The sequence below is a fragment of the Cryptomeria japonica genome, chromosome 3 (genome assembly GCF_030272615.1).
Source record: "Cryptomeria japonica chromosome 3, Sugi_1.0, whole genome shotgun sequence".
Lineage (NCBI taxonomy): Eukaryota > Viridiplantae > Streptophyta > Pinopsida > Cupressales > Cupressaceae > Cryptomeria > Cryptomeria japonica.
Window position 1 is genome coordinate 109,782,036 of NC_081407.1, and position 144,179 is coordinate 109,926,214.

General features: G+C 38.2%; 1 protein-coding gene across 1 annotated transcript; it reads right to left on the reverse strand.

Annotated features, from left to right (window-relative positions):
• Window positions 1–377: 377 nt before the first annotated feature.
• Window positions 378–71,361, reverse strand: LOC131075789 (flavin-containing monooxygenase FMO GS-OX-like 4). Its single transcript, XM_058012675.2, has 8 exons — window positions 70,554–71,361; window positions 6,264–6,334; window positions 4,929–5,087; window positions 4,673–4,755; window positions 4,371–4,506; window positions 4,069–4,242; window positions 1,724–1,895; window positions 378–734 (listed from the first exon to the last, which is right to left on the reverse strand). The coding sequence occupies exons 1-8, from the start codon at window positions 71,221–71,223 to the stop codon at window positions 718–720; spliced, it is 1,482 nt and encodes a 493-aa protein (XP_057868658.2). The 5' UTR covers window positions 71,224–71,361; the 3' UTR covers window positions 378–717.
• Window positions 71,362–144,179: the final 72,818 nt, after the last annotated feature.

The following is a 144,179-nucleotide window of genomic DNA, read 5'->3' on the forward strand; positions in this document are numbered from 1 at the left end:
CAAATACTCAAAACAAATGCAAATGGCTGGCCACCTTTGATTTGCAAAGGACAATCACAAGATGGTTTCATCTATCTGTCATACAAATAATTTCAAAAACAATAATGGATTGGGAAAGATAGTCATCTGCTGGGAAGTTTTTTCTGCAAACTATTTCCATTAATTTATCTAGCGGAGGCATCTTTCAAAACATAATAGAGAAATATGCACACATGTCCAGAAGAAATAACTATGTGCTAATTTATGAGTTTTTGTAAGCATACACGATTTCATTCGATAAACTTGATCAAAGTTGGCTATCCTATTTTTAAAATTCATGTAGTTCAGACATTTATTTTTTGAGATATTTTGTCAAAAATTAAATAAATGGCAAATGATAGTCCACAAAAGTTTCCCTGATTATTACTTCCTGTACTCATGTTTCTGTGTTGAAATTGGCAGTGTCAGCAGAACATAACCTCTAATGATATGGAATGATGATCCTTTACTTGAAAATTTCAACTACCAAGTACAAACTTATTTGGAAACACATTTCAAAGGTAAACAATGAACACTTCAAAGGCTCTTATGTACAGAGATGAGTGCTTCTTAGCACACTTCCACTGGTTCTGGAAGCAACATACAGATTCTGCTAAAAATGCTTCTTGAGAAATTGTTTCTGCCACCTAACTTCAGCAATTCTTTGGAACCCGCTTCCGTTCCTGCCTCCAACAATTCTCAGGTATGTTCCTTCACTGCATCATTAATATGTTGTCAATTGAAAAAAAAGATTTCATAAAAATGCTAAATGTGTGTTAAAGAAAATTCAACTACCTGCTTAATTAATTGTAAAATATAACATTTTTCATCTATTCCATGGGGAGCCTCATTTTTGTTGTTAAATTAAGCATATTTTATTATTTTGTTACTTCCAGAAAACATTGTCCATGCCATAGAAAGAGGTGAGGTTGTGGCAAATGCCTCTGTTCCACACTGAAGTTATAATTTTTTAACATAAATGCCACAAAATGTAAAGCAGCTCCTAGAGGACAAGGTCTTGAACTTACTCAGCCTAGGGAGAAAGTTTTGTAACTGATTGAAGAACAGTACCAGCAACCTAATTTTGATAACTTAAATTTCCTATATGTAGGGAAGCTCTTGAGAAACATTAGCAAGAAAAATATATCCCACATAACTATCAGCACAGGTTAAACAAAGCTACAATTAAAGTAGGCAAAAATGATTTTAGTAGCAAGACATCTCAGTAATTCAAAGAAAACCAACATGCCAAAGAAAAGGTTAATAAACTGTATGCTGCGTGCACAACAGTATGTTTACCTTTCCCTAAATTTACCAAAATGAAGAGATATCTGACAGAACCTACAACAAATTTCTACGGAAGAAACCTAGATATAAGCTGTCATAAGAAGTAAATGATTAGTGGATTTCACCGGCCACTTGAATAAGTTTTATTCTTAGCAGATTTTCGTGTTCTAATGACACATAGATTCATTTAGTCATAATTTCTTTTTGCCTGGAGGGTCAAAACGCTAGATGTAAAAGGTGGAAGTGTCACTAAAAATAATTTGCAACTTTCATATATCAGTGTCAGAAAACAAAGGGACAAAAATATTTTTGTCATTTCTTTTTCACTTCATTTAAAACCCAAATTTCTTAAACCATTTAAAACGTCATCAAGAAAATGTAAATTACACTGAAAACAGAAACACAAAAATCAGCTTACTTTTTGACTGAGATGACAGTGCTATTTCACGCCAGTAATGGTCCTCCCATTCATCATGATATGTTAGTGGGCGTTTAACTTTATTTCTTGAAGTTGATTCGTACATCTCTTTCCTCCAAGTGTCCAAATGAGCACATCCACATTGATCAGCAAGCCAGTCACAATATTCAAACTGCCAGTTGGAGCTAGTATTAGATACGGATCCAGAAAGCTTCTAAAATATTTATATAAACAATTATAAGCAACGGCAAAGTTAAAAAACAAGGAAATCCTATTCACCACCTGGTTAGCATGGAGGATTGTCTGAATCTGATTGTGAGGTTCAAGAGAATTCAGTCATTGGTGAACCCAACAGACAAGGAAATTGTCTGCAGTTTTTCAGAGAAGTGCACATTGTCTTTGAATTTCAAAGCAACATGCAAATTTCAGGAAACGGCATTAGCCACAGTTGAATCATATGCCTCAAAAGAAGAAAACCCTCATGCCATCTCAACATTTGAAAATATTCCAACTCCTGTGATGCATGGAATACATGATTTTCTTCTAAGGCCGAATGCTACAACTTCGTGATGGAGGCCCACTTGAAAGGGTGGAATATCAGCTGGAATGTTTATTGTTTACAGAACAAACTTTCGAATACCTTACTGGCTCATGCATACCACTCACCATGGAACAAACTACACCTTAATGGGATATTAAAAGCTTGAATGATAAGCTATTTTTACTTGGATATTAAAAAATTTCTATTTTCAGCATTAGTAGTAGTTTATAACTTCAAACATCTATCTGGTAGTAGAATTGGGGACTCCACACCTTGGAATGTTTTATTATTTTGTTCTGGGTACCTGCACTATCAGTGCAATTAATAAAAAGTGAACAGAAATAAAAACAATGGTTCTTAAGATCATTTCGGTCACTGGTCTAAGTGGTCTTGGCTTGAACAGAAGAAAATCCAATTATGAATGTAATATTTTTCCTGTCTGTCTCTCAGTAATACAAATTATATATTTTCCTACAAAATGGGGATGGAAGGGCGGGTAACTGTTCAAATTCAAAGCATCAACAGGATAAGTTATCAACTAATTTCACAAATTTGGCAGCTTTATTATTGATTTTACTCATGATGTTTTAAGATTTATGGTGGAATGAAGAATGTTATGTCTGTAAATGTGGATATTATATAAATGCAAGTGAATATAATACAAATGGTTTGCAAGATGAAAAAATAAAAATGAGAGTTCATGATGGTGGAGCCCCAACAGAAACTTGAAAGAAACGTTGAGCATAGACCCTCAAATCAACAGGGGCAAGGAACATGTTTCGGTATGGAATGAAGCAGCACACATTAAATTACAATTCATAGTTAAGGTTCCAAGAAATGAATATGAATTCAAGCACAGAATTCCATTTTAAAACATCCTCAACATAATGACATCACAAAAATGTAGTTCTAAAAATTCTAACAATACAAAAAATTAAACTGGACACAAAATTGTTGATTGCACATATCCCAGAAATATTAGAATATTGAAGTCCAATATTTTACTGAAGTTGGTTTTGTAAACTACATTAGAGATCAGAGGTATGGTATGACTAAATATGATCCTTAGAAAGTATAAAACAGAACATACTGAAATTGGGAGAATTTCAGAGCAGCATAAATTTGTAGATCAGCAGCTTTAAAATAGCTCTATCTATCAAATCCATCACAACAGATAAGGATGATGAAATATAATGAATAGCTCTAAGCAATTATTGCAAATCTAACAAAAAGAAAACTCTGTCATGCCAAGACCAATATGTATTAATCTCTGAATGCACAACTTATTAGATTCAGGATTCAGTAAGAGCTAACAGTAACACAAGCATAGAAATGCACCCTCTTGCTTAACTGAGGATATTTCAACGTAGTTCCCACTGCTCTTTCCCTTCTTAGAAATTTATTACAAAATATCTTTAGCCCACATACATGACAAAAGAGCACCCATAAATTAAAACATACTTATTCTGAAAGAAGGAAAGGTTTTCTCAGATGAAAGATAATGTATAGCTCTAAGAACTATTGCAAATCAAACAATAAGAAAACAGTCATGCCAAGATCAATCTACATTCAACTGTGAATGCAAACTTATTAGGTTTAGGATTCAACTAAAACAATACAAGCATACACATGCCTCTTGCTTACCTGAGGATATTTCAATTAAGTGCTCACTACTCTTTCCCTTCTTAGACATTCATTATAAAATATATTTACCTCAAATACATGATGAAAGAGCACCCAATGAAGTTGAAACATATTCTCTCAAATAAATGAGCATGGTAAAAACAGGAAACATATAACCAACCTGATTATTACCAATATTATGAGTATAATGTTTAGGTCGGCCAGCAGCCTCATTTTGAGCATATAAATCTTTAACAACTTCCATCATATAATTTTTTGATGGAATTACTGCATTTCCTGACAATGTACATGCTACCCACTTTGACTGTAACTCACATAATGGAAAAGGAACAACCTGCAAACAAAACAAAAAAAAGCTTCTATTGGGTTATGATAAATATGGTGGGTTTGAAGAAAAATTTATTCCAATACGTTCCATCAATTAATTGCAGCTCATAGTTTTAAGAGATATATTTTACAAACCTTCCATGGTATGCCAATAAATGAAAGCGAAGGAGCTAGAAGGGGTGGGAAAACATGCTCATACAATGGCCCCACACAGTTGTCATTGATAGTAACAACACCCTTTGTATCCAAAAAGGGGAAATGATATGAATATCTATAAACAGAAAAAAATATCACAAACAGGTCCAATGCATATTATAGAGAAATGAAGTGAACCATGCAGATCCTAAATGCTGGTTTCTGTAAAGTAGATCCTATAGCATCATTGTGATAGTAAAGGCAGTCACATGAGGGTAGGAAGATGGATTGGAATGTCCTACCCAGTACAGTGGATAATAGAATCAGCAACAATGGAGGCACCATCTTGGAAACTCACAGTGCCATCTTGGCATAAAGACTCTATCTGTGTCAGAAAAGTGATACAGAATGATATTATTGTCTTTTTCAATTTATATCACGATTCTAAAGCAATTGGAAATAAACCCATTACATGAAGACCAAAGCAATACACCAATTTCAAAAATATCTTGGTGTATAAAGAACATTCCACATGATAAATATTTGAGAGTTTCTTACCAAAGGGTGCAAAAAGGTTTTGCCAGGGCCATCTGCAGGTTTTGTCATATTTACAGTAGAATTCAGTGACCTTGCTGATATATGAACTTCTTTAGCAACTCCCGCCAACTCTTTAGCAATATCTACCCCACTTGCTGAGTTCCCAATTATAACCACAACCTGATATGCAAAGTTGAGTACTATACTTGAAAGGAAGCAAAAGAAACTGTTCTATTCTGTTGCAAGCCTTGATAAATTAAAATATATTTTGCATATTCTCAGGAAGCTGATTAAGTCCTTCATGAATCATGAGTACCTCAACATGTTAGTTTATACACCCAATAATGAAGATAATATTTTCCAATAAAATGATAATACATGTAGGGAAGGCTAGAAATAATATGAAGAAGGACTAATTTTGTGGAAGACAACATGAATCTTGGGAATTTTCTCACAACAATTGAGTCAACAAACTGAGAATGCATGAAAAGTAGTTGTGATAAAGTATTCCCAGAAAGAGCAACACCCAAGCTAACAAGTTTAAAAGAATCTCTAAAGACCTTTTATGTACCATTTGAGCACAAAGCACGCAAGGAGGTAGCTTTTGATCAATCCATTTCAATTATTTCCCTTAGTATCCAAAAATAGTGTGGCTGGAAATAAGCAAAAATGGACACTGCACCAAATGTCTCTTTGTTGCCTTAAAGTGTTTCTTAACAATTACTTAGGACATTGTCTTGGTTTGAAAAGAAATAACAGAATTTTGAACAGCTTTAAGTCAGTTGCTCCAGAGAATAGTAATGAAATAATTGCTAAGAACATCCACATGATCTCCAATGTACATAAAAATATAGCATTCTAAAAAAGTACAGAGTACACAGAAAATTAGTATGTAGATTTTTTTCTAAATTATAAATAATCACACAAGCATTATGAATTGTTTGAGAGTCTAGACATTAGATAATAAATAAGAAGGGAAATCAACAAGTAAAAAAAGAAAAATAATGTGAAGGATTGCCATTATCATAATAACTTCGGTAAAGTTCAAACTGTGGTAAAATGTTATGGTTTATCTCATTGAAGACAATGCTTTGAGTTACAGGCTTTGATTACTAGAGGATAATCTTGAAACTTCATTTACTATACTAGTTATACAGAGTGTATCGAGAAAAATGAATTTATAGGGGGTTTCTAACGCAAGCTATTTTTTAAAACTTGATTTTCTCTATCTTTGCTATTTAAACTTTCATGTTTGCTAAAATCCTACTAAACTACCGAACCAGTTTTTACTTTCACAAAATTGTAGTCTCCATATGGGACAAAAATAAATTATGAATGATGCCCATCTTCAAGTACCTCATCTTGGAATGGATCAGGAACACGGTAATTATGACTGTGCATTTGCTTTCCTGGCCATCTATCAATACCTGCACAGTGTATTAACTAACAGTCATTGACTGAACTTCTAAAAGCATATAGACCAGCAATCTCAATATAAGCTGCATAAATGAAAGGGTAAAGTACTTATTTTATTAGTCTGTGACCTAACAATCACATCATTTTAAAACTTAATTAAAACTATGTAGACAAATTATTACCATGGGAGAATATTTGTAGGTTTCAAATTGTTTTTGCATTCATTTTGTAATGTCCCCTATTCGCTACCTGTTTCCCAATAGTTACATACATCATTTAAGATCATATGTCTTAAATTAGGTTGTTGAGATTATAAGTATATATAATGCAATAAATAACTAATTAAATTTGGGGTTCATCCTCACTTCTTCCCTGACCCTACGGAAGATGGTGGAATTACTGTGCTAGAGCACTTGAAAACAGTCTACGAGCGGGCTCCCTCAAGGTTTTTTGGGAACACATGTTTATGCCCATCTTGGGGCTCTCCCTCAAGGTTTCAGAAATATATGTCCTTACCCATCTTGGGATTTACCCATCTAGTGACCATTTTTACTCCGCCTTTCCCTACACAAACTCCCTATCCCTACGTAGGCATTAGTGGAAGACTAAGGACTGGGCTATATATATAATAGTCTTTCATATACTATGAATGTATATGAAGTTAAGTATGACTCTCATACATATTGCAGTCTATATTCATATTAATACTAAATTCTGCATAAGAACATTATCAGACTTCATATATTAAGCATACATATACAGCACATCCCCATGCATACCACCAAGAACAAAGATGTTACTGCCTGTAACTTCATAACAGTTCTGATCTGATCTGATCGATGGTGATTTACTGGATGCTTTGATTCCTTTCCTTTATATCTTTCAAAGTGAGGGAGAGGTCACACCTCTTCATCATGTATGCCCTTTGGCAAGAGACACACCCTTTCATCATTAGCACTCCTTTGAAAAACGTAAAATTTGGCTAAGGCATGAAGAATTTCCTTCCTCCAGGGCAATATAGAATCAAGGTCAAGATTGGGCATCAAAATGAGGTTAAGGAGGAATTTTCCTCCATATCAAAAGATTCCTTCACCATGGAGAAAATGTGCTCTAGGAAAGGAACGGACGCCAAAGTGACATCAAAGAAGAAAAGTCTAATTTACCAGAATTCCTCCACTTCCTAGCAAATGTGCTCCAAGACAAGTAGAAAATGTAGAAACAAGATATTGGAGGAAAATTCTAAAATTTCAAAATTTCTTCCTGTTGACGTGTATTTTGTACACAACCAAACAGAGAATAAAATACCCAAATGGTACCTTATCCTCTCTTGATTAAAGCCTCTGAATGCTGAAGATATCGCGAAAAGGATCAATCAGGGTGACTTCAAGGTTCTTCGTTGTAGGATCTCTACGTGTGGATAAGCACCAGTGGTCGTTGTAAATGTTGTTTCTTCAAGGGGTCTTACGCACTTCCTGAGAAAGCTGGTCCGTGTTACTCTCGTTTGATTGCAAGAACAGGATTTTCCTAATACTAACAGATTCTCAAAAAAAAGATCAAAAGATAAGGGTTTCAAGAGATGAATGCTAATCTAATCCTAAGGATGACTCAATGTAGGCTAGACTTGGTAAGATTCTACCAATTTCAATATTGCCAAGAAATTACAACTCTACTGGAATTGATGCGATCTTCTAAGGTGATTCAGTAATTTTCAAATCATCAAGGATATAGATACTATCATAAAGATACATATCAATATTTCAACAATGATTGATTGTTTAAGCAATCTCAATATCTTCAGTTGACCACGCAAGGCGTCCTTACAATCAGTAAGAAGCTAGTGGTTTGGACATGAATCTCACCAAAGATCAAGCACAACACTTAGTCCTTCAAACTTAAACTTAAATACTACTTCGACTGAGAATGATTCAAGAAGATAAACAATCATGAAGATAGCCACAAGTATTGCAATAAAACACCATAACTTCAATATTTTATTGATCTCAAAGCCAAATAGACAACAATTGTTCAAAATTCTTTCTTCACTACTCAATCTTGCTACACAATAACTTTCTTCTCTCTAAGCTCTAACTATCATCTATCATCTAATAATCAAAATGAGAATAGTGAGGGTATATATAGCATCCTCAAATACAATGAATGGCCCAGATCAAAAGAGGATCAATGGCTAAGATTCTGACACCTAAACCCTAATTAGGGTTTGTTACAAAAAAGATCCCCATTTAGAAAAACGTTATTAAATGCATAGCCAAATATTTAATTGGCACAAATATCGAGGAAACCAATAGGAATTAAACTGCCACATCATCCTACAACAACTTTTCTTCTAGAACCTTGTTCCCTTTCCTATGCTCTTTCTTAGTATATCCAACGAATCTGGACACAATTCCTTCAATCTCAGCGATAGGAATCTCAGGAAGATTCTTCATCCGTTCTTCCAAGTGAATGACCTGATCGAAAGCAGTGAGAAGAGCCGTTTCCCATCAAGGTTCGAGTTCTTTGATCTTCTCAATCAGGAGCATGGTAGTGAACATTAGGTCTCGTTGCTTATCTGTGATGACATTCTCATCTTTGCAAAAGATGACCTTGACTCTTTCTTCCAACTCTTGGAGGTCCACATCTGCCTCAATCTTGATTCGCCTGCCAAGAATGGTACACAATACCTCAAACACCTTATCCTAAATTGGATGGATGACACCTTCAACTTGACTGCATTTGGTGTTGATGTCTACAAAAAGAACTTCTTTCATCTGGAGTAGAGCTGACCACTATAGTAGGTTATGAGTTCCTCCATCCATTATCTTTTCTTGTGCCAGGATCCGTCTTGGTGTTTGTCTTATTACTTGCAGGACAAGAATGATAACATCTCTAGTGTGAGTGAAAGCGGCTACAGTTATCATTAGATTATGGACAATCTCAAGGACCTGGATAGCTTGGTGAATTGTCCTCATCATCCTTGTTGCAAATTCAACGGCTACCGTGTGGGATTTATCAATCCAAGAGCTCATAAGCTAAACCAGGCTCTTGACCCTTTCTGCTTCGCCAACTGATTCAAGAGGAAGTGCTTGTAAAGGAGATACTACTAGATCCTGACGTCTCAAGGCCTGATTGAGATGACTAAAATAGCCTCTCCAAGCACCGACCTCTCTCTCAAGTTTCCTATTCTTCTCCATTTCTTCCTTAAGTTTGTCTTTAAGTGCTTCAAATGAATCAGTTGCTTCTTCCATTGCTTGTTCAGTAGTGAGTGGACCAAGCTCAAATGTTTCTAAGTCATACTCATCTGCAAGAATCTCACCTTCATACTTGTCTACTACTGGTGTAGCTATTTGCAATTTCCTGGATCCTGTCTCATCCCTTATCACCTTGGACATCTTTGTGGCCTTCTTCTTTTCCATTACCTCTTGAGAATTTCCTATAAGGCTTTCTAAATCAAATATATCTTCTTCTTCTTCAACCACAATCACCCTTGTCAGTCTCTCTTTCAACCAATCTGGGATGGCGGATCTTGTTTCTCTTACTTGTATTTCTTTAGGCAGTGGTTCATCTTCTCAGAGAGGAGATGTCGCCTCATCATCATTCTTCTCTTCATGTAGCTCATCAACTTGGGGAGATTGACCTGATGAATGTTGAGGTGTCTGTCCCTTTTCTGGCTTGTCATTTTGTACCATAGATTCCATAGATTCATCAACTTTAGGTACCATCTTCCCTTGACCTTCCCCTTGGCTTGCCCTCTTTTCATGTCGAGAAGATGTGCCTGATGGGTGATCACGATTGGCCTCTTGCTTTCTCTTGGAAGATTCCCTTTCCTCAAGTCTTTCTTTCCTCTTTGCACCTCTAGGATGAGAAGTGTTCTCACTTATGCTTGCTTCTCCTTCTTCTAGTCTTGCCTCCAAAGTAAAAGTCATTGACACATTCTGTTCTCTCAACTTCTGATGCTATACATCTACCCATCTGCGAGTGCATGATAAAACAGGAGCCATCAACGCTCTCAAGTCCAAAACCTCGGGCTCATTCCAATCTATCTTCACTGCTTTGTCTTCTTTGTCATAGGACGACTGGAGGTATCTGCCATTATCTTGGGCTTGATCAGCTACTCTATAAACTTTGCATTTCCTGATGAGATCTAAGGGTAGCCTGGAATGCATCTTTCTTTTGACCTCTAAATCACTTGAGAGATTCATCCAAAAGTCTTCAACCTAATATTCGTGTTTGTACTTCTTACCAACTGTCTCCTCCATATAACCGTGAGGGTCAAAATTCTCCCGTGAGGCAAAGGATGTGAATGAATATAAAGATAACTCCCTCTCTGCATCTTCCGAAGCTTGAGTGTTAGGACATACTTCAAGTGAATTCCCTAGTATGATGGGCACGGGAATCCCATTTCCATGCTTGTGTCTGGATACCTTTGCATAAGCTGCCAACTGTCTAGTTACCTCAAGTAGCACTATCCTGTCTGTCGGATACCTCGGCAACATGTAGGGAGGTGAAGGACACCCTTGAACACTGATGTATGTAAACTTTTGAAACTGGATGAACCATGCACCATACTTCTTCACAAGTTCTTGTGCATCCAGAGATAATTGATTATGAATCCCACCTTGCAATATCCTAGTGATGTTCATCGTGAAGGTATCATTGACTAACTTGTAGTCACTTCTAGGCGGATGATGCAAATGAATATAAGAGTCACAAACTCTCACTTCTCCGGGTCCTCTTCCAATCACTCCTCTGTGAGGTAGCCCTGCATACTCGAAACTCTTGACCAAGGCATATATAACATATGAGCTCATGTGGAATGATTTGGTAGGTCTTAGCCTTCTCAACTGCACATCCAGGCTATTGCTAATAATTTTGGCCCAATGAAGCATTCCTTTTCCTTGGACTATCACTTGAATGAAGAACATCCACTTTTCGAAGTAGAAGGCTTGAGGAGCCCCTGTAACTCGATTGAGCAAAGTTATCAAATCTCTGTACTCCTCTTGGAAGTCGATCCTATGCGGTGTGTTGGGAATCTTGTTCAGGCGAGGCCGACTTTTGAGCAACCAATTCTTATTGATGAGATTCAGACATGTGTCGGGATCATCTTCATACATTGACCTGGCTCCTTCTAAGCTTTTGTAAATCATATCTTTATGCTCTGGAAGATGAAGAGCTTCACTTATAGCTTCCTCTGAAAGGTAAGCTAAGGTGTTCCCCTCCTTGCATACGATCGACCTTGATTGTGAGTCATAGTGGCGGGCACACTCGATCATCAGCTCATGACACTTGACTTCTGGAGGGAAACTTGCCGCCTTGATGATGCCACTTTCAATTATCTTCTTCGCAACAGGTGATGGCTTGCCAATGTAGGGGACCTCTCGAAACTTCTTCACATTGAAGTTTCCTAAGTTGGTATCTCCGATATTACTCCATTTGGATACGATCCTGGTCTCCAATTCGTCATTCTTCTGATCTTCCTTGATGAGAGCCGAGCGACTAGTAGATGCTCCTGCCTTTGGAGTCGCCATCTTGATACCTACACAACATTTCGAAATTAGTCCTAGGCATTAAAGGGTAGAAAATAAGACTTAAAAGGAAGATTTAATTAGGAAACTTCATGATAAATCTAGAGTTATCATTTCCTAATTAACTAATCAACACTTAGACTTTTCTAAAAAAAGTGCTCAAAAATCAAGTCTTGACCAAGGATGTTAAGATGATTTCACCATACCTCCTCTTGAGTACTAAACTCTAAGACCTTTGAAAAATGATACAAGAAAAAGTGGATTTCGCTAGGCAAAGTTTAAATCATAGCCCTCTCTTGGATGAATTGCGCCTCCTCTAGCTTCAAAAGAATAAACTCCACCCTCCTTAGCCTTCAACACTTAGTAGAAATTCGCTCCAAACAAGCTATATTTCGCTCCTCCAATTTGCTCTCCAATTTTGCACTAAGAAGGAATGATTGAATGATTTGAAATGTGAAACAACACTCCTCCAATATATAGAGTGCTCACCCTACCCCCTTCAAGGCCGACTTGGCAAAAAAGAGGTGAAAAAATAAATAAAATCTCCAAAAAGGGTGGCCGACTTGCAAAATAAAGGCAAAATAATGCCTTGAGCGCTCACTAATAAATTTTAATTTAATAAAAATTAATTTTAGATGCCTCCAAGATAAAATTTCGATTAATTCAAGGCTTAAAATTAATTTATTAAATGCAAAATGTCTTTAAATTAATGCGAATTTAAATTTAATTTTCCACGCGCCTCAAATTTAGCAATTTTGGCGATCTAGTGCAAATTGGGGAACATCCATGTCTAAACAAGGCTTAATGAAACTTCATGATGATTTCGCCCTAGACCCTCTCCAAGGGTCAGGAGCGATTTTCCAATTTTAGCCTTGAACATTTCGCATCTTGACTCCAAAATCTCCTAGAGGATAAATTCATATCCAGTTAAGGTGTTGCACTTCAAATTTTGCCATTTTGCATGAGGAATTTAGGTGAAAGTGTGGATTTCGCCCTGGGCCCTCTCCAAGGGTCAGGAGCGATTTTTTCATTTTTGGTTGTGATCCACCTTAGCTTGATTGTTGAACCCTCAACGCAACTTCCAAGATCCATTTCCTTGTACTACCAAGTCAATTTATCAAAAACCTTGAAGGAAAAAATGCTTTTAGAGGAAATTTCGCCCTGGACCCTCAGCAAGGGTCAGGAGCGATTTTCAAAATTTGGCTCAAAATTAGCATTTTTCAAAGTTCAAAATTTCTTCAAGGCATCACAAATAGGTCTTCTCACTGACTTCCAGACTTAGCTCTATCCAACTTGGGAGAAAAAGTGTGATTTTGGTGTTTTTCGCCCTGGACCCTCTCCAAGGGTCAGGAGCGATTTTTTCAATTTTGACTAAAGGTCCTCATTTCCTTATCCAACAACCTTTTCACCAAGCTAGATCATGTTTACGCCTCCAAACTAAGCAAGAAAATCCTCTTTCCAAGTTTTTGCCCTGGACCCTCAGCAAGGGTCAGGAGCGATTTTTCATTCCTAGCCCAGGATCATCAATTCTTGAAAGCAAACCTCTATTCATCATATCTTTGAAGGCCCGTTTTACCTTAGTATAACCTTGCCTTAGCACAATCTTGAAGGAAATATGTTGGTTTTATGATTTTCGCCCTAGACCCTCTCCAAGGGTTAGGAGCGACTTTCTGGTTTTAGGCATATTCCTTCGTTTTTTAGACTTCAAATCACCTCTAAGGCATAACACATCACGTCCTCCTATCCAAACAAGATTTTGTCTTAATTCCACAAAAAAAAGGAGAGAACCCTAGAAATTCGCTCTGGACCCTCAGCAAGGGTCAGGAGCGATTTTGATAATTGCCTTCACTCGACAATCTTTCTTCACATCAAGGTGATTCAAACATCATTTCAAGCTCGTGTCTAGGCTTTGCTTCGTTCAAACTTGGAGGAAAAGGTCCAATGTTAGGTTTTTCGCCCTGGGCCCTCAGCAAGGGTCAGGAGCGATTTTCCCTATTTAGCTTGATTGCTTCTTTGTTGATCATCCAAGTTATCTTCAATGGGTAAAACATGCCCTTTTACATCCATTCCAATCATAAAAATCATTTTGACTTAGCAAAAAAAATGTGCTTTTGAAAATTTCGCTCTGGGCCTTCAAAGAGGGTCAAGAGCGAATTTTGCCATCTAGACCAAAATGCTTCACCTTTCATCTTGAAATGTCTTTGCTAAGGAATATTTCATCTTGTATCGTGCTATGAATAGGTTTTCATGTCCAAGAAAAGTCAAAAAATGTGTTTATAAAGAATTTCGCTCTGGACCCTCAGCAAGGGTCAAGAGCGAAATTACCTTTCTTGGGCAAAACTCCTTCATCTCTTCATCTTCAAACAAGTTTGGGGGCTTCATCATGCTCATTTCACCATTCATCATGCCTTTGATATCTCAAATCGACCAAACAAGGCTAGAAATGACCCCCATAAGATTTTTCACCCTGGACCCTCAACAAGGGTCAGGAGCGATTTTGAGGTTTTCAACAAGATCCTTCATCATTTCAAGTTAAAACTCTTCCAGGTGGGTAAAGGGAGTCATTCACTTTCACTCATGTTCAAAACTTGGTCTTTTCCACTACCAAAATGAGGAAAATCAAAATTTCGCCCTGGGCCCTCAACAAGGGTCAAGAGCAATTTTGCCCTTAGCCTCCAAAATTCATCATTTTTTATGTCCTCAAACCTTCAATTGCCTCAAGTGACGTCCAATCCTCCTTCCGGGAGACCCTGCACAAAACAAGTTAGCCAAAGTCAGTGACAAATAAGCTTAAACCACATTTTCGCCCTAGACCCTCAGCAAGGGTCAGGAGCGAAATCCTTATTTTAGGCTAAACTGTTCAAAATTTAAGTCTCAAACCACTTTACAAGGCAGAGTTAGGTCACTTTCAAGGCCAGGAACCATTTAGCAAATCCATCAAAAAACAAGAAATTGTGCTTAGGATGAAGTTCGCCCTGGACCCTCAGCAAGGGTCAGGAGCGAACTTGACATTATCAGGCTCTTGATCTATTTCGTTACCTATTTAGCTTAGCCCACTAGACTCACTTTCTTCACTGGCCATGCTTAACTAACTCAGACCTGGAAACAAACTGGACCTTACCCAAAAAACCCCTATTAGAACTGACCTGAGACCTATTTTGACTCCCCTGAAAGGTTTACCTCATTTCAACAATCTCAATTCTTCAGGAAGACACTTAACAATTTTCCAAAATTTGGCTGGACTTAGCTTGAATGATGCCAAAAAAGAAACCCCTAAGGTTTAGTCCTAGCCCAGACAGACAACTCACTCACTCAAAACCCTAAAAGCAGAGAGAAGAACAAGCAAAGAAAAAGCAAAACAAAAGCAAGAAGAGGGGGGTCCCCATTCTAATGGGGCGATGTGTGAAATGGTCACAACATTTCCCAAGGGCAAAATTGATAGAGTAATTCATGGCCAAGGAGGAAAAAATTCAAGATTTCAAAAAAAAAATAACGCCCAAGGTAAATAATTTCAAAGCACGAGGAAAACTGGCTAAGAGAGGATTTTCTCTCTCCAGAACTCAGGTGGATAAAGTTTCCCAGACATGGAAAAAATGGTCAGTTAATGGAAAAGTCTCCTTCAGGACACGAAGTGTACACAAGAACACAAAAAATTTCCTTAGGACAAAATTTCTCTACGAAGATTTTCTCTCTCCAAATTTCGAGGCATTCAAGAATCCTTCAGAAGTGAAAAAGATTGTTAAAATTCATCCAAGGCAAGAAAATCTTCCAAAATGTCTTTTGTGAGCCCTGAATTGAAATATTCTTGTAAAGGATGAGTTGGCAACATGCAAAGATAATATTTTGTATTAATGAAGAACAACTTGAAAAATTATATAAGTTCTATGATGGCGGGGTCCATTTGCATGGTGAGAATCTATTGAGTGCATGGCAGCATGATGCCGCATTTATTGCTAGTGGACATCTTGATCGAGTAGTGGCATACTTAATGCATGGCAACTACCGTATTCCTGGAAGTGATGGTGCATTCAATGCACATTGGGTGAATTTGGAGGTGATGGTGCATTTATTGCACAATGGGCGGTTCTAGCTTGATGGGACATTTATTACACATTGGACGAATTTGAAAGAAGTGGTGCATTTAATGCACAATAGATGCCATTTTTGGCAAGAATGTAATCAATTGATAATGGGCATAATGGGTCATTAATATTTATTCCCACCTTGTTGCATCATGTGTGTGGAATCTTTTGGGTCTAACCCTAATTAGGGTTTGCATGTAATCAAGGTTGGAGGCCTATATAAGGGGGTGACCCCTTCATTTATAAAGGAGGGAGATTTGTATGAAATTGTTGCGATAAGTTATTGAGATAATAATAGTGATGCATTGTTCTCTGATGGTGTTCACTTAAGTAATTTTTTCAAAACTTGCATGGTTTCACCTTCCTCACTTAGAGTAGAATTTTAATTTCCAAGCATTTAGATGAACAAGGCTAATTGCAATGTGTTAAGGAGAAGATCGCTTGCTCATACCTTTTGTTGATAGCTGATTGTTATTAACAATGCAAGGTTGGATTGAGATATTTTATGTGTGCATTTACTCCAGATTATTGAATGGATATTGTTCTCTGATGGTATTCATTGATGATTTGAAATCTTTCAAACACAACCCTTGAAGATTGCACCCGCTTCATGAAGTTGTCTCAACGTGGCGAAGTGAAGTGTGGTTGATCCTATCCTAGACATTGCCATCCACTGAGTTCTTAGATTTAGCTTAGTCTTCCTGAACCCTTTCCTCTTTAAATTTTAGTTCATTCCAATTTAGTTCATTCGAAGCAAAAGCATCACAGAATTGCTATACCTGATGTTGAAGTTCCAACCACAACAAAGAAGTGAAAGAATGATCCAAATGTAAGTCCCCTTGGATTACCAAAAAGTAAAAACATCAACCAGACGAGCCTATATCCACATAAAGTCACTAGTAGGTAGTTGGAACCTTGGAGTCAATGTATGATCTTCCTGCAATCTTAGAATACACATGATTTTGATCAAGAGAGAATAAGGTGACCATTGGTAAACTTTATTCTGTGTTGGTCTAGTCACAAAACGCATGTCAACACTATTTATGTGCTTCTTTTTCTTCACTACGACCTCTTCCCTGCAATTATCTTCTTGAAGACTATCGGAGATCCACACATCCATCCTATAACAGCTTTGAATTCCCTAAGGTGGTACTCTCCAAATTACTCTGGCTTCCCTTTGCAATTCATCGCTTTGGGAAGGTTTCTCTACATCTCAATAGAATTCCTTAGATTTTTCACAGCTGAACATAGTGTGATATTCACCTCCACATAATGTGCATTTAAGCTTCTTCTCAACCCAGCAATCCAAGGCATAGTGTCCTATTTTCCCACAATTCTTCTCCTATTTCCCCACCTCTACCTCGACCTCCTCTATAGTTGGAATCTTTGTTGTCATCCTACTAGCCTCGTGCTGCAAATGCATTCTGAATATCCTACCATGGTAGGATCCGATATCTAGCATTGTCTTCGTCATCCTGGCTACGTTAAAATAGCACCTGGTTCCTCCATTCTGAACTAGAGGTATGTTCCTAGGATATTCTTTCATGAGGTGCAGATCCCACTCTTGGCGGATTGCACAATACGTAGTATTATGTTTAACTGCTCTTGTGACAACAAGTGTCTTCTCTACCCTATTTTAGGACAGTCATTCTAGAGGTGTCCCTCTCTATTGCAGTACATGCACCATATTCTTTGTGGTTCAAACAACTTGGTCTCCTGTTGTTTTGATTTGTTCCTACAAGCTTTCTAATAGTTCAATGTTTCAGTCCTTTTCTAGTTTCCTCCATGTCTAGGCCTCCATCTGGTATGTCATCTGTATTAAGCTTGTATATTTATAGAAATCTTTAGTCGTCTAGGCTGGTTCGTATGTCTCTCTAATCCAAAGATGAACAATTCGATCTGCTGTTTTTCTGTTAGAGGCTCATCCAATTTTCAACATGCCTCCTTGAACCTCCTTTCATATTCATTAACAGAGGATGATCCTTGTGTTAGATTCCTCTTTCGGGTGACACTCTTGGTGGGGACTCGGTGTGTCCCAAAATTCTGTAGAAATTCTAATTTCACCTTATCCCATGTTCCAGAATGTTTTGGGTAATTCTTTGCGTACCACTCCAATTCATCATCTATTATTAATCTGACAAAGTCCAGGAGGCTATCTTTATCAATGAATTTTCCAATTTTCTCCCAAAGGGATTCCAAAATAAAGCAGTGTTGCTCGACATCAATGGTGTCTATCCCAAATACGGAGATCTTAATGGTAATATCCCTATTACTAGAGTTTCTCCTGGGATGGCTTGAGATCTGTAAATGAACTATTGGATTTCCGATCAGTTTCTTCTTTGTTGTTTGCTTTCCTTTCTTAACTTGATTATTTTGGGGCTTGTTGTTGATGTGTAGCTAGGTCAGATCCCTTCTAGGGCTGACCTAGCACATACAAATGCTAATTGGCCTATCGGCCTTAGCATTTTATCATCATTCCATGTTGCATTGATCAGATTTGAGGCTGGCCCTATTTGGGCAGATTATGTAACTTGTGGTTAAGTCCTGACCCAAAATGTATCTTGTGTAAGTTGGCGGTTATTTGTAATTATAGGTCAAGACCTATTCAAGAAACTTGTAAAGAACTTGAAGTTATTGTTACTTGGTGCCAAAATTGTATAAGGCTGACCAAGATTATTGATTGTATGATTTCCTATAAATGTAAGGTGACTTGTAATCTCAAGTCAATCAAGTCATAAGAAAAATACATCTATCTCTGCTATGTACGAACTATCTAATAGCAATCTGCATCAAACATCAGCGAATCTGATCTGCAACCTTCAGCGAACTTGTTTCTTGGTGAAGCGAATCTGATCTAGATTGAGCGAATCTGTTCCAGGCTAAGCGAATATCATTCTAGGTCTGCTGAAGATTGTCTAAGGCTGCCGAACCTGATTCACACTGCCGAATCCCTGTGGCTGTGGTGCGATCACTCTCAAAGAGCAAGCGAACTTCAATCTAGGATCAACAAACTATATTCTGAGCGTCACTGTCAAGTTTGGATTTCTGATCAGCATCATATATCAGATAAGTTGCATTGTATGCCCTAGAAGGGTAATGTTGTAATTTGCTGTTGTGCCTAATCTAATCGGATCTGAGATTTTCTTGTTGGGTTTTTCACCTCCAAGAGGGAGGTTTTCCCAGGGTATCACTGTGTTATGTGTTGCATTTATGTTATCTGTTATCTACTTTCAGTCTGATTGCTAAACTCAACACTTGCCTTCTCTGCCCTTATCTCTCTCTAACTTAATGTCAAAGTATCCTTCTCCTAGGATCTCCTTCCAAGGTACCTCTTGCTCACCATTCACTTCTACTTGCTGCTGCTCTTCTCTCTTTTCTTGTTTTAGTGTTTCCTCTAACTCAATTCTTTGGCTTTTATTGTTGGCTAGGGATGAGTTTTGGTCCGGGGGTAACATCTCTTCAAGACTTCTCTTCATCCACTGATTTGTAAAAGATATCATTTTTGGCCACATCTCTTCGTCAAACTCTTGGTTATTTACTTCTCTTTCTTTATTATTTTCTCTTAATTTCCTCACACTTGAATTTGGTCATCGATCCAAAAGGGGTTTCTCTATGTTGTCTATAATAGAACCTTGAACCTATCATCTACCCAAACTGTGACAGTACTAAAATCTCTTGACGGATGAGGTAGGGTAGTGTTGTGACCATATCACACATCACCCCATCAAGATGGAAACCCCTTTTTCTTTTTTTTTTCAGGTTTTAGGAGTCATTTCTCTCTCTCTCTCTTTGCTCTTTTCCAGTGGGTGAAGTGAGATAAGTCATGAAAATGAAGGGTTTAGCATAGATCAAGTCGATCTAAGTTAGTAGTCGTCATTGCTCTGAAATTTTTCATTTAGGTCTCGTCCCTCCAAATGTCCAAGAGCGAATTTCTTACATAAATACTCTTGAAAGGCTGAACTGAAGATGCCTTCACGCGAAGAAGTTTGTAAGCCTTGAATGATGGTAAGTTTCATGGTCATAAGAGTCTTGTCCTTAGAGAGGTCAGTGAGCAAGCTGCACTTTGAGTCTTGTCCTTAGAGAGGTCAGTGAGCGAGCTGCACTTTGAGTCTTGTCCTTAGGTTGGTCTTAGAGCGAAATCCTCATCAAAATCATGGAACGAGCTGTGATTTGTTTCATGTTTTCTCCTTACTGATCATAGAGCGAGCTCAAGTAAATCATGGAACAAGCTATGTCCTTCCCTTGGACTAAGAGCGAATTTCATTTTCAGACCTGTCCTTGGCAAAGACAGAGCGAAAACCTTATTTGTGCCTTGTCCTCACCATGGTCTTTGAACGAACTTGATTCATGTCCTCACCATGGTCTTTGAGTGAAAAGATGGTATTTAGGTCTCGTCCTTGGAAGGTACATTGAGCGAAATTTGCTGATGGTCGATCAAACTTAGAAGGTGTTGTGAAGCGAATTTGTTATGCCTTGTCTTAGTTTTAGAGCGATTGGACTTGTTCTTGGAAGGGTCTTAGAGCGAAGTTTGTTTTAGGTCCTGTCCCTAGAAGGGTCATAGAGCGAAATTCTCCTTAAGAACGGCGAGCGAGCTTCTTCACTAAATCTTCCATCAGCATGGACCGGATTCATCTACAAATTTTGTCCTTAGAGAGATCTTGGAGCGAACTAAGTTTTAGGACCTGTCCTCCTTAAGGTCAAGGAGCGAATTTTCAAATTGTAAGGCTTGTCCTTAGAAGGGACATAGAGCGAGTCATCTTTTGAAAACTGTCCTTCCAAGGGACATTGGGCGAAGATGTTTATAGTCTTGACCTTGTCCTTAGAAACGGCTTAGAGCGAATTTATATCTTGAACCTGTCCTTAGGACTGTCACTAAGCGAATTTGATTATAGGTCTTGTCCTCATCAAGGTTGGAGAATGAAATATGTTAAATAGGTCTTGTCCTTCGGAAGGACACAGAGCGAAGTGTATGATATGTTTTGTCCAAGGCCTGGTCATGGAGCGAATTCATTTGTTATAGGGCCTGTCCTTAGAAAGGACGTAGAGCGAACCCTTCGTCTTGATTTTGATCACCGAGTAAATGAAGCAAGTTGATAAGAACGCACCTTTCAAGAGGCCGGCCAGCAAACTTCATATAGGTCTTGTCCCTAAGGCAATCATGGAGCGAAAATTATACATTATGAATCCTGTCCTCTTAAAGGACGGTGAGCGATTTGTCAAATAGGTCTTGTCCTTCGGAAGGACAAAGAGCGAGTTATACATTATGAGTCATGTCCTTAGGAATCACATAAAACAAGATTTTTTTTGGCGCCTAAACAATTTCAAATTTGAATTGATTGAAAGGAGAGATCAAGTCGGCCAACACTTTGAAAGATAATTTATTTTTATTCACATTAGATCAAGTCGGCTTTGCGTCTTTAACCTAAATCATGTTGTCGGGAATAATCATTATGTTATGTTGTCGTCGGTAATAATGAGTTACGGCAATCAGTTAGTTAGTCGTCCCGAAGGACAATTGGACGCGATGGTTGGTCGCACCCCTTCGGATATTATATATTGCATACCTTCCCTTCATAGTGGCATCATGATAGTGGTATTTGGGGTTTAATGTTATAAGCACTTGATGTACATGGACTGTTGAATTAATACAGAGACTGGTTATTTAATATATTTCCATTATGTTCTGTGCATTTACTTTCTGCATTTAATCGTTTACCCGTATGTGGCAAACATTTGGCGCCGTTGCCTAGACATACTTAGGAACGGAGGGAGCGGATGGCATACGGACACGATGGGCCTACCCGTCGGTGAGATTAACCCAGAGGCCGACGCCGCACAAACGGAACAATCGTCGTGGGACGTAGAGCGTGACGGCAAGAGGCGAAGGGGAAATTGAACCCTGTAATAATCCCGGCACAATATTGAGATAAATTGTGGCCGAAAGGGAAAATAATTATAAAAAAAAATTGTGTACATGGTGTGTGCTTGCTATGTACGGAAGTGATTTATGCCAAATATACTAAATAAGGACAAAAATAAAAAGATACAAAGTGACGAATGGGAAGTGGCACAAAGAGCGTTGAATCTTAGACAGCAAATAGAACGAAGGCGTAGGCTAAGGCAGCTTGCCGAGGGACGACCTGCCAAGGGATTGCTCGAAGGGAACCCAGGAGGTGTCACGGAGGTTGCGGAGGCAGAGATAGACGAAGAGAATTACACTCTCTACACTGTCGTAGGGTTGCCCGAAGGGAACCTAGGAGTCACGGAGGGTGCCAAAGGAGAACTCTACAATTCGCCAGAATACCACCGTAGGGTAAGAAGTCGTGAAGAGTTGGTGGAACAAACAAGGCGAGGTCTAAACCTGATCGACGCTACCAGAGACCTACTAAAGAACTTGTCCATTTCGGAGGACAACCGGAGGGAGACGACCGAAGGTGACGGTACGGCCGACGGTGCCGAGGGAGCACAAGGGTACCGTACAGGAGGCAATTTGTTCGGTTCGGGGTCAACAACCTTCTCCGGAGGACCCACGAGTGGAGGGTCAGCTACAGGAGGCGGAGGCGGAGGATCACCAGGTACAAGCACACAAGGCACTAGAGGAGCGAGACCCAGCGGTGGGATGGCAAGTAAGCAGAAGTTGCCGAAGTTCAACGGCGACGGGAAGGAAGATCTCGTCCGCCATTGCCGCACTTGCGAAACCATATGGTCAGGGAGCGGTGTTACCGCCCAGGACGAATGGGTAACACAATTTCCAACAACCTTAAGGGGAGTGGCCATCGACTAGTACTCAGATATGGATAAGGCCAAAGTCGGCACATGGCCCGACCTGAAGAAGGAGTTCGGGATAGAGTTTCGCCTCCTCAGAGACGACAATGAAATAGTAGCCAAAATCTATGGCACAAAGCAGAACAAGAACGAGACTGTCCGAGCCTATAGTCGACGGCTCAAGGAACTGTTGGAGAAAATGGAGAGTCAACCAGCGGATGGGTTGAAAAAGAGATAGTTCGTGGAGGGACTGAAACACTCCATCCGGAAGAAGATGAAAATTGTTCCACCAACCTCGTACGAAGATGTATAAAATAGAGCGATGAATCTCGAGAGCGAGACCAAGACATCCAAGAAGAAAAAGAAGAAGGATAGCTCGTCCGAGGATGATGACTCTTCCGAGGGAAGCAGCAGCGACGGCGAGTCCGGCAAAAAGGTGCAAGCCCTATAGAAGGACATGCTGAGGATGATGAAAGAGTTGAAGGTTATGAAGGGAGGTCCGAGCAAGACCGACAAAGGGGAGCTTTGGTGCATATAATGTAAGACGGACGACCACACGAAAGGCTCCTACCAAAAGAAGGCCTATTGTGATATATGCCAGTTGATGGGGCATCCCACCAGGGAATGCCCCTACAACATGAAAACACGAAACCAACAAGTATTGCTTACGCAGGAACAACCAACTACATCGGGTGGTAATGGCAGCTCCCAGGTGAACAACAATGCAACATTGGGAGGCTACCGAGATAACCGGTGGGGAGAACGAAACAACAATAACAATACAAGGAACCGGATCCAATACGACTCCAAAGGTCGACCGATGGTACAATGCAGAGCGTGCAGCCAGTGGGGGCACTTCATCCGAGACTGCCCGAAGGGAGAGGCCACACAATATTTGTGCAAATGGTGCGGACCGGGAGACCATGAAGACGCCACCTGCCCGAAGTCCGACATCAACTTGCTCAATGTCAAGGAAACCAAAGAAGAGGAAGTGCTGGCTGTAACCCACGCCCAAGCCAGACACGCAATGTGCCCAGACCTGGAGATGGAGAAGTGAAGGGTATGGGAAGCACGGTGTTAGCGACAATATTGTACATGAAAATAAAACTAGTTAATTAAGTTGTACGTTGTAATTGTCTTGGTTAGTGGCAACCAAGGGGTGGTAGTTGCGGGCGACGATTGGCGCTTGCACCCCCTCGGTATCTTTATATACTTCCGAATGTAACTGGTGACAGACGATTATGAATGGAATAACATCTCTTATATTTGACCTGATATCTATGGCATTATTATTCTGCATTACGTTCTTTATCTGTGTCCTTTAAGTTATTCACCCGAGGGGGCAAACATTTGGCGCCGTTGCCTAGACATACTCGAGAACGGAAGACACGGATGGCGCACGGACACGATGGGCCTACCCGTAGGTGAGATAAACCCAGAGGTCGGCGACGCGCAAACAGATGTCATGTCCCCTTTCTAGAGTGGACATCGGAGACGGAGGAGTTGGCCTATCATTGGAGTCTCGTAGGCTAGCAGAGGTTGATTGGGACTCATTCAGTGCATATAGTGATTGGATTTTGGCTTTACAGGCAGTTTGGAGCCAGTTTGGAGCAGTTCCTAGATTTTAGGGGGTATCCCTAAATTTTAGGAGGTCGTGACAGTTGCCAGTCGTGAGGTTATTCATGACCTTTTAGATGGTTTCAGTTTCAGGAGATTTGGGTGTGTTTCCTAGTTTCTAGGAGCATCCCTAGATTTTAGGGATGAGACTGCCAATTGATCCATGATTTCCGACTTCAGTCACAGACAGGTGGCAAATTCCGTTTCAGGTTTTTGGAGTCATTTGAGCCTTCTACAGCTATTTGGGATATATTTTTAATATATTTAAATATTTCTTAAGTTAGCGTTTAATTATTTAAATAAGGCTATGTTTATAGCCATTTTGGAGTGATAAGGGGTTTTTGGCCTCATCTGGATGCGTATCCCTTGGTGTGATAGCTCGTTGGAAAGGTCTTGGACTTTTCTAAATATTTCTCTTTTGACTCAGATCCTTTCGGTGAACGGATTTCTTTATATTTGAAAAAAGGTCATTTTCTATGCACTTGACAACTTAAAATGAGAAATATAACATTTTAACCCTAAACGCCCCATTGAGTCACTTTTAGGGTTTGAGCTTAGTGGGAAGGTGTTATAAGGAAGTTGAGACCTAATTCTTATTATCTTTTACACATTTTACATCTTGGATTTGAGATTTGGCTCTGGAAGAGCTTTTCAGCATCTGGGACGCCAACCCCAATGCCTTGCCTGTTTGGGACGTAGCCCCCAATACAGTGGTTTGGATTTGTTTGCAGCTATTAGCATCTTGGAGATTGTACGGCATTCTTTCTAGAGGTTCAGCAATTCTGACAGAGTTCAGCGTGGGGTTTGGGGTTTCTAACCAGTTGGGTGTACTTGGCAGCCGTACGGCTGTACCTGGCAGCCACTTTCCTTCCCACGTGCAGCACTTGGAGGGCTGGAATCTTGCCACAACTTCATTCCTAGTTATGTTACTCTTTCAGCATCCAGGTTGGAATTATTCCTGATTGTAATCTTCCTGAAATTATTGGAAATCTTCATCTGGTCAAATATTTGATTTTATATTCAGAAATCTGCCTTGAATCGAATTTGTTTTGGCTGTATATGAACTTCATTTTCAGTACTTTGTTCATGTACTTGTACTTCATTATTTACTTGTTGAAAAATCATCAAAATACAAAAAGAATTCAACCCTTCTGCAACTTCTGTCTATTTCTGAAAGAAAATATTAATAAGCAGGAAAAATCAATTTAAATAAATAAAAATTATAGCAGATTGGTAAAAGAGATCCATCAGGGATCTTTCAACAGAGCTCTACACAGGAGAAGACACTGCAACGAAGGAATTTTCAATCTTGCTCCAGGTAGCCATCGAGACCTACATCCGACGAGAGGCGACGGAGGCTGAAATCCCACCAAGTGTCGTGTGGATAGCGCTGGAGGTTGGCCCGGCAGTAAATCGGTTGATGAACCACCTCCCCCGGTTGCTTGCACAAGCATCACTGGCACAACAAGCTCGCCTGGAGGAGATTGCCCAGGAAGAGCGACGCCAACAAATCCTTCAACAATACGAAGAAAGCAACCGACGGGAAGCGGAACGGGATGGCGCCAGGCCAGGAAGGAATTGAACCTTGAACCTTCTATATTCAAATAAAAGTGTCATTGACACTAGTTGTATCTGACAAAATGAATTAATAAAGACGTGTTTTGGTTTATGTATTGTGAATTATGGAAATGTATGGCAATTAATGCCCAACCTATTGAATAAAGATAGAAATAAAAAAGCAGAAACGGACGAGTGGGAGGCCGCGCAGAGGGCCTTGATTCTGGAACAGCAAGTAGAACGTAGACGGAGGCTGAGGCAACTTGCCGAAGGACGACCTGCCGAAGGGTAGCCAGAAGGGAACCAAGGAGGTGTCACGGAGGGTGCAAAAGCCGAGGGAAATTTCTACGTGTCGCCAGAACACTGTAGGGTGCGGAGCCACGAAGAGTTTCTGGAGGAAACAAGGTTACGGCGGAATCTAGTCGAAGAGACTCGGGATCGGTTTAGAGACTTATCCCTTACGCCACGAAGTGAGGATCACGAGAGGGAGCCAGGAGTGGGCGGAGGAGAGGACAACCGTACGGTTGGAGGTGCCACACACAGCAGGCAAAGCACCGTACCTCCAGTCACCCACGCAGGACACACCACCGGCGCCGGAGGGAGCGGCGCACAGACGCTACCACAGCCACCTCCAAGAAGACGACCCCCCTCGATGGCGGGCAAACAAAAGTTGTCTAAATTCAATGGAGATGGCAACGATGACCCCGTACGGCACTGTCGTACATGTGAGACAATATGGTCAACCAATGGGGTAGTTGACAAAGCGGATTGGGTGGTGCAGTTCCCTGCCACCCTGAGAGGAGTAGCCATTGATTGGTACTCTGATGTGGACAAAACAAACGTGGGAACATGGGACGACCTACAGAAAGATTTTGAGAAGGATTTTCGACTCCTTCGAGATGATAATGAGATCATGGCGGAGATATTAAGCACAAAGCAGGGAAAGCACAAGACACTGCGAACATACAGCCGACAGTTAAAGGAGTTACTGGGGAAGATGGAGAACCAGCCGGCTGACGGACTAAAGAAGAGATGGTTCGTGGAAGGGTTGCGGTCATCCCTGCGGAGAAAGATGAAAATTGTACCGCCCACTTCATACGATGACGCGTACAACCGCGCGATGGATTTGGAAAGTGAAGACAAAACATTGCGGAAGAAAAAGGACAAGTCCTTTGCAGAAGAGGAGTCCTCGGGAGAAAGCAGCAGTGACAAATCATCAAGTAAGAAGGTGCAAGCTCTTCAAAGGGATATGCACCGGATGTTGAAGGAATTTAAGAAGATGAAAGGAAGCACGAGTAAAAACAAAGAGGTGTGGGGCACTGATTGTAAGGAAGAAGGCCACACAAAAGGCACCTGCCCGAAGGCCTTTTGTGAGATTTGCCAAGTGATGGGACACTCCATCAAGGAATGCCCATACAACATGAAAACCCGAAGTACGCAAATGAGCCAAGTGTTGTTCACTGAGCAGGTCACAACATCCGCACCAGCGGGTACGGCCTAGCAAACCAACACAACGGCATCATCTGGAGGTTACCGAGACAATAGACGCGGCGGCGGAAGGAATAACAACAATAACAATAACGGAAGCCATATCCAATATGATGCCAAGGGCCGGCCAATGATCCAGTGTAGGGCCTGTAATCAATGGGGGCACTTCGCCCGTGATTGCACGAAGGAAGCCACCCCTCAGCACCTCTGCTGATGGTGTGGGCCAGGCGACCATGAGGACGCAAATTGCCCAAAGTCAAGGGTTAATCTCCTCAACATTGAGAAGACTGAGAAGACCAGTGAAAAAGAAGTTCTGGCAATCACCCGCGCTCAGACAAAAAAGGCCACTTATCACGACCCCCGTACGAAGGAGGAGAGACTACGGGAGGCAAAAGCCAATATCGAACATGAGATGACGGCCGAACAACGGAACAACGAGGGGGTGAGTACATCATCCCGTACGGAAGCTGAAAATAACATCATTGGGCAAGTACTGCAGATGGAAGTACCTATAAGGGTAAAGGACCTTCTGGAAACAATGCCACAGTTAAGAACCACCATTTTTAGTTCCATACAAACCACTGCACAGACACCTTTGCGTGCCACACGGGCGGAAGTTCCGGTCAGCCCCTCGGCTGACCCAATGTTGTTGACCTTAAATAGTGGTCAGCATCCTGTTGTAGTAGAGATGGGAATTCTCGGGGCTATCCTTAAGGACACCGTCGTGGACGGAGGTTCGGGGGTGAATGTACTGCCAGAGGATACGTGGAAGAAGCTGGGGAAGCCAACACTATGGCCACCCACGTTCAACTTGGTAGGTGCAGACCAGCACGACATCAAGCCACTCAGCATCCTGATGGCCCAGCCGGTCACCATCGGCACGCAACCCTTCATACTAGATTTTGTGGTAATCCCACTCAAGAAGAAGGGGTACGACGCCATCTTAGGCAGAGGGTGGCTGGTTACAGCAAAGGTGAACCATTGATCTGAGGACCCAGGTTGTTGGCGAGGAACTGGCATCATCTTCGAAATCAGAGGGTAAAGGAAAAGGCAACCTGAGGAACGAAGGACGGGGCTGCAGGGAGCCCAACGACGAAGGGATTCTCAAACTAGGAGAGTGCTCCGAGGATGAGACAGGGTCATTGAATGGGCTCTTCCACTGGCAGATGGAGGATTACGAAATGTTCCACAGCTACAGGCTTGAAGTGGAGGAACTAGAGAAAGTAACAAAGGAGGTGTACCTGCCAGAATACAGAGAATATTGGAAGAGAGACGCCCCAAACCTCGGTGACGTAGATAATCCCAAGATCATTTGTGTCGGCAACAATTGGAACCCTGTGTGGAAGGCCACAGCCTTCAAAATCTTTATTATTCTTCTTCTTCTTATGTACGGGAAGGAGACCATGGTCCCTGTAGAATTTGTGGTTCCAGGTCTTCAAATGGCCATTGAAAATAGACTTGCCACCAATGGGTCCAAATTGAAACCCTACCACAAGAAGCGCGCAGGGGACCCGAGAGGTCGGAAGGTCACCCTAGAGTCCAGAGGGGAACCCGATAGGATGGAGGGGGACCTGAGAGGCCGAGTAGGCGACTTGAGAGGCACGGGACCAAAGCAGGAGACTCTCGGCCGAGGCAAACCGAGAAAGGGCGATTCCATAGGCACGAAACCCGAGCCAAATCTGGACACTTGAAAAAAAAAACACCATACGACAGTTGACCGTACGGTCGAAAAAGAAAAAGAAAACCACAGTGGAATCACCGTATGGTGGAACCACCGTGCGGTGGCAGCACCGATGGTGGAACCACCGTGCAGTGGGACCACCGTGCGGTGGCAACACCGATGGTGGAACCACCGTGCGGTGGGACCACCGTGCGGTGGATACCACCGCCGCCGCAAGGAATAAAGGTGCCACGGACATAAAGTCACCGCACAAACAAACACATAGCCGTACGGTGGAGGGGTGTTGACAGCACGGGCAGGTGGCCGTACGATTGGAGGTGTCAGTGTTGTTGTTGACCGTACGGGGAGGTTGTATGGCCGAGGTGCCATCGGGGACATTACAGTGGATAAAAAATTAAAAAAAAAGACGACGACGAGATTGAAAAATCATTCGATGACATCTGGAGCCAGGACGCTGAAAATATTAGAGTGGAGTAGAAGGGTTTTGACATCTTAAAATATCACAGAAATGATGCGCGCCATGGACTTTCGTGTGGTTCTAAAGGTTGTAAATTGGTCTTGGCGCGCACTTGGGGCGCTGCCCCCGGACCCCGCGAGGGGCGCTGCCCCTCGACCCCGTTGGGCGCACTGTCCCCAAACCCCCAGTTTATTTTTTGAGCTACAATACACTTTTTGAGTTGGGCGAAGGGCATCAGAGAAGGCACGGTAAGTGTTGGGTTGTCCCGTACTGTGAGAAAGAAGCCTGCAGCTAAGAATTGGCGGGGAAGCCATAAGCCGTAGAGGGAGACGGATTTGGAGGTTGCGAACAAACAAAGTTTGAGGGAAGGCATTGCAAGAACGCGAAGTCATACGACACCAGAGAGTTATTCAGTTCAGTTATCAGCCTTTGGGGAGTGTGATGGAGGATTCGAGGTGTCTCGTAGCCTCTGTGACAGAGGGTTGTGGCCACCTCCAGGCATGAATGGTACGCTTTGAGGAACTCGGAGTATGTCTCAACTGGACGTGAGGTTGCCTTGGTGGATGCATAGAGGGCTCGGGAGGAGCTGACCACCAGGTTGGAGGCAATACTAGCGTGAGACTTAGCTCGGCGTACCCAAGAGTTGGATGCCGAGAGGGCAGCGCAGGTGGCTATCGAGGACAAATTGGCTAGGGAGACAGTATCACTTGAGTAGCAGTTGGTGGAGGCTGAGACTGAAAAGCGTGTTTTACAGACAAGTTTGGTTTAGGCACAGGAGGACTGTGCTGTCAAAGGAAGCCATAAGGGTGAAATCCGCACTTGAGCATCGGATGGTAGCAGAAAAGGGTTTTCAGGCAAGGAAGCAGCAGGTGTATGAGTTCTGGGCTCGACTGGCATCAACAGTTTTGTTTAATGTCATCTCTATTTTGTATTAAGTCGTCCGGAGACCACTTCTTTTCTTTTGGGGGGGGGGGTGATGTTAGTGACAATATTGTACATGAAAATAAAACTAGTTAATTAAGTTGTACGTTGTAATTGTCTTGGTTAGTGGCAACCGAGGGGTGGTAGTTGCGGGCGACGGATGGTGCTCGCACCCCCTCGATATCTTTATATACTTCTGAATGTAACTGGTGACGGACGATTATGAATGGAATAACATCTCTTATATTTGACCTGATATCTATGGCATTATTATTCTGCATTACGTGCTTTATCTGTGTACTTTAAGTTATTCACCCGAGGGGGCAAACACACAGGAAGAAATTGAGAAAGAGATACGAGAAAGGGTAAAGGCGAAGGGTACGGCGAGTACTTCCAGCCGACCAGAGGTGGAGGAGGCTATACTAAATCAAATTTTAAAACTGGAGGTGCCTGTGAAGGTACACGACCTCCTCCAGATGATGCCTCAATTACGAACGGCGTTGCTAACTAATCTCTCCCAACCACGCACCAATACCAACCACCGCACAGATGTTCCTGGGGGGTCTGCAATAGACCCCATGCTGCTGGCAGTTAACACTGGAAGGAACCCGGCCGTTGTGGAGATGGGTATCCTTGGCACCATTCTAACCGATACCATCGTCGATGGTGGATCAGGAGTGAATGTTCTTCCAAAAGAAACCTAGCGGAAGTTGGGGAAGCCGACGCTGTGGCCATCCACATTCAATCTGCTAGGAGCAGATCAGCATGGAATCAAACCCATCGGGACACTAATGGGCCAGCAAGTTACCATCGGGACGCAACCCTTCATACTGGACTTCATGGTATTCCCACTAAAGAAAAAAGGGTATGATGCGATCTTAGGGAGAGGGTGGCTGGTGGCAGCCAAGGCCACCCACAACTGGAAGAAGAACACTCTGTCTATGGAGAATGGCAGAAGGAAGTTTATCATAGACCTCGGGACACAGTTGGTTAGTGAGGAACTGGCATCATCTTCGGAATCGGAGGGTGAAGGAGAAGGCAACCTGAGGAACGAAGGACGAGGTTGCAGGGAGCCCAACGACGAAGGGATTCTCAAACTAGGAGAGTGCTCCGAGGATGAGACGGGGTCATTGAACGAGCTCTTCCACTGGCAGATGGAGGATTACGAAATGTTCCAGAGCTACAGGCTCGAAGTAGAGGAACCAGTGCAAGTAACAGAGGAGGTGTACCTGCCAGAATATAGAGAATATTGGAAGGGAGACGCCCCAAACCTCAGTGACGTAGATAATCCCAAGATCATTTGTGTCGGCAACGATTGGAACCCTGTGTGGAAGGCCGCAACCTTCAAAATCTTTATTATTCTTCTTCTTCTTATGTACGGGAAGGAGACCGTGGTCCCTGTAGAATTTGTGGTTCCAGGTCTTCGAATGGCCATTTAAAATAGACTTGCCACCAATGGGTCCAAATTGAAACCCTACCACGAGAAGCGCGCAGGGGACACGAGAGGCTGGAAGGACACCTGAGAGTCCGGAGGGGAACCCGATAGGATGGAAGGGGACCTGAGAGGCTGGGCAGGCGACTCGAGAGGCATGGGACCAAAGCGGGAGACTCTCGGGCGAGGCAAACAGAGAAAGGGCGATCCCAAAGGCACGAAACCCAAGCCGAATCTGGACACTTAGAAAAAATAAAAATAAAAATAAAAAACCGTACGATCCGTACGAAGAAAAAAAAAAAAAAAACCAGGATGGAACCACCGAGGTGGGACCACCGTGCGGTGGCAACATCGACAATGGGATCACCGTGCGGTGGATACCACCGCTGCAAACATAAACGCAGCCCCGCACAAACACACAGCCCCCGCACAAACGCACTCCGCCCAACAACGCAGCGCCCACGCAAGCACAGGGCAGGCACACGCAAGGCATACGCAGCCATACACAGCCATCCAGGAGGTAGTTAAGCGTTCGGCGTGCAAAAGGAGGCCCGTACGGTGTGTATGGTAGATGGTTGGTCATGTATTCCATATGGGGTGATCCGTACGGTGGAGGGGTGTTGACCGTACAATTGGAGGTATCAGTGTTGTTGTTGCCCCGTACGGGGAGGTTGTATGGCCAGGGTGCCATCGGGGACATTACAGTGGAAAAAAAAAAAAAACGACGACGACCAAATTGAAAAATCATTCGATGACATCTGGAGCCAGGATGCTGAAAATATTAGAGTGGAGAACAAGGGTTTTGACATCTTAAAATATCACAGAAATCATGCACGCCATGGACTTTCGGGTGGTTTTGAGGGTTGTAAATTGGTGTTGGCGGCAGGGGCGCTACCCCTCGACCCCGCTGGGGCGCTGCCCCAGACCCCCAGTTTATTTTTGAGCTACAATACACTTTTTGGAGTTGGGCGAAGGGCATCCGAGAAGTCATGGTAAGTGTTGGGGTTGTTCCATACTGTGAGAAAGAAGCCTAAAGCTAAGCATTGGCGAGGAAGCCATAAGCCGTAGAGGGAGACCGATTTGGAGGTTCTGAACAAGCAGAGTTTGAAGGAAGGCATTGCAAGAACGCGAAGTCGTACGGCACCAGAGAGTTATTCAGTTCAGTTATCAGCCTTTGGGGAGTGATGGAGGATTTGAGGTGTCTCCTATCCTTTGTGCCATTAGGTTGCGGCCACTGCCAGGCATGCATGGTACGCTTTGAGGCACTCGGAGTATGTCTCGATTGGACGTGAGGCTACCTTGGTGGATGCACAGAGGGCTCAGGAGGAACTGACCACAGGCTGGAGGCAATAGTAGCGTGAGACTAAGCTCAACGTACCCAGGAGTTGGATGCTGAGAGGGCAGCGCGGGTGGCTATCGAAGACAAATTGGCTAGGGAGATAGTATCACTTGAGTAGCAGCTGGTGGAGGCTGAAACTGAAAAGTGTGTTTTGCAGACAAGTTTGGTTTAGGCACTGGAGGACTGTGATGTCAAAGGAAGTACTCATGGTGAAATCCGCACTTGAGCATCAGATGGTAGCAGAAAAGGGCTTTCAGGCGAGGACGCAGCAGGTGTATGAGTTCCACGCTCGACTAGTGTTCGCAGTTCCTGCAGTTCTCTACCTTGGTTTTGTTTAATGTCATCTCTATTTTGTATTAAGTCGTCCGGAGACGACTTCTTTTCTTAGGGGGGATGATGTTGCCGGGAATAATCATTATGTTATGTTGTCGTTGGTAATAATGAGTTACGGCAGTCAGTTAGTTAGTCGTCCCGAAGGGCAATTGGATGCGACGGTTGGTCACACCCCTTCGGGTATTATATATTGCATACCTTCCCTTCGTAGTGGCATCATGATAGTGGTATTTGCGGTTTAATGTTATAAGCACTTGATGTACATGGACTGTTGAATTAATACAGAGACTAGTTATTTAATATATTTCCATTATGTTCTGTGCATTTACTTTCTGCATTTAATCGTTTACCCGTATGTGGCAAACAAATCATATATATGTAGGCATTTACAAGATCATTTTAAATTCAAATCAAAACATTGTCTTCTATCGTCAGCGAATTTGCTCAGCAGATTGAGCGAACTTCTTTAGCAGTCAGCAAACTTTGAATTCAAGGACAGCAAAGTAAGTCATTAACAAAGCGAATTTGTCAAGAAAGAGATAGCAACAAAGTCAAAGTCTAGCAGGTTGAAAGGCGAAGTTCATCATTTGTTCAGCAAGGAAGACTGTCATTTATCCTTAATCAGTCCAGATTTATCTTTAGTTATCAGGATTACATTCATTAGCTAGTGTTAGTCCTTGGTTGGAAATCGTCAAATCACAGGTGAGGACTGGATTTAAAATCGAAATTCAGGTCTGATTAAGATTAAGAGTAGGAACTTAGAATTCGTTTAAGTTAGGGTGCATATTAGTCTTGTTTAGCAATGAATTTCATGTAAGACTCAATTCATGTTCAAGAAGATAAGGCCTCAATACATTAATCAAAATACTAACTTGATCGCCTCTCATAGGTAAATCATGGCAGCACCTAAGGCAAGTGGATCGTCATCAAGGCAAGCTCTCATCAAGGAAGATCAAAGGAGCGATGACTTAGAGACCAAGATTACATCACGGTGGAGCAACATTGGAGACACAAACCTTGGCAATTCCAACGTGAAGAATTTTTGTGAGGCACCATACATTGGCAAACCATCACCTATAGCCAAGAGGATAATAGAGAACGGCATCATCAAGGCAGCCAGCTTCCCTCCTGCAGTTAGATGTCATGAATTGATGATCGAGTGTGTGTTGTGCATTGCACACCCTCCCTGTCGCCAACAGGGTCCCCCTCTTTTTGGTTTTTTTGCCTTCGCCCTGTTGAGTTTTGCGTAGGGTGTCTCGCGTCTTTTTTTTTTAGTGTGCCCGTAATCAGTCCAAAGGACGATGTTGTCATGAGCGTAAGCCTGGGGATCCGCAAGGTGAGTTTAACGCTCAAGCGTTAAAATTTCAAAATCTCCTAAATGTGAAGAAAGAGTTAAAAGCCTGCGAAAGACGTTGAAATGCCGATTTTCACCAAAAGGGGGTTAAATGTGAAAAGAAAGTTGAACTTTGCAAAAGGGGCCGCACCCCCGATTTTCGCCAAAAGAGATACATATGCAACATGGTAAAAACTTTGCAAAAAGCTCCAAATCGCCGAATTTCGGCATAAAGTGCAAACATGTTAAAATATTGAAACTTGGTAAAGAAGACCAAAATCCCGAAAATCAGCCAGTGGATAGAATGCGAAACTTTTAGAAGGTTTGAAAAAGCCACTTTATCGCCGAAATTCGCACTAAAGCAAAAAATTGCGAAGTTTGTTTAAAGTTTGAAAAAGACCAAAGATCGCCGAAGTTTGGCAAAAGAGGATAAAACGCGAAAATATCGAAAGTTTGAAAATGCTCCTAAATCGCCGAACTTCGGCATAAAGTGCAAAGAGTTAAAAATATCAAAAGTTTGAAAATGCTACTAAATCGCCGAACTTCGGCATAAAGTGCAACGAGTTAAAAATATCGAAAGTTTGAAAATGCACCTAAATCGCCGAACTTCGGCATAAAGTGCAAAGAGTTAAAAATATCGAAAGTTTGAAAAATCATCTAAAACGCCAAAATTCGATAGAAGGAAAATTGAGAAGTTTAAAGAGTTTGCAAAAGTGGTGAAAACGCCGAACTTCGGCGATAGTATGTAAAACGCGAAACCTAATAAACGTTGCAAAAAAGTCCCATAATGCCGAACTTCGGCAATAAACCAAGAAAATGGCGAAGTGTATAAACGTTGCAAAAAAGCCCCAAAACGCCAAACTTCGGCATAAGGCGTAAAATGTTAAAGTTCAAAAACTTTGAAAAAGGCCAGAAGCCCGAACTTCGGCAACAAAGGGAGGAATTTCAAAAAATTGCGGAAAAGTATAAGAAGTTTGCGTAGAGACGACAAAGCCCGAAGTTCGGAACCAAGGTAAATTGCAAAGTTTTAAGGTTTGCAAAGAAGACGTTAAAACGCCCGAACTTCGACAACCAGGGTAAAATCGCAAAGTTTTAAAGTTTGCAAAGATAGCTAAACGCTCGAACTTCGACAACATAGGTTTGCAAAATCGCGGAGCCTCCCCAACTTCGGTGTAGAATAAGATAGAGGGTTAAGCGTTTGGAGGATTTGAAAATTGCAGAAGCCAGAAACCCCGCCATTCCGTGTGAAAATCGCGAGACATTAGGGAAGGAATTCCAAAATCGTAGAAGCCCAAACCCCCGAAATTCGGCGGATAGGAGAAAGTGTCAAAGAGTTAGAAACTTCAAAATCGCGAGGTAAATTGCAAACTGAGGGAAAACGTCATTCTTCTTAGGAATCACGAGTTGTGCATTTTTTTCCCAAAAAACGCAAGGCATAGGAAAGGGCATTTTCAAATTTCAAAAGGAAAAAACCCCTGCAGGCCGGGTTTGTCCGGATTGACACCATATTTGCCAGGTAAGCTCACTTTGTCTCCCTTGGAATCATTTAAAATGCATGCAAGATTGGTTATATGTGTTTATGCAAAATTGAGTAAAGGATTAAATCCCGTAGACCACATCTTTTCCCGTTTGAAAGGCGTCAAGCAAAGCAGTTAAAATCAAAGTCTGTCCAAGAGTTAACAAGGAAATGCAAACTTCAGACTTAAGCAATTTTGAACCTCATCCATTTTTTGAAAAACTGAACTTAAAGGCCAAGTGCAAATTTAGCGATCATTAAACGCCTAAGTCCTTGAACCGCAGCCGAATAGTCATTTTTTAATCAAAGAGCTTAATAATTCTTTTACTGAAGTATCATGCTTTCTTCAAATTCGGTTTTCCATTGATCCTTATGTGCTAACATGTCCCTTTTAACTAACCTATTTTGTTTCCTTCATCTCATCTCGTAATCTGCATCCGATTGTGCAGGTTAGATGCCTAAATCTGCGGTAGAATCCTCAAAGACACCTGGTGTAGCCGAAACATCCCGGGCTTCTAAATCAGACATCCCTCACAAAGGTGAGAAGATGAAATACCGGTACCAGAGAGGAGGACTGAGGGAGTCAAAGGTACAGAGCATATGGGAAAACATAGGCGATACTGACCTGGGCCACATAGACATTCAGGACTTCCGAGACCGGGTATATTCCCCTAATGCCTATGGCAGGCCTAGGCGGATGATGGAAAGTGGTATCGCCCAGGCAGCAGGATTTCCTCCATCAGTGCATAATTATGAGCTAGTAGTTGAGGTTGCCCGACATTATCAGCCAGGTACCAGATTAGTGGTTCTGGAGAATATGGTCCTAGCTGACTTCACACCCGAGGCCATTGGCAACGCATTCAACATCCCCTTCCCGAATAACCCCATTGCGACAACCTAAGTCACAAGGTTCGAATTCGAATTCAAATTCGAAAGCCATGAAATTCGACAAGGGAAAAATTTGAAAAAAAATTCGGATAAAATTCGCCTTCTATAATTTTGTTTATTTTTAAATATATGTATACTTCTAATAAATTATCAGAATAGTGACCCAGCAATTGCAGACACCCATGACCCATTAGATACAAAGCATATACAAAGAATACCCACGACCAGCTGAGTTGTGTTTAGAGGCAGATAGCAGTGCTTTATAGAGGAAATTCGATTAAATTCGATTTTTTTTATAGAAGTTTGAAATTCGATTAAATTCGAACCTCATCCATGAAAATCGCCGTATCCTGTGACTTAGGCGACAACCATAGATGAAGCACAAGTTGCATATGACATGAACCCTGCTAAATGCAGGACATTGATAAACGAGGAATGGTATAAAGAGAGAAGGCCTCCGAGTATTAGAATTGGGAAAAAGACCCCCAGAAGTGACTTTCATAATGAGCATGGAGATATGGTCACCTTGCTCAGCTGGGTTATGGGACTCCCCCAATATAATTTTTTTGAAGAATGGATGTTCTATTTTATAGAGCAAGTCTTCGTCGGGAAATCCAAGTTCGACTGGGCCTAGATTATCAGTGACTATCCATACCTAGTTGGTCGAGCTTGAAGAGAAAAAGCACTTCACCATGACCTCTTACCTAGTTTATATGTTCGCCCAACACCAGCCACTGCCAGGGTTGATCAAGAAGGGTGAAATTGGGAATGGCCCCAATCAAAGGTGTACGATTGCTATCCTCAGCTACATTATCATGACATAGCTCAGAGGGAAAAGAACAACCCTGCTTATACTATTGGTCAGTATGAGCGTGTCAATGATGCCTTCACAATGCGCCTAGTCAAGCTGATGCAGGGGGGATTACACATAAGGCTCTCAGAGAAGGCTACCATTTTGGTACAAAGGTACGGCGCTTGGTTTATTCAGTTCCCTAGGTTCTGCTATATCCGGATAGCCAGCTTTGAGGGAGCTCCGTTCCGACTTCCACGCTATCCAACAAAGAAAGTAATTCTTCTGGAAGTTGCAAGGCAGGCACGTCCAGCGGGCAGCTTACTCAGAGACAAGAAGCAGCCCGGATTCACCTTTCCTATGATTTTGGGTAACCTCGATGTCCATTTAAAGAATCCAGCACATGCCGATGAGTCACTTGCTGAGTTAGCCTCTTATGGCCTACGGGAACATTTCCCAAGGAAATGTTTTGATCATGACAATTTAGCAAAGAGAGCCTACGGCAGGTGCTACAGAGCAAAGGAATCAATTGAAGACTATTGGAAGAATTGTTCTGATGACTATGAGGTCCGACGGCATGAATATTCAAGGTTAAGTGTGCAACAAATGCGACTTTATGAATACCGTCGAGTCCCGGATCAGGTAACAGATTTTGGAAATTGCTTACAACTTCGAGAGTTTGAAGCAGTAAGACATCTCTTGCTGAGCATCGATTGGTCACAAGATCCAATCACTGATTTTGAGGCAGTTATGGCAGCCCTGGGAAGTGTTGACGTGTATTTTGTACACTATCAAACACAGAATAAAATACCCAAGGGTACCTTATCCTCTCTTGAATAAAGCCTCCGAATGCTGAAGATGTCGCGAAAAGGATCAATCGGGATGACTTCAAGGTTCTTGTATGTAGGGTCTCTACGTGTGGATAAGCTCTCTATGGTATGATGTGATTTGCTGGAATCACAAGGGGACTTACACTTGATGCCTGAACTTCTGATTTGCTTTGAATATTGCTGGACACGGGATTTTACTAACTTAGATTTGAAAAAAAGGAAAAAAGACGAGGGCGAGGAAAGGATCTAATCCTAACACTAAGAATGTAAGAGCAATGAATGATCTTTGATGAAATTCTAACTAGGTCTTGTTTTGACATCGTAGGACCATCTCCACAAGGCTAGTGCGATCTTCGAAGGAAAGCTTTATGATGTTCAAATCATCACTGCAGGCATAGACACCATCAGGTTGATGCATATCGATGAAGAAGCGACAATTGAAGTTAAGCTTAAGCTGAATGATTCCAGTTGACTACGCAAGGCAAGTCTGCAATCAACAAACTGCTAGTAGTATGGATATACGAATTTCACCATCAATCAAGCACATTTCTTCCACTCATCTAATAACATGAAATCAAATATGAGAAGTATAAAGACCATGCAAATTGTCGAATCGACCCATAAATTTCACCATTTCTTCAATGAAGTTACAAGTCTCTTACAACAACATCTTGGCAACAATCTTTGCCTTCTCTCTCTACTCTACTCTAATTGCTATTCTATCAACTAGCTAATCACCTTCTAACTTACTGCTTCCAACTTACTCTAACTATCTCTAATTAGCCTTTACAAATGAAATGCCAGGGCTTATATAATGCCCTCAATACAATTCGATGGCTTAGATTGATTTGAGATCAATGGCCAAGATTCAACAATGAAAACCCTAATTAGGGTTTGTTACAACCATTACATAACATTTAATGCTTGACCAATGATAAAATTGTATTGCTTGGACACATGTCCTCTCTAGAAAATTCGACCAATGAATAGCCGGGGTAGGTACATAGAAGTTTGTGCCACCTTCCATGAGTTAGGTACATTGAATCTGGACATGCTGAGGTGGACCACACTGACTGGAGAAGCGATGACTAGGATGCCACCTCATCTAACACTTGTAACTTGGTAGATATTCAACTTGATGTTGTTGAGAAGCTATCTTTAATTAACTCTTCTGAAATTATTTGCTTCTTCAACGAACCCTTGTTCTGACTTCTTGTGTCCTTGATGTGCAGGATGATTGATGTACCTCGCCTTGGAATTCTGGATTGGAAGAGGTCGCCCTTATCCTGATGATGCTGGATCGAAGAAGGCCGTCCTTGTCGATGCTAGGCTAGAGGAGGTCGCCCTTGTCCTTGCTTGATCGTCCTTGATCTGGCTTGATTTTCCTTGAGGAGAGTCTTCCGACTTGTAGATCTTTCGAGCTTGGAGTCGCCATCTTGATACCTACACAACATTTCATAATAAGTAATAGATTTTGCAATGTATAAACATAGATTAGATTAAAGATTGAATTTAGGAAACTTCATGATAAGTCTTCGAGTTATCATTTCCTAAATATGATTGAACTACTGGAAATTCAAAATTTCAAAATTCAAAATTCAAGATTAAGGCTAGGACGACTTTTGAAATTCAAAAATAAGAACAAAGAGGACCTCGCCATACCTCACTTGAGAGCTAACCTAACAAAAGATGCTAAAACCATGAAATTCGCCTAGGCAAAAACGAAGATTGAAGTATTCAACGTGATCCTCCTCTAGCAAAGGCGCCTTTCATGTCAACTCCACCAACTTTGGGGTCTTCCAACGCCTTGAGGGCAAATGCGCTCCACTTGAACACAATTCGCACTCCTCTTGATGAGATTTCGCACTCCTCCTTGTCTTCCAAATCGCATGCAAATGAATGATTAAATGATGATTTAAAATGCCATATCACACCCCCTTTATATAAGCGCTTACCTCTTCAATCCCCCATAGGCCGACTTTTGAAAATAGGCAAATAAAAAATAAATTTCAAATAAAAATGGAGGCCGACTTTGTAAAATATAGAAAATAAAACCCAAGCACCCCAATTTTATTTAGATTAATTGATTAAAATGCCTTTATAATTAATTATTTCAATTTTTAAAAGGCAAAATTAAAATTAAATTAATCAATTAAATGCCTTGTGCGCACCTATTAAATGTCGATTTTTAATTAAAAATATCAAGGTTCATCGAAATTTAGCATTTAATGCATTTGAAAATGATGTTGGCGCCTAAACATGGGAGATATAAGGGATACAAACCACATCGCTCTGGTCCCTGGGAGAGGGACAGGAGCGCCTTAGCATTTTGTTCTTGAGTTTCTCGCTTTTTACATTCAAAGTCACTTCCTCTACGTTGAAACTGGCATTTTAAATAGGAACCTTGAGCTTGATTGATTCAATGTTTTGAAATGAATGCCTCCTAGACCATTTTCGCTCTGGTCCCTGACTGAGGGACAGGAGCGATTTTGCTTTTCTTCCTTGGTCTTTGTCTCCTTAATCACCAATTTGCATCACAAGGCAAGTAACAATTTTATCCATTAATTCCACGCGTACTTTACTTGTCCTTTACAAGGCAAATTTGATATTCAAGTGAATATCGCCCTAGTCCCTTGGTGAGGGACAGGAGCGAACTTTACATTTTAGCTTAAGATTGCCATCCTTTGACGTTAACCCCTTGCTTATCATCTTCCCAAAGACATTTTCGACCTTGTGCGACCTCGCCTTGACGTAGTTTTTGAAGGAAATGACTAGTTTAATGAATATCGCCCTGGTCCTTGACTGAAGGACAGGAGCGAACTTTTGCTTTTGGTATAAACATTTGATCGTATGAACTTCCAATTGCCTTCAAAGTGTAAAATAATGTCCTTTATTCCTTCTTGAACGTTTGAAACGGAAGGGGCATTCAAAATTTAAGCATACTTGCATATTTCGCTCTGGTCCCTGGGAGAGGGACAGGAGCGCTTTTGCGTTTATAGGCTCAATCATTCTTTGCCAACGTTTAAAACTATCTTCAATGGATCCGCTATGCTCCCCTTCACTCATCTTTGACATGGAATTTGCTTCAAATTGGTGAGAAACTTGTCTTAGGAAGAAATCGCTCTGGTCCCCTGGAGAGGGACAGGAGCGCCTAGGACAAAATAGGCTTCACTGGCGTCTTGCACTCTTCAAAATTATATTCAATAGATTCGTTACGCCTCCTTTTACTTGCCTCAAACTTAAAAAAACTCATTTCACTTCGCCAAAACTTGTCTTATAAGAAAATCGCTCTAGTCCCTGAGAGAGGGACGGGAGCTATCATTGAAATTCGCCCTGGTCCCTGGCAGAGGGACAGGAGCGATTTTGCTTCTAGGGCCAATTTTCTCCTTCGAGGTGCAACCAAATTATATTCAATGAGTAAAATGTACCTCCCTCGTTCATCTCAAATCGCGAAATCGTTCAAATTTTTCAAGGACAAGGCAATTTTGGATTTCAAGCTTCGGTCCTTCAGTGAGGGACAGGAGCGATTTTACCTTTCTAGACAAATACTCCATCATTTCATCGTCCTTAATCAAGTCTGGATGCTCTATCACGTTCATTTTGTCCTCCATCATGCCTTTGATGTCTCAATTTGTCCAAACAAGGTCAGGAATGACTCCACTAAGCTTTTTCGCTCTGGACCCTTGGTGAGGGACATGAGCTATTCGCCTTGGACCCTTGGAGAGGGACAGGAGCGCTTTTCGCTCTGGATCCTCAGTGAAGGACAGGAGCGAAATTTGACTTTTCGAACTCTCTATCAGGACAATTTTAATGGAATATAACATTTAAGTATAAGTGACATTTCCTTCTATGTTCCTTCTATGTTTCTTCTTTCTTATACTTTAAGTTATATTCCATATATACTTTCAGGATGTTTGAGAGTGGTTTCAGACCTCCAGGAGTTATATTGCAAAATCTAGTTTTTTGAGGTTTTTCAGTTTCCAGACTTAGTCAAATTTCAGGATCAGGACATTCCAGACTTAGCCAAATTTCAGGATCAGGACTTTCAGACTTAGCCAAATTTTCAGGACATTCCAGACTTAGGCAAATTTTCAGGACCTGCTATCCTATTGATCTCCCCGACAGCACTCAAAATGCAAAGGCTAACTAACAAAACCCTAAAAGACCAAAAAAACAAACCCTAAAAAGCAAAAAAAAGCAAGGGTCCCCATTTGCAATGGGGCGATGTGTGAAAACGTCACAACAGGAAGGTACACTGATCATTGGCTACACCAATAGATTGAGCGACTAACCCATGAGGGAGTTCAATTCACATACCATATGATGGGTAATCTTGATTCTCAGTCCTCGGAGGATGAGGGAACCTCAAGTGCACCAAAAGAAGAAATTGAGAAGCCCCAGAAAAGGAAGAAAGCCAAAGCTACTAGAGGGACTCGGACATCTAAAAAGACTAGAAGAGAGAAGATCCCTATTAGAAGACCAGAGGTCACTTCATCATCCAAGGACCCCAGTTCCAATGACGATGTGGTTGAACTTGATGATATATCTGCTCCGCCTTCCCAGAGCGATGTTGATGCATTTGAAGCTGATAATCCTCTGGCACAAGACAAGCTAAATACAGAGGTGAGGATCATTGACTCTGGCAAACCTGAAAATCAAATTGAGGAAGGAGAAATTCCGTCCAATCAAGGGGCTAATGTACATGAACTCACCCAAGGGAGTCGGCACAAGTTGCAACTGCATAGTACCGGCAAAGATGACACCACCGTAGAAGGAGAACAAAGGGCAGATGAGACCCACGAGCCTGATAGAACTGAGGAACAACCATCACATGGGGATACCCGACGGTTGTCCAGTGAGGTGGGGGAGAACTCAACTGTAAGCAAAGGACTAGACACTTCCTCCACTCCTATAACAAATCAATTACAAATATGCAATGAACCAGCTGAAACCTTTAAAGATCAGAGTGGGAATTTGACCATAGCATCCGGGCAGACCATACCTCAAGACTGGTTGGTTGCTCGTGCACAGCGGAAGGCAGCCACCAAGCCACCTATCGACTTGGAGGATATTTTCTCTCGCATAGGGGAAACAAAGTCCAAAGGGAAGAAAAAGCCTAAGACCTACTCCCAAATCACCAAGGATGAGCAGAGGAACCGCACCATCCATATCGCTACCCCGCCTGTCGATAAGCCAGCAGATCAAATTGCACTGGCCGATTATAGCATTACAACCATCCCAATAGGGCGAGCCACCAAAGAACAAGAAAGGGAGGAGTTCAAGGACTCCGTGCAAAACATGCTCAGGCAACTCGATGAGATAACTGCTGAAAGAAACATGTACCGAGTTCGTGCTGAGCAGGCCAAGGGGTACATCGATCACCTGCTGAGACCGTTGCATCGTGCCCCCGAATCCCATGTTCCCCCATCAGCATTAGCGCAAAGGACAACAACAGAGTTTGAAGGAGTACGGGATACCGCCAAGGCTGTCAAGGAATGGATTCGAGACATTAAAGAAAGGGGAGAGCTGATCATTGAAAATGTAAAAGAAATGGCCCACCACCGAGAGACTATTTTGGTCAAATTATTCGAGGTAAAGAGGGAATGCCTCAGGGTTCATGAGGTCGTTGCTACAACTCTCCCCCTCATGAGGGCTCTTTTCTAGACCCATGCGCAGATTCCTACATTGTCCGCCATCCTGGATCCCTATAACTGTTATCACTTGAACCTGCACCCCTGTTTGCTAAGCTATCAACTCAGCAGGCCTGTGACACATGGGAACCCTCCTAGGCCTGTGGGTTGCCTAAAAAATGGAGTGAACCTCCAGAGTAAGCTGGTTCTTTTCAGATTCTGCACCTAAACTAACAATTTCTTCAGGGAAAAGAGGAGGAGGAGAAAATGTAAAACTAAAACTTGAATCTAAGGTGATTGCACCAGATGGTATTCTTTTTGGAATCTATCTAAGCAAAAGACACACAGTACAACAATGATAATAAACCTTTTTTTACACTGACCAACAACTCATAACCCTTGCATCAATGCTTCATAAACAGGCTGGATAATCACAGTCCTAAGAGGGAAAAAATCATTTTTCACAACCTAAGACTATTAATCATTAAAACACAGCTTATGACTTGCAAGTAGTATATGTATTTCTGCATAAGGCATCAAAAGGAGATGTAAATTTTAAGGGGGGCAAAAGCCAACCACCAAAGAACTGACTAACCCTGAAGATGCAGTAACAAAGAAAGATGAGAAGTAGAGCAGCAAACCAAGCTATTATCCTTGCCAAACAGGTATCACCAAGCTTTATAAATCCTGAAAATGTGTTACAAAGACATCCATTCTTGCAGAGAGAACCAAAAATTACAGTCTGCTCCAAGATGAATGAATCAGAACCCTTACAAAAATGAAGGTTCCCAGTATATATGCCTTTTTCCAAAGTTATCAAGAAGACTCCACCTCCTCATTTTAGGTCGAGCAAACTCAAAAACCCTCCCTTTTGGGCCTCAAAAATATCTCAAAAGGGATAAACCTGAGCCAAAAGGCTAAGTCATCCATTCTGCAACCATAAAACCTCATAAATGCAACATAAATGACCCTGAAATGCCCCTGACAGGCCTGCAAGCCCTCATAAATGCAAAAATATCCCTCCTTCTGCCCAAACAAAATATCTAATAAAGTGATTTTTTTTAAAAAAGATTTATTATTCTCTGGTCAGACATTTGTTTGACTTTATTTTTATTTATATTTAAAAGTCTTAATAACATAAAAATAATAGAATCGTTTTATTTAAAGTGATAAAATAAATAAATCACTTTAATAACACAATTTTATTATTTTTATTTATTAAATAATAAAGTGTAATAAAAAATATATTTAATAAAAAGTGTTTGATTAACACTTTAATAAATAAAAAAATTTATTATATTTAATTGTTTTTTAAATATAAAATAAAAATAATATCAAACCTATGTTTGATCAAAAAATAATAAATTTTTTAATAAAAAGAAAAAACTTTAAAAACATTCGTTTATATGCTTGAGGGCGTATTTTTGAGTTTCAAAAGTTAACTTGCTAAGAAAATTGAAGGGGAGACAAAGTGATAAAAAATCACTTAGGAAGCCAAAGATTTTACAAAATTTTTAAAGTGATTAAAATCACTTGGAGGCATATGCGAACCTCAACATGGCCTACATGCATATTGCGTGGCATAAGAAGGGAATAGAAATGATTTTTTAATGAAGACATTTTTAGGGAAACATAACCCTAAAATCTTCATTCGCCTCTTCACTTTTGCTCTCGATAATTCTGGAAACGGCTCTGCACTTCTGGGCGCCGCTTAGGGTTCGAAGGGAAAAAAAAACACACATTCTTCAGTCTGGGCGCATTTTTGAGCGCTGGGCCTCTGTTTCTCCTACGGCCGGCTCTTCTCTCTTCGTATTTGCTGGCTTCGGGCTCATTTCTTGAGTTTTGAAGCTTGGCTTCCTTGCTTGCTGGGCGCTCCTTTCACCTTGCATCCGCTATGCTGCACAGGTCCGCCATTTTTATCGATTCAGGAAGGAAAAATGCACAGGTCCGCCATTTTTATCGATTCTGGAAGAAAAAATGCCCCTTTTTTTTTTTGTAATATGTATGGCTTTCCTCTCTGTCTTTCTGAAAAATTTCATGGCACGAACTTGCTCGGCATTTGCTTGCATTTTCTGAGAAAATCCACTTATGTGATCTGTTGTTTTTTCTGAAAAACTTCATTCCTTGGTACTGCAGGATTATTTTTCCCCTTTCTATCATAATTATGAGAAAAAATAGTTTGAATTACTGTGTTTTTTTCCATTTTTCTGAGCACTGTATGAAGCTTTCGATGAGAACTCTTTGTCTTGAACGGGTAATAGCAACATATAAATATTTCACTTCACTGCACAAAAGATTATGCTTGATATTGTCAAACTTGGGATATTGATTTTGCTCACAGCTGTTGAAACCTTTCTGATTCATGAAGTCATATACTACCCGCCACTTCATGCCCAATGGAGAGCCACTGAAAAAATTATATAGCAACACATCCTGAAATTCAAGTTCTTTGCATTCAAGTATAGTCAACACAAGAGACTGCTTCCCCACTTGCTCAAGGACCTGGACTTTCTGATTATCATCTCGTACTAATATTGCTTGTTCAGCACCAAACTCATACTTTGCACTTCCTATGTTTCCTCCATTACCAAAAATAGTGGTGATAATACTTTCCTCTTCCCTAGTATCCAGAACTGTTGGAGCTTCTCCATATATTAGACTGGTTTCTGGGTTCAATTTATCTACAGCAAAAGGAAAGAAATGATACAGCCCCTCCATGACACTTTGGGTGATTCATAACTAATGACTGCAATCAAAGTGCTATGATGGTATGCTGCTACTGTGAATGTCTTATGATCTTTGAAATCACCTTTCTGCTGCTCTATATGTGCTCTTCTTGGCTCTTATTGGTGTCTTGAATAAGGTTCACTAACATTGTTATTTTCCCTTGAGGGACCTGTGACTGCCCTTTTACTAACTTTCCCATAGTGTACTTGGACTGTATTCATCTTTAAAGGTCACTGAGACTTTGTGTACCAAAACTATGCTTGCTAGACACAGTATGAAGATTGTGACATACATCATTTGTCCTTAAAGCTTTTCTTCTCTGTCAAACACCATGGCTGCTCATACTCACAAATAGCCCTTTATTGTGATATACGTCATTGTGACTATATTCTAGGTCACAAGGTCTTCTTTGTGTCTTCATGATCTCAATGCTACAATTTGATCTCATTCATTGTCATCTATGTGTGTAGTAGACCTCTGAACCGTCCCTTTTCTTGCATAGGACTGCCCCTTGAACAACCATTACAGTCTCTTTAAGTCTTCAACCACCTTCAAGAACATTTGTAATCCTATATTAATAAACAAACCTTCAAAAAGCTTTTTAGCAGACATGGTTAGAGCCCTTGGGTTACTTTTTTCAAGGTTTGCCAACACAACATGGAGATTACTTTGTAGTGTTGATAGTTCTGACTGAAGGAAATAGTTTGCTTTGTGGCTGGTAAGGGCTTTCACAGTGTCTAACCTCCTTGGATCTGCTCTTTGCTTACACCATTTTCATAGTTAACAGTCATGATTTGCATTACAAAAGCTCTTCACACTTGCCATATATCCCCTTGAAATATGTTTTGAAGTTCCTTTATCTCTTGGGAAAACTCACACAATGCCAAACATGTTCCTTGACAATCTGTTTATGACTGTCCCTCCACCTATGACTCTGCATATTTGTCTTCAAACTGACAACCCATTGCTGTAATCCATTCACAAACCAAACCTGTAGTCTCTAAACTAAATATCATTATGATGTTTTTCTTGGCATGCTTGACTGATCTTTCATTTACTACTATCTTCTTTTGCAAAAGACTGTCACTTGTTGAGTTGTCTCGTCATATGGCCCTGATTTTGCCCAAGTGATTGTCCTTGAATACTGTCTTGTCTTTGGTGTATCTTCTGTTCATCCATGAATAGCAGTACTAATAACTTCCATGAATAATATTATGGACTGTCCCGCACTTCATGTCATTGTTGATTTTTCATAAGGTTGTAAACTCTGCTTTTCTAACTCCGGATGACACTCAAGAATCATGCATAATATAGGTTTGCCATCCCTTCTTGCAAGATCTGCTTCTTCAGGAACTGCTACAATGATCAAAACTCATCCTCTACTCTTAATGGCCTGTTATCTCTCTATTCACTGCTTTTTTGCTTTCTTTTGCCCTCTGGCATGTCATAATTGACTTAATGGAGCTGTCTAGAATTTCTTTATTTTTCTATTTAAAATATGAGCAAGTCATGAGATCATCTTCATGTGGATCATTAAGATCACTTTCCTCAAGCAGTTTTAAACTGATTTCAAGAACAACTCCTTGCTTAACAGAAAAGGAAATGAGTTCTTCAATATGTAATTTCATAGATCTGCTAGCAACTGCTGGGACACGTATTGTTGAAGAATTTTCAATGCATGTCTCTACAGGTTTGTTGATCATAGAGGGCTTCCCTTCTAGCTGGCAAGGTGCTTGCAGAATTGCAATGCTTTCAATCCCTACTTTTCTTTTTCTGCCTCCAAATAGTGGCCGATGCTCAAGATCAAGCACATCCTCCTTATTAGCCCGATAAAATTTCACATAGAACCTACAGTCACAGCCATCTCGATGTGGCTTCTTGTCACTACTTATGATTTTTTGCATCATACCATGTCTTTTTATCCAATTCCGATAGAGTATGGATGTTTCATTTTTACCATATGCTCCTTCCTCTGCACGTTCCAAGACACATCCTGTTTGTAATCTTTCTTGTGCCCATCTTGATTGGATTATATTCTAAAAGTTGATTGCCATTGACACTCACAGCTGATTCAAGTGCATCCTTTGATAACTTTACTGCTGTGTGCATCTTTGAATGACTGTTTGGACTGAAAATGGTGAAAAACAAACACTAGAAACCATCCTTTTGTCATCTGCCATTCAATGCTGTGCATTAAAAAAAGATATTTTATAAAAACTGTAGCTGCCATTTAAACATTGTTCTCTTAAAATCTGAATATTATTTCTAAGGACGCAGCTGACTTGAATTTGTTGAAATGTCTGATCAATCACGCCTTTTCCAGCTTATCATAAAAAATCTTTTAGGCCTGATGCATAAAATGTCATCTTGTTGATCTAATTGTATGAAACCTTGCGATTGTCCACATGAGCTGGGCTCAACCCTTGTGGGAGCCGCATTCATCTCCACTCATCTTAGTGAATTTCATAAACAGCAAGCTATCCTTTTTCCTTTCCTGCACATGAAACAAACCTGTTAGCAAAATTGCATATTCATGGTGACTTTCCTTTGATCTGATTTTGCCTTTTGGAGATTCCTTTGTGATGCGAGCTATATGCATCTGATGTACGTAGGGATCATATATATATATGCGTGCATTAGTACATATGTCAGAAATGCAGCCAGCTATTGCTTAGAACAAAATGTTCTAACACATTGTTTGTTTCAACTTTTTGCAGATATCAGAAGGAAAACATCAACGAACCAGGGTGGAGCAGCAAGACAAAGGCTACAATGAGCGTCTCTCAACTGTTCCAGTCATTCAGGCAATGACTGGTTCCACTTTTGACATGCCTTTGCCTCATTTTTTTCTTTGTACTTGTATACATATATGTATATTTCCCTTCTGCATTGGATGTACGTAGCTAGTCCCACGGCTCCTTGTGTGGGACGCAATTTTGAATATGAATAAAATACTTTTCTTTTGCAATGAGATGTTTTTCTCTTTGTTGTTACAGAATAAAAGTACTTAGAAACATCATCTTTAAAACACAAAAATAGAGAATAAGTATACACTAGCCTTCTTTTGTTCATGCTAGCATTTCTCAACCTATTTTTCAGCCAGGAGCGAAAAATAGGTAACAATAACATCAGCACTTTTAAAGAATGCTACTGGACCATCACCATGAAGAGCGAAACAAAAGAGACCATTAATAAAGAGCAGGCAGACTGTGAGGAAGTTTTGAAGGACATGAGGGAAAAATAGTTTGTTCGATGCCGTAGTGCAGCCGGACTGGGAGGATAGATTGAGAATGGATAAGATCGCCTACTCCATGGAGGACCTGGATTTTTCCAGTAGATTGCATTCAGATATTTTATGTTTTGAGGCTCATCGGTCCGACTGGAAGGATGGGTTAAAACATGTAGATCGTCACTTAGAGGGCATGCAATATAAGATACGTCATCCTCCTATGCCTCAGTTCATGGTATTGTTTCAGCTGTGCATCAGGTTTCAAGAGTATGTTCATGCAGAACGTGCGGCAGGTCAGGACCTTTGGAAAGAATATTTGAATGCCGAGGATGAATTTCTAGAAAAGGGAGTTGCATTTTAAAAAGAAAAAGTGCCTTCATAAAGTGCATATTTCTTTTAAAATCTAAAAAGGCACTTTTGGCCATAAAGTTCATGTTTAACTGCCAAGTCAGCTGTAAATTTTGAACTCCGTGCATGTGCACTTTTTTGAGCTGCTGTTGGTAGTTATTAATTGCCTTTTTTTAGGTAGTTATTGTTCCTCCTTGGGTGGTTGTTGATATTTACCTCCTATTTATGGGCATGGGTACTATGTTGTACAGATGAATCTAGGTCACTTGTTTTGTTTAAATCTTGGCCATTCATCTATTTCTGAAACTCTATATAAAGGGGTTGGTTTTCCCTTATTTTTGTAACAAGTCTAAGATTGTTGCTGAAGCTCTGGCAAAATTTATGCAGAATTAATGGAAATTAAATTTGTTTCATTTCTTTGTGAGTGCATGGTCTCCTTCTTCACCATTTAATATTCTTGTTATGTATTTTGTTTTCAGATAGCATTTTTAGGATAAATATTGATAGAAGCCTTGGTGTTCATACCATTAAGGACTGGCTGATTGTCACTCCCCCTGCATGGTTAGTCTGAACCCACTATATGCTCAGTTCGGTTGTTAAACATCAAGTGAATGAATGTCAAAATTCTGCATTTATGTTTAGTAGCATGAAAATTTAGTTCTCCTTGAAGATTGCACTAGATTTTTACAGCATTGTGCCTTTTTAGCTGATAATGTTAAATCTGGTTTTTTGGAGGTTTTTGTCTGTTTTCCTGAACATGTTATCTTAGATAATTAATCAGATTTTCTCTATCTCTTTTCCCCTTTCCTTTTTTTCCTTTTTTTAACCAAGAAGAAACCATACAGTCAAGTTGAGATAGTATCAACCCAAGTGAAATCAACTGATATAGGACTATTAAGCTTTAGGGAACTCACTCGAAGCTATTCATCTAACCTTAAGTCCCCTTTGTATTTCCAGCAAAACACATCAAACCACTAAGTTATCCTGCAATCAAGACCTGACAATCAAAACATTGAGGTAATCCCCAGTGATCAATTAAAAACAACACTAGGGATTTCCTTATTTCAAGAGAGGATAGGATTCTTAGTATTCTATTCTGCGTTGGCCGGATGGAACCGTAGTAATGCGATTTCAGACACATCAACAGTGTGCCAAGCATTATGATTCACACTCAAGGACGATTGTAGCAGAGGATGGAACTGTTCTTGCATGCCTATCAGAGAGAGCCATAAGTGAAGCCTTCCATCTACCAGAACAGAGAGATATGATCTATAGGAGCCTAGAAGGAGCCAAATCAATTTATGAGGATGATCCTGATGCATGCCTATCAATCATCAATAGGGATTGGTTGCAAAAGAGTAGACCCCGTCTTAACAAGATTCCTAATGGGCCACATCAAATTGATTTTCAAGAAGAATTTAGAGATTTGATCACCTTGCTTGGTCGAGTTGTAGGAGCTCCTCAAGCCTTTTGCTTTGACAAGTGGATGTTCTTTTTCATTCAAATCATTATTCAAGGGAAAGGAATGATCAATTGGGCAAGGATCATTAGTAATTGCCTAGATGTACAATTGAGAAGGTTGATTCCGACCAAGTCATTTCACATGAACTCATATATCATATATTCTCTAGCAAGGAGTTATGAATATGCGGGCTACCACATAGAGGTTGAGTTGGAAGAGGGCCCGGAGAAATAAGGGGTTGTGATTCTTATGAGATATTGCACCACCCACCTAAGCAACACTATAGGTTGGTCAATGATACTTTCACGATGCACATCACCAGGACTCTACAGGGCGGGATTCATCAAAGATTGTCTCAAGATGCACAAGACCTAGTCAAACAATATGGGGCATGGTTTATTCAATTTCCCAAATTCACGTATATAAGGATCCAAGGGTGTCCTCCTCCTTGTATGTTGCCACATTATCCTATCAACAGGATAGTACTTCTTGAGGTGGCAAGGCAATTGTTAGCATGTACTAAATCCTTGAGGTACAAACATGGAGCGGTCATCACTAATTCCATCACACTGGGGAATTCAGTAGAAGTTTGCCCTTCACTTCAAATAGCTGAAAGTGTCGAGCCAGAGTTATATCTCTATTTGTCTACACCATTTGCTTCTAGAGATAACTTTGATCCTCATGGTAATGTAGAAGAAATGGCTGGAAGGAAGTATAGGCATGTGTCTCAACTCTCAAGTAGAAGACTTTTGGATGAATGCACAAGATGATTTTGAGATAAAGAAGAAAATGCACTCCCAGATGCCTCTTGATCTCATTAGAAAATGCAAGATCCATAGAGTGGCAGATCAAGCACAAAATAGTGGTCGATACATCCAATCTACCTATGAGAAAGAAGACAAAGGAATAAAAATCAATTGGGATGAAAAGGAAGTCACAGATTTAAGAGAATTGATGGATCCTGTTTTGACTTGCACACGAAGATGGGTAGATATTCAACATCAGAAACTGAAGGAGCAAGATGTGATCATGACATTCAATCTAGAGACAAGGACGGAAGAAGAGGAAAGAGCGAGTGTAAGTGAGAATACTTCTCACTCAAAAGGATCAAAGAGAAAGAATGAACAAGGAAAGAAGGAGACTGCCAAGAAGAAGCAAAAGATAAATCTTGATCAGCCTCCTAGTGCTTCCTCTAGACATGAGACAGAAAGTCAAGGCGAAGATCAAAGAAGAAATGAAGGCATGGTCCACGAAGTTGATGAATCAATGGAGTCTACAATTCAAAATGACAGGAATGATAAGCAAGATAAAGTAAGAGTACCTCAAGAGTCATCACATCCAGCCCTTCATATACAAATTTGTGAAGATGAAGAACAAGGAGATAATAATGAAGCAACTTCCCCTCCCAGGAATGAATTATTGCTCGAAGAAGTACAAGTAAACGAAGGAAGATCCTCTATTCCTGAATGGCTCAAAGAAAGACTCACGAGAGAAGTGATAGAGGAAGAAGAAGAACAAGCATTTGATTTAGAAAGTCTTCTAAATGGATCTCAGGAACACATCGAGAGAAAGAAAGCTTCAAGGATGTCTAAGATAATAAGGGATGATACAAGTTCTAGAAAGATAGAGATTGCCACTCCCGTTGTAGATAAATATGAGGATGAGATCATGGCAGAAGAATATGATTTGGAGACATTCGACCTAGGACCACTCACTTCTGAGCAAGCTATGGAAGAAGGAACCGAATCAGTGAAGGCAGTAAATGAGAAGCTAAAGGCTAAAATAGAGAAGAACAAAAGATTAGAAAAGGAAGTACATGCATGGAGGAGCTATGTTAAGCAGTTTCAGCAGCCTTTGAGACATCAAAGTCTGAGACATCAAAGTCTGGCAACCACACCACCTCCCTTGCTTCCCGCAGAATCAATTGATCACATGGAGAAAATGAGAAATTCAGCACAACTTCTAGAGGCATGGATTAGCAAATCCTTCACAATGGCTAATGAGTTTGTAAGAAATATGATGAAAATACTTGGTAGAGTCATTCAAGTTTTTGAGATAGTTCATAACCTCATGGTGACAGTTAATGCTTTCGCCCATGCTAAGAACATCACCATTCCAATTTTGCAAAAAATAAGGAAAGCACTTAGACAGATGCTAGCACAAGAAGGGATAATTAGGAAAGAACCAACTCCTAATTTGTTACACTGGTCAACTTTGCTTCAAATGAAGAAACACCTTTTCGAAGATGTGAGTAATAGATGTAGTCAAGTGGAAGACACTATTCATCCTATTCATGACAAGATAATTGAGGTGATATGTATCATTCTTGACAAAAGGACGGAAATTGAAACAGATGTGGACATTCAAGAACTAGAAAGCAGGATAAAGGTTATCTTTCAAGGAGAAGGTGGACCGATAAAAGACCAACAATTAGATCTTATGCATACCACTATGTTTCATATTGATAAGACAAAAGAACTTGAGCATGGATGGGAGGTCGCACTTCTTACAACCTTTGATGAGGTGATTCACCTAGAGGAACGTATGAAGAATCTACTTGAGATTCCAATTTCTAAAATTGAAAGCATGGCGTCCAGATTCATTGAATATGCTAGAAAGGAGAAGAAAAAAGGAAACAAAATTCTAGAAGAAAGTTTGTTATGATCTCATTTGGCATGTCGCTTTCCTATTGGAGGATGCTTCCTCGATTTCCGTGTCAAAATGTGTTACCTTCTCATTGGTGGATTCATGGCAATAATTATCCAAATAGGGTTTTCATTTATGTCAAACCTTAATTAGGGTTTAGGTGGCAAAATCTTGGCCCTTGATCTCCATTTGATCTCGGCCCTTCATTGTATTTGGAAGCTCTATATAAGCTCCACTCTTTTCATTTGTAAAGGTTAATAGTTAATAGTTGTTGGCATTGAGTTGTCATTGATGTCAACCGGTATTGCAGGTTACCGGTATGAAGAAGATTGAACCGGCATAAAGAAGAGAAGTATGTTATGTGTTGACAGATGATACCACTAGTATGAGGTGAGATGCAGGAGTGAGTTGGCATGCTTGAGTTATAACCGGTAAGGCATAAACCGGTATGAAGGCTGGCTGTTTGTTTGTGATTAAGAGGAAGAATGTTGATGAATCACAACAACACCCGGTGAGCTGAACAGGAAGAATGACATGAAGTCATACCGAAGGCAAGATGAATTGTTAGGATGATGTGTTGCCGATAAGAGTGATTGATCCGTGTGTTGGTCATACCGGTAAGGTTCTACCGCTAAAAGGGTTTGTCGATTGTTCAAGTTTGAACCGACCCTATGACGGTGAGTTGGATATATGCTAATGTGTCCTTCACGGAGCTGAGGTGGTAAACATGCAGAGGTCGATGAAATGCTCATCGACATGGTTGTCTGTGCAGTTGGTGGTCATTAAATGATAAAACCACAAATCACGGGATGATATCTGACTAATGCGGCTCGAGGAAGAATGGACGATAGAGAATGATCAGGCAGTTGTTGGCACTGTGATCAACGCACGAAATTCAAATGCAAATTGACCTTCAGTTAGAAACAACCTGGGTGAAATGAGGTCGACAAAGATCAAGGTCGTAAAGCAGGGTGAAGTGAATCGGATTGGATACGGATTTGATTAAAGGAAAGAAACCCTAACCACCTATGGTTTGAATTGTTTTTTGGCGGGAAGACTTGCTTACAAATATACAAGTCTAAATCGATGAAGTTGTTGCTGAAAATTATATGTGATGATGCTAGTAAATGAAAGTGAGATAGAAAAGATTGTTTGGGTGAAAAACAAGAAAAATCATAAGTGATTGTGTGTTGAAGGAGAAACCAGTAAAGTGTGTGTGAATCGGCAGAGAACAAACCGACAAAGACAGAACCCTGCAAAGTGTGGGGAAGTGTGAAGTGAATCCAGTAATGCACTCAAGAACAAAACACATTGCAATCAAGTATCACTTCTTGAGAGAGAAGGTAGCAGACAAGGAGGTCATAGTAGAATATGTTCCAACCGGTGAGAAGATTGCTGACATATTTACCAAGCCACTTCTTTTGGGCACATTTGAGTACTTGAAACAAAAGATGGGAGTTGTCCCACCATCCGACATCACTTAAATGTGTAGGGAGATGTATGGTTCAGGGGGAGTCAACAATTGTTACTATCTTATGACTCTTGAATCATGAAGCATGGACACAGAGGGAGAATGTGTCCTACCGGTTAAAGACAAAGGGAGAGATTATGGTTAGACTCTGGTAGTATGATTGGTGTTAGACTAAGGTTCCCTTTGCCATTGTTGTCAAAGGGGGAGAAAAACCGAAACAGAAAGTGTTGACATCAATGCCAAAGGGGGAGATTGTTGGCATTGAGTTGTCATTGATGTCAACCGGTATTGCAAGTTACCGGTATGAGGAAGATTGAACCGACATAAAGAAGAGAAGTATGTTATGAGTTGACAGATGATACCACCAATATGAGGTGCGATGCAGGAGTGAGTTGGCATGCTTGAGTTATAACCGGTAAGGCATAAACCGGTATGAAGGTTGGCTGTTTGTTTGTGATGAAGAGGCGGAATGTTGATGAATCACAACAACATCCAGTGAGCTGAACAGGAAGAATGACATGAAGTCATACCGAAAGGCAAGATGAATTGTCAGGATGATGTGTTGCCGGTAAGAGTTATTGATCCGTGTGTTGGTCATACTGGTAAGGTTCTACCGGTAGAAGGGTTTGTCGGTTGTTCAAGTTTGAACAGACCCTATGTCGGTGAGTTGAATATATGCCGATGTGTCCTCAGTGGAGCTGAGGTGGTAAACATGTAGAGGTCGATGAAATGTTCATCGACATGGTTGTCCGTGCAGTTGGTGGTCATTAAATGATAAAACCACAAATCACGGGATGATATCTGACTGATGCGGCTCGAGGAAAAATGGACGACAGAGAATGATCAAGCAGTTGTTGGCACTATGATCGACGCACGAAATTCGAATGCAGATTGACCTTCAGTTAGAAACAGCCTGGGTGAAATGAGGTCGACAAAGATCAAGGCCGTAAAGCAGGGTGAAGTTTGTTATTTTTAGAAAACATGCATTGGATGAATAAAAACGTGTAAAGATGCATCTCCCCAAAGTAGGTGAACGATCCAAGGAAGATCGAATCAGATTGGATACGAATTTGATTGAATGAAAGAAACCCTAACTGCCTGAAGTTTGAATTGTTTTTTGGCGAGAAGACTTGCTTACAAATATACAAGTCTAAATCGATGAAGCTGCTGCTGAAAAATGATATCTGATAATGTCAGTAAATGAAAGTGAGATAGAAAAGATTGTTTGAGTGAAAAACAAGAAAAATCATAAGTGACTGTGTGTTGAAGGAGAAACCGGTAAAGAGTGTGTGAACCGACAGAGAAAAAACCGGCAGAGACAGAACCCTGCGAACTGTGGGGAAGTGTGAAGTGAATCCAGCAGTCAGAGGGAGAGAAGTTTCAACAGAGTTAGAACCAGCATAAAGGCAGTGTTGCAGTGTGTGTGAAGGTTTTACAGACCAATAAGATTGAAACCGATAGAGTAGAGTATTGGAGGGTTGCAAAACTCTATTTGCAACAAGGAATTTATTTATGTATTTTGAATTTTCATATTGTCTTCACTAAGTAGATGCTTAGTGCAGGGGTTGTAGCTCCTTTAGGTTGTAGCCTATAAATTGTTCAGGGGTTGGTGCTCCTTTGAGTCAGTGCTCATAAATCAGGAGTTGGTGCTCCTTGGGTTGGTTCCTTAAAATTGTAATCAGATCATTTTCATTGTGAAGCTGGATTGGAGCAGAAGATCTCTAGCAACTATTCTCACCGAGGTTTTTCCCACATTGAGTTTTCCTCATATATTTGGTGTTATGTGATGCATTCTTGTGTATGTGTTATATTGATGTTATAGCAAATCCTTTCACACACTTAGTTTGCATTGTTTGGTTTACCGATCAGCACTCTGTTTGTTTTATATTGTATCGGTATATCCCTGATTAAGAAAAAGTGTTTAAATCACTGATTTACCCCCCCTCTCAGTGATCCATTATGTCCAACAGTTAATAGACAATAGTTAATAGCTAATAGTGAATGTTAAATAGTGATCTTGTAGTAAAGAGAGTAATAGTGGCAAGAGAAGGATTCAAAGAATTGTTGTTGTTTGGCCTTTTTGATAAATGAAACATTGAAGTTATGGTGTTTTTGTTCAATCCTTAAAGCTTGTTGCATGGTTCTTTCATTTTCTCAAGTCAATCTTTCGATGATAGTTCAAATATTAGATCATATGATGGAATGTTGTATTTGATATATTGTGAAGCTCGTTATCCATACCACTGGCTTTCTTGTTGATTGTAAGCAAGCCTTGTGTGGTCAACTGGAACATTTGAAAGTGTTTAAGTTCAATTATTGCTCAATCATTGATATGCATTCAATTGATGGTGTCTATAGTTGGCAAGGATTTGAAAATCTTCAAACATTCAGAGAAGATTGCACTAGTTCAAGTGGAGTTGTTTATGTATGGCGATGATATGACTAGTTGAGTTTCACTTGTGTCATTTCCTCATTCATTCATGCTAGAGTAGCTTAGAATTCCCTCTAAACCCTCATCTTTTGCCCTTTTTGTTTTAGTAGCCTTAGGAAATAACCTCATTGCATACCATTCACCAGTCAATTGTTGAATCTTTTCGAACCATAAATGCCCTTTGATGAAACAGTAATCACAACGACCAACTAGGCTTATCCACACGTAGTGACCCTACATACAAAACCTTGGAGTTTTTTTTTGGGTGAACCTTAAGCAAATCTTCAGCATCCAAAATATTTTGTTCAAGAGAGGATAAGATACTTATGGTATTTTATTTTGTGTTCGCATGTGCTTAAAAAATACATCAAGAAGTAGGAGCCATATTGCTACTACTAGAACCTGTTAACATCTTTTTATCAAATACTTCAATTGTTGTTTTCATCTCAATCACCATTTCTTGCATTTCGTCAAATTTGGAATTAATATCTTCCAAAGTTCTCTCTTTCGGTCTATGTTTCTTTTCCCTCTTTGTATTCTAGCTGCTCCCACCTAGGCACGCTCAACAGCACCCTTATTGGCACACTCTTCTCTTTTCTTTTGTCTCTCTTCTCTTTCCATTATTTTTCTTAGTCTTCTTTCTTCTCCATTTGGGTTGGCCATTATGTCTACTCTCCTTGTCTTTGGTTGCTCCTTGATTTCTCTTGAATTCTTAGTCTCTTTTTTCCATGGGTGTTCATGATTTGTTCTTCCATTATGCCTATATTGCATCCCATGGTGGTTATCCAATTGGTTTTCCTCAATAGTCACGTCCCTTCATTCTGTTCTAGACACTTTCCCCCTTTCCATCCCCCATCCCCTTGGCGCCTAATCCTCTCTCATAGGGTAGACATAAAGAAGTTAGAGTTTTACCAGTTTATTTTCATTCTCTGTTCTTCTTCTGATCCAATGTTAACTGAAAATTAAAATTTGTTCCCGGAAATAACCCCAGCAAAACCTAACCAAGGTCCCAGCAATGGAACCAATGTTAGCAAGAAATTTGAAGGAAGTCCAGAGTTTTGTTCCAAAGGATTTCTACTAGCTGTAGTCTTTAATCCCAGAGACGGTCCTATCGAGGTGATTTAATTAGATGAATTTCGGATCCAGTTATTAGAGCAGCAAGATAGATTCTTTGTATTAATATCTCAATCCGTAATATACATCCCTTGTATCTCCTCTATCAAGTCTCTTCTACTTTCTATCTTAGTCTTACTCACCACATGACTATCTAGCCTATCTTATACTCATATTTCTCCTTAGGGTCGCAGCCCTTTGATAGTAGCTTCCTAACTAATCTCTTTCTTAGTTTGTTTATCCCGGAACCATGTTTACCGGATTTCCTTCTGGTGTTTCCAATATGGTGTCTATAGCCTGTTTTCCGGTCAACAATGACAAAGAACTAAATGTTTCCAATGAGAATTCAAGCAAGTGAAACAAATGTTTGTTATGCCACTATTGAGAATGCAAGTTGGTTATTGCACGGGACACCAAAGACATGGACACCTTAATTTCAGGGATTGTATATGTTGTATCAAAGAAATATAGTTCATGGATTACCAAAGATTCAAACAAGAGGGAAGGAAATTGTTAGTATTATGGATGACTTCGTCATGTGTTGCATTGGTTTTGTCATTGATGTCAACACTTGTCTTCTTGGAAGTCTACATTGTTGATTTGGCACTATGGTTATATTGGTTTACTGTTGCACCGGCACATTGTGATCTCGGCATGGATATTGGCTTATGCACAATCACCGGTATATTGTTCACCAGCAGAATATATTGTTCACTGGCAGTGATGATGACTTGTTATCATCAGGAGATCATTTGGTTATGTCGAAGACATGGATTGGAAGTTTGGATTTGGTGTTTTGTTTATTGGTCTAATCGGCTTGACAGATTTGCCTTTACCGGCAGATAGGTCTAGGTTATGGACCTGTACGTGATGTTTGATTCCAGATCAGCACGACACGTTATGGAGATGGTTTATTGATTGGATAATATGTAATTGTATTGAGCCGACATATTGAGACTTATTTGTAATTGATATAATTGTAATATCTTTAGTGAGCCGACCTCATCATATGGTCTTAGGTTTTGTATAAATGATTGTAAGATCTCATTTGTGAGATATGGTATGATGGAAAGGTATGAGTGAATATTAAGAGCAGAGATAAGAAGATCCTTGTGCCAATCACGCAAACATTATTTGAAGGTTGAAGGAAGGTTATTGGCACTCATGTTCAGAGCTTAAACCGGTACTGAATCTAGCATTGCAGATGCTATTTTGAGCAGTACATTATCATTGGATTTAACCATCCAATTGTAGTCAATGTGACTCCTATTTTGTGATTGAGCAGTGAGCTCTAGGCGGTTGGCCTTTCTGCATGTGCAGACCCCATTTGTATACACATACTATCTGCAATAGTATCATCTGATTGTGGGTAAGGTTTCCCACCATGGTTTTTCCCTTACCGGGTTTCCACGTATAAATCTTTGTGTCATGTGATGTGGATGTTGTTTCTCTTTCTGTTTCATGCATTAAGTTATACCGGCACTGCTATAACTGTTAATTTGTTTTACCAACATTTAACTTTAGTTTACCGGCACTAAGTTTAAGTTGGAATAATTTGCATTTGGGTTATAATTTATGACAACTGGTTAACAACTGATTCACCCCCCCCCCCCTCTCAATTGTCCTTCCCAATTCCTAACAATTGGTATCAAAGCTAAGTCCTCTTTTTGCAGAAGCTTAACAGCTTGAGGAGATCCTATGGCAACAAATATTTTCAGGAAGGACAGTTCGAAACTTGATGGAACTAACTATGGTATATGGAAGATCAGAATGGAAACACATCTGAACTGCATTGGAAGAGATATATGGGATGTTATAAAAAATGGCTATGTTGGTCCTACTCCGAATCAACCTAATCCACCGACTTTGGGTAAAGATCAAGAGAATGATTGCAAAGCAAGAGAAGCACTTATGAGCGCATTATCAGATCAGCAAATCATGGGATTATCAGATCGATCTACTGCTAAAGCTATTTGGGATAAACTAGAAACATTGAATGAAGGAGATACCACTGTCAAAATTGCAAAACTGGAATGTTACCAGGTCAGGTATGAAAATTTAAAAATGGAAGAAGATGAAAGAATTTCTGCATTTATGGAAAGAGTTAATGAAATTTTTTTAGGAATACAATGTTGTGGAGGCACTTTAAGTGAAGATGAAATTGTTTCTAAAGTTTTGAGAGCATTGCCACCGGATTACAAAATGAAAGTAACTGCTATTAATGAATTGAGAACAATGTCTAATACATCAGTTTCTAGAGATACTTTGGTTGGAAAACTTTCAGCATTTGAACTTGAAGAGTTTGGTCTTGTTGCTCCAGTCAAAACTGATTTAGCTTTTAAAGCATCAGCATCATTAGCATCATCATCATCATCTGAAAAAACTGATTGGAAAGCACTTTATGCAAGAGAACTTGAAGATATGAGGAGAGAAAATGAAGAACTTGAAGCACTATTCGCAAGGAATATACCTAAAGGTCCAGCAGGAAGTAAGTATGAAGGTAAATCACCTTTCAAATGTTTTAATTGCAATAAAGTTAGTCATATGGCTTCTAGGTGTCCTGATAGACATGCAAGACTAAGGGAGGAAGCAAGAAGAACATATAAATCTAACCCTGAATATCAAAGATACAGATTTAAGAAAAACAAAGATAAGTCATGTTACTATGCAGATGAATGTGTTACAGATGACTCAGATGAAGATCCAGCAGATAGTGGATGGGCATTTCTCGCATTAAAGGAAGATTCACCGGCACCTATTGTCAAACCGGTAGAGCAAGCACTTGCAGCAAAAATTGATGAAAAGGATGAATGGATTATAGATAGTGGATGCTCGCATCATATGACTAGAGATAAAAGCAAATTCATATCATTTCAGGAAATTCATGGAGGTCTAGTAAGGTTTGGAGATGATAAAGCTTGTTTAATCAAACGAAAAGGCACTATATCTTTGGATGGTAAGCATAATACTGGCAATGTTTATTATGTAGAAGGTTTGAAGCATAATCTTTTGAGTGTTGGTCAGTTAGTGGAAAAAGGATTTCAGTTACAATTCAAGAATGGAAAATGCAAAATCATAAACCGAACTAGATTGGAGATTGCAACCGGTAATCAGACTAAAGGTAATATCTTTCATTTGAATACAAGTGATAAGACATGCTTGATTGCACGCATTGATGAAAGTTGGTTATGGCATAAAAGACTCTGTCATGTGAATTTTGATTGCATTATAAAGATCAGTTCAATTAAGGCAGTAAGGGATTTACCTAAGATTGTGAAACCTCATAATCTGGTATGTAAGGAATGTCAAATGGGAAAGCAAGTTAGAACAACTTTTAAGAGCAAACTGATAAATCCAATAATACTCTTGATTTAATTCATACTAATTTATGTGGTCCAGCAAGAAAAAGAAGTCTACAAGGTGATAGATACTTTATGCTAATAATTGATGATTTTTCTAGAATGTGTTGGGTTACTTTTCTCAAGGAGAAATCAGAAGCTTTTGGAAGATTCAAGATATTCAAGGCAATGGTAGAGAATGAAACCGGCAAGAAAATCAAATGTTTGAGATCAGATCAAGGAGGAGAATTTACATCTAGAGAATTTAATGCATTTTGTGAAGTGAATGGAATTAAAAGACAACTATCAACACCCCGGACACCCCAGCAGAATGGAGTTGTGGAAAGGAAGAACAGAACTATTCTGGATGCAGCAAGAACCATATTGATGGAAGCAAATTTACCTCATGTGTACTGGAGAGAAGCAGTGAATACAGCGGTTTATACTTTCAACAGAGTTCACATCAAAAGTGAAACGGGTAAGACCCCTTATGAACTATGGTTTGGTCATATTCCTACTCTTAAATACTTCAGAATATTTGGAAGCAAATGTTATATTAGAAGAGATGAGTATGTTGGCAAATTTGATCCTAGAAGTGATGAAGGAGTATTTCTTGGTTATTCATCTAGAAGTAAGACATATAGATGCTATAATAAAAGATTGTAGAAAATCATTGAGAGTACTAATGTGAAGATAGACGAACATTTTGGAGAATCAAGATCTGTAGAACCGGCAATAGAAATGATTATAAATGAACCGGCACAGATTGCACCGGTACAAAATGTAGATCCAGTCACTCCGGCATCATCAGAGAACTCAACTGTGACTGAAGAACAACAGTCTGTGAATGTAAATCAGAACAAACCCAGGTATGTAAGATTGAATCATTTAGAGAATCAGATAATTGGAAACAAGAATCAAGGTGTTATGACTAGAGGAAGACTGACAAATGATGAGGTATGTTTAATTTCTCAAATTGAACCAGCATCTGTTATTGAAGCATGTGAAGATAAATATTGGATAAAAGCAATGGAAGATGAATTAGAACAAATTGAAAGAATAATACTTGGACATTGGTTCCCCGGCCTAAAGACAAAAATGTAATTGGAACTAAATGGATATTCAGAAATAAACTTAATGAAGATGGTGAAATAATCAGGAACAAAGCAAGATTAGTTTGTAAAGGTTATTCACAGAAAGAAGGAATAGATTATAATAAAACCTTTGCACCGGTAGCCAGAATTGAGGCAGTTAGACTATTTCTTGCATTTGCAGCTTATGAGAACTATAAAGTTTATCAGATGGATATAAAATGTGCATTTTTGAATGGAGATCTTGAAGAGGAAGTTTACATTGAACAACCTGATGGATTTTCTTTGACAAAAGATAAGAATATGGTTTGCAAGTTAAGGAAAACTTTATATGGATTTAAGCAAGCTCCCAGAGCTTGGTATGCTAGATTGGATAAATATCTTTTGAAGCCTGGTTACAAAAAAGGTAATGCTGACAGCAATTTGTATTACAAAGTTACCAATGATGATATTTTGGTTATTGAAGTTTTTGTAGATGATATCATTTTTGGAGGTGAAGAAGAGTTATGTAAAGACTTTGCTAATAAGATGCAAGAAGAATTTGAAATGTCTATGATTCGAGAGATAAAATTCTTTCTAGGTTTGCAGATTTCACAAACTAATAAAGGTATATTCATATGTCAAACAAAGTACTTGAAGGAACTTTTGAAGAAATTTGGTATGGAAAACTCTAAACCAATAAGTACTCATATGACTACAACTGATAAATTGACATTGAAGGATGATTCAGCTCCTATTAATCCGACAAGGTACAAATCTATGATTGGAGGTTTACTGTATTTGACACAAACAAGACCTGATATAATGAATGCAATATGTATTGTATCTAGATTTCAAAGCAATCCTAAAGAAAATCATGAATCAGCAGTTAAAAGGATTTTCCGGTACCTACAAGGCACAGCAAATCTTGGTTTATGGTATCCTAAAGATGACAATTTTGATTTATGTGCATATACAAACACAAATTGGGCAGGAGATGTAGATGACAGAAAGAGTACCACTGGCGGTGCATTCTTTCTTGGCAGAAGATTGATTTCATGGATAACTAAGAAGCAGACTTGTACATCATTATCTACAGCGGAATCAGAATATGTTGCAGCAGCAACTAATTGTACTCAGGTATTATGGATCAAGCAAATGTTGAAGGATATAAAGGTAAAATGCAAAGAACCGATCATCATTTATTGTGATAATTCAGCAACAATTGATATATCAAAGAATCTGGTATTTCACTCTAAGACAAAGCATGTTTCTATTAAGTATAATTTTCTGAAAGAAAATGTTGAAGCAAATGAAGTAAGATTGGTTTATGTGAATACTAAAGATCAAATTGCAGATATTTTTACAAAGTCTTTGCCTAAGGAAACATTTGAATATCTCAGAGAGTAGCTTGGGGTAATTTCCCCACCGGCAAAGACTTGAGTGATGAAGATTGGCATCAAACCGGCAGGAACTAACAGCAAAATCTTTTTCCGGCTTTGATGGAGGAGAGCTACTGCTCAGGGGGTGTAGTCAGCTATATGATTGTTTTTATTCTTAACTGCTTTGGCATTTGATGTCAAAGGGGGAGAGATATCTATGGAAAAACATTATTCCTTTGGAGAGATATATTTTGGTTTTGGTTTTGTAACAAACTGTATTGATCTATCTTTGGGAGATTGTTGGTCTATTGGTTTTTGGCATTCTATTTTTGGCACTTAGATGTTTTTCCATCTAGTGTTGCCATCAATACCAAAGGGGGAGATTTTGGTATTATGGATGACTTCGTCATGTGTTGCATTGGTTTTGTCATTGATGTCAACACTTGTCTTCTTGGAGGTCTACATTGTCGATTTGGCACTATGGTTATATTGGTTTACTATTGCACCGACACATTGTGATCCCGACATGGATATTGGCTTATGCACAGTCACTGGTATATTGTTCACCAGCAGAATATATTGTTCACCGGCAGTGATGATGACTTGTTATCATCAGGAGATCATTTGGTTATGTCGAAGACATGGATTGGAAGTTTAGATTTGGTGTTTTGTTTATTGGTCTAATCGGCTTGACAGATTTGCCTTTACTGGCAGATAGGTCTAGGTTATGGACCATTACGTGATGTCTGATTCCAGATCAGCACGGCACGTTATGGAGATGGTTTATTGATTGCATAATATGTAATTTTATTGAGCCGACATATTGAGACTTACTTGTAATTGATTTAATTGTAATATCTTTAGTGAGCTGACCTCATCATATGGTCTTAGGTTTTGTATAAATGATTGTAAGATCTCATTTGTGAGATATGGTATGATGAAAAGGTATGAATGAATATTAAGAGCAGAGATAAGCAGATCCTTGTGTGAATCACGCAGACATTATTTGAAGGTTGAAGGAAGGTTATTGGCACTCATGTTCAGAGCTTAAACCGGTACTGAATCCAGCATTGCAGATGCTATTTTGTGCAGTACATTATCATTGGATTTAACCATCCAATTGTAGTCAGTATGACTCCTATTTTGTGATTGAGCAGTGAGCTCTAGGCGGTTGGCCTATCTGCATGTACAGACCCCATTTGTATATACATACTATCTTCAGTAGTATCATCTGATTGTGGGTAAGGTTTCCCACCGTGGTTTTTCCCTTACTGGGTTTCCACGTATAAATCTCTGTGTCATGTGTTGTGGATGTTGTTTCTCTTTCTGTTTCATGCATTAAGTTATACCGGCACTAAGTTTAAGTTGGAATAATTTGCATTTGGGTTATAATTTATGACAACTGGTTAACAATTGATTCGCCCCCCCCCCTCTCAGTTGTCTTTCCCGGTTCCTAACAGAAATGTGCAAGAGTTGTGCACTAAAGCACCACAGAGATAGGTTTCCTAAAAATACATGGAGAGCAAAACAACCATTGGAGCTTATTCATTTAGATTTGTGCTGTCCTCTGTACAAGGCAAGCATAAGTATGAAAAACTGCATGATTACATTTATTAAATAATTTTACTAGATAAATATGGGTTTAGTTTTTTAAGGAAAGAAAATGATGTTTTCAAAGCATTCAAAATGTTTATAGCTGCAGTAGAAAAAGAAAGTGGAAGATACAAAGTGTTTATGAATAGATAGGTGAATTTTGTTTAGATGAAATTAATAAATTTTGTGTAACGAATAGAATCAAGAGATAGTTAACAGCACCCTATACATCGCAACAAAATAGAATGGCAAAAAGAAAGAACATAACAATAATCAAATCAGCAAGAAGAATGCTAGAAGCAAAGTGTACAGACAGAGCATTTTGGGTTGGAGCAACTAACATTGCTATTTATATCATGAATAGGAACCCGACTATTTCAGTTAAAAATAGGACACCAACAAAGCTTGGCATGGGAGAGAGCCTTTAGCAGCAGACTTGAAAGTATTTGGTTCCTTAGCTTATGTTCCCAAAGATGACAAGAAAACACAGAAATTAGATGTAAAGAAAGAGTGAAACATGCATATTTACAAGTACAGGTTATACTGCAACAAGAAAAGCCTTCAAGTTTTATTCCCCTCAAGGTACAAAAAGCATTATTTCAAGAGATGATATATTTGTTGAAGTCATCTATGCAGATTATTTGAAGAAAGGAAAAGAAACAGTGAATCAAGGTAGTTTGGAATCAAGAAGAAAAAGTTGAAAGTTGACGACCTGCATCAAATCCAGGCAATGTTGCTACACAAAATAAGGAAATAATGCAAGCTCATCCTCCACATCTAACATTAGATCAAATTTTTATATGATAATTTACAAGAAGTCAAGTTAGAGAGAACAATGAAGATGATGAATTCGTTAATAATGCATTTTAATCAATATTGAGGTAAAAAGTGGTTGAAAAGAAAGAACGGATAAAAGCAGTTGAGGAGATTGTAAATCCTGAGCAGAAAAATGTCAAGCAAATAAAGTAAAGAAAGAAAAGTTTGAGAAGAAATGTATTGTCATAGGAATGGATGAAGATGGTGATGTCAGGCTGATCTGCAAAATTTAGAGAAGGCTTGTTATAAGAAAAAAAAAATTAGAAGGAATGAAGGGAGAGGAGGTCATTAGGCAAGTAGAGGTTGAGCAAAAAGTACAACAAAATGTAGATGCTCGATAGGATAGTGTCCTTGTGGGTAACGAAAATGGATGATGAAGAAATTGAAACACAATTAGGAAGGGAGAGGGGGAGAGTGGAGTTACAGAGAAAATAAAGATATAAGTTGCAAAGAAAATATAGACAATGCAAAACTCCTAGAGAAAATAGAAAGTGATAGAATGGTAAAGTAAAAATTAAAGAATGAACAAAGCAAGGGAACAGTAAAAGGAGCAAGAAAATGGATTATTTAGGAAAAGAATACCATGATATTTTGTGACAATGGTGGAGCAATACATTTAAGTAAAAATCCACACTTCATGTAAGGACAAAACAAATAGAACTGAAACACCATTATGTAACAGAGTTAGTACAGAACAAGAAAGTTGGAATTCATTTTTGTAACTCAGAAGAATAGTTAGCAAAAATCATAACTAAAGGACTACGAAAGCTTATACATTCAAGTTCAAAGACAAAGTTGTATATATAGGAATTCAACATCAAGGGGGGGAATCTAGAGAAACCAGTTAACTTCTTGAGTCTTGCTCTATGAAAGGCTTTACTTCAATGTCTAGTGGGCCTTTCCACAATCATCATCTTTTCTCATCAATCTATCTTTTTATATAGGTTTATTGTCTACTAGTGCTATAAAAATCTTCTTACCTATCTGATGTCCTGGTTTCTTGACTTTAACAATATATAATCTACACTGTTTGAAAATAAGAAACCTTGGAAAAAATCTCAAAAATCTAATGTCACTAGCCAATTTTTTTTTACTAATTCCATTATTCATATGAGAGATTATTAAGTATAAGAAGACCCACATCAGAGACAGTGTCCCAAAATACGCAAGAATGAATATGCTACAAGATAGGTAAAAGTCAACAAATCTGTAATTAAAGACATGACAAACACAATCACCACATGCCAAAGGGATCCACAAATTACACGTTTGGGGGAGTTCTATTTTTAATGCATGGATGTTGTGTGAAACCTTTGAGAGAGTGAAATTGGAAAAAGGTGAATCTTCGACTTAAAATTTGGAGCTGACTTGGGTGAGTGTCTTTGAAAGGCAGCGATGGAGAGATGCAAATTTCCATCACCCACTCAGATAGGGCAACTTGTGCATAGTCACTTTTTTTATGAAAAATTCCTAATGATAGATTCAATGCAAAATCACAAAAAGCTGTAGCAGAGAGATGGATCTATACATAGTGATTTATTTTTCCTGAAAAGGTTTTAAAGGTAATTTTAATACAAAATCATAAAAACCTAGATCAGAGAGATGAATTTCATCTTGCACAGCACCAGTTAACTGCAAGCCACAACCAAATTTTCTCAGCAGTAGTGTGGCTCCATGGGCCTATTGCCTTAATACAGGATGACATCTCTAACATGACAGCATATGGACTTGCCTCCTGGTGCATGTTTCTACACTGATAGTTTTTATTGCAATAAGCATCAAATTGACCACTGATGAAAGATGGGGTCTTGCAAATCGGTAATCATGAAATCCAGGTCATTAAGGGAATAGATTCGGTTTCATATACTTTGAGCAGTTGATTCCAAACAAAATATCCAATAGCCAAAACATTTGTAGAGCGTGTCAGATCGCCCTCCGTGATCATCCAGATGAAAGAAAACTAATGTTATGAGGAACTGCAAGATTAGCTCAATAAGTAAAGCTATCGATGAGATGAGCAGGGGAACCAGGAAATCAATATATTAACTTGAATTATTTAACCTTTTCTTATTCTTGTAACTTTTAATTTCTAAATTTAATTTTCAATTTTGCTTTAATTTAACTTACCATTTCCGTGCGACCCTAGCTCACCTCCTCTTCACATCTATGGCACTACTATTTGAGTTACTCTTGCAATTCCACATAATATTTGTTTTTCTCACCTATGTTAATGAAAAAATTGGCATACAGTTTTTAAGAAAAACTTTCTAGCCTAATCTCATGGACTCTGAAAATCTTATGTCTATTAATATCTAATAGCGTTGAACTAAGAAATTTCTACAAATAAGAATAACAGTTTATCTGGTTTATTCCCATATAAAAAGCTTGCTAGCCAGTGGAAGTTTCATCCATATTTACAGTACCTGAAATTTCTGCAATTCTGGGTTGAGTATAATGTCCATTGCACACAACTACAGCATCATAAAATTCTTCTTTTAAGTCTGTCTTGTCTGCACAAGACCTCACAATCCATTGACCTTTGTTACCCATGCCCACATACTCCACCTTTGTTCGAAATCTAATAAACTTCAACAAATCAAATTCAGCTGCAAATTCTTCCAAATATAGTGCAACTTCCCTGTGTCCAGGGAACCTCCTGCAATCCCTCCCTTCCACCACCTTAAATGGGTAGTCGAGAAATCCCATCAGTTCACGTGGCAGATTTGTGCGAAGGGACAAGTACATGCTGCTGTGTACCACTGTACGGTTGGGATCGAGGCCCAGGGGATCAGATTCCACATGTGGGTCATACACCCAGGTGCCACCCACATTATCAGATTGATCAAAAACAACAATTTGAAGGTTCTCTCTATCTAGTTCTCTGGCAGCTACAAGCCCGGCTGCTCCTGCTCCAATTACAGCAACTTTGCAGGTCTTAGGAATTTCTTTCATGGTGCTATAGTGCTTGGATGGGGTTGTTTTGGGTATATTGGTGCTGCAGATTGTTATGGTATAATTGTTTTTGTGTTTATACTTGATTGGAAAGATGGACACGGCAGATCGAAGGGTGACGTTTCTGAATACTATTGACATGGCATCACTGCGATGACACCTAGGCGTGCAGATTTAATTTTGTTATATTGAAACAACTTATATGAGATGAACAACGTGATCTTTACAATCTATATGACTGAAAGTTAGTCAGAACTAATGCAAGACCATTGGAAATGTTTCCATCTTTGATTGTTCTTTTCTCTTACCGCTTTTAACTTCCTTCTGACACAAAAAAAAGGTACATGAAAAGTTATCCGATGGTTTCTATTGTTTCGATTTCCTACCCGCTTGGTACAAAATTGTGTACTTTTTATCGACTAGGACAAGTTGGGCATTAACTCCAACCTCACGCATGAATTGTTTTAGTCAAAAACTTAAAAAAATTCTAACTGACGTGTCAAAAAAGCCTTTTAGTCAAAAACTCAAAACCTTTTTAATTTGAAAGTTTTTTAAACTTCTTCTCATTTATTTTACTTATACTATGTATATATACCACAATAGTTCTTAATTATATATTTGAATTTTATAAATATTATTATAATTTTTTTAATTTTTTTAATTATTATATTTTAATATATTTATATAAATAATTAATTTTAGAATGTATTAAATGAAAATTCTTTAATTTTTTAATGCATATGTAGATAGTATGTTTTTAATAAAAATATATATTTTTAATTACTTATTAATTTAATATTTTTAGTACTAATTATTAATTTTTAATATTGTTATTTTATTAATATTTAGATTTCAGTATATTTTAACTTTTCTTTTAATTTTTATTTTAAATTTAAATTTGAAATTTGTTTTAATTATTTATCTTTTTATTAATTTACAAATAATAATTAAAATGTTAGAATTAATTTAATTTTTAACTATTAAAATTTTTACTTTAATTTATATAGTATTATTGATATTTCAATTACAATAAAGTAATTTTTTTTTTACCTTTTTCTCTTAATTAATTTAATAAGTTTAATATTTATTATTTTTGTTAGTTTTAGGAATTTGACATATTATGATTTTTTATTTAATTTATTTTGTTTAATATTTAATTTTAATTAAGTTTACTTGTTTTAATGATTTATATCTTTTTATGAAATTACAAATATTAATTAAAAGTCTCTCTCTCTCTCTCTCTCTCTCTCTCTCTCTCTCTCTCTCTCTCTCTCTCTCTCTCTCTCTCTCTCTCTCTCTTCCCCACTATATGTGTCTCAATCTCTCTTTCTTTCTATCCTACCTCTCCCGCTCTCTCCCTCTCTCCTTATCACTCCAACTTTCTATATCCCTTTACTTCTCTACTATCATCTTTCTATCTCTTCCTCTCTCTCCATCCTCTATCTATTTATACATCTTTCCCTTTCTATCACTATTACCTAATCTATCACTCGCACACACTCCATGTCTCTCTCTCTCTCTCTCTCTCTCTCTCTCTCTCTCTCTCTCTCTCTCTCTCTCTCTCTCTCTCTCTCTCTCTACTTATCACATTATCGCTCAAACTATCTATATATCTCTACTTCTTTGCTATCATCTCTCTATTTCTCTTCTTCTCTCTCCCTTTCTATCTCTATCACCTAATCTATAACTCACACATGTACACTTCATGTTTGTCCCTCCCTATTTCTACTTTTATATGTCCTTCTCACTCAAATACATAGACTCCTTGTTTCTCTTTCCTTCTATCTCTACATTACTTGTCTCTATTACCTCCTTTACCTCATATTATTGACCCCCCCTCTCTCTCTCTTAGCCTCTTTATATTCCTCTCTCTATCTCTCCCTCTATTTATCACTTTGTGCATCTTTACATTTCTATCTCCCCATCTTCCCCTCTCATTGTCTCCCTCTTTCTATCTCCATTCAACTCCCTATCCTTCTACATCTCTCCTTCCATCTCTCACTTTTTATATATTTCTCTCTAGATCACCCCTCTATCTTTCCCAAGTTACATCTATCTCTCTATCTCTTCTTTTCATACCCATCCTTCCCTCTTTCTATCCCTATCACTTCTCCCTCTCTATATATGTATATTTATTTCCATCTCCATTTCTATCTTCCTTTCTATCTCTACCTCCTTACTTCTCTCTCTCACTCGCTCTTTCCCCCTCAATGAGCCCCCTCTTTCTATTCTCTCACTTTCTCTCCCTCTTGCAAACGTAACATGATTTTGTTGGCAATGAAGCCAAATTATCTTCCTAATTCAAAGGTTTTATCTAAACCGTGTTTGGATCCCTCTAGAGTGGATACATAGTTGCTTATCATAAATGGAAGACAAGAAACTAAAAATTGTAATTGCTCTCTCTCTCTCTCTCTCTCTCTCTCTCTCTCTCTCTCTCTCTCTCTCTCTCTCTCTCTCTCTCTCTCTCTCTCTCTCTCTCTCTCTCTCTCTCTCTCTCTCTCTCTCTCTCTCTCTCTCTCTGGCAATATTTCTCTCTACATCTATATTCTCTTTTCCTCTCTATCTCAATATCTCCATATTTCTTCTTTTATCTCTCATTCTATATGTGCATGTTATTTGTCCATCTCTCTCTACTCCCATATCTCTCCCTCTCTCAAACTTTCCTAATTTAGAGGTTTTGCTTTAATCATAATTGGATGACTAGCACTATCTCCATATCTCTCTCTTCGGTGTTCCTTATATGAGATGAACAACGTCATCTTTAAAATCTATGACTGAAAGTTAGCCAAAACAAAGGCAAGACCATTGGAAATGTCTTCGCCATTGATTGTTCTTTTTCCCGTTTCGTCGTTTGCGTACGGTGTCGCTGTGTGAAAGGATTGCCTTCCTTTCATGCCTTTCACACTTTTTACCACTCTTTAACTTCTTTCTAACGCAAAAAAAGGTACATGAAAAGAAAACGCGTCTTTATTGCCTCGATTCTTGTTAATAATCAATTTGGATTCAATCTTCCACCTTTTCGTCTATCTGCACCAGAGATTACTTTAGTGGCGAATATTCACCAATGGCGAATATTTTGTACCGATTGGGGGTGGCCATGTCGCCATAACATTATCAATTTCCATCAATTTCACGGTTCGATCGCCTTATGTTTTATGTAATTAAATGTTTCTATGCGAGGATTTTGCCAATACAATATATGGTGGACACGTGGTAAATTTAATTTTTTTGCCTACACTCTCTGAGGTTGCCTTAATAGACGACCATAATTCTCCTATAGGCATGTGAAGATTTGTTAGCTAGGAGGACCCAATTCACCCGACAATTTGCCAACATGTGCCTGCATTCACCCCAACTTTCGCCAACAATATTGTATTTGCCAATTATTTGGACGACCCATAATCACCCCAAAAATTACATAAGTCATGTTATAGTTATGCGGGATTCTCCAAATATTTGTATACCATATAAAATTCCTGCGGAATTCGCCATATAAGGATTGGTATAAATACATGCAAAGATCATATCTATCTCTACACAATCTAGTGGGTTCTAGGCTTTGAATTTTGATCAATAGCGAAGTTTCAGACTAAGGAAAATCATTGTTGTTGACTGCATTGGCGACTGCTAGTGACCTAAAGGTGAGCGATCATTTTTTTGAAGTGTTATAATGTTATTCTGAATTTATCTATATTCGTTTGCACTGTTGAGTTCATTTTTATTCAATGGCGACCCGTCAGTGCCAAGTGGTCAGCCGAGACATTCAGACCTCAGACATCTAGATTGTAGGTCGTAGGGCCAATGAAACATATATTATACTTTATAGTCTATTATTGCTTCTTCAACAAATTGTTATTTTTTTGGGCAGCCTTTATGTTGTTGGAGATGTTGAACAGGAAGAAGGGTAGGAAACCTGAATGTGGGGAAGGCCATGAGAGGCCAACAAAAAGCAGAATATTGTCTTCGTACTTTGGCTTTGGAAAAGATTGTGGTGAAAATCAAAAAGGTACATCATCACAAGTACAAGTACAAAATTTGCAACCTACACCGCATGTTGAAGACGACGATGAACCTGATATCTCATATCAAGATGATCTTGAAGAAGATTATCTGGTAGATGCCCAAGTTAGCCGAAATGATATAATCGACTTGGGTGATAATGTCATTGATGATAATGCATGGAAGGGGAAAAGAAAAGCCAGATCAAAAAAGGATGAACCACAATCAAAAAAGGATCGGGAGTGGGATATGTCAGTGAGGAATTTTCAAATTAATTGGGCATCAAAGTATTCATTCATTGAACCAGTGGAGAATCCAATTGAAAGCGAGCCTCCAATATAATGCAGGTGTAAGATTTGCACTTGGAAACATAACAAGGAAATTAGGTTGCAGCTAAAATTTGACACCATAGAAAAGCATATAGGTAAAGTTTATGAAAAACAAATGATAGACAGGGTTGAAAAATCAGTGATAAGATGGAAAACAAAGGAGGAATGTAAGCATGTGAGGAATGTCGAAGAGTATTATTTTCATGAGAAAATACAGATGAAGCCTATTGAAGTTAAAGGTTCTATTGAAGCTAGTTTTGGAAAAGCAATGCAAATAGAACAACTGGGAAAAGTTGTTCAGTTAAGCATTGTTTTTTATATTTTGAGCAGAGGGCGTGCTATGACAGATTTCCCATCAATTAGTGGTTTATTACACTTTTTGAAAGTTCGTAACTATCCAAATAGACACGGGTCAGTAAATCGTGGATGAGAATGGGCAAGTTGTCTTGCTGAGGTTGAAAAAGAAGATGTAAAGGAAAAAATAAGAGAGTCAAATTTTATTGCATTTTCTTTAGACAAAGTTACAGCAGTAGACAATACTTCATGGATATGCATGCATGTTTATACTATAAAGAATCATACCCACCAACCTCATCTACTATCTATTGCTAAAATGAAGGAGAGTGCGACAGCAGAAAAAATATTTCAACTAGTAAAGAGAAGTTTAATTGAATATGGAGGTATGGATGACATGACGGTTGCCAAAAAATTGGTTTGTGTTGGAGCAGATGGAGCTTCAGTAATGCAAGATCACAGGAACGGTCTTTGTACAAAGATTGAAACTTCATTTGCACCGTACATTACTGCAATTCATTACATGGCTCACAAAATGAATCTAGCTTTTGGAATTGTGAGCAAGTTTACTTCGGTAAAAAAAATTGAAATTTTAATCAGAGAGCTCTACTCACACTTCTGTCGAAGTCCAACGCATCAATTTTTTTCAGAATATCCATCCTTGATTGGACTATTTCACACAACTCATGATGAATTAGATCAACCAAAATTTACTGACCTTCTTTGGAGGTTAAGTAATCCAGAGACACTCTTAACTTTAGCAGCTCTTCTACCCATGCTAGAAGAAATGAGGAATATTATGAAGGCTACCCAAAAAAGAGCTTTGTATATTGCAGAATATGCTACGCTGCGTAATATGACATGCATGACCCTCGACAATCTCTATCGAAATCAACCAACACTATCTGATGAAAAATTTGTTAAGAAGCAGACACTCATAGATTTGAACAATCCTGATAACTTTCTACAAAACGATGCAAACGGGGAGGTATGTGCCAATGTACGGGGATTTGAGATACCAATGTACTTCTATGCCACGGTCGACCCTGAGGAACCAGGAAAGTGCCCCAGGAAGCAACTAGCAAGAGTTACAAGGGAAGATTTCGACAAGATTGTTGAGTCTGTAACTACTTCTGTGAAGAAAATTGCCTATGATATTTCCTCACAAATTAGAAGCAGATTCCCTCCTGACAACCTACTCGAAGCCATGTCTATTGTGTTTCCTCAATATTGGAGCCTCAACAGTGCAGCTAATTTTCAAAGTAAGCTACTGACTTTGATAAAACTATTTTGTGTATCCAGAGAATTGAATGGAGTAACTATAAATGGAATATTAGATGAAACTCGTCTTCAAGAGCAATCATCTCGTTTTGCATTCACTGTGAGAGAACAATATGGAAAAATGGGGAACCTTCGTGAAGAGGGATCAGTAACAAGGCTTTGGAAATATATAGTTGAGAACGCAACGTTGCGTGATTCAATGCCAGAATATTTGAAGCTTGTTGATTTATGTCTTACCATGATATTGGGTTATGTGGAAGATGAGAGAGTTTTCAATGCTTTGGGGTTCCTAAAATCAAAGCTAAGAAATAAACTAGACAAAAATTTGGAAAATTGCTTGAGGCTCTATACATCTAGGTATGATGTCCACACTTTTCCTTACGATAGGGCACTGCAAATCTGGAGGTCCAAATGTGAAAGAAGAGGTTTGGGAAACACTCCAAACCAAAGTGCCAGTGGGACTATTGACTCATGTACTGGACCTACTGGTAGCATTGAGATGCAGTTCGACGAAGGTATGCAGACTCAGAGTGAAGAAACCACAGACAAGAATCAAGAAAGCTCTGAATTTGATGAGGATGAATGGCAACTGTAAGAGATTGGTATTTATTAATCTTATTACTATATCTCAGCATTCATATTACAAAAGCATATTACTTTTTGCAATTATAATTTAATATTTATTTGTAATTGTATTTTTCAACTTTCTATTTCCAGATTTAAAATAGCATAATAAAAGACCATAATGTGTTTATTGATACAAAGATGTTTATTGTTTATTTGGACATGTTTGAGAACTTAGATTTTCATTAATTCGTTCAAAATATAGCCATATGATATAATTCATTCAATAGTAATACACCAATCTGTGTGATTCTCCATGCAAAAGTCAATACAAAGTTTCAGAACCCTTTGCAAATGACCCTGAATTCCCTTTTATAGAAACAAGGGAGCAACAACAGCTTTAGGTCGAATTGCAACATGTGAAGACTCAACATCAAAATCACAAACTCAACATAGATTTACATGGCCATCATAGGCCAGATTAGCAATTTAACAGCTGCTACATGTCTGATGTCTCTTGTTCAAAAAATAGAGTTCAAAATTGAATATTAATTCACCCCATGACAAATTAAATATAGATAATAGCAGTGCCCAAAACCTAGTAATCAGAAATAGAGAAATGTAGAAATGTTAAAGCTTGGGAGAATTTGAGAATACAAATTTACAGGCTGAAGTTTTGCACTGTGCATCATAGATTCATAGGCTGGATTAGCAATTTAGCAATAGTGAGTGTTGGTTTTTTCCTATTCATAAAACGGAGTTATTTCAAGCGATGCCAAATTCCAAATAGAAAAAACATAAAACCTTGAAATTAAGAGTAAAAGAAGAAAATTGTGCAATACATGCTATGATTCTTAAGATTTATGTGCCAGTTTTTGTAGGGTGCTCCACTCTTCATCTGACGGAAGGTCAATATTTTGTAAACTATGGAAAGTCAACTGCAACTTCGTCAACATTCCATATTTAGAAGAGTGACTTGACATCACCGTTTCACCCAATACTGAATTTAGAGTTGTAAATGGTTGGATGAATTCCAGAAAGCTTTGGGGAGTTTTGTCCTAGGAAGCAAGTCTAAATCAGACTTCATTTTTATCTCCATGCTTTTTTTGTAAGCTTCTTTTCCAATGAATTTATTTGATGGGTCAACGGTCTTAGGCAAACCAAGTTTAATCAAATTAGTTTTCTTTTCTTGCAGCTTCAATATCTTTTTGCCACATTTATCCATAACTTATGATGTTTCCCTTAGCTTCTGGCATTTTTGAATGATAGATGATGTCTTAATTGTGGCATCAATGTGGCTCTTAATTTCCTTGGATGCCAAGTAGTTGTCACTGGTATTGTAGACTACTTGCAGAATCTGTTTTACCATATCCTCTTTTGAATAAACATGTATGCTCTTCTCAAAATACCCTTTGATTTTCATATAAATTACTCTCAAACTTTCATTCAATTCAAACCATTCACACAACTTGTCACTCCTCTGCATTATTTGTCGCCTGTATATACTTTGTTGTATTTTTCATATTATCTTTCAATCTATCCTCCAAAGTTTCGATTTTATCATTTGCATTGTGCAGGTCTTCTTTCATTTGTGCACATTTTTTTCTTTCTTCCTCTACTTCCTCTTGCAAATTTTTTTCTTTTTCCTTCTCATGATCCAATAGGTCCTGTGTTTTTCTTATTTTGGCAGTAGCAAACTTATAACTTTTGTATAATTTTTGAAAACTGGCTCTTTCCTCATCAATTTTTTTACTGCTTTTAGCTAGTTTTTCTCTCTGGTCCTTCAATTCTGCATCCATCTTCTCCTGCTCTGCAATTTCTACTGTAGAGCCCAAATTTTTTATCCTTTTCTGTAAATCATTGCACTTGTTATCTGTTGCTTTCCTCTTTGATTTTTTGTATGCCAGGTCTGCCTGTAACTTTTCTATTTCTTTCTCCAGTTTATTTTTTTCTCTCTCCACCTTTAGTAGTGTAGTGTAGACCACTTTGTTAGTCCTTTTTGACACACTAATTTTGTCCACATTATGTACTTTGGAAAAATCCATTTGGAGGGTGCTAACTTGAAATTCAGAGGGATCTATCTGACTGTGTGGTAGATTTTTATCTTTAGTTGGGGGCATAACAACCATGAACTCCATCATATCTTTGTGTGGGTCATATGTTGGAAAGACTGTGTTCCTTGCAGGTTGTTCATCTAAAACTTTAGTTAGGGAAACCCTATGAAATGCTCTCTTTTTTTCTTTATTTGCATTTGTTGTGTGTTCAAATTTTTCATAGTAATCACGAAATTGAAAATTTGGGCTTGCTGAAGCAATTGAATGCTTGAAAGGTGACATAGGAATAACAGAGGCTCCAGTTCCACTTATGCATGCAGTTTTAACCAATGCATTACTAGGATTACCAACAATCTTTCCTGATCCTGTCCCACTAACACTTTCATGTGTAGTTTTTATAATCTTTTGAGGTGTGTGATCTGAAGCTGCAAATGATTGATTTGTAGTGTCAGTGGCACTTGATATAGGATTCTCAATAGTATGAGATTGAGTATCTACCACTAGTGGCCTCTTGGGAGAGATATTTTGTTGTATCCCTTGTCCAACGCCAAGACAACTAGTATCAGTAGTATTACCCATGCCAACCCCACCAATCACAGTGGCACTTGACTAAACAATAATAGGAATATTGTCCCCAGATTCCCCACCAGTGGCAGTGGCACTTGATTCACCACCAATGGAAATACTATGATGTGGTGGTGGTTGTGGATTTGAACCTGAAACAAATGTAGGTGGACCCTGAGGGTAATGAGTAGTACCTTTTTGTGATGAATCTGAAGAATCAAGTCCAATGACTAGTTTAACATGAGCTTTTGATTTTGAATCTGATGGAAGTTGTACCTCAAGTGGATACCAAATGCCGTCTTATCTGGGACCTAGACCACCACCTTCAAAACCCATTTTTTTCATAATGTTTGCCCCTTTGCTATATTTTTCTTTCATGGACTCATTGACTCCACCTAATATTTTAGGGACTGTAGTAGTTGTTGGAGTGGCATCAACCTCATACTCATCATCATCTTCACTCCTATCATATGTTGTTGTGGGATGCTCCATATTACATGATTTTCTAAACTCTTCATCCTTGTCGATGGTCTCAAATTCTGCATTGGTCTTTGGTTCACCGAGATTCTACCTCATAGTCCAAAAATCATTTATTTTGGTTTGAGTCCAATAACTCTCTTTACATTCTTGCAGAATTGATTTGGGAATAGATTTGTTAGATGGATTAGCAGATTTTTGGTAGAAATTGTAGGACCTCCTAGTTTGGATGCCTTGGCCCTCCTTTGTTGTCCTCTGTTTGTGTAATGTCATAATTTGTGATGACATTTCTACTGTTGAAATGTTATTGTCAGCGACAATTTTCTCCATCTCTTTTTTTACCTCATCCCAGGAGTCCATGTTTCTAAGCTTTTCTAGCAATGGTTTACTTTCATGTTGACATAACGTTGAAGAGTTCCCATTTTTCTTAAGCCTTGCTTGAACTACACCGATTGGACCATATTGTCAGAGACCCTCATCACCAAAACTAAAAACTGTCAAAAAATCATGTGCCACATTGAATGCTTTTCTCTTAAATGTGAACCCTCCACATGAGAAAGGAAAGGAAGGAAATATGTTCTTCTTTTGCTGACCATGGAAGTGCCTATCTGTGCTCTCCAACTTCCGTACATATTCCAATGCAAATACCCTCTCTGTCAAATGTATTGGAAGTCTGTATGGTTTTACTCTTGATCCGTAAAACCTTAACACAGTGAATTCTTCCATGAAGAACTAGTCAGCCAATTGTATTTGACTTCCGAGTTGAATGCAATCTCTACAAGACACGAGCAATCTAGGCATTGGAGTGCTTGTAATTTCATTATACATTGGTGCCAAAAAGAAGTCTACAAAATGGTTGTAGTTCTTTCGGTTATCATGCATCCTTGTCTTTGGTGTCCATTCATATATTGGACACTCTGTTCTATTCCGAGTCTTCCCATCAATCTTATAGTTCACAATTTGAAGATTGTTGGTCTCGAATATTGCGCGATACTTGGATACAAGGAGATAGCACAAGTAGGATGAGAACCTAAATGTCTTACAAGAACCTTTTTTTATCATTAGTAATTGTTTTTGCATGGATTGAACAATGTGCTCAATAAAATTATATCTTACTGGCTAACCTACACAATGGATCTTAAAAATTATTTCAAGAAGGCTTGCACCCACTTCCCTATCATTTTCCAATCCTAGGCAAAATGACGGCAAGGAAATAGTATCCCCAACCCATGGAACAAAAATGTTAGAATCATAAGGAGGCTTATGATTCTGATCCAAGTGAGTACCATGCTTTATTAGAGCTTTGATAAATGAATCTCTGCAACTTGGTTCGAGATTCTCATAACTCTCTGCCAGCTTTCCTAGGTCAATTTGGATGTTTGAGTTTTGTGCTTCAAACCCTAGGTTCAACAAACAAGCATATTCTCCCACGTTTATGGATAGAATTTCCTCTTTTGTATTTTTATTGACAATTGTTTTTTTATCTTCATCATAATTTTTAGTGCAGAGCATGACAAAATCAGGGCAAGGGAATACTTTAGGTAACACCATGCTTCCCAATCCAGTATCCCACGATGCGATTTTATTTGTTCTTAGTTTTAACATTGCGTTGAAAACAGTAAATTTTGCCTTGGATGGATCTGCCGCCTTATTAGACAATGCATATCTAATATCTATGATACGCTTTTCACCATGGATAGCAGGGTCATAAATATCACAGTATTCATCAATGAAGCTAGGTGTTTTAACCAATTCGGTTAGGTACATTTTTTTTTTTCACTTGGCTTTCTGTTGAACTACTGCTTCCTGTTTTCCCCATCATTGTTATTGTTAATAATTCAAAATAATGCTAGATACAAACCTAAAAATGTTAACCCTCAAATTGGACCATGAGATTAAAAAAATTAGAAAGGCAGGATGTGTTCTAGATTTTACCCAAAATTTCTATTTCACTAGATTGGTGCAGACAGTCTCTTTTGCAACTTGCATTCCTCAATCTAGTAGTTGTTTTAGAATCTCCCTCGATTTACTGGTTTGTCCATGAAATGAATTATGATTATGATTTAGGAGTCACTTATTTTGAAAACTCTAAAAAGTACAAAAGTAATACTTAGGGCAAAATATCTAGAATCATGTTGTAATTTTATTAATTTTATTAATTATTATTAATACCTATTCATCGTCGAAGGACAAAACATTCATTACTTTAGTCTAAATTTTGAGGACATTAAATATAAAACATTTAATTCCGGGCGAAGTTCTCACAAATGTGTTCACTTCCCACATTCGGGCCGAAATCCACCCTAAGTCATTGATCTTTGCTCATCCAACGAACAATGGTACCTGTTGTCAGATGTCGTGGGTCCCATGACTTTTGTCATTTTTCGGGCACGTCACCACACTCGAGTCACTTTTTGAGACTATTTTTTAAGTCTGTTTAATCATTTTAAACCTCTGCCCGTAAAAGAGCTTTATAGACTTAATTATATTTAATTAAATTTAAAACGTTCAATTCTGGGCGAAGTTCTCACAAATGTGTTCACTTCCCACATTCGGGTTGAAATCCACCCTAAGTCGTTGATCTTTTCTCATCCAACGAACGATGGTACTTGTTGTCAAATGTCATGGGTCCCATGACTTCTGGCATTTTTCGGGCACGTCAGCACACTCGAGTCACTTTTCGGGACTATTTTTTAAGTTTGTTGAATCATTTTAAACTTCTGCCCGAAAAAGAGCTTTATAGACTTAATTATATTTAATTAAATTTAAAACGTTCAATTCCGAGCGAAGTTCTCACAAATGTGTTCACTTCCCACATTCGGGCCGAACTCCACCCTAAGTCGTTGATCTTTTCTCATCTAACGGACGATGGTACCTGTTGTCAGATGTCATGGGTCCCATAATAAGAGACATTTAAAGATGTGCAATAGTTTGAGATAACTATTAAATATAATGTTAATATTATTTGTAAAAATATGAAATTCAAAAATAGTATAGAACATGAAACTTAGTTTCTAGAATTAAAAAAATAACTAAATAAAAATATATTTGTTGATATACAATTTGAAAGGTAAACGTTTAATATAAAAAAGAAAACATTCAATATTAAATCTAAAATATTAATTTAAAGTTTAACAAAATTCTTTAAAAATATGTTTACGATATATAATTTTTAAAAATAGTTTTAAAATATACATAAAAGTTCAACATAAATTTAGTGTAATATAAATTTTAATTTAATTTAATAAATAAATAAAGACTAAAAATATATAGAAAAGTTCAACATAAATTTAGTTTAATATAAATTTTAATTTAATATAATTTTATTGATAAATAATGTGGTGAATCTTATTGATAAACATGCACCTCCTAAGGACCTATGCAATATGCATTACCTTTGATCCTAGTGAGACTATTGAAATTTGAAACACCTGATGGCCCACTATAAGTCTGTATATCACCTGCAAAGATCAAAGACATACTCTCACGAGGGGTTCTCATTGATGATTGATCCAACATGTATGGTGAATGTAATAAGTTAAGAATATCTTTATACTTTTCAATTGCATGAAGTAACATATTGATATGATAAATTTGATTTAGTGGTTAAGATCTTAGATGGTTTCTCTTGTCCTACTATAGGTTCTATTACTCTTCCCGTTAAGGTTGGTACTAAGTGCTTAGATGTCATTTTCGCTATCATTCCTAAATCCTACTTCAGATCAATTTTGTGTGAAGTTGGGACATCCTTGCCCTTGGTTCTCTTCCATGAAAGCGACCCCATCTACCTTTCATAAATGTCTCAAATTTCTTCATTATGACAAAATCTTAACTATAAATCATAGCATGTACCCAGTACCAACCCACACATGCACTAGTTCAAAACTTCAACAACAAGTAAGTTGGACTTTTAGTTTTAATTCACTTGTTTTTCGCGAGATAAACTTCTTTTTAATATACATTTATAAAATTATAATCAACCATAATCAATGTACAAATAATTAATGGAATGAACTGAATTTTTTTTTATATATTAAATATAGAGGAAGAAGCATTACATAAAAAAGATCACAGTATTAGATTTATTTCCATTGTTTAACAAAATATTGAAATAACATAGCTCATAGACAAAAAGAATTTGAAAAACTTTCATTAATAAAAATGAAATAGAATTATCATTAATAAGACTCTAAGAGGCAAACTGAAACAAACTGGAAATTATCATTAATATTTATGCTTTGGAAATTTACAATTTTTATGTCTGAGACTTGAGTCCCTTGAAAACTTAAAAGCCAAAATGAGTGAGCCACTGAGCCTGTGAGGTTTCGAGGACACAGGCAAAAAACAAACTACTAGGACATTGGGGCTAGGGCACAGGTAGGGGATGGTTTACAACTTTGCCCTAAGAATCTGGCCCTCCTTCCATGTAGAATTCTTCAGACAGCATATGTTGAGAGAATTCTTCAAGCCACATGTAGTTTGGAAAGTCATCTAGGAGCAACCATTTCCGGAGGAAGTCCTTGCCAATCTGCACCCATTTTCTATGACGCGTCAAGTGCTCCACATTCAGGTTCAGGAGAAACGATTGCCTGACCACAGACATTGTTTGGTCAGGGAGGAGAAGCTTGGATAATTCACTCGCCCAAGGGATCCCCACCCCTACTTCTGCAAGGATGACAACAGTAATGTCGTCTCCAAGGAAGTCTTCCTTAAAAACATTCCTCAATAGCATCAGCATATCCACCTTGTCTCCTCCGAGGTCCAGAAGAGATGCCAAGAATCGAGATGTAATGTCCGTGTTAACATGGTATCTATTTTCGTTTCGCAGAAACTCTCTGTCCAGCACCATCCGCATAGCCTCATTGGTGAACGACCCAACCTCCTTGCAGTCTGATAGGAGGGTTGGGTCAACGGAGCCTAGAAAGGCCCTCTGGTCCTTTGCAGAAATGCTTCTCAAGCGGATGGGAGTGTCCATCTTGAGAAATCAGATTAACAAATTAAACAACCTGAGCCTATAAACCTAAACCAAAGGAAGAATTTAAATACTGTGAGCTCCAACGAATTATCTACCAAATGGCAAAGGCTAATTGAAGATGAAAGAAGCAAAGATCGTATATAAATAGTTGAAGCTCTTGATTGTAATAATTACTTCTCTAATCATATTAATTGCTTTAAATTTTTTTAAATCTTTCGTATCTCTGCAAATCTTTCCCATAAATGCACTAGTGTGCGAAATTGAAAACAATTATAAACCAGTACCAAGTTGGCAAGTGCCAAGTACCACATTGGAAGTCGTGGGGACAGAGTGGATTGTAGTTAGTGACTAGATATATATTAAATGACCGAAATTATCGATTGTGACATTTGATACGTGTCTATTGAATCCAATTCCATTCCGGGCACTTTCTGGTGAGCTATGTTCTCTTTAGAAAATTGGGCCAAAATAAAACTTCAGCCATTGATCTACGATCATCGAACGGTTTAAATCATTGATGGATTTTAGGTATGTGTCACCCTTCACATGTCAAAGAGGTGGCGCTTATTGATACATCGTGTAGAGTCCAGACTCAATGTGATGTACTGATGTGATGTGATGTGCCTTGTCTATTAATGGCAATGAATTCATGAAATCACCAATAAATTATATATTTTTCCATAAATAACAAATATTCGCCAATACATTTAAACAATTTTCAAGCGGTGGATAAAAATCGCCAATACATTTAAATAATTTTTTCCTTCGGAGTAAAAATTTTTGCCCATACAATTATATATTTGTTCCTTTTAACAAAAATTATTCGCCCCCTACAATATATATTTTCCCCATAGAACAAGGTATTATTCGCCTGAAATTTATGGAATTTTCATACCCTAGAAAAAAATCGCCAATACAAAATAATTTTTTTCCCTATTTTGAAAAAAAATTTCGCCATCAATATGAAAATTTCCCCCCGAAAATAATGTCTGATTCGCCAGGATTTTACACAGTTGCCCGAGGGGTGGTTTCTTAAAGTTATCCCTAATCTGCATTGTTTTGGACTATTTCCGACGGTTTTTTATTGTTTCGATTTCCTACCCGCTTCGTTCCCTGTGATATTAAAAGGTTGGTACAAAATTGTGTACTTTTTATTGACTATGACAAGTTGGGCATTAACTCCAACCTCACGCATGAATTGTTTTAGTCAAAAACTTAAAACAATTCTAACTGACGTGTCAAAAAAGCCTTTTAGTCAAAAACTTAAAACCTTTTTAATTTTGAAATTTTTTAAACTTCTTCTCATTTATTTTACTTATACTATGTATATACACCACAATAGTTCTTAATTATATATTCGAATTTTATAAATATTATTATAATTTTTTAAATTTTTTTCTTAATTATTATATTTTAATATATTTATATAAATAATTAATTTTAGAATGTATTAAATGAAAATTCTTTAATTTTTTAATGCATATGCAGATAGTATGTTTTTAATAAAAATATATATTTTTAATTACTTATTAATTTAATATTTTTAGTATTAAGTATTAATTTTAAATATTATTTTTTTATTAATATTTAGATTTTAGTATATTTTAACTTTTCTTTTAATTTTTATTTTTATTTTTTATTTTAAATTTAAATTTGAATTTTTTTAATTATTTATCTTTTTATAAAATTACAAATAATAATTAAAAAGTTAGAATTAATTTAATTTTTAACTATTAAATTTTTTACTTTAATTTATATAGTATTATTGATATTTCAATTATAATAAATTAGTTTTTTTAACCTTTTTCTGTTAATTAATTTAATAAGTTTAATATTTATTATTTTTGTTAGTTTTAGGAATTTGACATATTAGGATTTTTCATTTAATTTATTTTGTTTAATATTTAATTTTAATTAAGTTTGCTTGTTTTAATGATTTATATCTTTTTATAAAATTACAAATAATAATTAAAAGTTATTAGAATTAACTCTCTCTCTCTCTCTCTCTCTCTCTCTCTCTCTCTCTCTCTCTCTCTCTCTCTCTCTCTCTCTCTCTCTCTCTCTCCTGCTTTCTATCCTACCTCTCTCGCTCTCTCCCTCTCTCCTTATCACTCCAACTTTCTATATCTCTCTACTTCTCTACTATCATCTTTTTATCTCTTCCTCTCTCTCCCTCTATCTATTTATACATCTTTCCCTTTCTATCACTATTACCTAATCTATCACTCACACACACTCCATATTTATCCTCTCTCTCTCTCTCTCTCTCTCTCTCTCTCTCTCTCTCTCTCTCTCTCTCTCTCTATTCCTCTCTCTATGTCTCCCTCTACTTATCACATTATCGCTCTCGCTCTCTCTCTCTCTCTCTCTCTCTCTCTCTCTCTCTCTCTCTCTCTCTCTCTCTCTCTCTCTCTCTCTCTCTCTCTCTCTCTCTATTCCTCTCTCTATGTCTCCCTCTACTTATCACATTATCGCTCAAACTATATATATCTCTACTTCTTTGCTATCATCTCTCTATTTCTCTTCTTCTCTCTCCCTTTCTATCTCTATCACCTAATCTATAACTCACACACATGTACACTTCATGTCCCTCCCTATTTCTACTATTATATGTCCTTCTCACTCAAATACATAGACTCCTTGTTTCTCTTTCCTTCTATCTCTACATTACTTGTCTCTATTACCTCCTTTACCTCATATTATTGACCCCCCCTCTCTCTCTCTCTTAGCCTCTTTATATTCCTCTCTCTATCTCTCCCTCTATTTATCACTTCCTACATCTTTGAATTTCTATCTCCCCATCTTCCCCTCTCATTGTCTCCCTCTTTCTATCTCCATTCAACTCCCTATCCTTCTACATCTCTCCTTCCATCTCTCACTCTTTATATATTTCTCTCTAGATCACCCCTCTATCTTTCCCAAGTTACATCTATCTCTCTATCTCTCCTTTTCATACCCATCCTTCCCTCTTTCTATCCCTATCACTCCTCCCTCCCTATATATGTATCTTTATTTTAATCTCCGTTTCTATCTTCCTTTCTATCTCTACCTCCTTACTTCTCTCTCTCACTCGCTCTTTCCCTCTCAATGAGCCCCCTCTTTCTATTCTCTCACCTTCTCTCCCTCAATCTCTCTCTCCCTCTTGCAAACGTAACATGATTTTGTTGGCAATGAAGCCAAATTATCTTCCTAATTCAAAGGTTATATCTAAACCATGTTTGGATCCATCTAAAGTGGATACATAGTTTCTTATTGTAAATGGAAGACAAGAAACTAAAAATTGTAATTGTTTTATCTCTCTCTCTCTCTCTCTCTCTCTCTCTCTCTGTATATATATATATATATATATATATATATATATATATATATATATATATATATATATATATATATATATATATATATATATATATCTATATATATATATATATATATATATATATATATATATATATATATATATATATATATATATATATAACAATATTTCTCTCTACATCTATATTCTCTTTTCCTTTCTATCTCAATATCTCCATATTTCTTCTTTTATCTCTCATTCTATATGTGTCTCTTTATTTGTCCATCTCTCTCTACTCCCATATCTCTCCCTCTCTCAAACTTTCCTAATTTAGAGGTTTTGCTTTAATCATGATTGGATCACTAGCACTATCTCCATATCTCTCTCTTCGGCATTCCTTATATGAGATGAACAACGTGATCTTTAAAATCTATGACTGAAAGTTAGCCAAAACGAATGCAAGACCATTGGAAATGTTTTTGTCGTTGATTGTTCTTTTCCCTATTTCATCATCTGCGAATGGTGTTGCTGCGTGAAAGGACTGCCTTCCTTTCACGCCTTTCACACCTTTTACCGTTCTTTAACTTCCTTCTGACGCAAAAAAAAAAAGGTACATGAAAAGCTAACACGTCTTTATTGCCTCGATTCTTCTTAATAATCAGTTTGGATTCAATCTTCCACATTTTCGTGTATCTGCATTGTTTTAGACTATTTCTGACATTTTCTGATTGTTTCGATTTCCTACCCACTTCGTTTCATGTAATATTAAAAGTTTGGTACAAATTTGTGTACTTTTTATCGACTATGACAAGTTGGCCATTAACTCCAACCTCACACATGAATTGTTTTAGTCAAAAACTTAAATAAACTCTAACTAACGTGTCAATAAAGCCTTTTAGTCAAAAACTTAAAACCTTTTTAATTTTGAAGTTTTTTAAACTTCTTCTCATTTCTTTTACTTAAACTATGTATATATACCACAATAGTTCTTAATTATATATTCGAATTTTATAAATATTATTACAATTTTTTTAATTATTATATTTTAATATATTTATATAAATAATTGATTTTAGAATGTATTAAATGAAAATTATTTAATTTTTTAATGCATATGCAGATAATATGTTTTTAATAAAAATATATATTTTTAATTACTTATTTTATTTTTTTCATCGATAAAAGGCCGAAGCCAAAGAATTTTTATTACTTAAAAAATAATTATAATTACACCTCCATTTAGTGTGGGCACCAGTAGGAAAGAATGGAGGAAAGAAAACCTTCGGTCTAGCCCAGATCCATTAATGGATCAGAAAATATACAAGATTTAAGTTACAATATTGAGGATGATGTAGGTCTCATTGGATCCATGTCCCGGATGGTCTCGAAGAGGGCGTGTGAAAATCCATCGCATTAATTTGAGCAACAAACTACCCTTCTCTGTGGGTGATCCCCTCTCTTGTGGGTGACAGCTCTGTCTATACCTGAAATAATTGAGCAGAGCATGCCCTAACCCCTAAGCTGCACAAAATACTCGTGACATCTCTTAACATGATGTTAGAAAAAATGAACAAAGATCCAGCTGCTAAACTAAATTTCACAACTGGTCATACCTGCCAGGATAATCACCCTGTGTATCACAAAATCTCATGATGTTAGCCACAAAGAAATTCCAGAAATATAACGTGTGGTCAGTGCTCAAAAAACCATCGAAGAGGGTTATGGATAAGCTCAATATTCAATTATGAAGCAATATTCCATAACTAATTCTACATAGAAACAAGGTGAGTTGCCATCCATCATAGATGTAATTCAAACACAGAGCCTACCACGCCATAATTGTTTAAAAATGGAAATGCTTAAGGGAAATGAAAAACTTCTAGAAAGAGCCAAATCCTATTGAACTAGCGAGCATTAAAGATCACATATGAGCTAATACTGAGGATAGTTAAGGAGAAGCTAGATTTGAATGAGTATATATATATATCTTTAAATACCTAAAGAAATATGCAAAAATTTATATATATATATATATATATATATATATATATATATATATATGAACATATATACATATATCTATATATAACTATGAGTATATAGATATATGTTTATATATATTCAGTATATATAAATCTATATTATGGCCATAAAAGGCCTATAAAGCCTTAAATTAATTGAATCCAATCATTCACAGAGAAGTAGATGCAGCATAACATAAACATATATATAAAACACTCGAACATAGATCTCGTAGCTAAGTATAAACATCCAAAAGTCTTTTTAGCCTGTAACTTTTGAAAAGGAGGTCGGGATAAAAGGAGTTCATCGAAGACAAAAAAGCATCCCACCAAAAAAAAAAAAAGAACAACCTAAACATTAAGAACCCGACATGCAGAAACCTCGAGGCTTGTCATCCCGAAGGAGCCTCAGCCTTTCTTGCCTTGCTTGTGAGGAAGCCTAGAGCCTGAGCTCTTTGGTTTTGCTGTTGGAGGGTCTCCGAGGGAGGGAGGGATTGGCACGTTATCCGGGATAACCGTGATATTCTCCGCCTCAAGATAGTTAATCACCCATTTCTCTCGGGGTTTTTTTTGACTTGTAGAATCCATGAGAGGAAGAGGAAGTTTCTGCTTCTGACAGGGCGATAGGCTTCAAAGGCCCCAAGATCCTCTATCATCAGGCTGGGGAATCGAGGAACTTGGTTGCTCTTTCTGATAAGGATATCATAATCCCGAGGTTTAGGAACCGTAAGTTCCTCATCTATGTTGATCACTACCCTTTCTAATTCGCCCAGGATGTCTTTTTTGAAGACCTTCTTGCATAGCTTCACCACTATATCTCTGTCTTTCTCTAAATGCATAGCAATGGCTAGAAACATTGTTGCAATGTCAGGGTTCGCTCTGGTCTGGTCCTCATTCATGATGAAGTCTTTCCCTAGAGTTTTCATCACAACTCCTGTGATCAACGGGTTCTGTTGGGCAAGAATGCCTTTCATTCTATCTTCCTTAATCTCACCAACAAAGGTCATCTAGTGTTTCAGCCCCAGAAGCCCAAGAGGGGTATCCATCGCAGCTCAAATTAGAAATGACCAAGAAGACCAACTTGGCATTCTAAATAGAGCTTGCAATTTAATGCTTCATAATGAGTAGTTGAGCTAGTCGAAGATTGAAGGGTTACGATACAAGGAATGTGATCTCTGAGGATCATGGCCATAATTACCACTGCCTTTAGCCTTCAAGCTGAGGGTACTTCATCTTTCAAATCATTGAGGGAACGTCACCTCGGCTTTACAAGGGAGCCGTCAATGAGGATATGATCGAGGAGGAGAAGCTGACGTATGATGTTCGGCCCGGGACATTTCATACGATTGTTGAGGCTTCCTAAATTTAGATGATCTCTAGGAAAATGGTGGAGAGGATAGCTAGGTGAATTTTAATCCTAGTAGAAAATAATATCTATATGAATAGTAATACCTATATATCCATGACTACATATTTCTGAGTAGCAGAATATCTAGGCATGTTTATATACCTATGCCTATTCCTATATGGTATTGCCTCCTACTATTCTTAAAACTTATCCTTTCCATGCCGGTAAATTAGGATGAGAGAACCACAATACTATATGAAGCTTAGACGGAGAATGGTTTTATACATGAATCTCAAAAAATAAGAGTAAATGAGTCCTACGCATGCATATATATATATATATATATATATGAAAAATTCGTAATTAATCCTTTAAATAAACCTATATATGTATATGTATATGTATATATATATATATATATATATATATACATATATGTATATATATATATATACATATATGTATATATATATCTACATATATACATATCAAAAGAGATTTCAAAAAGCATGAAAAAAGTTTAACAAAATAAAAGAAAGGAGAAGAGCCTCCCTAAGATGCTTCCATGATGTCTTTTGATGCTTCTCCTTTGTTTCTCCCCTCTCCAAGTCCCAAATGAGTGTAGCTCTCAGCTTTTAGCACTATCCATGGATGTCATATGGAGATTCAAGATGGTTGAATATGATAAGCAAATGCTATGCAAGTGTAGACAGTGATGCTATGAAAAAGCTCTATGCTAATACCTGTATAACAACAATACTCTAATGCTTCCTCCTTTGCTTGAGGAGAAGGGTTCTATTTATAGAAGAAATGGGGAAATGAAGGGTTAAGACTGAGCAATCTTAACAAGGGTTAGGATTGAAAGATATTCAATCCATGTGAGACTTTCAACCTAATCCCATGTTGACAAGTGTCACCACGAGGAGGCTTGAGAGGAGAGATAAGGAGCATTAAATGCTTGAGGGGACATGATGGTTACCCTAGTCAAAGAAATAAATGCTTTGAAGAGACACATGGGTTACATGAGGGTTAAGTTAGGGGTCAAAGTCCTTAACCATGGGTGCAAGTGGAATTAACCATTAATGGTCATGTAAGAGCCATAAGTGGTTTGGAAGATTTTAGAGGTTAATTTGTTGAACACACAAATCATTAATTGCTTTTCAAAGACTTTGGAGTCTTTGAGAAGTGACTCCAATTTGCTTAGGAATGTGACAATATTTAGGGGATGGATTAGGTTAATTAGGAAAGGTTTAGAAGAATCTAGAAGGGGTTTAGGCATGCAAGTGGATTTTGTAGAAAAATGCAAGTGGATTTTGTAGAAAAATGCAAGTGGATTTTGTAGAAAAATGCAAGTGGGAGGAATTTTGGTATTTTCAATTAAAATAAAATCATTTATTTCAATTAAATGGTGTAATTTGCATTTGGATAAATATTCAAATAAATATTAATTTATTTAAATGAGAAAAATGAAGATAAAGCATTAAAATGCTTGAAGACTTTGAGGGAAACCATTAAAGGCTTGAAGACTTTAAGGGAAGCAATTAAAGTCTTAAGAAGACTTTAGAAGGAAGCCATCAAGTTTGAAGACTTTAAAGCCATTAAGTTTGAAGACTTTAAGGGAAACCATTAAAGGTTTCAAGTGGGTGAGGATAAATAGGATTTTAAATAAATAATTTATTTAAAATAGTTGTGCAACTTGCATTTGTAGGAAAATGCAAGTGGGTGGAGGATAAAGATGATTTAAATAAATAATTTATTTAAAATAGTTGTGCAACTTGCATTTGTAGGAAAATACAAGTGGGTGGAGGATAAAGGTGATTTAAATAAATAATTTATTTAAATGTGAGAGGTGGGATTTTGGGGGATTTAAATAAATATTAATTTATTTAAGTGTGAGAGAAGATTTAATTAAATAAATATGATTTATTTATTTAATTAATGGTCTGAATTTGGTTAAGTGAGTTAAATCAAATAAATTGAATAATTTATTTAATTAATAGGAGAAGAGGGTTAAGATGAATTAATTAAATATATTAATTTAATTAATTATTGATTGATGGTTAAATAATCAAATAAATACTAAATATTCATTTAATTAAGTGGACAGATTTATGTGATTACATTTGCCCCTCTTTGAGACAATGCAGTTTATCGCGTCGTTTCAAAGAAAGAAAAATAGGTGTGAAGAAATACCCCATAAAATGTAAATTTAATGGGTGGTATGCCCCCTCGAGAGATGGGCCGAATTTTTTTGAAAAATTGGGCGATCTCTCGGAAAAGAATGAAAAGTTTAGAATAAAAGAAATTAGAACTAATGATGAAAGAATGGGAGAAAATGGAGTGAATATGAAGAAACAACAAGCTAGCAAGTACCCTGAGGTCATGCAAGAGATACATAGCAGATGTAGTGTGGGGTTTGGATGGATGCTATACAATTGATCAAAATTGGTTGGACAATCTGGTGCAATCGGTTTAATTGCCCCGATCAAGTCAAAGCGTGACAGTTGATGTCAGTTGGTCGCTTGGACATGATAAAGTCTGAGTAAGTGAATCAAAGTGACCTGATGTGACTTAGACAATTGATGTAATTGCCCGATGAAGTCAAGGTATATGAAGCAAAATACTCGTTGAGACTTAGACAATTGATGTAATTGTCCATTGGATTGTGTTTGATTGGTTGATCAATTGATAGTGTGTGCGTGGGATGGATGATTGTGGTGAATCATAGCAGCCCCGTTGAGACTAGGTCATTATGATAAATGCCTATTGTAGTCTAAGTTTGCCATAATCGATTACCTGTTGAGACCCGAAGATACTTGATCAGAGTATCTATTGATAGTCTAGGTGTGTGGGAGTCGATGTATCTGTGTAGACAGAGTAACTGGCTTAATTTTGTGGATGAGTGAGGATGGGAAGCAATGAAGGGATTAGGATGATGTTGATGATCCAAATAGGGAGGGTGAGGGGGGATTCGATGTTAGATAGAAGATATGGAGGACTAGGACCGAGTCCTATGGAAGAAGATGAGTAAAATAGAGTATGCATTATTATGACTATGTATGCATGATATGCAGCTATTATGAATGTATGGATGGGTGGAATGCAATGAAATGCAATATATACAGATGAGATGAGATGACGATCCATAGTGCTCTATTTTCATCATTGAGCTTTAAAATGTTGTAAGAAAATACAAGCAACTTGACATAAAGATTCAAGATGACCAGAGTATTTCTTACATGGATTTGATATAGCAAGTTAATACAAGCAACTTGATATAATGGATCAAGTTGACCTAAGCATTGCTTGCGGAACAGACAAGGATTATCTCCTTTCATGCATGACTTGGATTGTCCTCCTTGATCTTAGGCTGATCATATCCTGAGACAAGTGCATACCGTAATAAGAGATAAAACCTTTATCCAGTTTGGATGAGGTAGGAGGAACCAAAGAAAGAGAATTGTACCTGCAAACAAACAGTATATACATAAAGAATAAAGAATATGGATCCTTGGTAATGGTTCATGCTCATATGGTTGAGGTATACGCTGTAGTCAACAAGCCGTAGTGATCTATGACTGTATTTTTGCCTATGATCACGTAGCTTAGTGAGCTTCCCATGTAGACACCATTAGTACATGCCCCAAAACTTCATCAGAATAATGTGTCGAAGATACACAAACAATGTTGTAGAAACCTAATATATAAACGAATGAATTACTTCACAAATCAACCAAGTATTTGATAGCTTAACACAATTTTCTTGTCAAAGAAAATGTCATTTTGTCTTTGTTTTGGTAAGGAATGATGCATCCTTGTTGAAGACAGTTTGATTGTTGATGTTGATTGTTTTGGTCAATTTGAGAAGTGATCATTGTGCAAGGATTTTTTTCAATGCTTGTTTGGTATCTGCGCGGACGAGTATGTACAATGTGTTGCCATGTTTTTGTGTGATTTTTTATGTTTTTTGATGTTTTTGGATTTTGAATTGTTTTGAATGTTTTTGGATTTTGAAGTGTTTTGGATGTTTTTGGATTTTGAATTGTTTTGAATGTTTGTGGATTTTGTGAGATAGTTTTAAATGAAGAAATTTAATGAATCACAAGAAAATGTAGAATCCACTTCCATCAATAGTTTAAGGGTACTGCCCCCAGTTTAGACATGACTATAAAAAAGCGGGATGCAGGATGCATGTAGTACTTTCTTGGATTTGTAGATTTATAACAAGCCATGGTTGATGGATGGATGTATGTATGAAGTAGATGTGATCGCAACAAGTTTGAAAGACAATGGATCCATAGCCTTTTACGAGTGGCGCCTGTTTGCCAGGTTTTCACCATCGCACTTACCCAAGGTGCCACCGGAGTGGTTGTTCACCGTTTGGATGCATGATTTATTTTTATTTTTATTTTTTGTATTTTCTTCAGGTCATTTATCTGAATGTTTTTGGTATTTTCTGGTATGCAGGGGAGCCTGATGCTCTGTACAGCTTAGGTATAAAACCGTTTGAGGTGCATGCTGTTGATTGGATCTGCTAATGGTTCTCCTTCTGAAGTAGCCAACTGATATGCCCCGGACCCAAATACAACAGTGACAACATATGGACCCAGCCAATTTGATTCAAGCTTTCCTTGATGTTCTCGATTTGGTTGGTTACGAGGATTTTCTCGAAGAACAAGATCACCTACCTCAAATGTACGAGGTCTAACTCGGTGATTGTAGCTTCTACTCATGCGCTGCTGATAGGCTTTGAGATGGTTGTATGCAGCTTGTCGCTTCTCATCAAGTAACTCTAAGTCCTAAAGATGGGATACTCTATATGCTTCGTCATCTATCAGATTATGCAAGGAAACCCGTAATGATGGTATCTCGACCTCAATAGGCAAGATAGCTTCTGCACCATAGACCAATGAATAAGGAGTTGCACCTGTAGGGGTTCGAATGCTAGTTAGATATGCCCATAGCGCTGGATTTAGTTGAACATGCCAATCACGACCGACATCATTGACTGTCTTCTTGAGGATTCTTAATATGTTCTTATTTGATGCTTCGGCCTGACCATTGCCTTGTGGGTAATAGGGGGTGGAAAAGCGGTGTTGGATGTGAAATTTCTCACAAAGTTCACGAACATCCTGATTTTTGAAAGGAAGACCATTATCTGTGATGATGGACATGGGTACACCATACCAGCAAATGATGTAGTTGAGGATGAATGAGGCGATCTGCTTGCCGGTGACTTGGGTAAGTGGAACAGCTTCGATCCACTTTGTGAAATATTCGGTGGTGGTAATAATTAATTTATGGCCATTAGATGAAGATGGATGGATCTTACCCACAAGGTCAAGGCCCCATTGACAAAAAGGCCATGGTGTTGTGATTGGTTGCAGTTCATGGGCTGGTGCATGTATCAGGTCGTCATGAACTTGACATTTCTTGCATTTTTTGACAAAGTAGTAGGAATCTTTTTCCATAGATGGCCAATAGTATCCATTGCGCAGGAGTTTCTTGGCTAGTGACGAACCACTTGAGTGAGTCCCACAAATTCCTTCATGGACTTCTTCCAAAGCCTTTTTTATCTCACCTTGTTTCAGACATCGAAGGAGAGTACCATCAAGACCACGGCGGTATAGGGTTTCAGCAATAATGGTATATCGAGCAATTTGGCAAATGAAGGTTTTACGTTGGTTATTCGATTGGTTGGGAGGAAGGGTGTGATCGCGGAGATAGGTGTAGAATTCACCGTACCATGGGGATTCAGAACCGACAAGGCGACATATCATTTTGGATTCGGGGATATCATAAGCGGGAATCCAAAGCTGTTCGACCAAGAACTCGTAGTGTGTTGAATTCTGTGGAAGATCTAGGAGAGATGCGATGGTAGCCATAGCGTCAGCGGCTCGATTCTGATCTCTGGGTATCTTCTCAAAAGTGATAGTAGTAAATGATGTCTTTAGAGTGTCCACCATTTGCTTATATGGCATGAGTTTATCATCCTTGGTCTGATATTCATCAGTTGCTTGTCGAATGACCAGTTGTGAGTCGCCATATACTTGTAGTTCTTATAATTTCCATTGTACGGCTAGCCTGAGTCCTGTGATCAAGGCCTCATACTCTGCTATGTTGTTGGTGCATGGAAATGTGAGCCTGTAAGACTTTGGGATGCTATCACCTTGAGGTGTGATAAATAGAATGCCTGTCCCCCGAGCCGTGCCTAGTGTAGGAACCATCAAAGTATAATTTTCATGGTTGTGTTGTTGTGATCATGAATATCTCTTCATCTGGAAAATTAGAAATGAGAGGATGATCGCCTATGAGAGGTGCATTGGCCAACTAATCTGCAATAACTTGATCTTTGATAGCTTTACGGTCTACATACTCGATATCAAATTCACTCAGAATCATCACCCATTTGGCCAAGCGGCCTGTCAATACTGCTTTGCTGAGTAAATACTTGAGTGGATCAATCTTTGCAATGAGTTGTACTTTGCGTGTTAACAGATAGTGTCTCAGTTTAGTTGCTGCCAAGATTACTGCTAGGCAAGCTCGCTCAATAGGTGTGTAATTGAGTTCATAGCCCACCAGTGTACGAGAAATGTAGTAAACAATGCATTCTTTCCCTTCTACATTATGTTGTGCCAATAGTACACCCAATGTTGTACTTGTCACTGAGATATAGAGTAACAACGGTCTACTTGGATCTGGTGGGATTAGCAATGGTGGATTCATGAGATTGTCTTTAAGTGTCTGAAATGCTTGCTGGTATCTGGCATCTCACTGAAAGCGGATGTTCTTGTGTAGCAGGTGTATGAATGGGTGACATTTATCTGCCAACTGTGCAATGAATCTTCGGATGGATTGAAGCCGCCCTTGTAATGTCCTTAGTTGACTAATATTCTTTGGAGGTGGAATGTCCATGATTGCCTTAACCTTTGCTGGATCGACCTCAATGCCTTTGCTTGAGACAATGTATCCTATAAGTTTCCCAGAGGTTACTCCAAAGAAACATTTCTTTAGGTTGAGTCGAACATGATATTGTTCTAGTCTATCAAAGATTCTCTCTAATATGTCCAAATGACCTTCTCTAGTGAGTGATTTTGCTAATAAGTCATCAACATACTCTTCCATTATGGTATGCATCATATCATGAAAGATAGTAGTCATTGCTTGTTGATAGGTCGCTCCTGCATTCTTGAGACCAAAAGGCATTACATTCCAGCAATATGTGCCCCATGGACATGTGAAGGTTGTCTTATGTTGATCTTCTGGTGTGATCTTTATCTGATTGTATCCTGAAAAGCCATCCATGAGTGAAAGCATGGCATGTCCAGCTGTCAGGTCTACTATGATGTCGATATTTGGTAAGGGGAAGTCATCCTTAGGACATGCCTTATTCAGATCTCTGAAGTCGGTACAAATGGGGATGCCCCCTTTTGGTTTGCCGACAGGCACAATGTTGGAGATCCAATCTGCAAAATCAATTGGTCTAATGAAACCAACATATAGGAGTTTCTTGAGTTCTATTTTGACTAGCACTGAAATTTGAGGATGCATCTTGCGAAGCTTCTGCTTGACAGGTTTGGCTCCTTCTGCTACTTTGAGGTGATGCATGACTAAATCAGGATCAAGCCCAGGCATGTCTGCATATGACCATGCAAAGTTGATCTGACGCTGTTGAAAGAACTCTATAAATTTAGGTTGTTCCTCTGGAGTGAGAAGAGATGCCAGATGTATGAGATGAAGATTTTCAAGAGTCCCAACATTGTATTCTTTGGTTTCCTCGATGAGAATTGTTGATCATTCCTGTTGTGTACTAGCAGGGAGGATGTCAAACCCTTCATCCTCAGGTGCCTCAGAGAGGTTTTCACCATTGGATACGCTCTTTCTTTTTACTTTTGTTGGATCAAATAGTGTCACAGTGTGGTTTTCACTGTAAGATCCATGTTTTATCATTATATTTTTGCAGCTGAAAGGTTTGGCATCCGCCCCGAAGTATGCTGCACTATTTAGTTATATGGCGAATCCAGCTTTGTGATCCCCGCTTGGTAGGTTATCCCTTAATTCCAAAAAGTCAATGATGGCCTCATCATTTTGGAAGAGGACAAGACATGGGGGATTAGGTTGGTTCCATTCGATGAGTTCAGGGTGGATAATGGGCATTACTTCATCGATTAGGTTAAGTGCGCTAAATGTATCAGTGAGGGTTAAGACATTATGGTGAAGGTCGTTGATGGTACTCTCCCTGTTAGAATCAGGCGTAGGATGAGACGTAGGGTCTGTGGAAGATGTTTCCATCTCAGGAACCCAAGAAGTCTTTATCTGTGCTTCTCTGTAAACAGGGATGTCTTTGCATGGTGGAGGTAGTGATGTGTCTTCCTCATCTGAAGTGTTAAGTTGTACATAATCAAATTTCCACTCATGTGAGTCGGTCTCTGAGTCACTTTCCAGCATCCGATTACTATACCATACTGGGATGTCCTTTGAGTTAAATATTGTAGGTCTGATTGGTTGATGTACCTTTGTAGATGAAATGATCGGTGTTGCAGGAAGGTCGATGGGGATTAAGGAATCCAATACAGGGAGTATCGATAGTGTTGACTCAGTTGCTTCTATTGGAACTACTGGTGCCATAGATGCTGCTGCGGGCTTTGATACAGTTGCTACTGCTAATGGTACTATGGATGTAATGGCTGCTACGGATAGGATTACTGGTTTGATTGGTGGGATGATTGGTATTGTAGACGGTGGTGTTGGGATTTTGAACTTCAGTGGGGTAGTTCTGATGGTGCTTGATGGTGCTTTGATAATGAAAGGTGTCATTTTTGCAGTAGGCTGACATAATGGTTTGTTGGGTTTTCCTTTGAATTTGAGTTCAGGAAAGATCTCTTTTTCAAAGCCTAGGCTTGTATTACCTTTGGGCTTGAATTCCGACAGTAGAGGTTCATGTCGTCCTTGTTTGCAATATCCCAAAGCACTCTGACCATCATACCCCATTCTTTGCATAATGAGGAGACCTTTTCCATATTGATATGTAGGAAGCTTAACTTGTGGTATATCAGTGGTGATGGGATCTTTATAGATCCATTCCGCTAAGTCCTCATCTTGGTTTTCTTCTTCTTGACTCTTTCCAAGGATGAAAGGCATCAAAGCACATGCTGGCGTGAGTAGTGGTTGCTGGAGTAACTCCTGTGGTTTACCATGTGTTCTAGGAGAAGTGGCCATTTGTCCCACACAAAAGAGTTGACTCAAGTTGTATTCCTCAGGACCTTCCTCTGCTATTTTCATCTTAAGCTTTTCTTGCTTTGGTATAGTGGTCTTCGAACTGGCAAGAGAGGCGGGACTTATATATGATGTGGAGGAAATGGCTTCTCTATTATTAGGAATGGTAATCTCTGGTTGATGGTTGATATTATGGCAATACGCAAAGGGATTTGCATCGCCCAGGATTGTGATCTCTACACCGTTATGTGGGAACTTGATACATTGATGGTAGGTAGATGGAACGAATTTCATGGCATGCATCCAAGGTCTTCCTAACAATAGATTGTATGGCAGAGGAAGGTCCAGAACCTGACAGATGATGTGTTTTACCATAGGGCCCACTTGGATTGGGAGTACCACAACTCCTTTGGATGAACGCTCTGCATCGTCATAGGCTTTGATTGTGATCTTCTTGCGAGGATCCACTGATTCTATGGCATATCCCAATGCTGTGACCAACTGTAGTGTACAAATATTCAGGCCTGCTCCATTATCAATCAAGACTCGCTTGATCCTATGCTGGTTGATAAAGCCTTCAATGTGTAGTGAAGCGTTATGAGGTTGCTAGAAGGAAGAGTTGTCACTTTTGAAAAAAGTGAGACAAGGTGATGACTTTAGACTTCCAACCATGGCTTGAAATTGGTCTGTATTCAGATTTGCAGGGACTGACACCTCTTGGAGTGCTTGATCCAAGATAGTTTTATGAGATGGCGATAGGCGCAATAGTTCTATAATGGATATAAGTGCAGGGGTTTTGTCTAATTGTTCCACAAGATTGTATTGCTTTGGGATGGAGGTGGTGCCTTGTGGAGCTGCCTTTATGGTAACCTTACCGCGACATGTAACAACATTGCAATTTGAGTTGGGATTTTTGAAGGTTATAGTTGCAACTTGTTCACTGGCATCATACAGATGATTTACAGTGTAATTATACGCAACTTGTGTATAATCAGTGGTATTAGTGCCTCGCTTGGAAGTGGAAGGACCCCTTCGATCTTGTGATGGAAGTGGATTTTTGAACATCAGATGATCATTATTTGTTGTTTTTAGGTCATGTCCTTCTATTTCAATTTCTCCTCGATCAATAAGATCTTGAATGAGATCTTTCAATCGGTGACAATTACTTGTCTTGTGTCCTCTTCCTTGGTGGAAATCACAATGTTCAGTATCTCTCCACCATGCAGGTTTGACGTGAGGTTCATAGTTTGATGTTTTTGGTAGGGTGACCAAATTTTGAGAAATAAGTTGTCGCAATACGGTTTCAATGGGTTCCCCTAAGGGAGTGTATGTGTGTTTTTGTTTTTTTTGATGAGGTCTTGGTTCATCGTGAGACATGATGCGACTTTGACTGGAAGGAATATTTGTGTTATTCTGAGGTGGAGGATTCTGTCCTGCAAACCAAACCACAGGTTGTGCAGTTTGTATAGTCCGGGCATCCACAACCCCATCGTTGACGATATTCTTGTTTTTGTTCCAGAAGCTTGGTTTATCACTATTGAAGCATGGGCGAGGCCCATCCTTTGGTTCATTATAGATTTTGATGAGTCCTTTCTTGATGAGTGCCCGTTCACACTTCAAACCCTTGGTGATCATATCATTAAAAGAGTCTGTGTCTTTGACATCCAGGTGAAATTCCATTTCTTCGTTTAAGTTGGAAATGAATATTTCCACTAGTTCTTGTTCAGGTAACTGAAGAGAATGCCTACTAGACATTTGACGCCATCGTTGCAGGAATACTGAGAATAGTTCACCTGGTTTTTGTTTAGTGTTGCACAGATCAGCCATGGTGATGTCGCGTTCAATGTTATGAGAGTAATGAGCTAGGAACTTCTGGATGAGTTCCTCAAATGTTCTAATGCCACCTAATAGTCGGGAAAACCATGATGTGGTTGTTCCTCCCAAGCTTTGGGGAGAAAGGCACATTAGGTATGTGTCTTCATATGCCACTTCAAGACAAGCAGAATGAAATTCTCTGACATGATCACGGGGATCTCCCTTTCCTCTATATTTTTCAAATTTGGGTGTTTCGAATCCTCGTGGAAAGGGTGGCATATAAATATTCCTATCAAAAGGATAGGGACAAATGTCATTGAGTGAGAATTGGTTAGTCTTAACACCACTAAGAAGTTGTTGGGCGAGATTCTCGACTTGTTGCCGCAACATCTCCATTTCATTTGGAGGAGGAGGTGGTGGGTTACCTTGAGGAATGTTATATCTGATGGGATCTCTTCCTCTGTCCTCTTCATGGTGACTTTGTCATTCTGATGCTTGTCTTAATTGGGCCAGATCAAAGTCGGAGGGGAGTTTTGCTCCTTCTTGAGCGAGCTTTAAAAAGTGAGCATCCGCATTGCTCCTGAGTATTTCGTCAAAAAGTCTGTTAAAGAGAAGGTTATGTTGGGCCCTTTCTATTGTTGCAGGAGTGGGAGTACTTGGGTTTTCATCATTTGCATTTCCTCCAAGTGCTTCTTGAAATTCATTGAGATTTTCCTCTTCTTCTTCTTCCATTTCTATTTCTCGTTGCCTTGACTGTGATCGGGTTTTGGCCTTTTTGTTGACAAGCTTTTGTTGAAGTTGTGTGGAAATGATGATGAGTTTTTGATGAAATGAGAGATTGATGGTTGGTGAATTGTGTTGCATGTGGATCTCTAGCACTTTTAAGGTAGATGTAACCAAAATTTCTTCTTTGAATTGCTTGTTTGTTTTGATAAGGTTGGATGTGATAAGTTGTAGAGAAATCTGAGATGTGTTACAGATTTAACTACCTAGTAATGAGAGGATTCACTCATGAACTAGTTTTAACCTACGTAGATGTGTCTCTTAGGATGAGCTTATCCTAGATGTAGAAACAATCTAAAAAGTTATGTGATGCATTTGATTCAAGCAATATCTAAAAAGAGAACTTGGAGCAAGAACCTCTTAATGTTTTGAGAGTTGGAACAGATTGATGATGAAGTGATGATGTATGAGTAAGATAATGGATGAAAAAAAATTTAACTTCAAAAAAAATTTTGTGTCACAAATGGGACAAACTCTACCTCTTCCCTTTCGGGTGTTGGTGGTATTTCTCGAGCTACGTTGTATGTGATACATACGTTTGAGAAAAAGTTGGGATTAATCTTACCTCCTTGGTTTTTGTGATAACTCAGAGCTCTATATTGCATAAAAGCTCTATGGTTCAATGATTCTGAATCAAATTCATTTGTTTTGCCTTGAAGGTAGAGACGCATGTGACGCAGAAACACTCTATGTGAGACAAAGATTTATCTATTGATATAGAAGAATTTCCTCATTTTGATCAAAGCCTTTGAGCTTAATGATCTTCTTTTCAAGTTGATATTCTGATGATGCTTCTTCTTTCGCAAGATGTGAAGAATGGTCATAAAATTTGACTCTTTGTTGTTTGCACTTTGTTTTTGATGTGTTTTTTTGTTTTTGAAAAATGTTTGATGAATACCTTGTTTTTCTTTTAGGAAGTGATTTTTCTGATTTTTCTTTGACAAGAAAACAAAGCAAGCACACAAACACAAGAATGTTGCCCCCAAAGGCACAAATGAGTATGGGTCTAGATCAACCCAATCCTTGGACTTGTATATAACCCTTCATTTAGATGTATTTTAAGGTGTATTTCCAAAGCCTGAAGTCGGCTCAATTTGCACTTGGTCTTTAAAACGAACACACTTCAAACACTTTTTATCCCTAAGGTCAAATGGCCAATTGTGATAAATTTAGCCCACATCTTGATATTTCTTCGACTTTGGTACTACATACCTTATGAATCCCGTCATGGCAGGTAAGGATGTGATATACTAAGTCTTGCACAAGCATAACAAATAGATGATCCCTATGATGGGGGAGTCACCACTTTTATCAAGCCACAAGTGACTTTTCAAAAAGCTATGTTTCTACTCAAGGAAATATGTATGATGAGTATCTTGGGAGCAAAACCATCTATGCTCTTGCACTAAATTATATCGCAAATATCCTCAATCAATAGAACTGGTGAGCTACTACTTAAAGGTGTTTAGTCATGTTCAATGTTTTTGGACATAAGTTCATTCTGCAGTGACTCACTTAAGAGCCTTGTAACTAGTGGTGGGGCCCATTTGTCCTTTCGGCCAGTTACACTGTAGGAACAGCTATACCCAAGGCTACAGCTTTCGCTCTCACCTGATTTCTATAACGGCTTGAAAGATTTACCGCTCGAGGTCATTCCCAAGAGTATCGATCCCTTGGCAGGCCTCTCTTAAAAAGATAAAATTTGAGTGTTACTAACACTTTTCTCTTACACCTAGGACCACGAAAGCCAAGGGAGAGGATAGTGTGTGTTAGAAGTGGGACCACTCGACCGACTTTTTGCACAAGTGTGCCAAGCACGAAAAACACTTTGTTCTTTTTAACCCATCATCGCAATGTGGTCTAACTATTTGGAGATGTTGCTCCAACAGTCATGATGTTCTTTTTAACTTCAAAGGCAAAATATTTTGTAAACTAGGAAAATGAAATCCTGGTCAACTTAACAAAAAGCACGTTTTGCTTGAAGTAAATTTGTTTTTGAGTTTTGAATGAAAATGGCTTGTTCTTTTTAGATTGCCCAAAACAAAGTGTTGATTGTAAATTTCTTTAAGTTGATGCAAGAAAATAAATTTTGTTTTGTTGATTTTAAGCACCAAAACGAAGTTTGTTTCCTAACTTGCAAGAAATAAAGTTTGTTTTGTTCAATTTTTAATGCACCAAAAGAATTTGTTCCTAACTTTGCAAAAAAATAAATTTGCATGTTTGTTTTTGTGATTCTTTTTAACTTTGAACAAGTGTGATTCTTTTTAGAGCTCTAAATGAAAGATGTGGTTCTTTTTAAAACTCCAAATGAATGTGTAGTTGATTTTAACCCAAAAGGAAAATGAATTTATTTTATCCTAACTTGAAAGATGAAGTTAGAAATATGAACAAATTTATTTCCTAAGCTAAAATTGCTAAAAAATCCTATTGTAGGGGTTAGTTAAAACCTGCACAAAAGATAATTAGTTAGAAAAATCCACATGTTTTGGTGGGCTTCTACAAGTCTAAAATTTTTTGTTTTCGGTTACAAGGAATTTTCTTACAGCTCTCTGTTACAATAGCTCTATTCTGTGTGAAAACAGAAGTGTTATTTAACAGGAAAGAGCAACAATATAGACAATAGCGCTAAAATATCAATTTGCGAAGGTGCTAAATTGAGAACAAAAATGCAAGAGAATGACCTGTGTGTCAATTAAAACATTCACAAGTTAGTAGTCTTCAAAATGATTGCTCTTTGATTCATGTCGGGTTCACCAAATGATGTCATGGAAATGGGGACAAGGCAACAACAAAGTTCAATGTTAATAAGTTAGTTTCAACCATAAAAACAAAACAAAGAACTAAAAACCATTCCAAACATATCAAAAGAGATTTCAAAAAGCATGAAAAAAGTTTAACAAAATAAAAGAAAGGAGAAGAGCCTCCCTAAGATGCTTCCATGATGCCTTTTGATGCTTCTCCCTTGTTTCTCCCCTCTCCAAGTCCCAAATGAGTGTAGCTCTCAGCTTTTAGCACTATCTATGGATGCCATATGGAGATTCAAGATGGTTGAATATGATAAGCAAATGCTATGCAAGTGTAGACAATGATACTATGAAAAAGCTCTATGCTAATACCTGTATAACAACAATACTCTAATGCTTCCTCCTTTTCTTGAGGAGAAGGGTTCTATTTATAGAAGAAATGGGGAAATGAAGGGTTAAGATTGAGCAATCTTAACAAGGGTTAGGATTGAAAGATATTCAATCCATGTGAGACTTTCAACCTAATCCCATGTTGACAAGTGTCACCACGAGGAGGCTTGAGAGGAGAGATAAGGAGCATTAAATGCTTGAGGGGACATAATGGTTACCCTAGTCAAAGAAATAAATGCTTTGAAGAGAAATGTGGGTTACATGAGGGTTAAGTTAGGGGTCAAAGTCCTTAACCATGGGTGCAAGTGGAATTAACCATTAATGGTCATGTAAGAGCCATAAGTGGTTTGGAAGATTTTAGAGGTTAATTTGTTGAACACACAAATCATTAATTGCTTTTCAAAGACTTTGGAGTCTTTGAGAAGTGACTCCAATTTGCTTAGGAATGTGACAATATTTAGGGGATGGATTAGGTTAATTAGAAAAGGTTTAGAAGAATCTAGAAGGGGTTTAGGCATGCAAGTGGATTTTGTAGAAAAATGCAAGTGGATTTTGTAGAAAAATGCAAGTGGGAGGAATTTTGGTATTTTCAATTAAAATAAAATCATTTATTTCAATTAAATGGTGTAATTTGCATTTGGATAAATATTCAAATAAATATTAATTTATTTAAATGAGAAAAAGGAAGATAAAGCATTAAAATGCTTGAAGACTTTGAGGGAAACCATTAAAGGCTTGAAGACTTTAAGGGAAGCAATTAAAGTCTTAAGAAGACTTTAGAAGGAAGCCATCAAGTTTGAAGACTTTAAAGCCATTAAGTTTGAAGACTTTAAGGGAAACCATTAAAGGTTTCAAGTGGGTGAGGATAAATAGGATTTTAAATAAATTTAAAATAGTTATGCAACTTGCATTTGTAGGAAAATGCAAGTGGGTGGAGGATAAAGATGATTTAAATAAATAATTTATTTAAAATAGTTGTGCAACTTGCATTTGTAGGAAAATACAAGTGGGTGGAGGATAAAGGTGATTTAAATAAATAATTTATTTAAATGTGAGAGGTGGGATTTTGGGGGATTTGAATAAATATTAATTTATTTAAATGTGAGAGAAGATTTAATTAAATAAATATGATTTATTTATTTAATTAATGGTCTGAATTTGGTTAAGTGAATTAAATCAAATAAATTGAATAATTTATTTAATTAATAGGAGAAGAGGGTTAAGATGAATTAATTAAATATATTAATTTAATTAATTATTGATTGATGGTTAAATAATCAAATAAATACTAAATATTCATTTAATTAAGTGGACAGATTTATGTGATTACACATATAAATTCAGAGTTAATACTATAAATACACCTGGACCTATATATATGTATATATACATATATATATACATATATAAATATATATATACACACACACACACACATATATATACATATATATGTATATATACATATATAAATATATATATGTATATATATGTCTGTGTGTGTGTGTGTATACATATATATACATATATAAATATTTATATATGTATATATATGTATACACACACATATATATATACATATATATGTATATATATATACATGTATATATATATAGATATATGTACATATACATATATGTATATGTATATATACATGTATGTATATGTATATGTACATGTATATATATACATGTACATATACATATATATATATACATGTACATGTACATATACATACATGTATATATACATATATATGTATATGTACATATATCTATATATATATACATGTATATATATATACATATATATGTATATATATGTGTGTGTGTATACATATATATACATATATGTATATGTACATATATATATATATATATATATATATATATATGTACATGTACATGTATGTACATATACATATATATGTATACATATAGATACATATATATGTATGTATATGTATACATATACATGTATCTATATGTACACACACACACACACACACACATATATATAAACACTATATATATATATATATAGGTGAATATATATATGTATCAATACACAAATATAAATCTGCGAATATATTCAGACTTGATCCTATAAATAGACCTAATTGATGGTATGTCAATATAAGTGAGAATTAGAATGTGGATGTATATATATCTCTTAAGATTTTAAATATATATATGAGTATATAAATATATGTATATATGTCTATATATATATATATATATATATATATATATATATATATATATATATATATATATATATATATATATATATATATATATATATATAGACTGTGAAAGGGTCTATTGAGGGGGAAAATAAGGAGGGACTAGAATTTAAATGTCGATCATTATAAAGGGATGGAAGGGAGTGACATGCTAGCGTGCTTTAAGCTAGAATAACAGGATGACATATTAGGAGTAGTGGCCTTAGATGGGGTCTGAGGAGAGGTTGATGTCATCTGCTCCCATGTTGGCCAACTCATCCGCTCTTTTCTTGCCTTCCCTATAGATATGATTGACTGTGAACCTTTCAAATCCTCTGCATAAATCAATAGCCTTCGACAACAGAGTGTTTAGTCTCCAGTTGGGCATGTTGCCTTTTCTGAGAGCATTGACAATAATAGTTGAATCCCCTTCAATATCCACATTTTTAACTCCTAATTTTCTACACAAGTGCAACCCTTCCACCAGGGCCATCAGTTCCGCCCAGTTGTTGGTTTTGATGCCTAGGGGGGAAGCTAGGATGACAATTTCTTTGCTTTCCTAGTTGTGGACAGAGCATCCTATACCTGCAATTCCTGGGTTGCCACAGGATGGCCCATCAAAGTTTAACTTAACCCATCCTTCACCTGGAGGAATCCATCTACATTCAGCTCTTTTCTGGAGACTTTCTTTAGGGCCATTCCCCACAAAGGGAGGGAAAGATAATCCCCCCCAACATCTTTTCATCTTTTCATCTTGTTGCCCCCATATTTAGCCTACCTAAAATTTGAACTTCAAATTAGTCTCAGTGTCAAGTAAAGGTCCAATGAGTGTTTATGCATAAGAAATAAGCGCGTTGTCCAAGGTTATTACTAGTCAAAATATGAAAAATGGAAAACTTTTGAGAATTACCATGAATTGAAGGAAATCACTTGACAGTCAGGAACTAAGCGTCATTTTATATCATGTGGCCAACTTTCACTTGAACCCAGTTCATACTTTGTCATATTTCAAACTTTCAATTTTCAGTGTCTGTTGCTCCCAAATTATTAAAATATCTCATTTAAGGATTCGTCATGAGGTGTAAATAATTGTGTGGACCTTTTTCCCTTTCATTGACACGTGTTTCAAATTTTAGGACCTAACTCCCTACCGTTTGAAAGTTATGCCATTTTTCTCTAGCCAAAGCGATATATTTAAAATATTTAAATTATTTCTCAAATGATAATTTAATATTTTAAATTATTTTAATATGTTTGGTCATTTGCGATAAGAAAATCATCTTCAGAGATCAGTGGCATTCTTCCTTGATTCATTCTCAATGAAAAATGGTTTCCAAGGTGTAAAGGATAGCTCGTTGAAGCACAAGGTTAGAGATGCTCACTTTTTGAGCATTCTTAACCTCGTTTCTCAACCTTTTGTCAAAAAGGTTAGAAATGCTCACTTTTTGAGCATTTCTAACCCATATTTCTAACCTATCACAAAAAAAAGGTTAGGAATGCTAAAAAATTGAGCATTTCTAACCTCATTTCTTAACCTTGCGGGCCCCACTTCATCAAGAAGGTTAGAAATGCTCAGTTTTTTAGCATTCTTAACCTCTTATAGATTTTATCAAAAAGAAAGAATAAAAGAGAGGAAAGAACTTCAAATTCCAGGTTTTGAATCTGCGTTGGATGAAATTGTAGATGTTTGTAATTGATCAAGTTTTTGACTCCATCATCCTAGCCTGTGCAACAAGGGAACTTTGGAACACAACAATGACACTCACCCACGCCTTCGCCAATGGGAGCTTCGAACTAGATTGAAGATACAAGTTGTTTTTGTCAAACATTGAAGTTTGATATGCATGTAAACCATGGGAGCAAAATGAAGTATATCACATGATGTTTCAAGAGGATTGTGTGTAGGATGAGGAAAGCATACTAATGGCATGCGATTTGTTCGACCGAATGCCTTGAAGAAACATAGTATAATTTATAAGAGAATCCGCAAAAATCAAAGATGGTGATCTTTTTGCCGCAAACCAATAGGGAAGTCATCAAGATAGTCATGGTTTAGGTAAAGCATAGAAGATAAAGGAATTGTGTTAGACATAATAGTCACGGCTGCTCTGGTATATGACAGAATTGCAAGTCATGGAAGTTCACACAAGGCAAGTGAACTATATGACAAAATGCTCCAACGAGATGCAATCGGTAGGTATATAGCCGAATTCCATGACCTTTGCAAGCATCCTTTCAGTCTACATAAAGATAAAGGAACTTCTTCAGATGTTGTGATTGCCACTGCTCTAGTAGACATGTTGCAAAATGTGGAGGCGTAGACAATTCACGTGGAGTGTTTAGCAAAACACCACATGAAATGCAATGGTGGAAGCATAGACAAGGCGTTTAACTATTTGACAAACCTCCTCAAGGAAATATGTCACCCGGAAAATGCAAACCATGGAAGCATTGATGTGGCACATGAACTATTGACAATACACCGTGGCAGACATGAATGCATCGTGGGAGCATAGGTAATGCACAAGGCACACTAACAGTTTGATAGAATGTTTCAAAGAGATGTCATCTCACATAATGCAATGATTTCTAGATATGCACTATACCGTTGATGAAGAAGCTTTATAAATTTTTAAGGAAATGCAATTACAGGTGTAAAGCCAGATTTTGTGATATTCGCCAGCATTTTCCTTGCTCATGACAAAAATGGAAGAATTGAAACAATGCAAATCATGTCAGCTATTTGACAAAATGCCTTCAAACAAATATGGTCTCACCATAAATGCAACAGAATGAAAGCATTTACGGTATGACATAATGCCTCATAGATGCGTGATTTCAAAGAAGAAAATAAAACGTTGCAGAATGTGTACAAATGGTTTGCGGGAGGAAGCTCTCAAAATATTTGATTTAATGAAACATTCTAGAACACATTCTAATATTGTAAGCCTTGTTCACAATACAAGTCATCCATTTCATTAAAATCTGCAAGTTGATTACTTTATAAATTTTCTTGGAGATCCAGAAATCCACGATAGGAAGCATGCAACTCCATATAAATCTTTAGACAAGATGTTGATCTTGGATGTCAATGGAGGGTGTTTATAGGATTTCAAATGAGATTTGTCAAAATATATTGGAAGCGGCAATATTAGATTTCAACATAATACAAGCTCAACATCAGATTGAGCTCAAAATTATATCCAAGTGGTGGATTGAAGCAAGTGACATGCAGAAAATTATATTGATTTGTGATAAGATGAGACTTGTAAAATGGTTGCATAATGGACACATGATGAATTCAATGAGAAGTATTCAAAACCTTCAAGAGGAGGATAATTCTTTATCCAACTTGAATGCACTTGATGCGGTTCTAGCAATGGTGACATCAAATGTTCATAAACGTCATGCTGCAGTTGGAATTGATGCATTAAAAGAGTTGTTTTAAAGAGTCTGCTACCAATTTTTGAAATATTTGGGATAGCAGCCACTACGTGCTCTTGTGAAGTCAAGCAGGGGAAATTTATATTTTCTCTTTGAGCATGGGAAGAATCTAGAGGATAAAAGATTTGACTTGGTAGGATTCCTCAAAGTATTATCTAAAATTTGTTGACCACAAGTCAAAGAAGATCACTTTAATTCCAAAGAATGTTCAGAGCAAAGGATTGATAGGTTGCTACATCACACATACAATGTGCATGTCTAAGTGTAATGAAGTAGCAGCATGTTGGTGAAAGGATAATTTATGTTAATGAGGAATATAGCTCAAGTTATGGATATTTGCAACACATGATCCTTTTTCATCCTTATGAAGAGTCTCAAAGTTTTATTTTCTTTCCAAATGAATATATATGTTTTGTATCCTTAAGTGACTAGATGACAGCAAATGAAGTGGATGAATATGGATAAGTGCCTCAACATAACTCATGACTTGGTTCTTCGTCGATATTACAAGTTTAAACTTGTATTTTTGTAAAACGGACTTATGCTATTCATTGTAACTAAAGGTTAGAAAGTGGACCTTATTCACGCAAAAGTGAAGTAGTTTCTAACTAAGATCTTTTTGCATAAAAATAAGTTAGTTATTAACCTATCCAAAGTTAGTTACTAAATTGGTTATCCTACAAGCCTATAAATACAAGGCTTTTGTAATGTAACAGGGAGACTTTTTACGGAGGGGAAAACTCTATTGGAATTCTAGGAGAAACTTGTAATGACATTTTGATTTGCACTATGTATAGAAAGGATTTTGGACTTGTATTTTTCCAAAAGGATAATGAAGAATACATCTTAGTTCGTATGTTCTAAATGTATTCATGTGTTATCATTGCCGATTTCTCATATGTCAAATTGGTAGTCTTTTTATGTATATGTGATTTGTACAATTGATGTGATGATGCACAAGCAACCTTTGGTATCTCAGTTTGAATGTGTTGAAGTATCTTATCTCTGCGTATGTGGAGATTTGTCATTCTACTTTGTCATCATCCCATGGCTAAGCATATTACGTTACAAACTCCCCTTGTAATTTGTTGCAAATGTTGAGAAATCTCAGTTGATGGTCGTATGTTTGTTGTTGGGGTTTCTATCTTTATTTCTTGTTTAAGTTCTACGTCTTCTCTTTTATGTACTTTCAAGTTAAAAGTACACAAAAATCCTAAACACCCCTATCATACGAGGGAGCTGCCCCTCTCAAACGCAGAGGAAGATCGTGTTTCACATAACGATCTCTCCAACTGTTGGAACATTTGTCACTGCTTATTGGACGAACAGGGTCAGTTTCAGGTAAATGACCGCAGTGACAAATTTGTTTACCAACACATCCCAGTAGGTTACTGTGGCATTCTTTTTTATGTTAGATGATATCTGGTTGTTCATGAGCTTAGTAGCAGACTCAATTTTGTTGATAACCCTGTGAACCTCAAGTTTATCATTTATGAAGAGATGTCTATTTCTTTCCTTCCACAGCTCCCACATAATGGAAGATGGGAGAGATATCCATAATCCTTCAAAGAGATAGCCTCATCTAAGGAGAGGTCAAGCTTTGAGCATCCCAGAGATGGTATGGGGGAAGGCAGCAGACCACTCCAATTTCTTACTGAGCCAAATCCAACATTGGTGAGCAAAAGGGAAATTGAGGAGATGGTTGGTGTCTTCCTCATCCACCTCACAAAGAGGACATCTACTGGGTCCCTCATACCCCATTCTCCTAAATTTATCTGTAGTTAAGAGATTGTTCTGGATAGCAAGCTAGGAGAAGACTCCAACCTTAGGTAGGCAATACCTATCCCAGCAAAGTTTCAGGGGTAGCTCAGACTTTGGTCTTATCAGAGCTTTGGAGATATGAGAATACCCATCCTTGGCATTGTATTCCCCACTTAAGGAGCCATCCCATATAAGCTTATCCTTATGATGGCCAAAGGCTATGTTCCTTGACCTAAGAATTGCCATGAGTTTACTTTTATCCCCTTCCGGAATATCCTCATTATCCCTATCGATCCACTGCCACCCAGCCCCTTCCAATGGAGGGGAGATATAGTTTTTTAACAAGGAGCCTCTATGTGATTCAAGGAGGATACAAGTAGCTCCAAAGTCATAAATATTCTCGATAGTCTTATACCTACTCCATGAATCAGACCAAAAAAGGGCTTCATCCCCGGACCCTAGGTTCCAAGTAAGCTTGTCTGAAATAATACTTCTGCATTCCAACAAGAAATTCCATAAGCGGGAACCTCTAGGAGGGTTGGTTTCTCTGAAGATTTGGATAGGGTTGCCTCCATTAAGGTATTTATGGTGCAACAACCTTTCCCATTTGAGATGGGGGTTTTTGAACATTCTCCAGACTAACTTGGCTTCCAAGGCTCTCCCTTGATCACAGAGGTTTTTAATGCCAGCCCCTCCTTCCTCTTTAGGTCTGCATATCTTATCCTAGGACAGGAGTGATATTTTCCTGTCTTCATTGGCCCCTTGCCAAAATAATGTTCTGAGATGCTTGTTAAGTTTAGCCTATTTGTTAGAAGATATATTTTGATAGGAGAGTAGGTAAATGGGCATAGCTGATAGAACCGATTTAACCAAGGTTGCCTTGCCTACAGATGATAACCATCTTCCTTTCCAGGTTTTAATCCTAGATTTGATTTTATCCACCAAATTGTCCGACAATTTTGAAGATCTCCTTCCCTTATCAAGGGGGATGCCTAGATATTTGCAGGGGAGGAGCCCCTGCTTGATCTCAAGGACTTTACAGATCTCCTCCCCTAATGTAGGGTCTATGTTGAACATAAAAACTGCCAACTTCTCCAAGTTGACCTCTTGACCCAAAGCTAACATATAGGAATTGAGGATGCCTTTGAAGGCGCTCACCTCCCTGGTACTTCCTTGACCAAAAAGCATCCTATCATCAACAAATTGCTGGTGGGTAAAGGAGGGTAGACCACTGGTAATGGGAATACCTTGGATCCCTCCCTCCTCTTTAGCCTTTGAGATGGATCTCCCAAGGGCTTCTGCCATAATGATGAAGAGGAAAGGGGACATGGGATCACCTTGCCTAAGCCCTCTCGAGTTGCTAAAGAAACCCTTTGGAGTGCCATTAACCATAACAGAGAATTTAGGGGTGGAGATGCATTCAAAAATTAGGTTGATCCAAGATTTGGAGAAGCCAAATGCCTCCAAGCATTTACATAAGAATCACCAATCAACTTTGTCATAAGCTTTACTTATATCCAATTTGACTAGCATGCTTGGGGCATTATTAAGCTAGACTGAATGGATGGCTTCTTGGGCAATTATTACCCCATCATAGATTGATATATCTGCTACAAAGCCACTTTGTTCTTCGCTAATGATGAGAGGGAGAAGATTCTAAAGTATAGCTGCTAGAGTTTTGGTTAGGAGTTTATAAAGGGTGTTGCATAGGGCTATAGGTCTGAAGTCATTGAAGCTATCTGGTTTCTCTTTTTTGGGGATTAGAGCTAGGAAGGTATTGTTGATCTCCTTGAGAATCTTCCCTGGGTTCCTAACACCCTCTAAGGCTTCTATGATCTCTATCCCCATAAAACCCCAACATTTTTGGGAAAATCTTGTAGCGAAGCCATCTGGGCCTGGAGCCTTGTCCGGATTCATCTCATAAGGGCGGATTTAACCTCCTCCTCAAAAAATTTCTTTAGAAGGCATTTATTGTGGTCATCATTAATGAGTTTTGGAAGATTCCTGATAATATTGATTTGGCCTCTTAGGTAGGAGCCATCAGTGTTGTTTAGGATGTTATCAAAGAACCTTACAACTTCTAAGGCGATATCAGCCGGTTCAAACAAGATGGAGCCTTGACAATTCTTTATACTAGAGATTCGATTAACCCATCTCCTCTGCTTGGTACTATTGTGGAAGAACTTGGTGTTGCAGTCCCCATCATTCAACCAAGTCTCCCTTAATTTTTGTCTCCAATAGATATCTTCATTTGATGGACTCTTTTCATACTCAAAGAGTAATGATTTTTCCTTAAGGAAGAGATGTTCATCCATCCCCTTCTCTAGCACTTCAGTGTTAACATCCTTAAGATCTTTTTCTATTAAGAGTTTCTTATCAAAAATATTACCAAAATTAATCCTATTCCACTCCAAGAGCTTCCTCTTGATAAGCTTTAACTTGTTTGCCACAATAAATATTTTCGATCCTGAGAACACTGAGCCACTCCACCACTTTTCAATAAGGTTTATGATGTTATCATCTCTGAACCACATGCTTTCAAATTTGAAGGGGCATTTTCTAGGAGAGTGATCTGACAATATGTTAAGTTGAAGTGGAAAGTGGTCAGAGCCTGATAAAGGAAGAGGCTCTACTTCCATGGTGTAATTGAGCTCCGAGAGCCCCCATGGATAAAGAACCTATCTAGTTTCTCCGCAATGTTACAAAAACCTATCCTTCTATTGTTCCATGTAAAGGCATTCTCTGTCATCTAGATTTCCATCAGAGAATTCCTATTGATCCAATGATTGAAGTCTACAACCGCTGGAGGGAGCTTGATACTACCTCCCCTTTTGTCTTCTACCTTAGTGATGGCATTGAAGTCTCCACCAGTGATACAGACTTCATTCGGGTGAATTCTAAGGAAAGCCTCAAGTTCCAGCCAGACCCGGGCCTTGTCCCTATTTTGGATAGGACCGTAAACATTGATCAAATTAAATCTAAGCTTGTTGTTATAGCTTGCTAATATTCCTCCTATCCAATTTTGCTTAATCTCTATTGGTGAGAACGAAACAAATTTAGAGTCCCAGATGATTGCTAAGCCTCTTCAGGCCCCCATAGCAGGGGAATGCTTCAGCTTTCAGAAGCCTAGTTTCTTCTCAAAAAGGGCGATCTCAGAGGAGTTCATTTTAGTTTCTTGGATTAAAATTATGTCTGGTTTTGATTCAAAGATGCAGCGCCTTAAGATGTGTTGTTTGTTAGGGGCGTTCAAACCCCTAACATTCCATGTTATAATTTTCATGGCTCTGTGGGGAGGAACTTCCCCTCCCCCGCATTAAAAAGAGATGAAATTTTGGGCTGACCCCTCACTTCCCCATCGTTGGCTCTTAGTTCAGCAAGGGATCTTTTGCCTCTTTTCTTAAAAAGCTTGGCGTAGTCAGGATAGACCTCGCTCTCTTCATAGATATGAATGCCTAGAGTGTTTGGATTTTCATTTTCCATATTGTCCAGTGTTATAAAGAGTTCTTCTGTTTCTAAATTGACTCTAGCATTTTCCAATAGATTTTTAACATAGAGTTCCCTTTGTCTTTCCAATTCCTCAGCATCATAGACCTCATCTACAAATTGTTCCATTAGGTCGTTGACTACTTCTTCCCCTACAAAATTGGCAATGATGTTAATTTCCTTAGCTACTCGTTCATTCTTAGATTCTGCATTCGCTTCAGAATCACTCTTCAGGGGTGGAGGGCATTCGTTTGCCTCCTTAATGGCCTCCCCATTTGAGACTTGAAAGGTCGGTTGACCCTGCCTGGAATCCATTCCCATTGACGAGGAACAACTTTCCTCCTCCACTGATTACACAGAGGGGGTAAGTTTAACTGTTGGGGAAGACCCCAAGGGACTCAGTATCTTTGGTTGGATGTGATAACCAGAAGATTTATTTTTAACTAGTCCTGGCTGATCCTTCTGAGGGGGCATCTCACTAATCTCCCCTTCTTCCAAGTCCAGATCACTGATCTTTGAATCAGCTTTAGGTGGCCTACTCATAGCCAATGATGGGGGAAGAAGGGGACATGGGATCTTAACGAGGGAGGAATTGGGAGAGGATTGAGAACATCGGTTCTCTGAAGGATCAAAGGGATGATGTTTAATTTTAGCCTCAAGGCCTTTCATAGTAAAACCCTCCCCTACCAAAAATTTGAGTGAGACGCCCACATCCTTGAGAACTGACCCAAGGTGAGGCATCTCAGGAGAGAATTTCCTTGGGATATTTTCTTCGATGGGGCCATTATAAAAGGATAACTCTAGGGTTATACTACAATTATTGCATTTTAGCGTAATGGGTTCTAAAGTTTTAATGTTGATATTCATGTTAATGATAAGAATCTGGTTAAAGAAGCTAAGAGGCGTTTTTTTAACCTCTACAAATTTCCCAATTTTATTGCCTATAATTCTTAAGAAATCATTATTTCGCAATTCTACTAGTAATTTATCAATTGAAATTGCTCTATTAACCATGCAAGATTTTAATCGGGATGGGAGAAAGAGGGGTTGCCATTCCCAGCATTCTAAACTGAAACCCTTGTATTTTAATATGTCCCCATACAGCAGACTATTTCTCAAACCTTGATTACCGCATTCAATAGCAAGGAAATTGTCAGGAAGGAAGTCGATTTTTACCTGGTTATTGAAATAAGAAGACAACCAGTTAGCAATTAGCTCCGACGGGATCCCCCAGCCCTTCCATCGAGCAAAGATCATATGTTCTTTGCAATGCATTTGATACATGGATTGGGTTTGAGTATCGATTTCAATCACCGGCCCTCTCGAAGTAGTTGGAGGATTCATTGGTGAGTCCACCTTAGGGTGCTTGACGTCCTTTGCTTTTTTATGATTCATGATAGAATGGCAGCCTAGGGTTTCCTTACGCTTTGTCCATAATTTAGAGGTGTAGTGTCGTAAATTGTACGCACTTGCTAAAGTGGTACAATTTCACACCTAGTTTAGCACCCGCCTTGGCACATTTTGCATTTTGCATTGCATTTCCCCTTTAGCACTTAATTAATTAAATTAATTAGATCTAGGGTTCTATTTTATCATCTCCCACATCATAAAGTTGGGCCCTTTCATTAAAGTGTGCCCCTTTCATTTTATTCCTCCAATACATCATTTAATCAAAAACCCTAATTAGGTCCTATTTCGAACTTGGGGGCTTGATTTCGGGGGTCAAAACATCTCGAAATCACCTGTAACTTCGGGATTCTCTCTAAAATCATCATATCCGACGGCCCTGAAAATTTGGTGAAAAGTTGTCGGGACCATGACGCCCGGAGTGCAACATGGTCCCGGACTTTTTTCCTGAAATTTTAGGAGCGCGATCCAATCATAAAATAAAGCTTAACCCCAAGAAATTGGCGGGATATTCAATCTCTAGGTCGGCCAAAAGTTGAAATTAAGACCTAGGGTTTCATACATAAGAGCTCTCTTTCTTCATTTGAAAGGATCCGGATTCGGTTTTCGAGGACCTGATATGTAGTGAAAGAGCAGATCTTTGAAGACTTCAACAACATTCAACATCCTTCTATCAAGCATTTATCAATTTCATTCATCCATTTAGGGCTTGGGAGACATTGAAGAACAATAGGAGATTACCGACTGAAGATTGGCTTGTACTCCTCCCTTAAGGGTTGGGTATGATTTCATGTTGTTTTCATGTCTTTGCATAAGCTTCAATATATCCTTTATTCATGCTTTAGATCACTTTGCATCTTGATTTAGAGCATTTACATTATCATTTATGAGCAATTAGGGTTTACTTTCTAGGTTGCTCTAGTTTGCTTACTTCCATCTTAGGACCTTGCACACACACTAGGTCTGCACGCACAATACATTTTACAATACAACTTGGCTATTCGTGGAGGTGGAAATCACCGAAGCGGGGGTTTGACTAAGGCAAAACCCTATATAGCTGCCCAAACATCTTTTCAGATATAAGTGCAGGTTTCGGGACTCGGACGACGCCGCAGGTTGCAGATCCGGGAATAGCAGGTCGAGACAGCACTCCGCACCAAATTTCAGAACAAAAGACCAGGACAGGGGCGTGGGGCGCCCTGGTCCTGCTAGGACAGGGGCGCTGGGTGCCCTGGTCCCTAGGACAGGGGCGCTGGGCGCCCTGGTCCTCCTGACAGACAGCATTTTCAGCATTTTTGACAGCTTTTTCCAGAGTGCAAAACAACAGTTCCAGGTGCAGTTTCAAGTGCAGAATCAGGACAGTGGCGCTCGCGCCCCCGTCCCGAACATTTCCACTCAGATTTTGACTCCGGGTACGCATTTGCATTCTTGTCTTATCTTTGTACTTACAGCTTTCCATAGTTTAAGTTCAATTCTGCAATCTTGTTATTAGTTCATACTTGCACTTTGGGGTTAGGGATTGAACTTGCATCATTTTATCTTTCAATTACAACAAAGGAATAGAAATCCTAATAGGTAGCCCGTGGCTCTCTCTTCCACAAGAAGAAGTAGCCAATTGTGTGATACCTCTAGGCTCTTTCGTATTCCACAAGTGTGTGGTTGAAAGTGAGATTAGGGCATGTTTGCTTAGTGTCACTTTTTCTCCTACACATTTTGGTGAACCCGACGTGAATCTATCATTGCTTCCTCTTGCATTGCATTTGTTAGATCTAGATCTAGATTTAGTGTGTTTTCATTTCATTTTCATTAAAAAGAAAAAAAAGAAAAAAGGGGTGTTTCTTTGCATTGCGTGTTTAAAATTTTATGCAATTTCAAAATGTCAGATTTTTATTTGCAAGATGTTCATATTTGTGATGATTATGAGTTAGATGAAGCTTTAGATGAATTTTTGAAACCTAAATATACCAAACCTTCATTTTACCAAAAACTCATAAACATTGTTACTATGCCATTTCGATGTAATGAGAAAGATAAGTCGAATGATTCCTCTCAAGGGTACATTCCTATCAGCTCTTCCACTAAATCTAGTAACATGGTTGTTTTCAATGATCCCCTCTATGAAGAGATATCTCCTTTTGAATCAAAAGATAAACCTTTTAATAGATATGATCATGCTTTGTTGGATGATGCCCTTGATGACCTTGTGGCTCCTAAAAAATGCTCCCTTCATGAGGATCCTTTTGTGCAAAAAGATGACATTATCCCTACATTTCCTAGTGATGGCCTTTCCTTTTCCAACAAAATTCCCACTAGAGATGATGAATTAATGGTAAATGCTTACCCTTCTCCTAAAGTTGGTCTTACCCATAAGCATCCCTTAGAGAAAGAAGATGAAATAATAAGCAATTTCCTTAATTCTCTCTCCCCTATTGAACATATTTTGAGGAAAGAGGATGAGTTTAACACATCTATTGATGCTCTCCCTCCTAAGGATGAGGAATTAATAAACAATGTTATCTCCTCTCCCGAAATTGACAATACTTCAAACATTCCTTTCAACAACCTCACTATTTGGGATGAACCATTAGAAGAAGGTATAGATTATTCTCTACCCCTAGCCAAAGGGGATGAAATAAAGATTGGAAACTCCCTTGATAGTTTCTCCCCTTCCTTGAATCTCAATTATTCTCCTCTAAAAATAAAGCATCTCCCTCTCCTCAACTTGGTTCTACTCATAAGGAAACCCTAGTTCAAAGCAAGATGGTTAAGATTTCTTTCAAAGATCTCCCTCTCAAAAGTGAGACTTTAGAGAGTAGTGTTGATCCTTCTCCTAGAGAGTTTATTCCCCATGTAGATCCTGTGATGATAAAGGATGATATGACCTTTCCTATTATTACTTTTCCTACTAGAACATCAATGCCTACCCCTTGTCTCTCTCCTAAAATTGATTTAATCTGTGATAAGATTTTAGTGCAAGAGAAGACTATCAATAATTCTTCCAACACTTTTGTTCATTCCTCTAAACCATCCTCAATCAATTTGATACATGTGAATGAAACACCTAACAAACCTCTCTTCACTATCCAAGGTGCTTGTCCTTCTCAAAATTCTCAACCTTTAAATAAGCCTATCTTAGTGGTTCAAGGTGGTTATGCTAATGATTCTTTTTGCACTCCTAAGAAACCTATTATTACTGTGCAAGGAGGTTATTCCTCTAAGAGCCCTTATGAGTATGCTAAGCAATTGACTAGAGAGAGTTATCATGCGGTTGCCCATACTTATAATACTAGAAACAATAGGCAACCTAATCCTCCTCCAGTTATCCCAACTTCACTTCCTCCTTCCCAACCTATTCTTCCCCAAGCTCCACGTATTTCACAAGTTCTTGGCAAGGAATATGATCTCATAGAACAACTTAAAGCTACCCCTGCTAAGATATCCCTTTGGGATCTGATCCAAACTTCTTCCGCTCATCATGGAATGTTACAAGATGCCTTGAAAGATTTGAATGTTCCTCCACCTAATACATCTAGTAATATAGTGTCTTTGGTTAACTCTGTGATGAATCCTACAGCTCAAATTGTGTTTACTCAAGATGAGTTGCCTACTAGTGAAATTCAACAACAATATGATCCCTTGATGATTGTGGTTATCATAAATGACACTGCTATAAGACGAACACTGGTAGATAATGGCTCTGGCCTTAATGTGTGTAGCATTAATCTATTGCATAAGATGAATGTGGATACATCCCTTATTGAGCCTGACTCTCGTCCCATTTGAGGCTTTGATAATGTGGCTAAGTCTTCATTAGGTATTATCACCTTACCCATCACAGTGGGACCCGTTACTTTGCCTACTCCTATCCATGTTATGTCAGGAAATCTAACATACAACTTGTTATTAGGGAGACCTTGGATTCACGGTATGCAAGCTGTCCCCTCTACATTGCATAGACAAGTTAAATTCATTTATAACAATAAGACATATACCTTGATAGGTGATACTAATTTTCAAGCTTGTTTGCAAACATCTAAGCCTTCCTCTTCTAGTAATGACTCTTTGAACAAGATACCTATGGATGAATCCTTACCCTCTGATAATCAAAATTCTTTGGATGAGTCTAAAGCTCCTGAAGAAGATCCTTCTCGACTTGAGTATACGCATAAAAAGGCTTTTGATCCTGAGAAGGTTCTCGCAGATGACGATTGGGGATCTCTTGACTTTAATCCCACCTTTGTAGGTGAGTATAGGGTTCCTCCTAAAGAGTTTAAAGTTAAAAAGAAGGAAGAAACTAAAAATCAATGAATCTTACCTGAACCTATGAGCAATAATTTTGTGGCCGCTTCTCAAACTTCTTCTCCTCACACCTCTAATTATGAAGAGTTTGATTCTTTGTCTTATGAAAAACCACCTTCTCTTCCTGAAATGGCTGATCGTTATGGTCGTGGTTTTCGCATTTTTGCTAAGCATGGGTATCATGGAAATGGTTGTGGCGCTCATGAACAAGGGATAAAAGTTCCTCTAGAGACTAATTTTCACAATTATGCCTTTGGACTCGGCTATAATCCCTGCAAACGTACCAAAGCATCTAAAAGACCATCTCTCAATGTGAATGCTATATTTAGTAGTGATGATGATCTCACTTCAACTAAATCATCTTCTACTTCTATCAACTCTCATTCCCCTCATAAGGAAATCTTGGCAATGAACAAATCTCTTTATGAATCCCCTCAAATTTCTAAATCCACTTATGAATCTTTATCTCCTATTCATCATAAAGTCCTTTCCTCTAGGGATAAGGCTCTAATAAATTACACTCATCCCTCTTCTAAGATTTCATGTGACTTTTCTTCTTCAATCTTTATCATTTTATACATGTTCTTGATCTCACTTATAGTTGAGCATTTAACATGTCATATTCAAATACCTCATTTAGTCTATCATGTCTTTAAATAACATTAATGGCTATTATGTTGCTCATCATTATGTGACATTGGTAGCTCATTTACTGGGGGCTCATTGTCATTCATGATGGTACAATTTCAAGTGCAATCATATTTTTTGAAGCAACATAATAGCCTAATTTTCTTGTTCCTATGGGGACAAGAATGATTTCATACATCTCTTCTTTTGCTTATGTCCAAATCTCTCCCTAGAAGATTGTGTAAGTCCTTCTCATTGTCCTTATCCTTGGGAGGCAATGATCTTTCCTTATTTTTATCTAAGGATCCACTTTTTCCTATTTTGTGGATGGTGTGGACTTTATTACTTTATGTTATGCCTTGTACGCATTTGTTGTTGTTTGTTCAAGGGGTGTAAGTCCTTGACTACAACCTCTTTTGCACTTGGTAAAATACATCCATAGCGAATTCACTCTCCTAATTGGGTTTAAAAGAGCGTCATCCTTCATTAAGAATCACTTTCACCTCGCAAAAGAAGGAAGTATTGCATTCTTATTCTCTTCTTTGTCTTATTCTAGAAGATGTTATATTTGTCTAAGACAATTTCTCTCAGGGATAGGTGTCTTTTGTACAAATATCTCTTCTCCTCTAAGGATCTCCTTTACACATACTACAAGATATCCCTTTTCAACTATCTTATCCTTGCTTAAGGAGTGCAGAACTCTCTTGCTTGGATCTATGACATTGTTGCATTTTTGGGGTATCTTCTTGTGTGATGAAGGTAGGTATCCTTGTCCTACTTTTCTAATGACATAAACATTACACTTTTTGAGCAATGGGTCATTCTCGGAACCAGAGCACAGACTCTTAGAGCGAGATGTCACGCTTTTGTACTATACATATACAGGTTGTAGCATACTCGGGCATAGACTCCTATGAGATGCTTCTAACCTCACTTACACACACGTGCACGAGGTTGAGTGGAACTAGCGGCATAAGGCTAGACTTTCTCACTCTCCTCCCTTACATGGATCACCTAGACAGACTCTAGGGGCTAGTTTTCCATGTCCTTTTCCCATGGATCACCTAGACAAGATCTAGGGGCGAGAAGTCCGTGTTTTTCTCTCTCACTATTCTTCTCATGGATCACCAATGTGTGTATTCATGCTTTTCTCCTTTCTTTTCTTCTCTTTACATTTTGTTTCCATTTACATCCTTCATCTTGTGTTAGAGAACTCTCAAATCCTCACACTCTTTGTTGTGTTGGAATTGAGATTTGGTCCTCTTTCTTACCAAATGATTCTCCACTAGTTTTTGATCTCGTATCAAATCTTCTTGTGAGCATTTGTCATCAATATTCTTTAATAATTCGAAGTGGTAAACATGATACCCTGTTTCAACTCACTAAAATTAGCAAGCCGAAACAGGGGGGGGCATATAGCTACCCTCGAATTTTCATCACCTTCCTTAGTAAGCATTAGGTGATTTTGTGATCTAACATGTGGTTTTGTAGGGTGCGGTTCCTAACTGTGTACTACAAATACCGCTGGGGGCTTCGTTCGACAGACTTATGGATATATCCTTTTTCAAATAATGTTTACTTTCTTGTACTTTAGCTTGCATATGCACATAGTGTTCATATGACCACTAAAGTGGGGGCTAAATGTAGCGTCGTAAATTGTACGCACTTGCTAAAGTGGTACAATTTCACACCTAGTTTAGCACCCGCCTTGGCGCATTTTGCATTTTGCATTGCATTTCCCCTTTAGCACTTAATTAATTAAATTAATTAGGTCTAGGGTTCTATTTTATCATCTCCCACATCATAAAGTTGGGCCCTTTCATTAAAGTGTGCCCCTTTCATTTTATTCCTCCAATACATCATTTAATCAAAAACCCTAATTAGGTCCTATTTCGAACTTGGGGGCTTGATTTCGGGGGTCAAAACATCTCGAAATCACCTGTAACTTCGGGATTCTCTCTAAAATCATCATATCCGACGGCCCTGAAAATTTGGTGAAAAGTTGTCGGGACCATGGCGCCCGGAGTGCAACATGGTCCCGGACTTTTTTCCCAAAATTTTAGGAGCGCAATCCAATCATAAAATAAAGCTTAACCCCAAGAAATTGGCGGGATATTCAATCTCTAGGTCGGCCAAAAGTTGAAATTAAGACCTAGGGTTTCATACATAAGAGCTCTCTTTCTTCATTTGAAAGGATCCGGATTCAGTTTTCGAGGACCTGATATGCAGTGAAAGAGCAGATCTTTGAAGACTTCAACAACATTCAACATCCTTCTATCAAGAATTTATCAATTTCATTCATCCATTTAGGGCTTGGGAGACATTGAAGAACAATAGGAGATTACCGACTGAAGATTGGCTTGTACTCCTCCCTTAAGGGTTGGGTATGATTTCATGTTGTTTTCATGTCTTTGCATAAGCTTCAATATATCCTTTATTCATGCTTTAGATCACTTTGCATCTTGATTTAGAGCATTTACATTATCATTTATGAGCAATTAGGGTTTACTTTCTAGGTTGCTCTAGTTTGCTTACTTCCATCTTAGGACCTTGCACACACACTAGGTCTGCACGCACAATACATTTTACAATACAACTTGGCTATTCGTGGAGGTGGAAATCACCGAAGCGGGGGTTTGACTAAGGCAAAACCCTATATAGCCGCCCAAACATCTTTTCAGATATAAGTGCAGGTTTCGGGACTCGGACGACACCGTAAGTTGCAGATCCGGGAATAGCAGGTCGAGACAGCACTCCGCACCAAATTTCAGAACAAAAGACCAGGACAGGGGCGTGGGGCGCCCTGGTCCTGCCAGGACAGGGGCACTGGGCGCCCTGGTCCCTGGGACAGGGGCGCTGGGCGCCCTGGTCCTCCTGACAGACAGCATTTTCAACATTTTTGACAGCTTTTTCCAGAGTGCAAAACAACAGTTCCAGGTGCAGTTTCAGGTGCAGAATCAGGATAGTGGCGCCCGCGCCCCCGTCCCGAACATTTCCACTCAGATTTTGACTCCGGGTACGCATTTGCATTCTTGTCTTATCTTTGTACTTACAGCTTTCCATAGTTTAAGTTCAATTCTGCAATCTTGTTATTAGTTCATACTTGCACTTTGGGGTTAGGGATTGAACTTGCATCATTTTATCTTTCAATTACAACAAAGGAATAGAAATCCTAATAGGTAGCCCGTGGCTCTCTCTTCCACAAGAAGAAGTAGCCAATTGTGTGATACCTCTAGGCTCTTTCGTATTCCACAAGCGTGTGGTTGAAAGTGAGATTAGGGCATGTTTGCTTAGTGTCACTTTTTCTCCTACACAAGAGGAATTTTGTGTAGGAGTGATATTTCAGACACTTGAGCTTTCTGGATGGTTAGATTTTACAAAAACCTCCTCCCGACAGTGCTTGGGATTTCGGCTGTAGCAATTTGGTTGACCTAATGCCCATTTATTTATGCTTCTAACCATCTTCCAGTTCTGATCCTAGTCTTTGCAGGGAAGAGGGGGAGCCCTATCCATTTTAGTCATAGCATATTTTGTTTTTGCAAAGAAAGACTCTTGTTCGTGAGTCCGTGAAGCAGCCATACCAAGTATCTCGGCCCAAAAGTTGTTAGCCAGAACAGAGAAACGGTTCGCGAAGCCCTAGTGGGTACCCAGGGGGGGTCTTGAAAAAGTGGTTATCGATGCTCTGCTTCGATCTTTTGCTCGCAGAGCCATTTTTGTTATTTTTTTTATTTTTTATTTTTTAATTACTTATTAATTTAATATTTTTAGTATTAATTATTAATTTTTAATATTGTTATTTTATTAATATTTAGATTTCAGCATATTTTAACTTTTCTTTTAATTTTTATTGTAATTTTTATTTTAAATTTAAATTTGAAATTTGTTTTAATTATTTATATTTTTATAAAATTACAAATAATAATTAAAAAGTTAGAATTAATTTAATTTTCTAACTATTAAAATTTTTACTTTAATTTATATAGTATTATTGATATTTCAATTACAATAAATTAATTTTTTTTTACCTTTTTCTGTTAATTAATTTAATAAGTTTAATATTTATTATTTTTGTTAGTTTTAGGAATTTGATATATTATGATTTTTCATTTAATTTATTTTGTTTAATATTTAATTTTAATTAAGTTTACTTGTTTTAATGATTTATATCTTTTTATGAAATTACAAATAATAATTAAAAGTTATTAGAATTCTCTCTCCCTCTCTCTCTCTCTCTCTCTCTCTCTCTCTCTCTCTCTCTCTCTCTCTCTCTCTCTCTCTCTCTTCTCTCTCCCTCTCTCCTTATCACTTAAACTTTCTATATCTCTCTACTTCTCTACTATCATCTTTCTATGTCTTCCTCTCTCTCCCTCCTCTATCTATTTATAAATCTTTTCCTTTCTATCACTATTACCTAATCTATCACTCACACACACTCCATGTTTATCTCCCCCCCCTCTCTCTCTCTCTCTCTCTCTCTCTCTCTCTCTCTCTCTCTCTCTCTCTCTCTCTCTCTCTCTCTCTCTCTCTCTCTCTCTCTCTCTCTCTCTCTCTCTCTCTCTCTTACTCTCTTTTTATTCCTCTCTCTATGTCTCCCTCTGCTTATCACATTATCGCTCAAACTATCTATATATCTCTACTTCTTTGTTATCATCTCTCTATTTCTCTTCTTCTCTCTCCCTTTCTATCTCTATCACCTAATCTATAACTCACACACATGTACACTTCATGTTTGTCCCTCCCTATTTCTACTTTTATATGTCCTTCTCACTCAAATACATAGACTCCTTGTTTCTCTTTCCTTCTCTCTCTACATTACTTGTCTCTCTTACCTCCTTTACCTCATATTATTGACCCCCCCCCTCTCTCTCTCTTAGCCTCTTTATATTCCTCTCTCTATCTCTCCCTCTATTTATCACTTCATGCATCTTTACATTTCTATCTCCCCATCTTCCCCTCTCATTGTCTCCCTCTTTCTATCTCCATTCAACTCCCTATCCTTCTACATCTCTCCTTCCATCTCTCACTCTTTATATATTTCTCTCTAGATCACCCCTGTAGCTTTTCCCAAGTTACATCTATCTCTCTATATCTCCTTTTCATACCCATCCTTCCCTCTTTCTATCCCTATCACTCCTCCCTCTCTATATATGTATCTTTATTTCCATCTCCATTTCTATCTTCCTTTCTATCTCTACCTCCTTACTTCTCTCTCTCACTCGCTCTTTCCCCCTCAATGAGCCCCCTCTTTCTATTCTCTCACCTTCTCTCCCTCTTGCAAACGTAACATGATTTTGTTGGCAATGAAGCCAGATTATCTTCCTAATTCAAAGGTTTTATCTAAACCATGTTTGGATCCCTCTAAAGTGGATAGATAGTTGCTTATCGTAAATGGAAGACAAGAAACTAAAAATTGTAATTGTTTTATCTTTGTATCTTTTCCTTTCTCTTCCCCTATCTATAGATTTCTTTGTTCTCTCTCTCTCTCTCTCTCTCTCTCTCTCTCTCTCTCTCTATATATATATATATATATATATATATATATATCTATCTATATATATAGAAATATTTCTCTCTACATATATATTCTATTTTCCTCTTTATCTCAATACCTCCATATTTCTTCTTTTATCTCTCATTCTATATGTGTCTCATTATTTGTCCATCTCTCTCTACTGCCATATCTCTCCCTCTCTCAAACTTTCCTAATTTAGAGGTTTTTCTTTAATCATGATCAGATCACTAGTACTATCTCCATATCTCTCTCTAACTCTCTATCACACACACACTCCCTATTTCTCCCTCCTTGTTTCTATCTCTATATATCTCTATCACTCACATATACACACTCACTCTTTGTTTCTCCTTTCTTGTCTCTATCTTTCTTTCCCCCTCTATCTATCTCTCACTGTCTCTATTAAACTCCTCTCTCTCTCTCTCTCTCTCTCTTTCTCTCTCTCTCTCTCTCTCTCTCTCTCTCTCTCTCTCTCTCTCTCTCTCTCTCTCTACATATATATATATCCCTTTATCACTTCCTATGTCTTTATATATCTCTCCATCTCACCCACTCTCTCTCTACTCTCTATTATTTTGCCTCTTTATCCATCTTTTGTCTCTCTTACTATTCCCCTCTATATCTCCTTAGATTTTGATATGTTCATCACTCTATCTCATCATCTTTATATATATATATATCCATCTCCCCTTCTCCATCCTCTATATCTCTTTATCTCTCCCTCTAACCCTCTCTACACTCTATCTATTTCTCTCCCTCTTCCTCTCTCCCTCTATCTTCATCTATCCCCCTCTAACTCTAGACATGTCTCCCACTACTTACCAAATTATCTCTCTACCTCTCTTCCCCTCTCCCTAGACCTCTATATCTATATCTCTTCACCACTTTATCTCCATCTCTCCATATTTCTTCTAATCTCTCCCTTATTTCTATCTTGTTATATTTTCATCTCTCCCTACCTCTCTATATATTGCACCCGAGCTCTATCTTTATCTTTCTATCTTCTCCTCTCTCTACTCCTATCTATATATTTGTCTATTTCATATCTCTCTTTTCACATATATATGTATTTCACCATTCTTATGTCTCCCTCTCTTTATCTCCCACTATTTTTCTTTCCTTGTCTCCATCTCTAATTGTCTCTCTACTTCTCTCCATTTGTTAGTTTCTCCATCTTTCTCTCTCTCCCCCTCTACCCCTCTCTCTACATATACATATACCTCTATCTCTATATCACTCTATCTTTGCCTCTTTCATTCTCTTCCTCTATATCCCTCTATCTCTCCCCCTACATCTCCCTATATCTCCCTCTAACTCTCTCTACTTATTTTTCTCCCTCTTCCTCACTTTCTCTATCTTAATCTTTACCTCTATCTTCCTCTCTCCCTTTCTATCTCTAGACATGTCTCCCTCTTCCCAGTCTCCTATATCTATATCTCTTTGCCTCTCTATCTCTATCTCTTTGGATATCTCTCTCTCTCTCTCTCTCTCTCTCTCTCTCTCTCTCTCTCTCTCTCTCTCTCTCTCTCTCTCTCTCTCTCTCTCTCTCTCTCTCTCTCTCTCTCTCTCTGTCTCCCACTATTGCAAACATAACTTTAGCTTGTTGATAATGGAGTATATTAGATTCACAGATTTAATTTCAATCATGTTTAGGTATTAGCAAGTGGATGCATAGTTGATTTGAGGCTATCAGTTCTCCAATGAGACCTTCATCATTTGATGCTACCAATTGACCTCGTGTACTACATAAATGTATACGAAAATAGACCAAAATATTTCCTATTTGAACTTTCACACATTTTCGGCGTACCCATTGCACACCAAGGTGCAGTTGCTAGTTTTAATATCTAACATGCATGCGTGAAGAAAAACATAATGCTTTTGATTCTGATTCTAGACTAGTCATTCTCCTAGATTTTAAATTCATTTCTATTTCTTTCTAAATCCTACAGAGCGGGTCGTTTTGTTTAAACAAAATTGATTTTTAATCTTTACCCAAGTATAGAGAAGGGACAAATTAAGCAAATAACACATTTTAGATAAAAGAGTTTATGTAGTAAATAGAATGACAAATATTTAAACTAGCTTACATATATTTGATTTTAATCACACACACACACACACACACACACACACACACACACACACACACACACACACACACACACACACACACACACACACACACACACACACACACACACATATAATACGCCGAGAGATATCCTTCTCGAGGCACCTATTATAGTTTAGGGTACATGATAAAAATAGGCACCTCGAGAAGGATATCTCTCGGCATATTATATATATATATATATATATATATATATATATATATATATATATATATATATAAAATCAAATATATGTAAGTTAGTAGCAGTCACAGCGCAACATGGGAAACAATTAAAAAAAATTAAAAATAGAACTATATTATATTATATTATTAATGTTTGTTGCAATAATATATAATATAATTATTGCAATTATTATTATTATTTTCTATTTTTTTGTACTAAAATAAATTATATTATAATATTATTATATTTTTACGTAGAGATATATGAAATTTTAAATATCTATTTAGACTATTTTATATAATATATATGTGTTGCAGGATCAAAGCAAATAAATAAATCTAAGATATATTAAACTTTATTTAATGATAATATATTTTATTTAATCGCGAGTATTATGGTTATAGTTAGCATTAGGATTAAGGTTAGTGTTATGGTTAGGGTTAAGGTTTATGTCATGGTTCGGGTTAGATTTATGATTAGGGTTAGGGTTATGATAATGGTTAGGGTTTATATCATGGTTAGGGTTAGCATCAACGTTAGGGTTTGGTTTTGGTTTAGGATTATGATTAGAAAACAAGGTCTAGGATTACAGTTAGGATTATGGTTAAGGTTAGGGTTACGGTTACGGTTTAATATTAGGGTTAAATTATGGTTAAGGTTAGGGTTTAGTTTCAAGGTTACAATTATAACTGGGGGTATGGTTAGGATTAGGATTTGGTTTATGGTTATGTTTTGGATTAGGGTTAAGGTTAGTATTATGGTCAGGGTTAAGGTTTATATCATGGTTAGGGTTATGATTAGGGTTAGGGTTTAGGGTTAGGAATATGATAACGATTAGGGTGTATATCATGGTTAGGGTTAGCATCAAGTTTTGGTTTTGGTATAGGATCATGGTTAGGGTTAGGGTTAGTATTGGGGTTAGTCTTAGTGATTAATGTTTATGGTAAAAATAGAATAACAATGTTGAAAGACTAAATGAATTCAACCACAAAACCCTAGCCTAACAACAACAAAGATCCACCATAACATATGAAGATTACCTAAGACAAGGCAAATCAATGAAATCACAAAGATTATACCATCACATGTCCAATAGGGTTTGAATCTCCATTCTTCCCATCTCCATTGATTGTGCTTGATATATTTGCTCTCAGATTTTATGTGTGCACAAGAGCTCAACAAACATAAATGTGGTTGATAGCTTGATCGCATATGAAAGTTTGAATGCTAGAATACTTGGGAGAAAGGATTAATAATGAGAGAAGTATCCTCTTATATAGAAGACACTGTAAGAAATGGAGGGATAAGATTGAGAGGTGTAAAAGATAGATGGTCAGCTAGGATTAGAGGGTAGGTAGAGGAAATAAGAAAATAATAAGAGGGTAGGTAGTGTAGGAATTAAGAGATGAATGACATGTGTCGTGGGTAGAAAAGGTTAATGAATTAATTAAATAAATAAAAATTTATTTAATTAATAGAATAAGTGGGATCAATTAAATAAATAAAAGTATTTATTTAATTTAGGAAAGGACAATTTAAAAAAATAAATGTATTTATTTAAATGAGAAATAAGGCTAGAAGAGGGTAAATGAATTAATTAAATAAATAAATATTTATTCAATTAATAGAAGAAATAGGATAAAATAATTAAATAAATAAAAATATTTATTTAATTAGATAGGACAATTTTAGGTGTCTACATTTTGCCCCTCTTTGAGACAATGTAGCTTGTCGCGTTGTTTCAAAGAAGATAAGATGAACTGATACAAATTTGCCCCAAGACAGGAATGATATGCCCCCTTGAGAGATTAGATGAAAATGTCTGAAAAGATCACAGACAATCTCTCAATAAGAAAGGATAGAAAAGACTGACAAGATAGAGTGACAAAGTCACAAGATAAAGAAGACTGACTCGAGAAACAAGGGATATCGTAGTCTATAAGATAGACTATGAGGGAAAACATCCTCATTGTCATCCACACACCTAAGAGATCAGAGTGCACAGAGAGCAGAGAGCAGTCAGCAACGATGGCATTGGTGCGCAGATTCGACCGCATTCGCCAATATCAGAGGCCAGCAGATGCAGGAGAGCCGGTAAGTACCACAAAACCTCCTTGTACCTTGGTGCATTAATTGTTGTCATAAATGCATTTTAGGTAGAGTAATAAATGCGCATTAGGTAGGTTGCAAAAAATGTCAAGCGAGGTTAAAAATGTTAAGGTGCATCTACGTTGGTGCCAGGCACGTCTACATTGGTGCCAGGCGCGTCTGGGTAGGTTAGGCGCGTCTATGATTTCAAAAGCATCTATGTCAGATGCAAGTGCATTTGTGAAATTCAACTGTGTTTGTGCAGGGCAAGCGCATCTATGTAGAACCGAGGCACGTCTATGTGGTTCAGGCGCGTCTATGCAGGGCAAAGATGTTTGTGAAGTATGCAAGTGCATTTGTGTCATGAATGCACGTTTATGTCTTCAAGGTCGAGTCGACAGTTCTGTGACAAACATACATTGTCGATTGGATAAGCTGCTGAGAGGATACACTCAAGTAGGTCCTCTAGGGAAGACTAGGATAACAGATAGGGCTAGGATTGACAATTTTGTGATAGAACATACGTTGCCAATCAGGGAACTACTCAAGAGGATACACTCAAGCAGAGGCCCTAGGATATGATAGAGTGAGGCACTTTGTGATGAACAGGGAGTACCATAAAAATTGGCAATTCTATGATAGAACATACGTTGCCAATTGGATTAGGCTGAAATTGACAATTTTGTGATAGAACATACATTGTCAATTGGATAAGCCACTCAAGAGGATGCATTCAAGTAGGTGCCCTAGGAGATAAGATAAAAGCAACACTTTGTGATAAACAGGGAATGCTACTAGGATAGAGTGCCATATGATAGATATAAGCACTAGGATAAAAATAAAAAAAAGTAGCACTTTGTGATGAACAGGGAGTACCACTAGGATAGAGTGCCATATGATAGATATAAGCACTAGGATAAAAAAGAAACACTTTGTGATGAACAAGGAGTACTACTAGAATAGAGTGTCATATGATAGATATAAGCACTAGGATAAAAAAAATAGCACTTTGTGATGAACAGGGAGTACTACTAGAATTGATACAGTTGACTTGCTTGATTGCAGGAGGACGTACCTATGCTGGAGTCACGGGAGAGATTCCCTTCAACTCAGAGTTTACGACCAGAGATGACATTTGAGGACAGAGTAGCAATAGAGGCTATGGGTTTGCGATATATTATGTATGTGTCTGATTTCGAACATGGCATTGCTGACTGCACTAGCTGAGAGATGGCACTCAAAGACATGCACTTTTCATTTGTCAATGGGTGAGATGATAGTCACCTTAGAGGATGTACACAGGATACTGAGGATACCGATCATTGGGGAGTTGGTTCCTTATGATTGAGAGGGAGACAGAGATGCACTGAGATGAGTGTTCTAGGATCCAGGACTAGAGATGAGGGTAGGACATGTGGCTTGGGACACCATGACATAGATAGGATTGATTCTACCAGCGGTGCTGGCGGGAGTTATCAGTGGGTTCCTATGTCTGGATAGGGAGACACAAGGGTTGGTTGTGGGATGGGGGAGGACTCTAGAGACACTAGTGACTGAACACACTAGGTTTGCATGGGGGTCGTGTCTACTAGCACACTTGTACTATGAGCTGCATCAGTTTGTATATCACGGATCAACAAGATTAGGATGCAAGAGTGGCATTGTTGCAGGTATGGGCATATGAGCATTTGTCAGTTACACGTCTGATACACTTCAGAGGCAAGGGACATGGGTGCAACTATTTACACCTGTATGATATGATTTCTTCCCAGCCATGGATTGGGAGGCTGGAGTAATGGCGTTGGGTTATGGATGTTATAGATAGTGTGGTATGGAGGCCTTACTTAGACCATGAGGAGTGGGAGGATGATGCAGTAGAGCTTCCATATGTATTCAGGAGCAGGTATCTGATAGGGAGGACACCATATATTATTGAGCAGCAGTGGATTGACAGGGTGTGGAGGCAGTTCGACAGGATACAGCAGATGCCATGGGGGTTGGGGATGTATGCACAGATAGTGAGGGATCAAGTGCATTTAGGGCCATTAATTTCTTATGATTGGGAGGTGACACAGATGCTAGAGATGGTTCCCATGCCTTGGGACATTTGGGCGGATGTGGAGGATGCATGGATGGATGCAGAGTACAGTGCATATTAGGCAAGGCATCCATTTCCACGACTGACGGATCCAGGGGAGCTGATAGAGGAGATGGTGGAGATGGTGGAGATGATAGTGGAGATGGTGGAGATAGAAGCCGACGGTGGAGGCGATGTGCAGTGGTAGAGAGGAGAGTGGCTCAGAGGAGAGAGGATGGAGAGGAGAGATAGGTGCATGTAGTGAGGGGTAGAGGTGGATTACCATTACAGGTGCTAGCAACACAGGTTCCCAAATAGGTACAAGGACAGGGACTAGGACAGGGTGAGGGGAGAGGAGAGGAGGAGGATGAGCTACTATCCTTGAGGGAGATCTGCCAAGGACAGGAAGATGAGATCCAAGATCTGGAGAGGGATGGAACTAGGCTTAGGAGATAGTTGAGTGGGAGAGAGATCAGGATATTCAGCGCTATACGAAGGCTGAGATAGCACTGAGGGCAGGGAGGCAGGCAGCATATGACATAGGAGCCAGATACGCCTATGTTCTGCGTGCAGGGGAGGAGATAGCATACTAGAGAGACCTGTACTATGGAGTGGTGCCACCAGATCAATGGGCTATTAGCTTCCGGAGACCATCATGGATGACGACGACCTTTGGAGGGAGAGACAAGAGACAGGTGTCTAGTGGTGGGGTCATGGGTCCTCCACCACCACCAGATAGAGGGGGCAAGAGAGATGATCCTGGGGCGGGTCCTTCCAGGGATCAGACTCCGTCGAGGTGAGATGGCTATGAGGGAGGGAGTTCATCATAGCCTTAGAGGGATCCCTATGTATTAGTGTTGTACCATTTTATATGATGATGTAGACACCTTCGGGTGATTTTATAGCCATATGTATTTTGACATCATTGTATCATGACACTTATGATTTTGATATATATATGAGATGATTCATCCTTGCGGAAGCTATATGCATGTGTACCTATGTGATGTTGCTTCTATGTGATGCTTATGATATGAATGCAAATATGTACATGATGAAATGCAATATTTTTGTTCTTTTATGTTTTTCATATGTTATGCAAATGCCAATGTGAATGTATGAAATGCGGATGAATATGATGAGAATGTAAAATGTGCTAACATGTGTTGTGTGAAAGATGTGATGTAATTGTGATATCTACATGTATGTATGAAATGAGATATGCTAGCATGTGATGATGCAGGTGCAAACTACATGAAATGCAGATATTTTTGGCATGTCATTATACTCAGTCATGTGATAACATGATACAAAGAATTAGGGACGATGGAGGTCAATCAAGAAAGGGGGATGGAAGATAGAAGATATGAAAGTGAGTGAGCTTCTTGTGCTATTATCATCATTGAGCTTTATTATGGCAAATAGGTTATGACAATCGAGGTATATGTTCGACCCAGAAAGTCATTGTACCTGTTTGCATGGAGATCATATAGTTGCAATCAAAGAATGCCCTAGTTCATACTAGACTCACAATGTCCTCATATCCTTGGACAAGTCATAGCATTACTAAGAGACAATCCGCAGACAACAAAGAAAAATAGGTGACGATACCCCATCCTTGCCTTTCTAGTCAAAGACATCCTGGAGATAAAATCTCTAGTCAAAGACATCCCAGAAAAGCTAAAAGACATGTCACCAAAAGATAAAATCAAAAGAAAACCAAGACTCGACACCAACATCCATTGTAGTCCTCAAGTTTAGTGTTTCTTGTCACTTATATAAGCCTGTTTGATTGTGGTCACAATGTTTTCGTTCACAAAAGGATAGATAGCATTGAACCATAATATTGTTTGAGTCTGTTGAAAGATTTGATTTATTGAAGCTCATTGCTTCTTGTGTCTCATCTGAAACTAACTAAATCCATGAAATTGATACTTTATTGCCGAGAAGACAAAACTTTATTGTGGATTTGTGATGCAAGTGTTGCTTTATTGTGGATTGTGCGCAGATAGACTGGAGAAAACTGGAAGAAACTGTACTCCTCGAAACATGTGATGCTCTTAGTTCCACACCCATCACTAGACTTAAGATTTTCCTTAGCCGCAGATAAGAGCTGATTTATTAGGGATGGATAGGCTATTAGTGTGAGCAAATTGAAGGATGAGATTGAATTCTGAAGGAGGGAGGAGCAATGTCTCTACACATGGCACCATTAACCTGGTTTTCTCCATGGTACTTGCTCAGGGTGCCACCGAAGGAAGTGGTTTTCACCATTGGACGAATTTATTTCTCTTTAATTTTTTTCGATTTTTCAAAAAAAATTTCTGTAGTTTTGAATTTTATTTTTTTTTGTATTTTTGAATTTTTTGATTTTTTTTGTATTTTTGCTATTTTTTGAATTAGGATACTCTGAAGAACTATGTGTAAAACCTACGAAGGTGCATGTTGTTGATAGGATCCTCCAAAGGTTCACCCTCTGGGGTTGAGAGTTGATATGCACTGGATCCATAGGTGGCTGTAATGATGTAAGCACCAAGCCAATTTGGTTCGAACTTGCCCTTCTTCTCTCTGTCTTGCTGATTTTTAGGATTTTCTTTGAGAACTAAGTCACCTACCTCAAATGTGCGAGGCTTCACTTTGTGATTGTAACTGCGACTCATGTGTTGTTGATAAGCCTTGAGATGATTAAAAACTTGAGTCCACTTGTCCTCTCATGCCTAAATCTTCTCCAACCATCTCTAGATTCCCTCATTCAGCAACCCAATCAAGGTGAGATGAGTGACACTTGTCTTCTCCTTCCCCCTTTCTCTCGACCTTCACCTTTGCTCATAGCCATCCAAATCTGTAGATATGATCATGACCATTGATCTAGGCCACATCATCTTATCCTCTCAAAGTCTATAAAATTAGGAGTTTGAGTTAAGAAAGAGTTATTCTTCAAGTGATTTTTCAAGTTAATCATTTGTGAAAACTTATGCATTCATGAGTTTTAATCTTGAAGCAATTTAGCATAATCATTTAGCATTGCATATCATAGTATCAGTTAACTATCAGTTATCAATTCATTCTTCATATGTCATCTTGGAAGCTATCAGTGCTTGTCTGAGAGCACACCATATGCAACCAGGAACAATGGAGTTAGGACATAATGAGACTTAAATCACGAAGGTAAAAATAATGTTTTTATTTTAATATTCATTTCATGTAGTTTCATTGGTTGAGTTTGGATTTCCTGTAGCGTTTCTTTTGTATTTTGTGAAACTAATATGTTGCAGGTAGTATTCTAATGATGAAATTCAAGTCGACACATTTTGGCACCCACCGTGGGGCCCAGAGCCTCATATATTCTTTCTAATATCCTGTCTAATTTTCGCAAAAGAAAATCTAATGCATTTGTAATACAGATTCACGCCTGTGTGTGTTCTAACAACACCTTTATTTGATAGGTTAGTGCTTTTGTCCTGCAGGTTAGCACATTTGTCATTTAGGTTAGCGCTTTTGTCTATAAAACAACACATTTAATCTTCAGGATACAATGCTTTTATCCTTCAGGTTAACGCATTTGTCAGTTTGGATAACACTTTTGTCAATGAATTCTTGCTTCTTAGTCTGCAAAGAAGTGCTTTTGTATTTCAAGTTAGCGCTTTTGTCCTTTAGGTCAGCGCTTTAGAGGTGAAAGACAATGCATTTGTTAGGATAGCGCTTTTATTTGCAACTGATAAAATTTTCTTGCAGGTCCGAATGTCAAAGAACTGAAATTTTCAAACTACTGACATGTCTATGTGCAGGATTCTTTTTAAGCAAATTTCATGCATTTCCTCACCTTGTTAATTAAGAGCTCTATTTTGGAAAGTAACACATCAAATCTTGCTCATTTAGCTTAACTAAGGGGATAAATTGACAGCATGCAACTTGCATTTTGAGTGACTTCTTTAAAGTAGTTGCACATAGATTTTAGAAGGCTAAAATAAACTTGTGTTTTCTGTGCTTGATGAAGTAGTAGGTAAGTATGCTTCACCCTCATACCGTGATCAAAAAACCAGACCAACTTTCTTTTATATATAACCTTTAGAGGGTCTGCCTTCCTAAGCTTCCTTGAGGGGGCCAGTGAGAAGGGAACGACCCAAAGTGGAAACAGGCTAATACCGAGTCCTTCCAACCCACTCTAAATAAATCATGTTTGTGATGAAAAGTCACAAACAACATGTGTTGATAAGTTCATACCGACACTATGTTTCCCCATAAACCTTATAGAGTGTAACCTCTGTAGGCTGGGAACCTTCTGTATTTACAGAGTTGAAAGTGTCGCGTGTATGGCCACATGACCAGAATCCTTTACTAAAAACCATTTGTACTAGTTACCAAAATCCTTCTAATTGTTGGTGTAGGAGGTCGGACCTCTAAAGCGGCTCACACACATACGGTTCTTAGTAGAGATATAAAGTTTTCGATGGGGATTTTTCATGGAAACTGGTGCTTGGCTATCCTAGAGAAGTGAGTGCAAAGGGTGGAGCCAATGGGGTCAAGCATCTAAATATCCACTTTGAATAGCACAGCCTCGGGGGAAACCCCATGTGAGATTCAACAATTATTGTCTCAGCCTACCATAGGATTTTTACTTGCTTATGCATTTTGTTTTTTAAAACATTGTGTCTTCTATGTCTATGACATGTTCAAAATGGTCAAAATTTGAAGAAAATCATCATCTAAAAATGAACAAAAATCCAACAACTTGCTGAAAATTTTGAAAAGAATCCTTGAAACATAGTCAGAATAGCGCTTTCAAGCAACAAAATAACACTTTTATCCCATAAGTTAACACTCTTTACCACAAGAGTTAGCACAAAGGTTGTTTCACATCTAAAAAGCATATCAAACCAAAATTTTAGCATTAGTATCAAAACACTTCTTGAGTATATTTGTCTCTAAATTATCACACATTTTCAAACTAGTTCAATAATCGGGTCACTAATACAACAGGCTATTTCCAAAAGGTTTCCATCAGCATAAACATTCAACAAGCTATTGTTTCAAATATTTTAAGTGCAAAAAACAACATCATTGTCAAGTTTCTCATCAGGATATATCAAATCCTCTATCACGAAACTTGATCAATTCATCTTGTGTTCATTATCTTGGATATATCTTTCCTATTTTGAACCTAGGTCATATCAAAATCAAAATTGCACCAACATTGGAATCAAACAAACTTGTAAACTATCAAATGCTTATATGACTTTTAAGTATCGCCTTAAGAAAAGAAAGCCCAGTTATAAAGCTACTCAGAAAAGAATAAGATTCTTGTATATCAATCGCAAGATCTTATTAAAACATACTACATTCCTACATTGTTTTCGTCATTATCTATGTGGCTACGAGACATAATTTGATGAAGAAATTTTGGAAGGACGTACTTTTAAACAAAGAGACGCTTTATTACAATGAACAAACAATAGTGGTAAAATCAACAAAGCATATCTTCCTAAACCAATGATCACCTATAGAGTTGTCTTTTGGAAACTTCAAATTTTTTGAAACAATCACATGCCAATTTGGACTAGAGCTCAATATGAACAACTTAGAAAACAACGAAACCAAATGGAGGAAGAAGATAATCCGATGTTCCAAACTTTTGGACGAAGAAGCGGTCAATAACACCATTACAGACCTTGAGCAAGATTTTAAATTTGATAGACTAATGGAAAAATTATTGGCAAAGCAAAAAGAGAAATATCTTTTGATGTTGGAAAAATCAGGAGCTAAATTGCCACAAGACTTTAACATAAAAAGCTTGAAAAAAGATGCGGAGGCAAGTAACACCCAAAACGCAGATGATCCAAATAACGAAGATGTAAACAAAGAAAGTCATGAAGAGACAAGAAAAGAACGTGATGACACAAGAAGAGAGCATAGTGATAAAATAACTTACGAAGAAATAAGGAAAAACCATATGGATAATCTGTTGTTAAATCTCACTCAACAAATGCAAACTCTACAACAACAGATACAAGATATGCAGAATGGAACAAGCTCCAAGAAGTATTCATTGGAAGATATATTCCTGTATCCTTTCGATAAAAATTTGAAAATGATACTGTAGACACCTAAAATTGTCCAAGCTAATTAAATAAATATTTTATTTAATTAATTATTTAAGCCTAATTCTTCTATTAATTAAATAAATCCTTATTTATTTAATTAATTCATTTATCCTCTTCTAGCCTTATTTCTCATTTAAATAAATACATTTATTTATTTAAATTATCCTCTTCCTAAATTAAATAAATATATTATTTATTTAATTGATCCCACTTCTTCTATTAATTAAATAAATCTTTATTTATTTAATTAAGTCATTACCCTTTTCTACCTATGACACATGTCATTCATCTCTTAATTCCTACACTACCTACCTCTTTCATTATTTTGCTATTTCTTATACCTACCCTCTAATCCTAGCCGACCTCCTTTTTACACCTCTCAATCTTATCCCTCCATTTCATATTGTGTCTTCTATTTAAGGAGATGCCTTCTTCATTATCAAACCCTAATGAATCATTCTAATCACTCATGCTAATGACCTAATTTGGAGGACTTGGCTACACTACGATCCTACTTGCAACCACATTCCGTTCTTTGTTGAGCTCTTGTGCATATAAAATTTGAGAGCAAATATATCAAGCAAGATCAATGGAGATAGGAAGAATGGAGATCAAAACCCTATTGGGCATGTGATGGTATAATCTTTGTGATTTCATGTGATTTGCATTGTCTTAGGTAATCTTCATATGTTATGGTGGATCTTTGTTGATTGTTAGGCTAGGGTTTAGTGATTGAATTCATTTAGCCTTTCAATATTGTTATTATTGTTATCCATTTTCACCATAAACATTTTGGCACGCCCGGTGGGACTCTTGTCCCTTTGCATTTAACATTTTTGTTGTAGATTTTGCATTTTTGAAGTTGCAGATCCGACATTTTTCGACGGCATTTTAAGTTTTTCCGCGTCTGCAAGCGTTCGGATCGCGTCTCTGATTTTCAGAAGCGTCTGCGGTGTCTGGAATCGCGTCTGCGTTTCTGCCAAATTTTATTTTGCAGGTTTCTGAAAGGGGCGTCTGTGTATTTTGGCCGCGTCTGTGCATCACAGAACCGCGTCTGTGTCTGGTATAACAGCGTCTGTGTTTTACTGTTTCAAAATTTTAAATTTTTCTTTGGTTCAATTTTCGGATTTCGTACTCAGGGTTTCAGATCTGGTTTATTTTTGGACTAACCCTTGCAGATCTAGCTAACCAAGTTTGTGCAGCTTGTTTTGGAAGCAAAAACGTTTTTGTTGAAGGCCCCTTTTTCACAAAGTCTTTTTGGGTTTTCCTAAAATTTACCTAACTTGTGTGCTTGCAGGAAGGGGTGATCATTTGAAACAACTCAAACTACTAACAAATTTTGTTGCAGGGCCTTGGCTAGGGTTTTATAATTTTGTTGTGTGCCTTGTTTTCATAGACTAGCAAACACTTCCATTGGTGCACTAAAATTGAATCATTGTCTTTTGTGTCTTGAGCAATAGGCTCTTTTTGTTTAATCTTTAGAGGGCCTGTCTTCCCGTGTGGTCATTAGGACTACTAGTGAGAAGAGAATGACCCAAGTGGTAGCAAGGAAAACCCACCTCATCCGAACCACTATAATCAAATGTATTCATGGTGAAAACTATGAATAACATGTGCTGATT

Coding starts and splice junctions, on each gene's coding strand:
- LOC131075789 (XM_058012675.2), bottom strand. CDS start 71,223: ATGTCAATAGTATTCAGAAACGTCACCCTTCGATCTGCCGTGTCCATC. Junction 6,335..70,553: donor CAGAATTGCAGAAATTTCAG/GTACTGTAAATA, acceptor TACACTGTGCAG/GTATTGATAGATGGCCAGGA. Junction 1,896..4,068: donor ATAATATTGGTAATAATCAG/GTTGGTTATATG, acceptor TCCAACTGGCAG/TTTGAATATTGTGACTGGCT.